The sequence below is a fragment of the Sinocyclocheilus grahami genome, unplaced genomic scaffold (genome assembly GCF_001515645.1).
Source record: "Sinocyclocheilus grahami isolate Dianchi unplaced genomic scaffold, SAMN03320097.WGS_v1.1 scaffold65.1, whole genome shotgun sequence".
Taxonomy (NCBI): domain Eukaryota; kingdom Metazoa; phylum Chordata; class Actinopteri; order Cypriniformes; family Cyprinidae; genus Sinocyclocheilus; species Sinocyclocheilus grahami.
The window spans coordinates 1,937,307-2,066,663 of NW_015505244.1; the positions used below are offsets into that span (position 1 = coordinate 1,937,307).

A 129,357-nucleotide genomic window follows, 5' to 3' on the forward strand; every position below is an offset into this window, starting at 1 on the left:
CTTAGGAAAACTGTTTACAACATCTAAACCGTCGACATACTGGGATGCCGTAATATTCCGACTAATTATTTCTATGAAAACAAACAAAAATGTCATAAAATTAGGAGTATTTGTTATAAAATGTATGTTAATATTTACCAATTATTACTATTACTACATTAACACTACTCTTCAATTCAATGGTGTCAATAAATTCCATTGTTCCAAAAAAAATAAAAAAAATCTTCATCTAATAAAAATATTAACAAAATATTAAAAATATTAATATTAAATATTAATATTAAAATATTTTTTTTAACTGTGACAATAATAATAAATGTTTTTGAGCATCAAATCAGCATGTCTGAAGACTGGAGTAATAATGATGCTGAAAAATCAGCTTTGAGTTACAGGAAAAAAATTCAATTTTTAAATATATTAAAATAGAACAAAAGTATTTTAAATTGCAATAACATTTCACAACGTTACGGTTGTATTTTTCATCAAATAAATGAAGCCTTGATGAGCATAAGAGACTCCAAAAACAATAAAAAAAATCTTGCCAACCCCATACTTTTAAACTTTAGTGCATATAATTTTTTTTTAGAAACATGTATAAACCATTTATATACATTTTTAAATAAAACTAATGAAGGCAGTAGCAGCGTAACACTCTCACAGCTTAGTACTATTTCATGGCAACTAATCAACTGTTCAGTGAATTCACCCATATGTCTTCTATTACCCTAAACAAATCAGTCTAAGTCACTGGAGCAACCAACAAACAGCATAATAGTGAGACGGTAAAGGCCCGGGTATACTTCTTTTTCCACGTTCCGCTCCATCTCGTGCACAGCTGTGTCTGCGCATCTTTCAAAGTATACTCAACCACGGATGAACACAGATGGACGAGTTCAACACATGCGCAGTTCCACATAATGGACTCTAGTGGTCTCAACATTCACCTTGCGCGTGGGTTGCTGTATGTGCAGCATCTGCGGACACTCCCGATGACGAAAATTACATCATGCGGGCAGTTTGCGGACCATCACGAGAAACAGATGGTTGAAATATACCGTAGGCTCAAGTTGTATGGGGATAGGACAGGGAAGACAGCGGAGGTTCCTGGGTCACGAGCAGGTGGACACATCAAGGAGTGAGCTCACCAGCACATCACATTAGCGTCTCAGACCCATTCCGTTTTGGCCTCTGATCCATTTGAGAAGACTAAATTACATTTGACAGGTGGTCCCCAGACAGTGCCACTTGACTTGCTGGGATAAATGTGCAATTTTTCCCATCAGAAGCCACCTGCTTACAGGCCATCTCTCTGATAGCAAAGAACACATGGAGGAAGAGTGACACAGTAGAGTGAACGTGCACGTCTGGCACATTCGGCTACTGGACACACTTAAAAATGTATTAATATCTATAATAAAAGATGAAATACAGAGCAGGAACGCTTCATTCTGAAACTCAATTCTGAGAGGGAAGTTCTCACTCCAGAGCTGTTCATAAAGGTTCAATGATCCGCGGGCATGGAAAGCATTAGACTTAATCTGGATCTCACTGAAAACGTCTGTGAATTTGTTTATAGGCATGTATGGGAGCATTGTGAAGGAATAATGTTTGAAGAGGACAAATAGCTTTCACCAAACAAAACCAACCCAGATGAAGGAAATCGAGTCTAAGATGACTATTAAGGCATATTACTTTGGTCTATTGTTCAGTTTTGGCTCCTTATACCAGGTCTTGTGCATTGGCCTTGTACAACTACTGTACAATTTCCCCCATTCCAGCCTCCTGAAACTAAACTCAGCTGAGAGAGGGTCACAGAGGTCCTAATTTAATTCCACAGCACTTTCTGAGGATGTATTGTGAAGGATTTTGTTTCAGTCTCTCCCTGTTGTTGAGTTTCTATTTGCAACTATTGTCTTGCATTTTGTCCATGTCTGGTACATTATTGGCAAATTATTTTTCTTTTGACTCACTAAATGCGTGTCAGATGCATTATTCAGCATAATGACTCACTTTTGCTGATGGATTATTGTGTTTAGTTATGTGTGTCCCCCACATCCATACATTGAGGGCCACAAGTAGCATGGTGGATCAGATGAGAAAATGTCTTGTGGTTAAATGCAATTTGATTATCTATACATTTCTAAATTTAGGGTAGGATACTTCTGTTTTTCTACTGGCCCTTAATACTAACATTAATATTAACTCTGAGCTGTTCATGTCCCATGATTTGGAATTATGAGTTTCTATGGCAACACTATTAATGCCAAAATGAATCTGTGTAATTTGAGTAATCAGTAGCCAAAACCACAATATAACAAGTATCTTTTTTTGCACATGCATCACTATTAAACTTACATAAGTAAATTATTCATCTCTGTTCTAATCATACAATTCTAATAATCTGTTCTTTCATCAGATTCATGTCAGATTATTCTTGCATTATTTTCACATCATCAGCAGTCAATTTAAGAATTATTAAACAGAAATATTACTAAAGAATTTTACTACTCAAGTCGCTGCCACTTTGAGTGTTTCTGCATGACACTTCAGCAGTCAGAAGGTACAAGTCAGAGCAGCTTTTGAGTTTACAGGTTGTAATTATGAGTTCTACGAGGATGTGAACACTTTTTACAAGTTAGAATCTAATTTTGTTAAATCCGTTATGGTGTGAATGCACAATTTTTGCTCAGCTATTCTATTGTAAACATTGTATGCAGTTACATAAATAATACAGAAACATACAGAAAAGTATTGAACAAATTTAAATCAATGAAATGTATTATAAGAGAAATTGAAATTTAATTACAACAAATAGCTAATATAATCAATTCAGTAAATTAATTCAGTTTGCATTCACTTGAAAAATGTAAAAAAACAAAAATGTAGATATTTTTATATTAATATTAAATATATAGGAAAATAATTTCTACAAGAACATTTTTGCTGTAATGTTTTGCTCCTGTGTTTTGTGTGGTTTTTTTGCATATGGAAATCTAAGGGTAATATAACTTTAAATGCTTGAAACTCCTTTGATAAGATTTATAAAAAAATAATAATAATAATAAAAACAATAAAATTGGGAGTTTTAGGAATCGACACAAGGATAAACAAACATCTATTAATCAGCCAAGCAGGCAAAATAACGGGCCTATAACATACTATTAGTCTATAACTACACCAGAAATAGATTGAATTAACGTATACTAACCAACCACCATAATAACCATGCAAAGAATCTCACTGGTGTCAACAACTAAAACAAGCTTTGGAAAAACATCTGAGCACAAAGAGACTACACAGGAAAATGGCGAGTTTCCTCTTGGCTTGCCAGCGGTGCGAGAAAATGCCAAACCTAATAACGTGGGTGGATGGATCACATTCTAACATCAGTGCATTTCTTGGGAACTGAATCCACATTTCAACGTCTTCCCTGAAATGTCCACTCACGAATGGCTGCCATGTTTCTAAAGGAAAGCCAAAGAGATATTAAAGCAGCTTTAAGCTTGTTCGGGAATGATACACCTCGTAGGATTTCCTGCAGCAGGTTGAGTGAGCTGATAAGGGCTCGCTTGCAGATACACTGTAATGGGACGGCTGATCAGTCATTCGGGTGGAGGGAACTGCTAACAAAGCCATAATGCCCACCAGAATCAGCAGTCAAACCCTGTGAACACACCTCAGTATTGCTGAAAACAGGTCAGCTATGACAACACAAAAGCAAAAGAGGAAATCGGAGGACTGTAAAACTTTTGCACTGCACATATGCACTTACGCAACTAACAACTAGTCAGCTACCTAGCAACAAGCGGAAAACTCAAAAGAAAGCTATTTAATCTAAACACACTCAACCAAAATGAAGAAAAAGGAAAAAGAGAACGTGGGGATATCCGGCTGTTGCCACATTTTCCTAACGGACACACCCAAGATTGTTACATTTAGTTTGCAACCAAAAATTTTTGTCACATGCTCACCAATCCAGAAATTTGTGTAAAGACGACAGTGTGCTGCCATATTCACCTTCACTCTTAGTCATTGAGAGACAGATGGGCACTAACATAATCATCGTCACAATAAATATTTTGGTTTAGTGTGGGCCGCTTCAACACAGAACAGAGGGAGTCTAAGCTAAGAAAAACATTTCTTGGTTTAGCAGGAACCTCTCCATGTGCCTGCAGTCACATGGGAATTGCACACCTGTGTCACTGATCAAATGTTCAACTCAGACTCGATGTTGAACCAAGACTTTACAGCCTTTTGATAGCGTTACTACAGTCAAGTAAGAATTGGGCTACTTAGAATTTAGAAGTAGGGCAGCATGATTAATCACATTAAAAATGAAACCGAGATATGGCTTAATGTAATTATCAAATTGCAAAGGATGCAATTTAATTAAATAAATGTATGTACTGTGTTTCAGCACAGTGTTTTTTTTTTTTTTTTTTTTTTTTTTTACACGCCAGCAGCTCATGATCTGCTGTTTCAGTGTTTAAAAAAAAACACATTTTAATAAATAGAAACTTTGAGAAAATTGAAAATACCTATTTAAAAGTAATTTTTACCTATATTAATATTTTAAAACAGTTTAACATGATATAGACAGGATTTTTATGCTTAAGAGGACATATGTCAAACTGACAAAGTCACTATGACAAAACAATGACTGTACATTATGCAGCTGCTAAGTAAATAAAATAACATGAAATAATGATTTCAGTTTAATTTATTTGATTATGTGAGAAGAGAGAGACTTTAAAGTGTTATGAGGCATGAAACTAGCACAGCTAAGTTTGACGGCAATCAATCACAGTTTAATGTTATCATTCAAAATATCCAGCAGCAGAATTCAGCGACTGACCAATCAGAATGAAGTATACCCGTGCAATAAATAATTGTACATTTAAATAAAATACTGTTTGTCTTGATAATAAGCTGGTTATTGCTGGAAATAGTTTACCTGAAAAGGTTTTAAAAGGTTGGTAGAGTGCAGGTTAACAAAAATGAAAGTAAAAACATGAGCACAGAGATACTAGGGAGTTATGAATGAATATTTGAGAACTGAAATGTATTTTGATCTTTACTCTCTATTGGAGAAGCATCATAATTATAAGACTTATGAGCCTAGAATCTCTTCAAGTATACTTCAAAGCAATCATGATTCTGACAAGCCTATAGCATAAAATATAGCCGACCATGTGCTTCACTAGAAGAAACAGTCTGTCAGTGCAGAGGCATATGGTTGAGATCTTAATTTTAAAGATGGTGAACTGGTATTGAAATGCATACTGCACTAATGTGAATGTCAGCATACTTACATCTCAGTCTCATATTCTTTACTGTCTTTGTCATTCTTGTCTGGAGCATCATTTGCAGACTGGTGCTTCTGAACTATCCTCATGCCTCCTGCTTTCACTGCCACAAATAAACAAAAACAGTTCAGAGTTTATTTCCAGACACTGGTTGTAAATGAAATTGCATTTATTATACAATGTCATAAAATAACAAATCACAAGCTGCCGTTTTTAATGTGCAATCTTATGCTATCTTTTCCCCCCTTGGCCTGCTTTTAGGGACTTTACACACATGTTGTTATCTTGATTTCTTGTGTACTTTACACCGGAATGACAGATATGCTGACAGAGTGAAACACAACGCAAAAATCACACAATTACATTGTGAAAGGAAAAATATTTGGATGAAAATCTGTGCCACGTCACATAATCAAATATGGTTGATATTTAACATACATTGCCTCTTAACTACTTGGGAAGTGCTTGCTAGCTACATAACACATCAGCTGAGGGAACTTCCATTTCAGGTCTCACATAAGCATTTGTGTAAACAATGAAAAGCTGACACCAACTTTTACAAGGTTATTGTAGATATTTTTCTTGACACCAACAAAAATCCAGTAACTTTATTCTATTTTTGTCAGAAGCCGTTTTTCCCCATTCTAGCCCGGTCTTATTAACTTATTTTTATTCTCTCTGTATATAAAACTTTAATTTGCGCCCTTTGCGTCAACCTTGTTATCATCATACACCCCCATAGTAAAATTACCCATATCAATTCCTAAAATAATAATAAAAAACTGTTGTTACAACATTATCACCCCTTCAAAACGTCAACCTTTTCAGGAAAAGTGTTTTTTCCCCCCCTTTATTTACGGTAAAACTTTGTTAGGGTTGCCTTTTTAAATGGTCAACCCTGCTACCATGACTTTGCACAGTAAACAAACAGTACTGAACAATTTACACAATTTTATTCAGAACTACATTTCTTTTTATATAAAAACACTGAAAAGTGTCATGGCCCTGAGCACACAACAGAACCAACAACCCTGTCATTTTTTTTAAAGGCATAGCTATACCAATAAACTACTTATATAGCAGCATTAACCCGGTATGGCACTTTGCAATTTAATAACATTTCATAAATAAGAGATCCTATGCAATGTCTAAAATCTAAAGTGATGCACTTTATAAAGCACATTTCCCAAATAAAAAGGCGCCCATTGGTGGATTGATCCACTAGACTTCTCAACAGAAAAACAAAAGCAGCAGAAGCAGTAGCAGTAGCACAGATACATTACCAGCAGGAAGATGTCCAGCTTTGGTCTCGATTTTCTCTGTGGGCGGCGATGACATGGTTGCTGTCAAGCGCTTCTTCCAAAGAGTTGCTTCGTTGTCTTCTAAATAAAATCAATCCTTCAGTTTCCTGCCTGAAAAATAACGCACTACTGTCGACTTCGTCAACGTGGCTTTTTCCTGCCCATTGTTTGGCAACGGTGCGTGATGACGCTAGTGGTCGGCTCCAACCAATAGGAGCGTTTATTGAGAAAGGACGTTCCTCCTCTTTACTATGGAAAGTCTAATGGAACATACGAGGAAAATCTGAAAATACAAACCTGCATGCATTTGTAGAAGAGCTGTGTAGCATTTATTAATAATTTACACCGGCCCACACATCTCCTATTTTAGAAACAGGTGATTGAGAGAGAGGAGAAAATGTAAATCATCATAATAACAGCACCCATAAAGAAATCAACAGTACAACATTATTTATTTAATAATTGAATTACATAATTTTGATGGTAACATTACTCACCTGAGATGAGGTCCACAGTCGATGCACATACCTGAAATAGTTAACTCTGGGTCATTCTGAAACTGAAGTAAAATGAACACTGCTCATAATTTACCCGGGATCAAAAATTATTCCTGGATATTCATAAGATGACGTTTAACTGTATATTCCTAAACCCAGAACTCTGCCACGTTAACGTTCATATTTGCGGTGTTAGTGTCAGTGATTGGACGAACGCAGCACGTGACGTCTTTACGCAAAGGTTCTAGCGTTTCGCGTTCTTAAAGGGGTCATATGATGTGATTTCAAGTTTTCCTTTCTCTTTGGAGTGTTACAAGCTGATTGTGCATAGATAAGATCCCTGAAGTTGCAAAGACTAAAGTCTCAAAACCAAAGATTGCTGATTGATTGTACTAGCAAGTTTTCCAGAATAGACATTTTGGACTATAAAGGTAAGAATAAAACGGCCAACTATTGCGTTTTTCGTCACCATTTGATTTGACACCACTGACCCTAACCCCGCTTCCAAATTACAAGTGTGAAACGTTTCTTCCCCGGAGTTATAAACGGGTTTAGAACGACGAAACCCGGGGTTAAGCGCAGAGTGAAAAGCCATGGTTAAAGTCCCCTGTAGTCAAATATTTTATCCCTTAAAACTTATCTTTGATAATCAAAATGACATATTTAAATGTTTTTACTTGTGAAAATAATTTTCTCATGCCTTAAAATAGCTTGAATGTAACTCTACACCCTTGCCTCATTTACTATACGCGGATCTATGAATATGCAAATGAGTCCCTCCTCCACTCAATCACACACCAGCCAGCGCCTCCTGATCCACTGAAATCTAGTAACCGCTAAACAATGGCATACACGGATAATGACTGATAAACTATGTTTTTACTAGCGGACAACTACAGTGAATACTGTAACATTCGTTAAAGTTACTTACTTGACGATGTTGTGTCCTAAAATGTAGCAATGGTGTTGATTAATAGATTGGCACATGGTTTGTCTAAAAGCATATTAAAAACACCACATAGACAAATAAACAACATAAAAACTTGATTTTCACTACAGGGGGACTTTAAAGTTTAAAAGAAGGCTAAAATAATGTCTGGGAAATTTAGCAGATATAATATAGAAAAATCTTATCAAACATGGGTTAATTATGTCTGGGAAAACTCTGTTTGCTTTATTCAAAAACTCCTGATAGTGATGTGTTCATATATGCTGATCACTACGAAATCATTACAGCTGGTATTGCATCAGATGAGATGAGGTTAGATGATGCAAAGCTACAGGAAAGAAAACACATTATTCTAATCAGAAATACAGTGAATGTGATTTTAATGGGAAAAGGGAATCATGTCAGTGCACATTTACACAACACGAGGGGTTCCTCCCATTAACGGTTTTGGAACGCATATTTAAGATCATTGTCCATTGTCCCATTGCACTTTAAATTAACCCCTGTGTTATTGTGTGCAGAATCATATAGATATCACATTGAAGGGGCCAGAGTTTGGCCCAAGGCTATTCAAGTCAGAAGCTACAATGAAAACACAATTTCTCAGTATCAAGTTTTGTTCTTCACAAGTGCATAAATCAGTTTTTCAATATATAAATCTGAGATGTTTGCCCTATTGCACACTCTGTGCACCCGGCAGATGTTGAGCTGCATTGATGAATTTATACAGAGGTGAATCATGACCACTAGAGGGGAGACTATGCTTTTAATAAATGACAGGAGTCTTCATTTTGAAACAACAAGCCACACAAGCCAGCCTTATGGAATGGCACTTTTTAAAGCTGCTGGCAAAATAATGCAAAAGGTCATACCTGCATGCAAATCAACATGCGATCATTCATTTTGGAGCAGAATTCTGCAATTGTAGCATCAAATGTTATGTAGATGCTGTCCATAGTTGCTAGGTGAAGTATCCCATCATTAAAAGATGTACATCAGTGACTAAAGTCTAGTGTGTTCTGGGATTAATAAAACAGTTGTCTTACAGTGCAAGGCAATCAACCCGTTATGGTTTTAGGACCTACAGGAGCTGCTGATCTGAGCCTGACAGATGCAGTATTTGATCGTTATATATCGCTCACAGGTTGAAGAGCTGAGATATTTGTGCCAATAATGTCTGACTCCATGAATAAGCACTGTGACTTTCACATTGGACGTATCATGGGAGAATGATGGGCGCTTTATGTAACCTTTAGCTTGCATGCTCTAATAAACATAATGTTCTGATTATTAGGAAGGACTTTTAGAGATTGAGCTCCTTTGTGACAACCTGTCAAGAAATGTCCACATATAATTTCACCCTCTCCTTATGTTCAGGACATATTCAGCACATTTCCCACCACAATTCTTATTACTGTAATGTCTGGTAATTTCTCTCAGTTTAAAAAAAAAAAATCTTATTACTGTAAGAGTCGATTTTTTTTACAGTACTATTATTGTGCAAAATTAAAAAAAAATGTTTTTTTAAATGAATATTTTCTCGGTTTAAATTAAAAATAGAATGAAATTACATGAAGTTATAAATAAGTTCATATAAGTTAATGATTTGTTTATTCAAATGTATGTAATTATACGTTTATACACCATTTAAAGTATAGTAGCATTTGTTGAAGTGCATTTTTATTATTGTATTTATGTATTTACATTATCATTGTATTTACATGTAAAAATTGCAGCAAATAAATGGGAAAAAATTGGTGCATACGTTCTACTGAATTAATAGGAAACAGTCTGTATCTGCAAGTGAGCAGCTCACTCACACACACACACACACACACACACACACACACACACACACACACCCCTAAACGATTTCAATATATCGCTTATCCTGTCCGAAAACACTATAAACATTGCAGATAACATCTGAAGTAACAATTAATTTATATACACATATCCTAAAAATCCTGTGTGACTGATCAAATCGGGTGATTTTAGGTCAGTGTTTTGGCTGTCAGTCAGTGACGCCCTCTGCCAGTAGAGAATAGTAAGATGGCCGTTCGAACCTTTCCGGTGGCTTCACTGCCTAATGGCAGTTTAGAACGCAATCCAGTCATTATATAGATCAGTGATTGAGACTGTATTTTACATTACAGTAATGACAATTTTGGAGTAGAATGAGTTTAAACGTGATGTTACAATGTAGGGCTGCTCGATTATGACAAAAATCATAATCACAATTATTTTGGTCAATATTGTAATCACGATTATTTCAAACGATTATTAGTGGGCCATATGACCAAAACTTTATATGAAAGATTTATTTAAAGATATTGATATATATCAAATATATATTTTCTGTAAATAAGGTTGCTATGACATCTACATTATAGAGACCAGCGAAATGTCACAATTCTCAATACCACAGCAGAATACCAGAGTAACTAATATTAGTAAAAAAACTAAAACAACAAAGAAGGCCCTCAAAATTATTGAAAATAATTAAACTGTAATAAAAAAAGCAAAGGAATACAATGCCAGTAATAAAAAAGCAAAAGAATACAATAGAATAAAAAATATACAAATGAAACAAATTGTGCTTTAAAGGGTTAGTTCACCCGAAAATGAAAATTAGCCCACAAATTACTCACCCTCAAGTCATCCTAGGTGTATATGAATTTCTACTTTCAGACAAAGCCAGTCAGAGTTATATTAAAAATGGTCTTTGATCTTTCAAGTTGTTTAATGCCACTCAGCGGGTGTTGCATGCATCAGACCAAAATAAGTTAATTAAAAAGCTCCCATCCATAAAAAAAAAGTGTCTCACATGGCTCCGGGGGGTGAACAAAGGCCACCTGTAGCGAATCGATGTGTTTTTGTAAGAAAAATATCCATATTCAAAACGTAATAATCACTTTAATGTAGCTTGGAAGTTTTTTTGTTGTCTTTTAAGTTGAGAAATTGAAATAACCTAATGTAAAATAAAACAGCATAGTCGCCACTGTAAGAATTTAACTTCCTTAGTTTCTTATTAAAGCTACAAAAGTCCCTCAGTCAAGAGCAGTGAGTGATTTTGAATGTGTTTTTTGTTGTTTGATTAATATTAAGCTCACAGTCGGCAGCAGGAATATTAGGCTTCTGTCACTTTAAGAGCCGCACGGATCCAATTTACTGTTACACACATTCTCAACTCTTTTTACGTTTACATGAATAATCCCTAAGCGCCACATTTGGACATATTTTTGTGTGTATTTCACCGTTTAGGCGCTAAAGGATGACTTTACATGTCCGTGTTGTGTTCCGTCTCTGAGCGCATCCACAGTAATCTTCCCGAGGAAGCGTAGTTCTTTTACGCTTTTAAAAACATTAATAAATCTAATCAACTTAAATAAATCAAGAACGTCCCGTTTCGCAAAAGTGTCGTTACATGATTTTACTGATTTGCGCGTGAAATTGGGCTTTTATGGAGGAACGAAAGGGCACCACTGGCGCAGAATGGGGCGCAATAATCGTTTTATCTCGATTACTATATTTTCATAATCATTGGAGGCCGAAATCAAAACTAAATTTCGATTAATTGCACAGCCCTATTACAATGCAATTAAAAAAAAAAAAAAGGAACAAAGGAACATACTTTTTGGGGGTGACTTGAACTCCTCTTCATATTCCCTTGTACGTGAAAAATAAACTTTTGGTCATTTTGTCATTTTGAAATAATGATTTAATCAGGTCTGACATTCACGGATGCATACTAACAACCCTGTTCAGTCTGTTCAGACTGCAGAATAAATCCTGACGAAAATTCATTTCCCTTCATGAATAATTTCATCTGCAGTGAGATGATGATCCTTTTGTTTAACTTTTGTCCACGCAGAAATTGATTTTATGCCAAATCTACATTTTGGGCTCCAATTCATGGATGTGTCAACAGTATAGAAGAGAGATGGGTTTCGAGTTCTTGCCGTATTTGCCCTGGTGTAAAATGAATCACATTGTTCAATTAGAGATCTATTTTCATGCCACATTAGATTATAATCCCACAGCGTGAGGTGGCACACACTGAAAATGAAACTTTGGTACAAATTGAACACTTAATCATTGCATGGGTTCAGGGGAAATAGAGCTATTCTGCACACCCTCTGAATTTAATTTTACAACTTCACAGAGACAAGGGGATGAGACAGCGAGGGTCTGACACCGAGTGTTGCATTGAAATATTTCAATATGCAAGTCAGAAACATTTACAGGTGACTGTAACTGAGACAAGTACTCTACAATTGCCAACATTCAGACTACCTTATCCCAGAATTCAATTCTCCAAATAATGTTAATCTAACTTAACATTATTGACTTGATAATGTTTGTAAGTCTAGACTCACAAATCTAATCATGGACTCAAGATGAGGAGACATTTGTTTTATGATATGCAAAACTGAAGCCAAAAAAATCAATATTTTCCACATATAAGTACTTTGCTTGGCAGCGAGGGTCCTGAAAATAGGTACACATATTGCACAATACATAATATTCTCCTAAAAATAAAGATTCCAAAAGGGGGGTTTCATAGCGATGCCAGAAGAACAATTTTTGGTTCCCTAAAGAACCTTTCATTGAACAGTTCTTAAAAGAACCATTTTTTTTCTTAGAGTGAAGAACATTTAAAAACAATCTAAAGAACATTTTCCCATTATAAAGAACCTTTTGTGCAATGGAAGGGTTCTGTGGATGTTAAAGGTTCTTCGTGGAGCCAGATGCCAATAAATAACCTTTATTTTTAAGAGTTTATTATGCATACAATATTTCTCCTGCCTTTATACACTACCGTTAAAATGGGGTCAGTAAGATTTTGAAAGAAATTAATACATTTATTCAAGGACACATGAATTTAATCAAAAGTGACAATAAGTTTTCCATTTCAATTAAATGCTTGCTGTTCTTTTGTACTTTCTATTCATCAGTGAAACCTAAAATACATTACATTTGCAATCAGCATGTTTGATTTCTGAAGGATCATGTGACACTGAAGACGCAGCTTTGCCATCACAGGAATAAATTACATTTGAAATATTAGATAGAAAACAGCTGTTTCAAATTGTAATAATATTCCACAATATTTTTACAGAATTTTTAATACAATATTTTTCAAATAAATGCAGCCTTGGTGAACATAAAGTCTTCTTTCAAAGACATAAAAAATCTTTCTGAACCCAGACTTTAGGACTTAAGTGTGTAATATTCAATGATCAATGAATTTCAATGATTTCCTCTGACCTCTCCATCAATTCTTGATTACTTGCTTGACTCATTTGTGTCAAGAAAAAAAATCTGAAAAAAAAACTGATTTCAACAAGGACACTTACTAGTGTACAAATGTCTCCAATAAGACCCTCAGCAGACAGACTGATGTTATCACGATAGCTCGAGGGCAAGTTTTACTCCAGCTATACTATATCTAGCTGATGAAATATTACAGGTCAGAGCAAAACTAGAAAAATAAGTGGCTTTTCTGTGACTTTTACTTCGGAATCTGTTTTAAAATTCCCTTACACTGCCATGACCATCAGGACCCTCATTCTTGTCCCAAAGACCAAAACAAACATCTAATTTCTGTCTCTCCTGCTCTCTTCTGTGCTGGATGGTGGAACTCTGTCCCAAAAGGAGAGAAGTAATGACAATACTCATACTGACAGGAAATTAGAAGATAGAGTCTGTCTCAAAGGGCTAAATTTAAGGTGCTTGTTACTTAATCCCCATAATGCCTCACCAGGCATGAGCCGCCACATTTTTTGTTGTCTTTTAAGTTGAGAAATTGAAATAACCTAATGTAAAATAAAACAGCATAGTCGCCACTGTAAGAATTTAACTTCCTTAGTTTCTTATTAAAGCTACAAAAGTCCCTCAGTCAAGAGCAGTGAGTGATTTTGAATGTGTTTTTTGTTGTTTGATTAATATTAAGCTCACAGTCGGCAGCAGGAATATTAGGCTTCTGTCACTTTAAGAGCCGCACGGATCCAATTTACTGTTACACACATTCTCAACTCTTTTTACGTTTACATGAATAATCCCTAAGCGCCACATTTGGACATATTTTTGTGTGTATTTCACCGTTTAGGCGCTAAAGGATGACTTTACATGTCCGTGTTGTGTTCCGTCTCTGAGCGCATCCACAGTAATCTTCCCGAGGAAGCGTAGTTCTTTTACGCTTTTAAAAACATTAATAAATCTAATCAACTTAAATAAATCAAGAACGTCCCGTTTCGCAAAAGTGTCGTTACATGATTTTACTGATTTGCGCGTGAAATTGGGCTTTTATGGAGGAACGAAAGGGCACCACTGGCGCAGAATGGGGCGCAATAATCGTTTTATCTCGATTACTATATTTTCATAATCATTGGAGGCCGAAATCAAAACTAAATTTCGATTAATTGCACAGCCCTATTACAATGCAATTAAAAAAAAAAAAAAGGAACATAATAGTAGACTTTTTGGGGGTGACTTGAACTCCTCTTCATATTCCCTTGTACGTGAAAAATAAACTTTTGGTCATTTTGATGGGAAATAATAATGATTTAATCAGGTCTGACATTCACGGATGCATACTAACAACCCTGTTCAGTCTGTTCAGACTGCAGAATAAATCCTGACGAAAATTCATTTCCCTTCATGAATAATTTCATCTGCAGTGAGATGATGATCCTTTTGTTTAACTTTTGTCCACGCAGAAATTGATTTTATGCCAAATCTACATTTTGGGCTCCAATTCATGGATGTGTCAACAGTATAGAAGAGAGATGGGTTTCGAGTTCTTGCCGTATTTGCCCTGGTGTAAAATGAATCACATTGTTCAATTAGAGATCTATTTTCATGCCACATTAGATTATAATCCCACAGCGTGAGGTGGCACACACTGAAAATGAAACTTTGGTACAAATTGAACACTTAATCATTGCATGGGTTCAGGGGAAATAGAGCTATTCTGCACACCCTCTGAATTTAATTTTACAACTTCACAGAGACAAGGGGATGAGACAGCGAGGGTCTGACACCGAGTGTTGCATTGAAATATTTCAATATGCAAGTCAGAAACATTTACAGGTGACTGTAACTGAGACAAGTACTCTACAATTGCCAACATTCAGACTACCTTATCCCAGAATTCAATTCTCCAAATAATGTTAATCTAACTTAACATTATTGACTTGATAATGTTTGTAAGTCTAGACTCACAAATCTAATCATGGACTCAAGATGAGGAGACATTTGTTTTATGATATGCAAAACTGAAGCCAAAAAAATCAATATTTTCCACATATAAGTACTTTGCTTGGCAGCGAGGGTCCTGAAAATAGGTACACATATTGCACAATACATAATATTCTCCTAAAAATAAAGATTCCAAAAGGGGGGTTTCATAGCGATGCCAGAAGAACAATTTTTGGTTCCCTAAAGAACCTTTCATTGAACAGTTCTTAAAAGAACCATTTTTTTTCTTAGAGTGAAGAACATTTAAAAACAATCTAAAGAACATTTTCCCATTATAAAGAACCTTTTGTGCAATGGAAGGGTTCTGTGGATGTTAAAGGTTCTTCGTGGAGCCAGATGCCAATAAATAACCTTTATTTTTAAGAGTTTATTATGCATACAATATTTCTCCTGCCTTTATACACTACCGTTAAAATGGGGTCAGTAAGATTTTGAAAGAAATTAATACATTTATTCAAGGACACATGAATTTAATCAAAAGTGACAATAAGTTTTCCATTTCAATTAAATGCTTGCTGTTCTTTTGTACTTTCTATTCATCAGTGAAACCTAAAATACATTACATTTGCAATCAGCATGTTTGATTTCTGAAGGATCATGTGACACTGAAGACGCAGCTTTGCCATCACAGGAATAAATTACATTTGAAATATTAGATAGAAAACAGCTGTTTCAAATTGTAATAATATTCCACAATATTTTTACAGAATTTTTAATACAATATTTTTCAAATAAATGCAGCCTTGGTGAACATAAAGTCTTCTTTCAAAGACATAAAAAATCTTTCTGAACCCAGACTTTAGGACTTAAGTGTGTAATATTCAATGATCAATGAATTTCAATGATTTCCTCTGACCTCTCCATCAATTCTTGATTACTTGCTTGACTCATTTGTGTCAAGAAAAAAAATCTGAAAAAAAAACTGATTTCAACAAGGACACTTACTAGTGTACAAATGTCTCCAATAAGACCCTCAGCAGACAGACTGATGTTATCACGATAGCTCGAGGGCAAGTTTTACTCCAGCTATACTATATCTAGCTGATGAAATATTACAGGTCAGAGCAAAACTAGAAAAATAAGTGGCTTTTCTGTGACTTTTACTTCGGAATCTGTTTTAAAATTCCCTTACACTGCCATGACCATCAGGACCCTCATTCTTGTCCCAAAGACCAAAACAAACATCTAATTTCTGTCTCTCCTGCTCTCTTCTGTGCTGGATGGTGGAACTCTGTCCCAAAAGGAGAGAAGTAATGACAATACTCATACTGACAGGAAATTAGAAGATAGAGTCTGTCTCAAAGGGCTAAATTTAAGGTGCTTGTTACTTAATCCCCATAATGCCTCACCAGGCATGAGCCGCCACATCCTCCTCCTCTAAGAGGAGAATCCATCCTGTGTGATAATTTATTTCCTCTCCCGCTACAGGTAATAACAGTTACAGGCCCTCTCTTCACGTCTGTGTGCCCATGTGCGAATTGTTGGGTAGCCTAAATCGGCACAAGAGACCCCTTTTGTACATCATGGAAAGCCTGCTGGGGATGTAATACTCTGAAACTGTGCTCTCTGCTGAGCTATGGATTATGGGAAGGATTCAAAGCCAGCATCTTTTGCTTCTGTTTTCCTGTTTCCTAGGGAACGCTCCGTAGTCTCTTTCATCACAGTGATAGAACATTCAGATGGCTGTGTATCTGACAATACCGCACCCGGCTGGAAGTGGTGGAGGAGTGGATCAATAAAAGGAATTGTGGGTATCTGGCCAAAGGTTCTTTGTAATCCTACTTGGTGAGTCTCCAAATGTTCAAAAGACATATACAATGTTATTATGAATATATAAAACCCATAATACCATTTACTTAACACAAAAGTTGTGGACAATTTAGGCTTGCCACATACAGAAATTTTATGGCATTATTAATGATGTGACTTGACAACAACAGTTCTTCAAAATCCTAATCAATAGAGAATATGCTTAAATGTACAGTTGCTAAAAAAAAAGCATCCTACAGAGCACTTGGGAAACTGTTCTTGTGATCCTTGGTTTCCTTTGATTTGTTTATACACAAGAAACTCATTACCACGTGCAAGTGGTTGCCATGGCAATGAACTATATGATACTTATGGGTGAAAATATTCTGCAACATTGCATATTATATTTTTTCTATGTTGTTTTAGATAACCCGCTGCATTTTGGTTGAATTTATCCTTAAAGTTTGTACATGAATGATGATATGCAATTCATTTTAGTTCAAATAAATAAATAACACACAACGTTTAGAATCAAAATGCCCTACATTTAGAGATGGGCGTATCGATACTGATGTGAGTATTGAAAGTATCAATACTCAAAAAATATTGATACTAAAGTTTTTTTTTTTTTTTTTTTACCTGTGATTTTGTTCATTTAACAAGAAATGTAATACATTGATACAACATGCACTGAATTTGAAGAATAACCATTTCCCTGCTCATCTGAACACACACAAATGCTGCAAGACAGAATCAATCAATCAATCACAGAGAGCATTCACTCACTGCTGACTGTCGGGTCTTGGGTCTGATCACCTGTCTCTGTGTTTGTGTGTTGTGCGTGAGTTGTTTTGACAGCTCGCCACGTGAGCATGTCAGCATGATCGTTGTCCCCGCCCTCCTTGTTTCACACCTGGTTCTGGTCATCTCATTAGCTTCCCCTTATAGCTCCTCGTGTTTCTCTGTATGTTGTCAGTTCGTTGTGATTATTTCCCTTGCTCTTACTGTCCGTGTATTATCGCTCACCAGTTCTGTCTTGTCTCGTCCAGGCTCCAGTGCTCGTAGCAGTCTGTTTTGTGTCCCGCACCTCTCTGTGCGTTCAGGAACCGTGGGCTACCTCCGGCATCCGCCTAACCTGGGACTCCGCGGTCTCGTTGTTGGGCTTCTCAGCCTCTCGCTCGGATTAACGGGCTGCCCCTCCGGCTCCGTCTCCTGTGCCGCTGCTGCGGCGTGTTCCAGCCACTGCTCTCCACCCATCGGTGTGGTTGGGGTTTCCACGACCTCACGAACTGTCCGCGTAGGCGCTTACTGCCCGCGGTGATTCTCTGCACAATAAAGCACCATTTGAACCCGCACCCGAATCCAGCCTCGTTGTACCCTAACAGAACGAACTGACCACAGATGGATTCAGCGGGATCGGATCCGCTTCGGTCTGCTCTCGTGCAACAGGGAGTTTTGCTGGGGCTGACACCTCATTCAAACAGAGCTGCGTTTCCCAAAAGTATCATAAGAAACCATTGATGCTTTTGGGAAATGCAGTCTTATTCGAGTACAGAAAAACATAATATGTTTGAGTTATTTCACAAATTATAATTTTTGTGTGTGTATGGAACAGAACTCACTCTCGAAACTGTGATGTCAACAGTAACCATAGCAGCATTTTGGTGTCTTGTGTTTGGTGTCCGGTATGAAGAGCTAATCACTCCTCCTGAAAGGGCTGGTCCTGTTGGTGTAAACCCACAGGGCATGAACAGGACATAAAGCATTTAGCCTCTTTTCTTCCGCAGAGGAGAATGGAGAAGGGTGAAAAGCGGAAAGATCAAGCACCTCACAAGTGAAAGCTGGGAAGCATTTTGGCATAAAGGCTGGGTTATTTTTCTCCACTAAGAGAGAATGTAGTGCACAAGGGATGAACAGAGAGTACGTGCAAATTCCTACATCAATAAGGTTTTGCAAAAAACCCAAAATGCCAGCGACTGAGCACTGATATGATATCAGCTGGGGCCCCTCGCACCACTCCTCAAACACATGCCACTTGCAATCATAAAGGGAGCATGTAGAAGAGGCTCTAGCATTCTGAATAGTTAGCAACGACACGTAGGGAGAGCCTCAATGTGTTTAAGTTTGCCCTCTCACGGACCAGGCCCTGAGGGACATCCTTTCTGGGTGAGAATGGTAGATTTTCCCATACGCTTGGGACAGGAGGTCCATGCGTAATGGGAGGGGCCACTGCTGGGCATACAGAAGAGGGATTATCTCTGCCAGCCATGGAGATTTGGGCCATCTAGGTGCTATCAAAATCAGAGTTAGGCTCTGTTCTTTCACCCTGACCAGATTAGGAGTTATTAGGCAGAGCGGAGGAAATAAGTAGAGCAGCACATTGGGCCATGGGTGGGCCAGTGCATCCACGCCAAGGGGGCATCCTTGTCCCATAACGATAAGACTGTGACAGAGCGGCAGAGATCGCATAAAGGGCTGAGATGAAGAGATAAAACCCACTTCATGAACCCACTTTTGCATCACGTTCTCTCTTGAATCGGCTATAATCAGCCAATCTTCAAAATATGTCAGGATCCTGAGACCCGCTATTCTCAGCGGGGCCAGGCCCGCATCCGCGCACAGGCAGAAAGTCTGTGGGCTGAGAGCCAGCCCTAATGAAAAGGGAAAGAAAATTCGTAGCATATGCCTTGATAGGCGAAATGAAGGAATTTCCTGTGCAAAGGATAAATGCTAATGTGGAAGAAAGGATCTTTGAGATTGATCGATGTGAACCAATTATTCAGATTTATTGAATGTAAGAGAGCCTGATGGGCATTACGGAGAACGGGATTGATCTCCTTCCAGAGATCGAGTGATGGCGACCCTTTCTCCAGTTGCTGTCCCATGTCAAACCAAGAGTTCGGCCTGGTAAGCGGATAGCAGGGAGGAGACTTGAGGGCTTTTACCGCCAAAGCCGAGGCTTTATAAGAGGCCTGATGAATGGACTCAGAGAAACGGTCCATCTTGCCGGGTAGAACAGGCTTGGGTGGGGCGAACAGCCTGCCTTGAGAGGGGTTAATGTGTCTGGCGATAGAGGGCTCGATAGTGTCACCCATACCGAGATTTGCCATGTCCTTAAACTCAAGACCCGCATGGCCAAGTTTGAGATTGAGCGGATCTCCCCAGTAGTCCTTCATATGTTTAGCACATGCCGGGAGGACGGGAAGGAGCTGTTTTCTAGGGCCTCAAAGGGGGACGAGTCGCATTGATTGGCCCAGCTCAGAGTGGCCGCACCACGGGAGGTCCCCGGGAGCATGCCGGTGTACCCTTTTTCCCCATCTGAGTCAGAGAATTCCAAGTCAATGCTCTGAGTAGCGGCCACCTTGAGCCTCCGATGCAGGAGCCTTGTAGGGAGCAACAAGCAATGGCTACAATTTTCCGGGAAATCAATGGCTTCTTAAGCGCCTTGAAGACCCATGCAAACCACACAGAAAGGATGGGGATCCCTAGCGGCGATGAGGATGCCGGGCAGGCTCGCAACTGGTTGTCCATGGGGGTAGCCGGGCTCAATTTCGAAAGAGCCATGAGTAGCGGACAGTAGATGGATCGAGGAAAAGGCAAGGTAAGAGGCGGGTAGCCTAGTAACAAGTGCGAGCATGGGTGGCTTGCAGATAAAACAGCTAACCTGGTAAAAAATGACAAACACGTCTGGTGGAGGCTGATCCAAAGATGTGTCCTCCTGTAGACAACAGTGAAAGTCAACCATAGCTGTGAATACATTTCCAGAGGGGGCAAGAAGCGAATGTCAACTGAGGAAAGTCATTTTAACAAGATAACAGAGTAGTCATGTGCAGGTAGCAAAATTTTGGTATGTTGTTTATTTCCAAGATAACACTTTTGAATTTATTATAAATTTATTGTTTGTTATTTTTTATAGCAAGATTTGGCAACACTGAGTCAAGACGTACCTCCTTTGCTGTGATTTCTTGCACCACAACTCTGAAACGCATTTAAATACATCATTAACAACTAATTGTTCAGTTCGGTGCTGTACACACAGCGTAGAATTTCTGAAAATGTGGCTGTCACTACCTGCATTTTTCAGGAGTCAATTCGGTTGTAGAATGTGGTTGTCACTCCCATAAATTACTGTACTGTGTGTGTACAAAAAGTACTAAAAGGTGAATTGACAACCGAATTTAGCTTCAGCATGTACGTGGCCATTGTGTAGTGAACCTTGCCCCATAGCACCACCTAGTGTCCAACCAGCTGTAATACCAGCGTATCTGCTTTGAATGCACAATCGTTCGGGTGTGAAAATGATGATTTTGTGGCATGTCTATTGGATATAGGAAAACGGCTCCAAATCGCAGAGTAATTTATTGTCCTGACATCAGAACATTATCCAAATCCAGTATGATTATTTTAGTAGCTTGGTAACAACACAACTGGGACCAGGTCAACATTTCAAGTTTCATTTTCTCTTTTGGAATCAGAACATGAAGTTAAACAGAATCGTTTTTCTTTTTTTTGAACAAGTCTTTTCTGGTTTGTTGCTTTCAGTGACACTGACATCAGCACATAAAAATTATATAGATCTATATTTATATTCATATTTATATATTTATCATTCTCTATTAACATCTCAGTGTAGCAGTTCATCATCTCTGGTCAAGTCAAACAGAAGAAGCCACCTGTCAGAAACAAAGCCTCTCATAGCAAACACTGATCAACGTACAGCAAACACTCAACTAACATTGAGAGACGTTTTTTTTTGTACATCTTTGGAGGGAATTAAGCTTGCAAAGTTAAGTTTTGCCCTCCTGGTAGTATTCCAGTGTTTTCTAGATGTCGCTTAATTCCAGTAGAACACACTTATGAAAAAAAACAAGAAAAAAACCCAGCAGATACAAATCGAAGCAGTAACTGGAAAAACTCAAAAATGTCCCCAGTGCTGATTGAAGAGATTTTAAAATTTGGCACAGTCAGTTAGCACAGAAAACTGAGATCAAGGTCTAAAACAGACAGTTCTCCTGCAAATATGGATGATAAATAGCCGCATTTATTTTTATTCCACACTGAGTCACCAAGAAAGAAAAAAGTGAAATTGAAAAAAGAATCTATGTCAAAAATCTACATCTATTTTTGTAGGCAGTGAGAAAGCACTTCATCGACGAGGAGAGTGGAATGATGCTCTGGTCTTCATCTGCTTTTGTTTTAGTTTCCACAGACATATTCACATTTTCAGAATGAACAATACTGGCATTTACATCCTTGCTCTTCTAACGTAATTTTGGGGAATGGACACTGAAGGTTAACACATCTCTCCGAGGATTTTTTATTTTTTTTGTCTTTTTCTTGTACTGTAAAACAAATACCCAAAGCCATGGGAAGAACTGAGTGGTCTGTGTAATTTACACAATGCACTTGTGTAATGCATTTCTTTAATGTACTCCAAATACTTTACATCAAATAAAAAAAAATAGAGGGGGAAAATGTGTAAAGAAAAAGCTTTTGATCAACCGTGACTTCAAATGAATGAAAAGAAAGTTTTGAAAATGGTGAAAAGCTGTTCCCGTAGCTCATTTTACAAAAGTAATTTTCTTGTGCTTACATACCTCATCTTCCTCTGCTATATTTCTTTTTTTTTGCCACTACACTTTTCAAATACCTTTCAATACATAACCCACTTTCTACTCCAAAGGTTAAGCTTTCGCGTCTCTTTAAAGTATGTGCTCTCTCTCATCTCACACGCATTCTTTCTCTCTCTGTCAAGGCCTTCTTTTCTCTCTCTCTCGCTTTCTTTTTTTTTTATTCGCCATGGAACCAGCTTAGACTAACAAAACTCTCTGAAAAAGGGTTTGTGATATGCATGCACATGCAGTTTCCTGGCCTCTATGTGCTCAAATTCCTAAACCCAAGAGTCGGGGGACGCGGGGTAGTGACTCGTTTCGTAGTTGAGTTCGCTATAGGGCCGTGCGGCAGAGTAGAAGTCCACATAATTCCCGGTGGACTTGAGTCCCAGGTGCATATTCAGATCGGTGGCGGGAGGGGGACGATGAACCTGATCCTCAAAAAATGGCTCCTCAAAGTTCCTAGTGGAGTTTTGATAGATGGGGTATGCCTCGTAGTCCTTGCGCGGGGGCTCCTGTGGTGCGGGCGGCACTGGGACCTGAGGTGAAAGAAGGATTTGTGAGTGAAGTTGATTAACAGAACCGTATAGAGTCTCTTATCTCAAATTTGGGAGGAAAAGGTAGCTGTTGTGCTTCCAAACACAGTGATTTGGAGCGGATGTGCTTTTATATGGTACAAGGCTCAACAAAGGATGGCCCAGTGCTATATCATACATTGTTTTCTAATGTACATACATTTGATAAACTTTTTAAACTCAGGTAGGTAAAATTATCTTTCGAGTATTTGTTGAAATTACAAGAATGACTTAGTTTTGGTAACATCAGTAAAAATTAGTTGAAAATGACAAATCAATCAGTAATGTTTGGCCATGTGTCTTTATGAATTTAATGCTTTTTGGAGTTTTTAAAATACTTTAAAACTCTATAATTTCCAGCTGTTATAGCAAAACATCTTTGCAAAGAAAACGTAAAGGTGTTATGAAATGGAGAATCAAAATATTTCAAGTTTCAAAATTCAAATCTAACTCGCCAGTTTAAAATATGAATAATTCTTTTCTACCCTTCTGAAATGCTCAGATTTGAGATTGGGAAAATCGTTATGCAGTTCTCCTCGATACACCCTTTAATATGCATCATCGTCGTACGTAATCTGAGGAGAAGTGTTCTGAACAACTCATGTCTGTCAATCAATCACAAAACTGTTGTGCTGCTGTACTGCTGTTGGATAGAGATGTCGAGTAAGACTCAATCTCAGACGTTGTTTTGTTAGTGGATGTAATGAAAACTGCACCCTCAAAAACCTTGCATCGCCACCTAAAGATCTGAGCATTAGAAATGCATTACTTCAGTTTATTTTTAATGACGTGCCTGAGAGACTGAGAGATAAAGTTTTTGTTTGTTCTTCACATTTCACAACGGACTGTTTTGTGAATTATTCTAAATATGCTGCTGGTGTTGTGCTGAATTCTGACTCCCGACTCCCCACCAGATTATTTTTTATTATGGATGTGGTGCAGTGAAGTTAGCTAATCGCAGCAGTGGGCATTTACTTCTGTTTCTGCAAGAGGTAACGCCCCTTAAAATTTAGTGTTTTTCACAGAGAGTGAAAATGAGGATGGAAAATGATAATTTTTACAAATATCGGATTTTTTTTGGTGCAAAACCTTTGCAAACTTCATTAACTAACCTCAAGAAACATAATACAAAATTCTGAAACTGCATTTCATGACCCATTTAATACTTTATGAAAACAAAAACAGAATCTTTTTCATATGCAGACATACAAATTAGATAATATAATAACATTCTGCCTAACATCTCCTTTTGTGCTCCATGGAAGCAAGCCATGCAAGTTTGGAACAGCAGGAGGTGAGTAAATGATCACAAACTTAATTTTTGAGTGATCTAACCCTTTAAATTCACATTATTCTGTCCATTCAGAGCTGCTTTCGATTCTGATTTGAAGCAGAAAATGAGATGTTACTAATTGAAAAAGATTCAGAGCTGAATGCTCTCCAGCTACAGAAAGGAAAGATCCATGTGGAAGCCAGGCTTATCAGTACCCAGCCTCATCGCAGCTGCTCGTCTGGGAGAGCATTTCTGTCGACTGACTCAACATACGGTGTGGTGCAGAAGTGTGCCAGGAACATCTGGCAAACTTAATCCATATGAAATCTGAAAATTTACCATGATGAACCTTGTCAAGTAGAAATAATATATCTATATGGCCAAAGTGCCAAAAAAAAAATACTTGGAGCATATAGTTGCAATTCATTAGTATAGCATGACGGCTCACAAAGTCAAATAAGCAGCATCTGAGAGGTCTATGCAAGAATGAATAGATCTTCAGCCTTTTGTTTGCCAAGACATTTCTGGATTGGCAGATAGACCGCTGCCTTGTGTTGAAAACAAGTGCTAATGACTTATCCTAACATAGCCGCATAACAGCTGTAGTAAATGTAAATGGTGTCTGATTTAGGACGTCTTTCCACAATCAGAGACACATTTCACATGCAGTCTTGGAACTGCAGTCCCTGTTTGACCCTGGTTATTTGAGTCGTCTCAGGCTGATTCTTTGCTCACCTGGTTGTGTTTGATCTCGTCATTTGAAGTCTCGTACGAGTTCCGGAACAATGTGGATGTTCCACAGGAGGTTTGAACTGCGGGGATGAAAGCGAGAGTGTGAATGTGCAGAGAATGTTTTTTTTTTTTTTTTTTATAAATCAAGCATTTAACAACTATGAAAAATTCTGGAAATTGTACTTATTGACAGTGAAACAAATCCCTCCTTTATAAGATACTCTGGCAGGGCTGAAGCTAGGAACTCTGAGCTCTATTTTAACCAAACGTGAGTCGGGGATAAGGCTTGATGGACCATTAACAGATTTTGCCCTTTAACACTAATGTGTGGCTGGCCAAGAGTTCAAACCCAGACAGTGTTATTTTTTTCCCCTCACATATATTAAAATACAACATTACAGTGTCTAACAAATCTTGATTTGTATATTTTTCTGACACATTTTTATACACAATACACTGAATTAATAATAGATCTTAGAATTTGAGCAAAATTATTGTACATATTTAACTTCACATTCTTTTGTGTGAACCTTTACATTTTGCAGCTGAAAAATAATTCACCATGGATGTTTTCGTGAATGGTGGAGTTCATACTTTGTCATGAAAATGTTTTTTTTTTGTCCATTCAAAAGTTATTTAACAAAAAAATCTCAGAAAACAGTGGATCTCACAGTTCTGTAAGTAGACATCTAGTTTTCTTGCTGTTAAGTACTTTGAATAAAACTCTGATCCTCTTCCTCCTGAAGTTAGACCTACCTGCCATTGTGTCTTTTCTGGAAGTGAGCTCTCCTTTGTTTCCATGGTAACTGGCATTGGTTCCAGTGGAGTCGTAGTCACTCTTCCTGTCCTTGAGGCTGATCATCTCTCTGGGTGAGGCGGGGGCGCTGGCTGCAATTCAAATCATCACACAAACCCTTCTTACTGAGCATCTGGGTACACACCGGCCTGATTTCACACTTTGTAGTTTTTACTATTTTCTTTCTTTTTTTATTTAGATATTGTTCTGTCTGCCTGTCTTAATGTCGGTATTACCAACTTTGACTGTTTTTTTCAGTTTCTGTTTATTTTGTCCAAATTCCTCTCTCTGCTTCTTACTGTCTTTGTTCATCATTTCCTGCCTGTACAAGGCTGGACATGCAGAGATGTGCATCATTATTCATCATTAGTGCTGTTTAGCATGACAGCATGAAGGATGTTTCCAACAGGTCCTGTACCAGCCAGCTCCAATCTACAAAGCTTCCCCCAAGTCAAATAAACAGGAAATCACACAAAAGGTACCATATTTGTCCTTGAAGTGCCATCTTTCGAAAAAAAGTCAAGTTATGACAGAAAAGAGTGAAGTTACCATATGACAAACGCCACTTCTATGGAAGTAATTAGACCAGAGAAAATATTAGGGGTTATGGGTTCTTGCTATGGTCAGTGAAGGCTAGTAATGGCTTACATGTAATCTGGATTTAACATTTAAATCTATAAACAAGTTATGTCAAAAGAAATCTAAAATGAATCCAAAAGCATTCAGAATATATTACCTAAAATTAGTAATCTCGATTACATTACTGACTACAATTTCAATTTCAACATATAATTTGTAATCAGTAACAGGCTACAATTTGTAAGTAATCTACCCAGCACGGGCTATGGTGTTGCTATGCAGTGTTCTGTGTTATTGTTAGAAAGTTGCTATAGACCTTATGTAGCCCTGTCTGTCCCTTTTCAACACTGCACTTATTGTCTTCTGTCTTCTGGTTTGTTTTTCCACAGCATGAAGGTAAGATCTGAACAGATTTATGAATGAACTCGTTTTAAAATTTTCCCGGGCTACTGACATTTGTTATGACATCCGCTTCAAACATTACAATGTTCATGATAACTTTCATTGACTTTACACTAAGTAAATCCACTTCACCAGCCAATTACTCTTCAACAGCGATGCCATAGAAATATACAGAGCTACCGCAAAAATCGAAGTTCAAACATGAAATTCTAATGATGGCTGCACACTTGTTTGTTCGGCACATAAGGTCTATACATTCTCTAGAGCAGCGGTTCCCAACCCTGGTCCTGGAGGCACCCCAACACTGCATGTTTTGCATGTCTCCTTAATCAAACACACCTGATTCAGATCATCAGCTCATTAGTAGAGACTCCAAGACCTGAAATTGGTGTGTCAGAGAACGGAGACATGCAAAATATGCAGTGTTGGGGTGCCTCCAGGACCAAGGTTGGGAACCGCTGCTCTAGAGAATGTATAGACCTTATGTGCCGAACAAACAAGTGCTGCTCTAGAGCATTCTGAGTGGTTGTGTTGCTACTCAGTTGTTAGAATGTTCTGAGTGGTTGCAAGGTGGGTAGCTCCACCCCCTGTGAAATCTCATTGGTCATTGTGTGGACTGACAAATTGCTTGTTTTTGGAAATGACACAGGCTGTGTTAGAAATGCCATACTATCATACTATTTCTGCAGTATCCAGTATGTATGCTGTGCATAGTATGCAAATTTTCTGTATGTATGTAATACCCGGATGACCTACTATATTCGCTAGAATCTGCTAAATATAACTGAAGTACAATGAAATCAGTACAGAAGCTGCCATACTATATTGCAGTATGCTGTGTGTATACTGTGAATAGTATGTGAATTTTCTGTATGCATGGAATGCCCGGATTACCTGCTACATTGGCTGAAATTTGATGTACGCATCTGAAGACGCTGCATGGGATAATGTTTCCCAGAACGCAATGCGCTCCATGTGACGTTTCTATCTTTAAACGCGTGAGTGAACTGGAGGTGGGGAATAGTAATTATAAATGTAACACTTGTATTTGTACGTATATACATATACATGTAAACTACAAACTATCACTGTGTATCTAAAAACAGTATCGTTAGTAGGACATAAATTGTACTTTAATCTCTACAGCACGTTTCCGATCATCAAATGACGTCACCTTGATTTTTATAGCGCTTTATACAGTACAGATTCTTTCAAAGATATTAAATAATAATAATATTGCAGCAATATAATATATAATAAAAAAAAATATATATATTTCATTTATGCAAACAGAATTCAATTCCACTGTCAAACAGCTCTAAAAAGAAATGGAGTGTATCACTCTAAGGACAAATAGACCAATTTGTTGGCAGAGGCTATTTACATTAACTCCGCCCACCAATGCCTGGCTGTGATTAACAGCACTGCAAAAGATACTTGCATTTCCGAAGTTTCAGTGGCGCAGCGATTAAAATGTGAGCTGTTTGCTTTTGACGCAGTCAACCCCAGTTTGATCCTGGCTTTTGTCAAACTCATGCTTCTCCTTTTCCCATCACATACCAGATCAGAAATAAATTTATTTTCAATAAAAATTAAGTAAATATTTGAAAAGTGGAAATAAAACGCCTCAATAATACAGTGTTGTGTATGCTTTAGGTAGGTTTTTGTCCCAATAAAGTGGCATTCATCTAATACAATTTATATATATATGATAATTTACACTCAATATGTTATTACATACTGTTTTATAACGTACTACAGTATTGATGTATAAATATCTGCCACCTAACTACTATTTACACTCCTGTTGCTAAAGAAAATGCGGCTATTTTAGTGTAAACAGAATTGAATGTTATTTGCACTTAGTGTAACTAGAATATATCGCTTTTTAATATATCGCCACTTAGTGTAACTACCAAAAATATCAATAAAGACAGCTCAGTGTTGATTTAGTTCTGTCCAATATGTAAAGTTAATCAATTATGAAATGAGTTTGGGCAATATAGCATTGTTTACTAGTATGAAGCCTTATTAACAAGCCTTTGTAGAAAGAACCGTTAGCTCATTTGTTTCTAAGGTAACAACCTTGACAGCTGTGCTGAATTAATGTTCAGTGTTTGTCATGTGACAGCACTTAAGCATACTACTCTGAAACATTTATTGCTTATTGTATACTGTTTCACACACTATTCTTTAAAAAATAGTAGGCAGTATGCACTGTGTACTGGGCAGTAAGCAGTAAGCAAGTATGCCATTTCGAACACAGCCACAGACTTAGGGGAAATGCTAGTAATGTGCAAAAGTTAATTCAAATACAGCACAACTCCTTCATACATACGTTCATACATTTCTTCATACAGAATTATTATCAGAGCAGATTTATTGTATTATTTAAACCAGGGGTGTCCAATCCTGGTCCTGGAGATCTACCTACCTGCAGAATTCAGTTCCAACCCTGATCTGGTACAGACCTGTCTGTAATTATCAAGTGCTCCTGAATATCTTAATTAGCTGGTTGTGATTGATCTGGGTTGGAGTTGAATTTTGCAGGAAGGTAGATCTCCAGGAACAGGATTGAGCACCCCTGATCTAAACTGTATCGCTTGATGTATAATTGGGCTGTTTGGCCTGATTTCTCTCTCTGTCCATGAGCTCTGTGTTTTGTCCTACCACTTCAAAACATCTTCCCTCTGTGCTTAAAAATCTCTTCCAGCCTCAATGCTCTAACCGGATCAGCGCCACTCCCCCTCCGGCCTCCTTCAGTCTGGTCTGATAGAGCCTGGATCCCTGGATAGTGGGCAGCAGCACAATCTCCAAAGCACACAGCTACCCGAGGGCTCACGGGCATGGAAGACCTCTCTGGCCAGCATAGAAGGATTTAGACACACCCACATACACACACATGCACACACACCTATTACTGATTAGCCCTGACCATGAAACATAAACTGGCTCATATACACACGCTCTTTTATACACACACTCCAATAAATCACATAATAGCTTTAAGCACCACTCTTCCCACAATGGCCAAGAGAAACATTAGCATGCTAATTATTTCAAACCCATAATCAGATTATAACAGCAAGTGCTTTACCCTCCTCTAATCTGCCTTGATATGACTCCTAATCTAATCATTGCTCTTCAACAAGGCATTATTTTGCAAAAATATGCACATAACTGATTATCGGTCTTAAATATTGAGGAGCTCCAGCGGTTACGGAGTCAACAAGCGATGAGACTCTCAAAGGCTCCTATCATGTTTCCATAAACCTCACGAATACAGATTTTCAGAAAGACACAAAGTAGTTTTGCAGAAAATCACTTTTGATGCATTTAACACAGTGTACAGTGCTTTCTGATTCGATTGTCTTCAGGTAAAGCTGCAACTCTACTGAACAGTTGATGACCTTAATGGTAGAAAATGAAAACAATATTTTTCGAAGTACATGAAAGAAAAATTGATATTGTGAAGATACGTGCTAGACAGCAGATCTTCGTGATTTAGCCAGATTTGGCGAAAGGGCTTTTGTGTCTGAGCTCCACAGGCATTAGGAGAGGAACAACTGATTATTGCTAAACTTGCGTATATCCTTGCCTACAGCACTGAATGGACTTGATTCTGAGAAATATGTCCTGATATACCTTAAATTAAATTCCTATGAAACCTGATGACATTAATTTGTTGTTGAAGTTAAATGCTAGTCAACTTGAACAACTATGTTATATAGGTTACAACAGGAAATTAGCAATCTGTATGTCTATAAAAACAAAACAAAAAAACTGTGAAGGCCAACTTCCCTTCTTTCTCAAAAATGATAAATTGTGACAATAAAAAGCTATTTTAGTCAGGGTAAGCAGTTCAATCTCAGCCACATCATAGATTTTATATGAAGTGATCTACAGATTGCTTCCATACACTTTTGATCCATTAACACAATGTGTATTTGATATCTCCACTAAAAAAGGAATACTTCACCCAAAAATGAAAATTTGCTGAAAATGTACTAACCCATCAGGCCATCCAAGACATAGATGAGTTTGTTTGTTAATCTGAACAGTTTTGGAGAAATTTAGCATTACATCACTTGCTCACCAATGGATCCTCTGCAGTGAATGGGTGCCGTCAGAATGAGAGTCCAAACAACTGATAAAAACATCACAATAATCCACAAGCAAGGTTATTATAGTTCTGAATTTTTTAATTCATTTTATTTTATTTTATTTCACACGTTTTCAAATTTGCCATAAAATTCAGTTTAGTTTTTATTAGTTTCATTCATATTTTTGTTAGTTTTAGTTTAGTTTTTATTTTGTGAACGCATATTTTTTCGTTTTTATATAGTTTAGTTTCAGTTTTAATTAAAGTTCAGCAGAATTAACAGATCACTTCCAGAGCGCAGGCCAAAGAAAGATGTAGGCATAATTTAAGCTTAGTGAGGCAAACATATAGTGACACAAAATTAACGCATGCTGAGATTGATTCGATAGTAAAAGTATACAAATACACGCCAAAGAAAGCAGACAAGCCTTTTTTTACTAAATTAATCTACACAAGTCGCGCTTAATGTCATATCCAATGATGTGTGTTGAGATATTTAGTATGAAAATAAATGTAGCCTGATTTGGTTATATGTCTTTTCTTATTTAACCATAATCATGATATTGTAACTGTGGTGTCTTGCTCACATTTCCGTGAAAAGCCGTGCATCAATCAAAACTGGGACTAAATTCTATAATAACGGTAAACAGTAAAGGCTTATATTTGAATGTTCTTTTCATTTATGAAGAATTATAAGCGCGTGTATTATGTGATTTAGCCAATGCACATTTGTTCAAAAGCCTGGCAGAATGATCACAAGATGCTTGGCTAAAGTTTTGTGTTGTTTACAGAAAGGATGCGCGTTCTCATCTTTTTTTCTTGTTAATTATCATGTTGCACTGCATGTCTGTTTTTCTTCAAAGCACCAACTTAGAATGACTAATGTTGGTTTGATTGCTTGTGTTACATGATAAAATAAATAATCTTGCTTACCTGATGTAATAGATTAAATGCGAGTGTGGTTCGGGTCACGACTCGCGGTCTTTATGTCAAACAGTTCTCGTCTGGTACAGAATTAAATTAGTGCTGCTGTCAGATAATGGGTCGGGTGTTCTGTTAAGTTCTGCTGGTGCACATTTACCAAACAGGACCCGTGCAGGCTTTAAAGGGGTCATATGATGCGATTTCAAGTTTTCCTTTCTCTTTGGAGTGTTACAAGCTGATTGTGCAAGTTTCGCTTTAGTTTTTCAATTATTTTGACGTTTTTATTTTATTTCAGTTTACGAAACTGTTTTTTCATCAATCGTTTTAGTCTTAGTTTTTGTTTACGAAAATAACCTTGTCCACAAGTAATCCACATGACTCCAATCCATCAAATAATGTCCTGTAATATGAAAAGCTGCATGTTTGTACAGTAAGAAACAAATCAATCATTAAATAAATCATTAGGACTTAAACCATTGCATCGGCTAAAATATGAGTCCTCTTATCCATAATATTGTCAACTTGTCTGAATCAGGAGAGAAATATGTGCAGATCAAACAAAAACAGTCCCAAACATTGCTAATCAAATATGTCTGTGGATTTTGATGCTAGAGAACAACAGGGGATGGACTTTTTCACTAGAGGAAGCATTATTATGGATTATGGACTGGTATTTTTTTTTACTAGAATTGATGGTTTAAAGTTAAAATGCCTTGATTGATTTGTTTCTTAAAAAACACAGCTTTTTGCTTCACATTACTTGTCAATTTCTGACGGTTTTATCAGCTGTTTGGACTCCCATTCTGACGGCACCCATTCACTGCAGAGGATACACTGGTAAGCAAGTGATGTAATGCTAAATTTCTCCAAATCTGTTCTGATAAACAAACAAACTCTACATCGTGCATGGTCAAAGGGTGAGTAAATTTTCATTTTTGGGTGAACTATTCCTTTAAATACCAGTAATAAACTCAATTGTACTTTATTAAAATGAACAAAGAGCTCTAAATTGCTGCCCTCAATGTGTCTCAGTAATACAGTAATAGCTGGCGACTCCACATCACGGCTGTTTGTGTTCTTAATGTCTGGCATCCCATAAAAGTATATCTGAAGGCCTTGTTTGGTGGCATTAGTAGCATCACCTCTGTGCTTCATGATTAAATTATAAAAGTGAGCAAAAAGGTTAGCAAAAACGTGTCAACTCTGGATTGAAGTTCATGCCAAAATAATTGATGTGGTTGTACGGACCAGGCAGAGCTCCAACTTAACTGAGCAGCTGCCTCAGAAACATTGATCTCGGTGTAATTTTAATGTGAGGTCTGCTGATATTAATAAAATAATGATGAAAAAATCAGCGATCTCCTCTCTATTATTTTAAAATGAAAATATTTACACTGTAAGGCATAAAGTAAAAAATATGACATCATTTTGCACTGCTTTTTTTGTTGAATTGATCCACTTTATTATTTTACATAAATATATTCATAAATGCACCAAGCACAAAACCATAATCTACTCTGCAAACTGTGTGATGAATGCTTTTATGGTGCAAATTCAAAGATGAATGCTTCCAGTGTATCTGTTGATTATAATGGGAGTGATTCACTTTTGATGTGTCACGACGCTCTGCTGGTATCTGCTCTAACTATACATTTTTGGTTGCCAAGCAACGTTGCTGCTGAGTGCATTAATACAGAATTAGACCATGCAGGTGCTTCAGGTTATATCAGATAATTTTACAATGATGTCAAATGTGGCTCATCCAGTCATATTTATAATCTATTACGGTTTTGATGTTGACAGAGATATTACTTATTGGACCAAAAGACAATTTACAATTTGCAACTAGACGGATGTACGGTTACTTCCTCTACAGTCAAAAATCTGGGTGTTATATTAGATAGCAACTTGTCTTTTGAAAATCATATTTCCCATGTTACAAAAACAGCATTCTTCCATCTTCCATTCTTCCATCTTAGAAACAAGTTACGAAATATGTTACCTGTTTCTGATGCAGAAAAGCTAGTTCATGCATTCATGACCTCTAGACTGGACTATTGTAATGCACTACTAGGTGGTTGTCCTGCATCTTCAATAAACAAGCTACAGGTGTTACATTGAGTGAAGCTGTTTTTGCACTTCAGCCAGGTTTATGCATTTGTTATGAATAATCTTATGTGTTGGTATGAGTCCATCCAATTCCAATGAAAAGAGAATAAAGCAAGAAAATAGGTACCTTTCATTTGTAAAATATTTAATTTAGTGAATCATTAAAAAAAACAAAAACAAAAAAACAAAGTTGATTTATAGCAAAATATTTCATATACAATTTCATATCATATCAAATCATGATATGATATGATTTTGTCTACTTGCCAAAAAAAAAAAAAAAAATAGAATGAAAAAAAATCCTGCTTTTTCAAATTTGAGTAGCTTTTAGCAATGGCAAATTAAACAACCTGAAACAATTGCAAAAAAATTGTTTTAATTATAATTCTTAAATTTTTGAAAATTAAAATACTAAACAAAATAAATGTCATACCTTAAATTTGATACTACAGTGTTGTACAAAATAATATCCATTAAAAATATTGCCACTTTTATTGGTGGGCGAATACACCCACAAAAAGACCATTTATATTGGTAAAGGATTTTATTGAAATAAAAAATGCATTAAACTCTCGTGCTCTGCTTGTTTGTTCATTTTTTTCCAAAAGCGGTTTCAGAACAGTTGCCAGAACTTTGTAATAATGAGTATACAAATAAAAATCTTTCCACACAGTGAATACATGTCTCTAATGCTGCAACAAAATGGCAAGGTCATGGTATTAGAAATAATTGCAGAGTTGTGAAGTGAATGACCACAACCAGCCGGCCATGAATCCACTAACCCCAATAGTAGTGTGGATCATTAACCCTGAGTCCCAGGATGCACTGAGAAATCCCCCATCAGTTTAATAGGATTCTATCAGGGTTAAAAAGAGAATCAACCTGCTGTTTGTAATTGTTTTAAATCCAGACTGTAGATCTCGGATTTCAGGACCATGGACAGCAACTCAATATTTCAGCACTGCAAATGTAAAATGTATATGTTGTCGTTGTTGAGAAAGATAAATACGTATACTCACCTGATCGGTTATTAGGGGACGTCCGGACTGGAGATACTGACGGAGTGCGTGAGGATGAGTACGGTCTCTGTCTGTCTCTCTCTATTGTTGAGGCCGAGCCAACAAAGTGATACTGTGAGCAGCCATCCTAGAAAAATAAAGAAAGAAACAGAGAAAAGTCTACAATAATGCATACATTAATTTGTTTTGTCTATTAGATGAGAGTGCACCACACAACATCCTTTTTTAGTATCAATGTACGCTACATTAGTCCACTGTTATCCTGTCAGTTTAGTTTAAGGCCTCCTAGTGTGGAGTCATTACAAAAATCAATGGGCAGATGGAGGTACAGAAATCAATGGACGAATGATCTGGAGTCAGTGGCTGTGGAGAAAGCCTGTTTGATGTGTGATTGAAGCAACCTGAAAGGCTGATGGAGGAGATAAACTAAAGCCATTGGCCACTGGCTCTATGACACGTCTCTGCGAACATCAATCAATGGGTCTGCTGAGTGTGCTGAGAGCATACAGTAATATACTGCATTATTGAAAAAGAGCAACTAAAGGCTGGAATACACTGTCTAAGTGGATTAAGTTGCCTGTATAAGATATTAAAGGCACAATATGTAAGACTGTTTTTTATTAAAATATCCAAAAACCACTAAAACTGTGTTATATATTTTGTTGACTTGTGTACTTACATTATACCCAAATGTTTCCAAGAATGTTTAAATCCAGAGAAATAAGCAATTTTAACTAGTGTAACGGACCGTGCCAATGATGTCATACACCCTAAATTTCTGGTTTTATTTTGTAGAAACCATGGAAACACCAAAGACGCTTTAATATGTTATGTGTTTTATTAGACAGGTGAGCAACTGTTTGGATACATGTATAGAAATGAAATCTCTGTTATATAGCTCACGCTGTATAGTCTTATGCTGTGTTCACACCATGTTGTAATTACGATAATTTCGAGATGACAGCACGTGACATTCTAATCGGAGATGTTCACGTACTTGCACTCAGAATTATGCATTTCTATGGCAACACTATCAACACCTAAACATAACACCTAAATGAATCTGAGGCGGTCAGGTGGTACAGTGGTCTAAGTTGTAGCTCTTAGAAAATTTCCAGTTTACAAGTTGTAATTATGAGTTCTACGAGGAAGCAAATGCTTTTTACAAGTTGGTATCTCGTAATTACGACATGGCGTGAATGCACCTTTATTGATTGAATCTCGTTTTCTTGATTTACTGCGAGTACCATGCTTTTACCATGCCTCGGAGAAAATACTATTTTGTCAAGTGGCTAACATTGCATAATTAGATACAGTTTTATTTGTAGTAACAGTAATAAAGCATCATACAATATATTTTAAAATTAATTGCATACCATTTAGCAAGCCATCCAGCATTTATTAATATGATATTCTAATATCGATGTAGCTTATTGCAGTGTGCAACAAGTGTCTCATAGCAGCTGCCGAGCGAACGCACAGAGTAGCACTATAACAGAACTTTCAACACAATCAAATGTATGTAGTATGATAAAACAGCACTGCTTTACCCAACATACACATGACCGGAATGAGAGGAAGCAGTCATCAAACTATGCATTTGTTTCTTTGTTTGTTTTGAATATTCGCCCTCTAGTGGTGAAAATTCCATATTGTGTCTTTAAGAGCATGTATCAGATTATAAATAAGTTCACTCTCTGAATAAATGATCAAATGATTCATACAGCTGATTAATGCGGACATTACTGCAGGGCATAGTACAAGCGTAAAACCACCAAAATCAGTAAAGATAAACAGTGAGAAAAAAATTTCATCCCATTACAAAACTTTAACATCTTACAAGGTCTTAGAATCGGTCAATAATGAAGATGAAGTTTTGTTAGCTAGATTTGTGCAAACAGGCTACTGATGTACAATGAGGAAACAAGGAGAACATCTGAAAACTTGCGGCCAACTGAACAAGCCCTCTAACAGGAACACAGAACACTACCCTTGACATCCCATTTGCCCCTCCGTGACATTCCTTTTGTTGGAAAGGTGAGGAATAGATCAAACAGTCGGTCCCTTCGACTCTGTGCAGTTCAAAGCTGCCCTACTTTCCCAGCATGGCAGGAGAAACCACCGCTCTCCACCTAATGTGCCTGTTGCAAATAATGACATTGGACAGGTATTTGAAGGCTCCAAGGGGCGTGAAGAGAGGCACGGAACAAGGAAAAAACGGTCCTTGTCGCCTGTCGACTAAAGACCTCTTCAGTAGGGGGAGTTTGTCATTTCCTTTTATTCACGCTGTTCTAAGTGTTACTTGAAATTTCAGGTTCAAACATGAGAAAGAAATTAAAACTTTTACTTTTATTCTCTATGATGATGGGCCTTTGGGCTGGCTGTGCAATAGAAGATACCAGTATGGATGGATACTTCTTTTGAAGACGTTTCCAATATTTGAAAACAATACTTTCAGGGAAGACTGAGTTTCAATGTGATTAAAGAATATTTTTGCGTTCATTACATGCCATAACTCCTTTCTTTCTTCTTGGTTAAATGGACTTTTGTGCTAAGTCAACTGCTCTTGAGGTGTAAAAATGGTGAATGTTAAATGCATGTGCGTCTTTTAAACCCAAAACCCTCAATTTATTCTGCTAATTCCAGTTGAATGCATGAAGCACCATTACAGGACTGATTCTGACTCAGACCAAGACTGAAAAGACCAAGCAGACCATGCAAAGATGAGTCATTTATGGCAACCTGCCTATCCGTGATTCCTCAATAACGCTGCTTAAGAGTCAGACAGAAAAAAAAACTTCTGGTGTGGAAATGTGCACAGAAGCAAGCCAATGGCAAGCGCTCATTATTATACTCCCAGAGGCAGATGGAGCCAGGAGCGTTGCTCTTGCTGAGTTGGCTCCCTTGGGTCGCTGAGGCAATTGACTTCCCTGATACTTCCTTGTGGAGAGTGTTGAGGAGGGATGACTGTGGAATTGCATCTCAGGAGGCTGCCAGGCTGAATGTAACACCTCTCAGCACAACATGTGTGAGGCTTTAGGCTCAAGATCAATGGCATAAGCAACTTCTCTCTTCTCTCAGGCAAGAACTTTACTTCATCTTAGACCGGCTCTACGTCATACTGAGTAAATCAAGCCAAGCGCTTCTGGGCTTTCTCACAAACACACACACCTTATTAGTAGATGGAGCTGGAAGCCGTCTGCACTTCAAAGATTTCTGTTTAAGCAGATCAACTGCTGTAACTTTATATGAATTAAATACATGTTATTATGCAAAATTATAAATATTTATGCATTATAGGCCAAAAACTTTTCAAAAAGCAATTTTCAAATGTTGCAAATAATCTGTTTACTGTACATCTGTACCTCCCTAGAGCATAAATGCAATGCACAAACTCAAACAATACATTTATGAAATGTATGAATCATTCAGGCTTATATATATATGGTATTTTGGCCCATTCCTCCATGCAGATCTCCTCTAGAGCAGTAATGTTTTGGGGCTGTCGCTGGGCAACACAGATTTTCAACTCCCTCCAAAGATTTTCTATGGGGTTGAGATCTGGAGACTGGCTAGGCCACTCCAGGACCTTGAAATGCTTCTTACGAAGCCACTCCTTCGTTGCCCGGGCGGTGTGTTTGGGATCATTGTCATGCTGAAAGACCCAGCCACGTTTCATCTTCAATGCCCTTGCTGATGGAAGGAGGTGTTCACTCAAAATCTCATGATACATGGCCCCATTCAATATATATATAAATTTAAATAAAAAATATCTATGAAATTATAAAAAAATACATAAAAAAAAGTAGGAAGAAAAAAAAGGAAAAGGAAACTAAAGAATACAGGACACACAGAACTACGATTATTAATAAAGACTGTTAAACTCCATAACACACAACTTCCTCCCATACTGGCTCGAAGCATCAAAACCAAAAGATCACAGATGCTTCCTGGGCACGAGGCCATTGTTCACAGCCTTGGGAGGTGTCTGACTTCCCAAACCTCTTGTTTTTGCTTTCCTTCCCTCTTGTCTTCCCTGTTCTCTCTTGGCTTCATCCATCACACCACCAAAAACACAAAGAATCGCGCCTCAGGTGGCCCGACTCATCCAATTGACACCTTTCATTTCAGCGGCGGGAGAGAAAGACACATCCACGTGGAACAACTGTCATTATGCACTCATGAGATGAGAGACGGGGCTCTGCAAATGTTAATAATAGCAATCTCTTTCTTGCTGCCCTTTGCTTAATACCATCCCCGGTGACATTTCCAGGGCTCAGCTGGGATGGAGGAAACAGGTTAGGTTGTGGGAGGTTTTAAAAATCTTTGCAAACCCAGCCTATATGGGGGCGCTCTATCCATAGAGCTCTATATCTCTAAAACCAATCTGAGAACGGTATATAATAAGTATTACTGTAGATTTAACGACTTCGGCCTCTCTGATGATGCATTTATAGCTCTGGCTGTCCTCCACATCCTTGACCTCATCACTTTATCTGCATCAGCTAAAGCAGCTGTTCAATAACCTGCCTCAAGGCGGCATACGAACACAACGCCACTGTGAACCTGTGAGCGCTGTGGTCTTTGTTCGATATTATTTATAGATATTTAGTCAGCTAGCATAATGGGAATCGGTGTTCTATCTAATTACTCTCTTTCATTATAATTGACACATGGTACCTTTTCGTCCAACCCTCTAAATATAAAAAAAAGACAGAGAGGGTAATTAATAGTATGTGCACATGAAATTAGAGCTTGTAATTCGACATTGGATTTGATGGTGACGAGCTTAGCGGGGTAAACTCACAAACATCCATAATTACATATCATTACAGACATTTTCAAACAAGCATTGTGAATTTGCCCAGCGCTGTGCTCTCTCTCTGACACAGTATGAGGAGGGGGCACCATTGTTTCCACAGACACACTTCTAAACTCATCTCAGCGGCGCAGGCAACCGGCTCTTGGCCTTTTCTCATCTCTAAAGGTCAGCATGGCATCCGTTGCCGTCTCCGTGGGCTGTAATTCTTCGACGCCTGCTCTGCAGAGCCAAGTGGACGAAACGACACATTATAGAGCTCGGTTCGTGACGTCCCTCACCACCCAGAGTCGTATCTGTCTGGACGGAGAGTGCTCAGCAAACGGGAACGGTGTGTTCTCGCAGCCTAGAGGCTTCTGGGACAGTGGTCTGTCACAACCCAAAATTTCCATTCTCATGCTCTTACTAGTAGTTCATTTGGGAACATTTTGGTTTGGTTTGACCTTGTTAATGTTTAAGTCTACTTTGGCTGCTCATTATCTGTGTTTGAATGTAATACGAGAGGTCTGTAAGGTCTGAGAGGTCATGTAAATAGGTTAATTCCTATTGCCCTTAATTAAATGGGGGAAGTCGTGGCCTAATGGTTAGAGAGTCGGACTCGTAACCCAAAGGTTGTGGGTTCGAGTGTACAGCGCTCTCTCCCACCTTCAATACCACGACTGAGCAAAAAACTCAGCAAAAAACAATGGCTGCCCACTGCTCTGGGTGTGTTCACGGTGTGTGTGTGTGTGTTCACTGCTGTGTTTGTGCACACTTTGGATGGGATAAATGCCCATAATTCTGAGTATGGGTCACCATACTTGGCCACATGTCCCTTTTTCATTTAACTTTAAATGTAATTTTATGAGCACATTGTCTATTTAATGCCCCTAAAAGCTAGCTAAAAATTTTGGCTTGGAAATTAAAATAAATCTGCTTTTCATTGCTGTTGCACAGAAATATGGCAACATTCATACAAGGTCTCCTCACATCAGTCTATTCACCATGCTGTTTAGACCATACAATACGTTCTGAATGCAGTCAGCGCTAGCCAAGGCCAAAGTTTGCCTCAATAATCTGCAAGGGAGACGTCTGAACAGATACACACAATAGTAAGTGCAACAAGCACTTATTGAATGGAAATATCTCTTCAGCCTGGCCGTTACTGCTCAATAGAGCATTCTTTGCTTGTCAGTGCGGATTAATGTTTTCAGTCGGCTACAAGGTGTTGTGCTGAATAAATAGTGGGTCGCACATCTTTGTCAGGGAGGAGGGGTACAAAACTCTCCAGTTTTCATTCTAAACTATTGTCTCTAAAAGTTCAAACAAAATGGTGTGGGAGTGGGAGATCAGTTATGTGATGTCGCACTCATGTGATGACATCACAGTCATGTGATGTCGATTAATGGCACACGTCATTATGTCCCCACGCGACGCCATCCGACATCCCCTCCGGAATTTCACGTATAAACATATAGTTCGTCTTCGTGATGATGCCATGTACAGTTTTGGGTGTTTAATTTTTAATTTTATGAAAGCTTCAAGTGCAGTTAATTATTTGTACGTGCATACAGACGATGGCGGTGTTGAAGTTCTTTTATTTGCCGTCAAACGGTTGAACACTGCCGTGTGTGTATCCTGTCGCAAAATGCAGCGAAAAGTCCTGCACGACGGTAATAATGTGATTAAGGTGTTTACATGTCTATACTGCACTTTATACTGCACTATACTGCACAGTAATGCGACTAAAATAGGAATACTCCACATGTCTTAATTCGATTTCATTCAGTTAGCATGCTAAATTAATTCCTCAGGTTGGGATGAATGAAGTGGGACACAGCTGTCATGAGTGGAAGCTGGTCTCCTACCTTCTTATAAAGGCTCCGGAGATCTCTGTACTGCCACATGCTACTGAGAACCTGAGATGCTGCCTTTACCACTTTAGGTGAGTGTCTGTGTGTGAGAGAGAGAGAAGAAAACAGACAAGTAGAGTCAACAGCAATAAATGGACATATGTTTCAACAGGCATTCATTATTATCTGTTAAAATTTGATACATTTTTAAGAGCATATCACTGGAAGATTTATTACAATAAGTAAATTATTTTATCTAATAATTATATTAAATGGTTGTATATTAAATCATATTTATATTATTGTTTATTTTCTTAATATGTAATTTATTTATTAAAAGGAATATTATTAAACAACATAAAAATAACAATAGCAATAAAATGAAAAGCAATTTATTAAAAAAAATTCTAATGCAATGAAAAAAAATTAACTACTTTATTTAACTAAAATTACACTACTATTCAAAAGTTTGGGGTCAGTAAGATTTTTTTTTCTCAGAGATTTATTTTACTTTTATTCATCAAAGAATCCTGTAAAAAAAAAAAGCATCACAATTTTTGCAAAAATATTAAGCAGCACAATTGTTTCAACATTGATAATAAGAAATGTTTCTTGAGCAGCAAGTCAGCATTTCAGAATGATTTCTGAAGGATCATGTGACAATGAAGACTGGAGTAATGATGCTGGACATTCAGCTTTACCATCACAGGAACAAATTACATTTCTGAATATAGTAAAATAGAAAACAGTTATTTTAAACTTGTTTTATTTTAAACTGCTTTTACTGTATTTTGATCAAAGTAAGCCCTGGTGAGCATTAGAGAAGAAAAAATCTTACCAACCCCAGACTTTAAAAGAAGTGTGCTTTTGATGTTTTGATGGATGATATCACAGAAAAATAATTTTTTGAATATACTTCGTGTTGTATGAACTGAACACACAAGCCTGAGTTACATCAATATAACAGTGACATCTAAAACAACACATTTTTTAGCAAACTAATGGTAAAATGTTTACAAAATATCCTAACTCTAAGATCAAAATGCCAATACCAAAATATAACAGAGGAAAATGAGAAACCAATCCTGATACACTGAGCTCAGAAAGCATTGGATGCCATGCGTTTTCTCTGCTTTCTGAGCAAACATCTCACACGGACAGCAGCTTTTGTTATGATTAACAATGCACTAACAAAAGAAACAATCTCTTGGTTCTCAAAAATGACACAAATTGTTTGACTTCAGCTGAATTGATAAAACAGCTGTGTGTTTTGTCTTCCGCTGAGCCGAGTCAATCCATTTCAGCTCAAAGGACACAATGGAACAGTTTACAATTGCCACCTGAAATGAAGTTAGAGGAAAATCTTTGCCGTCCTTGAGGGAACATGGCTTTAATAGAGGAAATGAATGCTGCTCATCCTTCATCATTTCCTCTCATAAATGGCAAAATGGATTCTTAGAGGTGGAGCTGTATGTTTGATTTGTCCCTCCCCTCATTTTTCAACATGGATTTTAACATGCTCAGATCTTGAGTTGAGTCAGGCACTATCTCAAATTAAACTCCCTTATTTGTTGATGTAAGGGCGCAAAGTCGGTCAGATTTGCTGTGAAGTTTGCATAAGTGCAGATTTCACAAATGGAAACCATAGAGTAAGCGAAAAGTTGTGTGCCAAATAGTATGTTTGGGAAAAAGTTTTAAATTACAGTAGATTTTTAATACATATATAAAAGCAGTTTCTGTATTTGTTGCTTTTTAAATAGCTTATTAAAAAAGTTATCCAGTCAAGAGCAGTGAGTTCATTATTTTGCTTTGTCATGCATGATGTGTTGAGAACATATCACAATCTGCACCAAATAAATCCACTTCAAATCAAAAAAGTCATCAAATCTGAGGCATATCACAACAAGCACGCTGGTTGCTGCCACATGCCAGGACTAAATCAACCGGTTGCATTTGGGCTATATCCAGACAAGCAAGCACCCGAGTGGCTTGTCCCTTTGATAACCTCTCAGCAGGAAACTGGAAGCAGCTGTCATCACCATATTGGCTCGAACGGGGCGGGCACAGTGTATGAATATCTGATGCGGATATAAAGCAGTCGCATGAAGTGTCAGTTTGATGAGGGTCAGACTAAAGTCTTTGACAGTGTCATCACTCACTGACTACGTTTACATGGACATCAGTAATCTAATTATTTACCTTATTCTAAATAAGCCAATATTATGATTATGATGTTTACATGAGTTGCTTTTAGAATATTCCTTTCATGTTCCCATTTTACATGTTATAGTACATAGTTCGATTAATGGCACACGTCATTATGTCCCCCACGCGACGCCCTCCAACGTCCCCTCTGGAATTTCACGTATAAACATAGTTCGTCTTCGTGACGATGCCATGTACAGTTTTGGGTGTTTCATTTTTAATTTTATGAAAGCTTCAAGTGCAGTTAATTATTTGTACGTGCATACAGACGATGGCGGTGTTGAAGCTCTTTTATTTGCCGTCAAACGGTTGAACACTGCCGTGTGTGTATCCTGTCGCAAAATGCAGCGATAAGTCCTGCACAACGGTAATAATGTGATTAAGGTGTTTACATGTCTATACTGCACTTCAGTAATGCGACTAAAATAGGAATACTCCACATGTCTTAATTCGATTTCTGTTTACTTCAAATATGACTTTAGCCGGATTAAGGTAATAAAAAATCTCTGTTTACATGGTAGATTCTTAATCATGGTATTGTGTTAATCGGATTAAAATCAGATTATTGTGGTCCATGTAAACGTACTCACTGTCAGGCTGCCTACACTTGCTGTTTCTAAGAGACTAAAGCAAGCAGCATATAGAAAGGCTTGATCAATAAATGATTATTATAAAATATGATTGGATGAAGCACATTTGAAACACCTGTTGCGTGTAATAACATGCCATGTATTGCAACTGAATATATCTATATTAATACACCAAATCTATAAATAGAGGGCACAATAAAAATAAATATAATAAATAAACAAGAAAATAAAAAAATAAATAAAATAGCAGTACATTTTAAATAAATTTTTTATTATACTATAACCCTCCTTATCAAACAACAAAATAAAATTTAAAAAAGATTGATTTTTATTTCAGAATGAGAAATGAACTTTATTTGGCAAATGTACACAAACCCAGGGAACAAAACAAAACGGTTCACTGTCAGGTTTAAATTACAGCAGTTTGCAATCTCATCAGGACCACTCTGTATATCTTCTGGTGATTCACAAAACCAAAATCAAGGCTGTTACACAGTGGTTTTTACCAAAGTTAAGGGAGTTTTCCCCCCCTGTATTGTAATGGCAGATAACACCCCTTAACTGTGTTAAAATCTTTGTTACATACAGCCTCTTGTGACATTTAGCTTTATTCTCAAGGATGCAGCAATACAAACATCAGCTCTTTTTGTCTATTATGGCAAAAGTGAATGTGTTCTACCTCCATGTTTGCTTTTCTTCATTACAGTTCAGCAAGCACTGAATAAGCGACTTGTGTCGGGTACATTGCTGATGTATATATGATTTAGCTGAACATCTGTAGACAATGTGGAAGCCTTGAAGTTCATGAAATGCTTATTGAGGTCTGACTCATAATGTTTATCTCATTGAAAAGGTGCTGGAATAAAAGTAGAACTGTGTAACTGAAAAATAAAATGTCTCCAAGAGCAATGCACAGTTTCTGGTGAACAAAATATCTGGCCAGCTCTCAGGGTCCATGAAAGCACAAGCAAAAACAAAGCCATGGCCTAGTGGTTAGCGCACACTTCAGGCCATTTTAGAGGTTAGTGATAAGATGAAAGCCTATTATAAAAAAGCAACTTACTTATCTCCTTTACTCCTAGCAATACCGATGAGCTTCTCAATGCCACCGGCGTCTCGTAAGGCCTTGGCGTTCTCCATGTTCTTGGTGATGACCTCGTGTAGGGCGCAGCATATAGCCGTAACGGTGTCATCGCACATGGTTTTACCCGCTGTGCTGTTTGCCGTACCCCCGCTGCTTCCGCTAGCATTGCTCCCACCCGGGAGCCGGTGCACCAGGTCTCGCATGGCATACTTACCTAGACAAAAAGGAAAAAATAGACAGAAAGAGCATATGAGAATACGGTGATTAGCACTGGAATAATTATGATAGTCAGGATGAAATTTTTCAGTCAGTATGACTATTGTGCTACAATTTATTCTTAATCTAGAGTATAATAATGCAGGAGCTGCAACAATTCAAGAGTGTCAGATGTGTCGGTTTAAACATCGCTGGATTTCTATGGAGGGGGTGTTATCCTGACTGCAGCGTGGATATATGACTCATGCTACTTGAACAAAGGAAAGAAAATATGAGAAAGTGTGAAAACTCTGACATTAAAAGAACAGCAGGGGATGTGTAATTTAAATTGACTTGGCAACACTCAACAGCACTGAAAAAAGAACTTGACCAGTGGGAGAAACAATATGATTCTTGAGTTTATGTGTTTGTGAAGGTGAAACATGAGACAAATTTATGTCATAACACACTAAGAGATATTAACAGGCAATCACAAGCGCAATGATCGCTACAGGATGTTGAGTGCTCTTTCCTCGCCCAGTGGTGTAAGGTACACCCCCCATGGCGTTATGAGCCAATTATATTATGGTTAAATTTGCCAAGAGAGGTTTTAGTCCACATAGAAGCCATTTCAAAGTGGCAAATATAATGTTTGCTTACACAGGCTTTTAATGTTATATAAAGGAGGACCACAGCAATTTACCCTGGAATAACAACCATCTGAAACAACGGCATTGATCCACATGCACAGAGGACAGGAAACAAGACAGGCCTATGTGAGATAACCTTATGGTTAAATGTTAAGATTAAGTAATAAATAATCATATTGTCACACTGTGAGATATAAAGTCACATTATGAGATATTAAGCCTCATTATGAGACAGAAATTCAAACGGTGAGATTTAAAGCCACATAATGAGATAGTAGGCCACACTGTGAGATATAGTCACATTATGAGATATGAAGTCATATTTTAAGATTTTAAGCCACACTGTGAGATATAGTCACATTATGAGATATTATGCCACACTGTGAGATATAAATTTAAATTGTGATGTATACATTTAAATAATGAGATACAGTCACATCGTGAGATAAAAAGCCATATGACATATAGTCCCACTGGGAAATAGTAAGTGACATTATGAGATATTAAGCCACACTTTGAGATATAAGAAGTCCCACTGTGAGACATGATTACACATTATGAGATATTAAGCCACACTCTAAGATATAAAGTCACATTCTGAGATATGAAGCCACATTGGGAGATATAAAGACACATTGTGACTTTGTGTTATATGCTAGAAATCTTAAAAGGAATAAAGAGAAATAGTATTTAAGAGAAGACTAAATCTCCTACATACAATTAACACCATTATAACAGCTTGTACATTATTTCATCACTTGTAGGCAGGGCCTGCTTATGATTTTTCAATGCTGCTTTGACAAGTTCCTTCCACAGACCTGCAAAGGGCCAGTGAAGGGACTGTAGAAGTTCTTGCATTACCGTGATCTCAACAACAGAAATACTGGTACTGCCATGTCAAAATAGGGCATTATATATTTGTTGTTTGCACGTAAGAAAATCTAAGGTCTAGAAATGCCTACCATGCACACATTTAGTTCTGCTTTGGATAAATGTAAATAGCTTCAAGGAAGCCCACTAGCAAAGATGGCAAGTGTCTACAATTTTCATTTTGTTGTTGTTTTGCAGCTCCAGAGAATTTTTACATTTAAATGCAAACAAAACATGAAATGCTAATATGTGGACATCTGTATTAATGATAAAACTGGTGTATGAACACAAGACTACAAGATATTTCTGTGAAATAGCCATGCAATTTCAAGAACAACAAGAAACTAGTTTGCAATAGAGTATTTTCCAGATTTCATGCGGCCACTTTAATCATCCAAGCGCTCCAATATTTTGACCTTTGAAACGCAGAAATTTTTCTCCTTCTAGCACCCTATTATTCTATCACAGAAGCACACAGCTAATGAAATTAATCTAAGGCTGTTCAATTCTTTCCGCTAATTCCAAATGGTCTCAGAAGGAGAAACACAGACATCATTTTCTACATGAAGCATACTGCAGAAGGGCTCCGTTTTACCACCAATAAGCTTCCAGTTAATTGGTGCCTTCTTATCTTGTACCCACAGGCAAAATCGTTTGTCTTGCGTGAGCTGACAATATGGAGGCAGTCCAATGAGATGTGAGATTTCTCTGAACAGCGAACTGTGGGGAAAACATGATATTTACAGAATAATCAAAACCTGGTAAAACTACTGATCAGTGATATCATCTCTTCTTGTTCATCTCCAATATTCAAACAATGAACCTCTTCATTACACCCAAAGTGAAATAAATGGATGTCTTGCTGCTTCAACATACAGTACTATATCAGTATCAATATCAAAATCAATATCAATTTAATTGTATATAATAAAATATTTCAATATATTTATAGCTAAAATATATAAATGTAATATATATATATACACATTCACTGCTATAATATGAAAATGAAGTCTCATATGCTCATCAAGGCTGCATTTATTTGATATAAATATAGTATAAATATAGTAAAAACAGTAATATTGTTAAATTTATTTACGGTCACTTTTGATCAATTTAGTCCATCCTTGCTAATTAAAAGTATCATTGTTATTTTTTTAAATCCTTACCCCAAACTTTTAAGTGTAATTATATCACGATTTGCACAAAGATATTAAGCAGCATTGAGAGTAATAAGTTTATTGAGCAGCAAATCAGGATATTACAACGATTTCTGAAAAATCATGTGACACTGAAGACTGGAATAATGGCTACTGAAACTTCAGCTTTGCATCACAGGAATAAATTATATTTTTAAATATTTAAAAAAAAGAAAACAGTTATTTTAAATTTTAACAATATTTTACAATATTACTATTTTACTGTAATTTTGACCAAATAAATACAGCCTTGGTGAGCAAAACAGACTTTTCCATGTTAATTAAAAACACACATAATCATAATGAAGTCTGATCACCTTGAAAAGTTACAGCATAAGATTTGAAGCATCAAAAAAAGATAAATATCAAATCTTACTAAAAACAGAAGGACACATATCGTGATCAGGATCCCACAGAGGAAGAGTGGCATGGAGAGGTGAAACAGGTGAAGTGTGGGACATTTTCAGTCCATTTTTAGGCTTTATGATCACAATGAAACACAAGATTGCATGATTATGAGTAATCACGAGAGTAGGACTCTTCAGTACAAGCTGCTGATTTTCAAAAACATGAATTACTGCAATTCGGACAGATATAATTCTGGATATCCGTGCAGACAACTCAAAGTCAGCCTGAGCATGAAAAACAACAGTGGAGAAGTAAAAGGGCTTTAAGTAACACATTCACACTCCTTGTGATAAATGAAGAGTCTCTTTATGGACTCAGTCGGACAGTTCTGCTACATGACGATGAGATCTGGACGACTGTATATGACTCAAGACTAACCTTGACTCACTAGAGTGCCTCATCTACGAGCTCTTGGGAATACGAGGGCTTAGTGGTAGTCAGAGGTAAGTGCAGACCCTCCAGCTTATAAAAGCCCATTCTCCCACAAAACAGGCAATCAGCTACACTGCCCTGGGCCATCATGAGCTCCAGAAATACACACGCACCCACAGACATTTACAAAGAGAGAGAGAGAGAGAGAGAGAGAGAGAGAGAGCGTCCTTCCATTATTGCTGCTTTTATGTACACTAAATTCTAGGTGACCAAGTTAGAAGACATATGCTATAAAGGACATTGAAGGCAAAGTTCAGTGACAGAATTTTTTTTTACCTCCATGTCATTCCAAACCTGTATGCTTTTACTGTATAACACAAAAGTCGAAATGTTTAAAGAATTTTTATGCAGTACAATGAGTGATTGCTTTTGAAAGAAGTCTCTTATGCTTACCAAGGATGCATTTTTTTTAACCAAAAATACAGAAATATGTAGCAATATTGTGAAATATTTTAACATTTTACAATAACTGCTTTCTATTTTAATATATTTTAAAATATAATTTATTCCTGTGATCCAAGCAGAATTTTCAGCATCATTACTCCAGTTTTCACACATGATCCTTCAGGAATCATTCTAATAAGCTGATTTGGTGCTCAAGATGCATTCCTTATTATTAAATAAAAATAAATAAATAACATTTAATAAAAATAAAACATTTGGCTGAACTTTATTTCCAGTTTTAACTGATTTTATTTATTTATATATTAATTTATTTCAATTTTAATTAATTAATTAATTAATTTAGTTTTAGTCAAGGTTGAGTTTTTTCAGCATTTCCATAAACTATCTCTTTAAGCTGAAAACAACATCACTCTGTTTCTCTGGGAAGAACATGTACAGGTGGTTGAGAAGGCATGTAATGACTGGAATGGCATTATATACTTCCATACTGAATAAAATGAAGAGCATTAATATTCGGAGTTCAAAGAGAGTTGGTAAAATGTTCCATGAAGACCTGAGGGTTTTCGGCTTGGTTTAAAATGTCACACAGTGGTGAAAGGCTTTGGGCAGCATCTCTGTGAGCCTTTATCCTGCAATAACATTTAAATGGATCCAAAGAGGGTTTTTTTTAACGAAGCTAACAGCAGGTTCAAACGCCAATGGCAGAAAATAGCCGACTTGGACATAAAAGAGAAGTACAAACAACAAAGCATTCGAAGACAGACCTTAAAACAAAATTTATTCTTAAAGGTTAGGGAGCAAATTAACTTGGAAATCAGCCACCGTGGAGACCATTTGAAAGGAGACCATCTGGCAGCGTGGCTTTCAAGCGCTATATCGCTCTCTATTACCGCCTTTGATGTCTGTCATATTGGATTAAAAAGAAAAAGCTTCTTCTGAAGACCAATGGATGCTATTTTAAACAGAGCCACCTTGTGGAGTGACGGCCGGGACAGAAAGAGAGATGACTGAATGGCTGGATTTGGCCACAGAAAAGATAAAGTGGCGATTTTCTAGTCTCATTATTATAAAGCAGCTATTTTGCTTCGAGACACCTCTGGCAATCTCCTAATGAAAGAGAGAGAAAACAGATAAAGGCAGGGAAGATGGAAAAATGACCAAATGGATGCATGAGGGAGCGTGTGAGAGATGGGAAGATTGGCCGTAAATTGAAGCAAGAGAGGAAGGCGATTGGCCTCAGCCGCACACACACACACACACACACACACACTTAGTTATTTTTCTAAAGGCCAGCTTGTCGAGCACATCCCCTCTTTTCTCATTCTTTGTGCAGGTGGGTGACAAATATGTGTCTTTCAGTCATCAAATCCGAGATGAAACTTTCAATGATGGATCAGAACTTTTCAAATCCCTCTCCATCAACTGAAATGTCGGACCTTCGAAACAAGCCCAGTAAAGCTGATTCTCAAAGTTACAGCACAACTTCAAACATTTCCAACAAATCCACCGAGCTTTGTCTGCTAGTCCTCTGAAGAACGTGTCTCATCATGGTCCGTATGCCCACACCAATACCCTCCTATTTCAACACATGAAATCAAGTTTGCCACCTGAAAGTTTGGAAAGTCATTCCGATTACAAATTACACTACTCTGTTGCTCATCCAATGCTATGCTTAATGTGTGTCTGCCTTCATTCACGCCTGCTGTGCCTGATTTTGTACATGTTGAAGCCTCAAACAGCATCTCGGGGGATTTTATATATACACATCACTTTAAAATTCAGCCACTGGAACTAACAAAAACCCCACTGAAAAATACCCAAATCTGGATATTTTGCCAACATCAGGAGCTTCAACGCAGGTTAACTGAGTTCGCGATTTTAGATCGATTGCACATTGATGCTTGCGTGTAGACAAAACAAGAGTGAATATGGAGAGAAAATGCAAAGAGAATAGAGAATGCAGGCTATTAATAATAGCTATGAGATCATAAAATATAATAGATGATTTTAAGTTAATGTATGAAAAAAATATTTGGAAGTGAGTTTTAAGGCAAAAACATTTTGTGAGTGTTATTCATATTTATATTTCATATTTTAAACAATACATGCAAAATGCTTCAAAAATGATTTAACAGAAAATTAAAATCAAAAAGAAAGTGTAAAAGAAAAATGTAAAGTATCATAAGTGTATAAATAAAATAATTAAGTAACTTTATAGATATCAAATTCAGATTAAATAGTGAAATATGCACATACTAAAGTAGTCTAACTAAAATCTTCCAAATAAAACGTAAAGCACAGGATACATAAAATCAAACCACTTATTTTAAATCCCCACAGATGTCAACTGTGATTGATCTGAGGAAAATTGGCCTTTTTTTGTCCTTTTGGGTGGGTTTTAAGTTGGTTTTGGGCTGTCAATTTTTCTGGGACCTGGCAAACCTGCTGCCAATACACCAAATATTTCCTAGAGTCCATTAAATTGTATACTATATATTAAAAAAAGAAACATTGATATACAGATATATAATAATAACAAAAAAACAGAAATAAATTACATACAGAAGGCAAGAAAAATAATTATAAAAGAGAAAAAGTCAAAGCAGAAACAGAGATTACATTTGTACTGTACCTCAGGGTCTATAAATGTCAATGAGGTTCAAAAGTACACATAAAACCAAAATGAATTCAAATGCATCAAAATTAATTCTCTTTTAACCTCATGTTAAAAAAAAATCAAAATAAGGCATCCAACACCAAAGAAGCTTATCTGAATTTTATGATCTTACAATGTGCTGTTTATCAGCATACGGTATCAAAGCTCCAGGATATAGGCAGATGCTTTGAACTTAGGCTGTTAAATTCATTTATACAAACAATCAATCTTTATTTTAATACGTGATCAAACGGCAGGATTGAATTGGCCATTTATATGCATTTCATGTGCCCAGTTTTCATCCCTGAGCTAAATGTAAAATGAGTTCAAATATAGATTCAGTGATCAAACACGTAAAATAAATCATGGATGCAGTGGTGGACAAAGTACACAAATCAAGTACTTGAGTAAAAGTACAGATACGCATAATAAAATATTACTCCAGTAAAAGTAAAAGTACTCCTTTTTCAATTTTACTCACGTGACAGTACAAAAGTACATGATTTTTTATGTACTTAAGTAAAACAGTACTGATAGATAGATTTATTTTGCAATTTTATATAGGCTACTTAATAAAATTTTATATTAGCACATATTTTTTATAATCCTACTGCTCAAAATACCTGGGATTTTCCCAAAATAACCACTATATGGAGTCGAGATATATTTTTGTTGTTGATATGGACTATGTTGATGAGAGTGATGTAGTAATGTTCACTGTGAAGCTTACACTGTGAAGTACCTGAGAGAAAACAGATTTGACCATCTGATTTTCACCAGTAAGAAAAAAGTGTTTTAAAGCTTGTTGTTTTGCAGAACATCAGTTATATATGACATGAGAATAAGGCCTGAAGTTAGGAAGAACATTTTAAGGAAAATGTAAATATATTTTCATAATGATTTTTTTTCTTCTCAAACCTTGTCTGTGGTGTAAAAACACCCCTGGCCAAATGCCCCCAGAGAGCATCACTTCCCACTTTGATAATTACTGTAGTTACCATGTTCTGAACATCACATCCTTTCTTTTCCCCCCAGATGTAATCTATCCAGGTGGTTGAATAAAAATATTTGGACTTTATATCTAAACATCACCTCAATTTAGCACCAGCAAGCTTGTTAGCTAGACAGCATCAGCTAACAATATTTACTTATTTTCAGTATGGTTATGAATAAATATTCATATCTGTCTACTCCGCTAGTTAATCCAAACAATATAAAAATGTATACTGTTGATAAACAATATAAAAACATACGTCACATAGGGCTAAATGTGTAGCATTTTAATAATTCAGTGGACATTATGGCAGCGGGGAATATGAACACGCATTAATTATTTTATTTAGTCTGTGTTATTTTAATGTTTGTTTTTTTTTTAAACCTAAAATAGAGACACTGATGTTGATGTGTCTGCATTCAATCATTTCAGTGGGCTTAAATAGATCACCCTTTACAGCAGATTTAGTTCCCAAACAACTGACAGTTTTGACCTAAATATGATTTTCAGTTACTATAATTAATAATTAATACTATAATACAATAATTAATCCTAAAATTCAACATTAGTAGCTTAAGATCTCCCGGTTCTTACTTGTGAATTCAGTTCACTGGAGACTCGCACTAAACGGTTCATTTGAATCAGTGAGTTGTCGATCGGTTCATACTAATTCGTCAATTAATCGTTTGGTGCGATTTGCGAACCGATTTAAAAGGTTCACTGAAAAGAATCAGTTCGTTCTTGAATCAGACACAGCTTCTGCGTCTCGGAGCACTTGATATATTATAAGGAGTAACGATATGTTTTATGAAATGTAGTGAAGTAAAAAGTACGATCTTATGCTTTGGAATGTAGTAAAGTAAAAGTAAAAGTTACTCAAAATAAAATGACTCCAGTAAAGATACTTGAAAAATGTACTTAAGTACAGTAACGAAGTAAAGCTACTCCGTTATTGTCCACCACTGCACGGATGAAAGGAAGAGACTGTGGGAGAAGTTTCAAATGATTTTATTGCTCATGGCTCTCAAAAGCTTTTGATGGATGGCCAGGTTGAACTGTCTAAAAAAGCAAATTGTGAGAATAGCCGCCAGTCACAGACTGTGTTTACTGCACACACTTCTCAATACGAATCAATTTAGAGTCTAAATGTACTCTATATATGGACTCTTAAACTCTGCAATCTGATAAAAATATACATTTATTTGTGCATCACATGTACCGTATGCAATTTATTTTTGCATAATCTACTGAGAAACATGCTAAATCTACAAAGACAGGAAGCAGATTTCCATGGCAATGTATAACGAAGACAATGCAATCTGCATAATCTAAAATGATTTTGGATGATGTGCAAATCTAGGCAGACTCCAGGTGGCAAATGCAAACCAGTTGTTGGGGGAGCTGAGAGGGGGCCTGAAACCAGCGGCAGAATGAGACTGGGGAGCCGTTGCCATGGAGATGGCGAAACTCACCAGGGAAACCACATTTATTAGCAGGTGAGATCAATAGTCGGTTGGTGATGTCACTGGGAGAATTTCAAATGGTGTGAATCAGTGTGAGATGGGATGAAGGAAGGAAGAAAACAAGCTCTAATTAAGCACCTGCTGCGGCGGGTCAACATGTGACAACGGCGACCTCGGGCGGACCACTTCCTGTGATTCAGACGGAGACGGTGATGCTGTGTCATGTACTCGTTAATATGTCTAATTCAGAAGCAGTGTAATGCTAAACACCTGCATCTCAGTATGAAGGTAAGGTCAGCTCCCAATTGCAGGAACCTCAATGCTTCTGACACATGTTTGGAGGAAACAATATCAATTATGGACAGGTGTGGATATGGTCATGAAGGAGAAGTATAATTATACTACCCTAAATAAGTACAGAGTCACTTTGACTCACTTCACCTCTGCGCTAAGAGTAAACAATGAGGGAACTACTTGTACTGTATGCTTACAGAAACAGAAAAGGCTAATTCTTAGTCAGCAATGACTATGAAAGTCACAAAGACCATGAACACATTGTCCTCACTATTCAGAGGCATAGCCTGAGCTCTTCTAATGCGGTGCAGTGCGCCAAGCCATGAAACTCCATGAAACCAACAGTGGAAACATGATGAAGTACCACTCAACAAGATATTGGGCGAATTCCACTGAAAGTGAAGGACACAGCACTTGAAGTGAGCACTCTGAAGGGTGCAGGGCTTGACTGCCTTATGTGTACACATTTGGAACCCCTCACACAAAGATAGGTCTATATTGTATCTTATTGTTACCCTTAGTAGCAAAACAGCAAAATGTATCCTCACACTTGTAGCAAATGAAACTTAAATTAAAATTAAAATTAAAAATATAATTTGGCCTTGTATCATTAATTCTAATTTATTTTAACTTGTGTACTGCTTTTAGTGGCACTTGCGGTAAACAGACAAGAAAATAGGTTCAATAATAAGACATTTTGTGAGTAACAAATAAATGCCCCCAGTTTACATAATTAATTGTGAGGATGTTTCACCAGGTATCACATGAGCAGAAATGACAAAATTGATTTCTTGAAGTGAGAATTATATGAAAGCTTTGCTAATGGTGTTGAGGAAGGGCCCTTTTTGAAAGGATTTAAACAGCTGGTTAGTTTTATTTGGATTGACCCTATGAAAAACCTCCAAAACCTATGCCACTTTCAGTAAAGTCAACTGAACAGTACAAAAACAAACAAACAAACAAACAAACAAACAACAAACACAAACTAAAGACAGAATAAGTCAGCAGAATAAAACAACAACAAGCAACAACAAAAAACCCAAACCAAACTAAATGGCCAAAACAAAACAAATAAAAAAAGAAACCAAACCAAACTAAAACAACAACTAAAACAACCAAAACAAAATAAAATGCAAAAGAAAAATTAAAACAGTTCAATAGGATCATCTATTTGAGAACCCTCCATGCAAAACATCAACATTTTTGAGTTGCAGGTCACTTTCAGTAAAGTTAGCTACACAATAAAGAAAAAACAACAACAACAACAATAAACCAAAACAAACAAACAAACAAACCAGACTAAAACAAAACAAAAACAAAAATCAAACAGTCACTTTGGAACGACCCTTTGAGCAGCCGCCATACACAAATGCAAAACTTTTGAGTTGCATGTCACTTTCAGTAAAGTCAGCAATAAAGAAATCCCAAAACCCCAAACAAAACCAAAAATATATACACTATACTGTATATACAGTTACACAAGCCTAGAATGCGAAAGTGCAGCCTGATGCCTGCTAACCCATTTAAAATGATGAGTGGGCAGGAAATGTGTAATAATAAAATGACAGTTATCTTCCTCTGAGCTGAGAGCTACGAATGGCCCTCTTTACCACACTGGCTAAAACATAAGAGACTGGACTTCATTACAGAGAAGCCAAAGAGACCACAGCTGCTAACCCTGAGCACTACAAATCCAGTGGCTTTGAACCATTTGAAACAAAGTGAATCACAGTGACTAATAAAATAAAAGAAGACAGTCAAGAGAAGGAAAAAAAGGGCCGTACCGATTAACTCTTTATTTCTGACATCCAAGGCCATGTTTCTGAGTGCGGTAGCGACGGCACACACCACACGGTCGTTGTCTATCCTCAGCAGCTCCACAAGGATTGGCAGACCCTTCTCTTTCCTCACTGCCGCACGGATGTACACTGACCACTAGGGGACACACACACACACACACAAACAAACAAACAAACAAACAGGTGAACAAATATGACAAATGATATTCGACATTCGGCCACTTTACTATATATAATTCTACATATCAGCAATTTTCAGGAGACCATGAAGTGTATCGTCATAGTTGGATATACCAATGTCTGTAAAGTGTCTCATTTTGGATCAGCACCCTGCTGACAGTGTAATCACACTCCCCAGGTTACAGTGAAAGACTAATACTAGCTCAGAGCTTTAGCTCTCTGAGGTTCTCTATGTATGACCCCAGCTGTGGGATCAGCCTTTATCAGTGACGGAGTGTCAGCTCAGATTAGACTCTCTGCTACCCTGCACTTCTGCTGTAACAGGGGAGACCGCAGCATACGGCCCAGCAGGCATCCCCTCACATTCCTCATTTCTGATGACCTCTGTATGTGTGCATAAAAAAAAGAGAGACAAAAACACAATGACAGAGAAGCTCTGTCCTAAACCTTGCAAGCTGTGTACCTAGAAAAAAATCACTCCAGAATTAAAAGTTTCAAAGGCTATATGTAAATATTTTATATCTAAATATAATATATTTTTCTTAAATATAAAAATATACACAGTACACACACATATATAATATGTAAACACAAACTTTAATTTTGGATGCGATAAATCATGATTAAACATTTGACAGCCCAATAAGACACCTAATTTGGAACAAATTCAAAACCATTTCATGTGTCTTTCCTTTTCCAAATGTATCTTTCAAAAGTTTGGAGTCAGAAGGTTTTTTTTTTTTAAAGAAGATTCTTATGCTCACCAAGGTTTATTTGATAAAAAACTGATATAAATAAAAAATGTAATAAAACTAGTCAAGTCTCTTTCTCTGCATACATTGGTTTTCTTGAACACACACAAACCAAAAATGCTTTATAACCTGCATACAGTCAAGCCAAAATTTATTCAGACACCAACATTTCACACATTACCACAATCTATTCACTATAATAAGTTAAACTGTATCAGAACAAATTCCTCTTGATAATGTCAGATAACACTTAAGCAAAACATGGTCAGGTCAAAGTGTCTGAATAATTTTTGGTCCCAAAGTTTTATAAATTTTACTGGTATGAAGAGTTTTTGGGTATAATATGTCACAGTTCACTTTATTTTGCTATCCTCACTTACATAAATGAACTATAGTGTCCTGCACCCAGTAGTAAAAAATATAAAAAATGATATCTGTTTTTTTAATAATATTTGGTTTGACTGTATATTCACCTCTGACACATCGATACTGTATTCATGGTTTCATGTTGCATAATCACCAAACAGCAAAGCACAGTCTAATCTGAATGATTGCGTGCTCTCTTTATCTGTCGCAAGTTTGAGTGACACCGACACTTATGCATTTAGTGTAGTTCAAAGGAAATTGTGTTAAATCAGGCAAAGTACATCACAGAGGCATCTTACTGGGTTTAGGAACAGAGAAATGGCACTTAAAATTAGTGTGTGGAAATGTAAATCTGTCATTTAGTGAAAATCAACATCACAGTTCATTAAAACTGTTTAAAAATACATATAAGTAATGCAATGCAATAAATATCCTTGAAACTGTAATTGAAAAGGAGTTTTTGACGAGAAAGCATACTTCACGCTTGACTGTTTTTGATCCATCTTAAGTTAAGGGCTTTGTTTCCATTTCCTAGTACACACAGTGTGGGATTTAATAATAAATTGAATAGTCCGAGATGAACTTTGAAAACATAAACAGAGAGCTTAGTTCACACATATTAGACGGGGGCTCAATGTCAGCTCTTCTAGATGAACAAACAGAGCAGCCAATTATGGGACCTGGACTGCTTTCCTGTTTGTCTCTCCAACAAACTCAACACAACAGCAAACACGAATACAACCTCATGGCCTGTAGGTGTGGAGAGGGGTCATATGGACGCCACTTTCATTTAACTTCTTGAAGGTGGTCTAAACCTGTTATGAGACTTCAAAACCAATCCAATCCCATTGCATCTGTCTCCATCTGAGAGTATTGATCTTGTCGAGCACATCGGTGGATTAGAGCTCTCGAGCAACAGAGGTAAAACAAGCTTTTGACGCTGAGAGATGGTGAAAAGGATGTGAGAACAAAGAGAGAAGCACGGGCCAAGAGGGAGATTGGTACTGGTTTAAACATCTGATGAAAGCAACCAGTTTCAGGTCAGGAAAAATGCAATTTTACACCATTTCTTCTTGCACCGTTAAATAAATTTAGATCCTGACAACAGCTAATAAAACTTTCAGTAAAAAAACCATCTCAGGTACCAGAGTGTTGCTAAGCGAAGGTGCTCTGAGCGGTTCTTATCATGCTGCTATGTGGTTGTTTGTCCAATGCTAGGTGGACCAAGTCAAAAGAGAACTGTTATTTATAATATTCTGGCTCTAGAATACTTGCTACAGTGAGTTTTTTTGGAAATCATAAGACTGATTGCCTTGGAAAGTAATAGCACAGAAAGTCAGATAAATTACGGCATCATTCAAATGTTTGTGACATGCTGAATTGTAATACTTTAAAGGTGTAAAATTAAATTAATAAACAGATAAACATTTTAATCTTTTTTTATTATTGAAATATTTAATTATTTTTATGTTTTTTTTAAAGGCCCTCAATGCTAAGAATACATTGGCTTACACTCAGACAGCTACCAATAATTAAAAATAAAACTATACAAAAATATTAAATGGATAACCATTTGAATATATATACACGTATATATATATATTTTTTTAATAAATTTAAATTATTTTAATGTTTTTAAATGCTCCTAACCCTACAGCAATTAAACATTTGCCCTATGACAGATAACAAAAGTAAAAATTAAATAAAGGAATACAAAATAAATGATATATATATACAGTATATATATACTATATATATATATATACAGTGGGTACGGAAAGTATTCAGACCCCCTTAAATTTTTCACTCTTTGTTATATTGCAGCCATTTGCTAAAATCATTTAAGTTAATTTTTTTTCCTCATTAATGTTCACACAGCACCCCATATTGACAGAAAAACACAGAATTGTTGACATTTTTGCAGATTTATTAAAAAAGAAAAACTGAAATATCACATGGTCCTAAGTATTCAGACCCTTTGCTGTCACTGTATATATATATATATATATATATATGAATTACAATATATACAATATATATATAAAAGTCATAATTAAATGAAAAACCAATGATGAATGCTGACACATAATTATCAGATAATCCACTTGTATTTTAAACAATATTTGTTGCATACCAAGCCATATCTCCAGCACAGACAGATGCGTACACAAGGCAACTGACCATAGGGCTTACCTTCCAACTCCCAGCAGCCAGATTCTGCAGTGCCCCAGCGGCTCCCTCCAGCGTGTCCGGGTTTGAGCACTCAGACAGGAGGGTGAGGTAGGGCTTTACTATCGAAGGATGCCACAGCATCTGAATCCCTTTGGGGGGCTCAGCAGTATCTGGCAGTGGTCCCACACCATCCCACTATAGAAACAAAGAGTGTGACATGAAAAACAAGTCAGTCAGATACTGCAGGAAGACACACAAAATCCATCGCCATCAGCATCTAAACCCTCACAAAGGGGCATTCACACTGACATAAATCTGCAGTGAGAAAGCAACATGACTTATTAGTGAGAAAAATTTGACTATGTAAAAGTGCAGCTAATTAAATATCAATGTGAAGTGAGTGAAGAAAACGTGATACAACAGAGACGTTAATGTGAGTTTACTCTTCTGTATGATTTCAAAAGTTTGGGGTCGGTAAGTTTTTAAAATATTTTTGAAATACGTTTCTTATTTTTTCTTACTGATCCTAAACTTTTGAACAGTAGTGTATATGATAAAAAAATTATACATGGAAAACTGCATCAGAAATTGTTTGCATTTTAAGTGAGTTTGATTCATGAATTAATAATGATTTCTCTTCATCATGCTATGATATATTATATTTATATTATATATATACTGCTGCAGTTTATGTACTATACAAACACAATCTCCTCCAGAGTGTTCACTTTTAGCATCAAGAAAATTGTTTCATTTTCATTTTTATCTCTTTTTTTTATCTGATTTTCTACAGCTATGACCAGCAATAACATTACGGCATCCGCCTCCTAGCAACCATCAGTACTGCGACCTGGCGAACTCCCGAGACAAAATCGCTGTCATTCTGTATGGGTCAAAAGGTGACTGTAACCCTCTGCACATACACAAAAACCCCACACGAGGAGATCTCTTGACAAATTGTGGCCTGAATAGACCTAAAACCGGGCAGGAATGATGAGCTGTAAGTCTGCGTTCGAGGCGTGTGGGTGAGTCAGTTTGAAAAGTGCTGGTCTCACAGGCTGACCTACTTTCAGGCAGAGCAACTTGCAAAATACCTCAGCGTCTTAAACTAGCTCTGGCACTCAGCCTCACTCTCCCTTCATTATTAATGAGTCTGTTTTCATCTCCCCCCCGTTCCTGCTCTGAGGAGCAGCTCTGTTGTTCAGTCAACTGCTGGAGGGTGGAGAAGCCCCCATGAGGCTGCTGCTCTTCTCATACGGTGAACGTAGAAGAAATGGAAAGAGTTTGAGAGGATACTTGGTTTAATCTGTGGTTTCACTATATGCAAACAATGAGGGCAACATTTCGCAAACATTCAGCCTAACACAATCGCTGTCAAAACTGTTTTCATAATTTATCAACGAAAAAGGTGCTTGCTAAGGATGCCATCAGAGTCAAAGTAATGACTGCTTAAGTCCAAATCTATTAAATAACTAAAAAAATAATGACACCTCTTCTATGATGAACATGTTTTGATAGATAGATAAATAAATAGATAGATTTTAAATATATCTATGAAAATACAAAACTGTATGAAACCAACAAAGACTTCATTTCTAAGAACATGGGTCATTTTGTGAATGACTTTTAAAAGTTTTCTCCGTTACATCATCTTGCACATTTGTATTTGTCATTCACCCATTACTATGAAGTCCCTAAACTCTGGTGAACAACATGAGTTTTCTCTTCAGAAAATGTGTCTTTTTGGACATCTAAAATGAGTCAAACCTGCCCAAATGCAACTCTTTGAGCTTTTCCAAAACCCTCAATCTAAAAATGACAATGTGATCCTAATGCTTCTTCTGAACTATCAGAGCATAAAACAGCATCTCAAATTGTCGAAAACTTTCTCTTCACCCTTTTCCTGTCGGCAAGCTTTGAGCATAATGAACGCTTCATGCCCCATTTCTCAGAGTAAACTCAAAGACAGGTATCAATGCTTGGTGGGTTGAAATTGCTCTGGTTTATATACTCTTTCCTCTCAGTCAATTAGCAAACCCTGCCCTGACAGAGCCGCAGCAGCACGCTCTGGTTTCCTGGGCTACCTCACTGCCACTTAGTGATAAATTATTTAACAGAGTACATTAGCCTTCTGTTGCCCGGAGGCCCAGGTGTCCTATTTCAAAGCGTCTCGGCTGAAGAGAAGGTCCAGCACATGATACGAGAGGGCACCTTAGGTAATGGGGAGAAATGGCCCTCTTTACAGTCCAAGAGGCGGAGATGGACGACTCCGGTATCCTTGCATCTCCTTCCTTTCTGTAATCTGATTGGAGGAGACCAGTGGTGGACAGTAACGGAGTAGCTTTACTTCGTTACTGTACTTAAGTACATTTTTCAAGTATCTGTACTTTACTGGAGTCGTTTTATTTTGAGTAACTTTTACTTTTACTTCACTACATTCCAAAGCATAAGATCGTAGTTTTTACTTCACTACATTTCATAAAACATATCGTTACTCCTTATAATATATCACGTGCTCCGAGACGCAGAAGCGGTGTCTGATTCAAGAACGAACTGATTCTTTTCAATGAACCTTTTAAATCGGTTTCGCAAATCGCACCAAACGATTAATTGACGAATTAGAATGAACCGATTGCAGTTGTTCTCGAGTTGACAACTCACTGATTCAAATTAACCGTTTAGTGCGAGTCTCCAGTGAACTGAATTCACAAGTAAGAACCGGGAGATCTTAAGCTACTAATGTCGAATTTTAGGATTAATTATTGTAACTGAAAATCATATTTAGGTCAAAACTGTCAGTTGTTTGGGAACTAAATCTGCTGTAAAGGGTGATCTATTTAAGCCCACTGAAATGATTGAATGCAGACACATCAACATCTGTGTCTCTATTTTAGGTTAAAAAACCCCCCAAACCTTAAAATAGCACAGACTAAATAAAATAATTAATGCGCGTTCATATTCCCAGCTGCCGTAACGTTATCAGTTTTATTAAAATGCTACGCATTTAGCCCTATGTGACGTATGTTTTTATATTGTTTATCAACAGTATAAATTTTTATATTGTTTGGATTAACTAGTCGAGTAGACAGATATGAATATTTTTTCATAACCATACTGAAAATAAATAAATATTGTTTGCTGATGCTAACTGTCTAGCTAACAAGCTTGCTGGTGCTAAGTTGAGGTCATTTTTAGATATAAAGTCCAAATATTTTTATTCAACCACCTAGATAGATTACATCTGGGGGAAAGAAAGGATGTGATGTTCAGAACATGGTAACTACAGTAATTATTAAAGTGGGAAGTGATGCACTCTGGGGGCATTTGGCCAGGGGTGTTTTTACACCACAGACAAGGTTTGAGAAGAAAAAAAAATAATAATATTTTCCTTAAAATGTTCTTCCTAACTTCAGGCCTTATTCTCATGTCATATATAACTATGATGTTCTGCAAAACAACAAGCTTTCAAACACTTTTTTCTTACTGGTGAAAATCAGATGGTCAAATCTGTTTTCTCTCAGGTACTTCACAGTGTAAGCTTCACAGTGAACATTACTAAATCACTCTAATCAACATAGTCCATATCAACAACAAAAATATATCTTGACTCCATATAGTGGATATTTTTGGGAAAATTCCAGGTATTTTGAGCAATAGGATTATAAAAAATATGTGCTAATATAAATTTAAATTAAGTAGCCCATATAAAATTGCAAAATAAATCTATCTATCAGTACTTTTTTACTTAAGTACATAAAAAATCGAGTACTTTTGTACTTTCACTCGAGTAAAATTGAAAAAGGAGTACTTTTACTGGAGTAATATTTTATTATACGTATCTGTACTTTTACTCAAGTACTTGATTTGTGTACTTCGTCCACTACTGGAGGAGACACATCTGACTGAATGCTAAAACAGATCCGCAAACTTATGTATGGGTTTTGAGATAATGAATGAAGGAAATACAGCTTTGAATGTTCAAATGCAAAAGACGACGCAAAACATCCCCAAACTATGTTTAATACAAAAGTCTATGCTGTCATAATCTCAACAGAGCAATAGCTTTGATGTATTATTCGACTCTGACTGCTTTTAAAGTTTTACTGCGTCTTACTAGGCACGTAGCAACCAGAGGTTGCTGTGACGAGCATCTCTTTTGCAGCAAGTGCACGTTTTATTGTAGCTAGTATCGAAGTTAAAGAGGATTATATTCAGCTATCGGTGGCTACAGTATATCACCAGCTATTAGCTGCATGGCTCCTCTGGAACGGGACATTTCCAGAGGGAGTGGTGTTACATAACTGCTCTCCCACCTCCGTGTCTGCAAGGAGGATCCAGGCTGACTTTTCCTGCGTGAGATTAATGAAGAGTTTCCTCTGCTATGGAGGAGTCGCCTGTAAAAAGGTTGGGTTTTTTCCCCACTCCTTTAGTCTGACGCCCACAAACACTGAAATTTATCAGCCATAGAGTGTGTCACTGGGGAAACTCACTGTCTGCAGTGTGTCTCTGTGTAGGTGGTGAGCGTTACGTTTGCAGAGGAAGTAATTGATTAAAGGGCGGCGTGTAAATCTGTTATTTGGGGAACTCATTGAAACATAAATTGGGATTATTTTGAGGCAACGAGGGGTGTAAAATGAAGTTGAATATGCTGATTGTGTTATTAATATTTTGATATGAAATACCCCATTTTTGCTGGGCTCTCTTTCAAAAGCAGAGAAGCATTTTATTGTGAAATACAGCCTTCTGTCTTTAGTCAGTCAACACAAATTGACTTTCACAAGCTATTTTACTTCCATTATGTGACAAGTGAAAATTAGGGCAAGACTTTACTTTTTGTTTATATATGTGTGTGTATAGTATCATATAAACTAATGTAATCTAAAAATATAATGCATAATATGCGATATTACACTGCATAATAACAGTGCAATTTTCATTATTAAATGGTCTAATAAAATATTATAATATAATATAATAATCATTATATTATATATTATATATATATATACATAGGATATAGGATAACACAAAAAATAGATCCAATACATTATATCATAAATGTACATTATATTATATTATATAACTAATAATACAATAAGACTAGAAACAACAAAGAAAATGTGTGACCCTGGACCACAAAACCAGTCATAAGGGTAAATTTTGTGAAATTTTACCTAATTTGAAATCTAAATAAATAAGCTTTCCATTGATGTATGGTTTGTTAGGATAGAACAATATATGGCTGAGATACAACTATTTGAAAATCTGGAATCTGAGGGTGCAAAAAAAACAAAATATTGAGAAAATCACCTTTAAAGTTGTCCAAATGACGTCCTTAGCAATGCAAATTACTTATCAAAAATTAAGTTTTGATATATTTACGGTAGGAAATGTACAAAATATCTTAATGGAACATGATCTTTGCTTAATATCCTAATGATTTTTGGCATAAAACTAAAATTTATAATTTTGAGCCATGCAATGTATTGTTGGCTATTGCTACAAATATACCCCAGCGACTTAAGACTGGTTTTGTGGTCCAGGGTCACATATGATAAAAACAGAAAATTTGATTTCCTGTTGACTTTAAATAGCCTCTTTCATGGTACTCTGGACTATGATTTCCAAGTAAAGTGTGTTAGAGTGACTGTCAGCAGGTGAGGGTCAAATTGCAGCCTGTAAATGCTGCTTTGGATGGCCCACCTGGTCCTGGGACTTCTTCTTCTTTTTCTTCTTTCCCCAGCAGCCCGAGGTCTCTCCTTCCTTCCCGCTGGAATCGCTACACAGGAGGCCGTCCAGCTCGTCCGTCCCCATCTGCTGTCCCTGAGACGTTTCAGCTGCAAGCCGATACGAGAGGTTCCTCAAAATGCATACACAGTTTTCTATGGTCTGACGGAGAAAGAGAGAGACAGACATTGGGCAGGTATTAGTCTAGCACCACTGAGCTCTTGATAGTGCCCATCTGACCAGAGGGGCCAAACTTCATCTATCCAACTCATGCTGGTTCTGAGACAAGAGGAAACACACATTTGTTCTCTCTCTCTCTTTCTCTCTCTCTCTCTCTCTCTCTCACACACACACACACACACACACACACACACACACACACACACACACACACACACACACACACACCTCTGTGCCCACCCCATTGGGCAGGTATTAGTCTAGCACCACTGAGCTCTTGATAGTGCCCATCTGACCAGAGGGGCCAAACTTCATCTATCCAACTCATGCTGGTTCTGAGACAAGAGGAAACACACATTTGTTCTCTCTCTCTCTCTCTCTCTCTCTCTCTCTCTCTCTCACACACACACACACACACACACACACACACACACACACACACACACACACACACACACACACACACTGGTCTGCATGCACTCCTTATGCTGTCATAACAATTAACTTAAATTAAGTTTTTAAAAAACACTTAAATTAAGTGTTCAGAAAAAAGCAGCCATTACAGAAGGCGTCTCTAACTACTGGCTTGCACGATTTCATTTCATTTCAATTCAGTCTCTTAAGATTTACTAGTTTATCCTGAAATTGTGCCTGCAAATCAGTTTTTACTTTCTGCATTATGGTTGCAGTTCTCTAGTAGGACTGTTAAAGTAAAAAATGAAGTAAAATAAAATAAAGCAAAATATAAAAATAAAGATATGTATGGTTGTAAAACTGGGAGGCATTTTATTTTATATATAAACTAAAAATAAATAATTCATTTAATAAATAAATAAAAAAGTGTTTTTGTGCAAAACAACTTGTATTTGCTTTTAACTGGCAGGTAATTTGAGAAAAAGATAAAATAACAAAATATTCAAATAATAAAATAAAATACAAATTATAACTCAAATTTGTGGATGTAAAAACACATGTATTTGCATTAAACAATTAGGTGATTTGACTTTAAGATCCCTGTATTAGAGAAAGACATGTCTAGGGCCTGTCAAAGACAGCAAGGTTACATCCTACAGTGTTTAAAACCTAGTTACATTTATCTCTCTCCGTGTCTCTTTCACTTCAGCTAACTTTCTCATTTCCTCTGTCTCCGTCTTTCTCTGAGTGTTGGCTGGAAGTGTAGGCTGCATTGACACTATAAGTATATGAAAGTACTTAATTATATGTCTGACACGGTCTCCCATTTAAATGTGATTAAAGGATATACTCGCAGATGGGGAAAAATGACCAGCCAAATCCATCGGCTCACACTCCATTTAACAGGGTATTACAAGGAGACACAGCAGAGCAGGCACAATGCTTGACAGTGGAAAATAGAAAACAAATGCTCGCAAAATGATGATGAAAAACGAGCATTTTTCTCAATCTCCATGTTTTTCTTTTTTCCCCCATTATGGAACGAGGAGGACCATGCCCTGCACAAACAAAAATAATGACTGTAATCAGAGACATGCTCAGAGAATTATGCACTGGCATTTCAGACGTACAGAAACATATTGGCTTAACAACAGCCCTTCTCTGTGCCAGACACGTCTGACCTTGCATTTTTTTATGTTTTTGAGGAAAACGAAACAAGTTCTGCTGAAATTTCCCTGAAAATGTGCAACATAATGAATATTGCACCTGGTGAAATTTAGGGCAACACCATCTCTCTTACTGCCAGCCATTTACAAGGTCCCCATTTTAAATGCCATAGTCAAAAGGACTGAGCTTGACCAACCACAGGTTAACGGCACATTAAGACCATAGGCGGTGTGCTTTCAGCAATTATAGCTCTGCTGGGCCAACACCTGGCGAAAACAGCTCTGGGCAAATCACCACACACAAAGAAATTGGAGTGATTAGGGTGATTGCCCTTTTCCGAAGCCAGTGTGATGGGTTAAATGGTTGCTGTTGCTTTTCTGAGCGTTTGTAATGTGTTAAAGCACACTGATGGATGAAAAAGAGTGCTCAGTGCTCTAAAATGAGCTAAAAATGTATAGGGATTAAGAAAAGGTGTAACCATAGGCTGGAGGTGCACTTATAGAATTAGTATTTTTACATTTAGACGAAACTCAATAGGTCGCAGTAAAATGGGGCACAGTGGCGAAGCCCACTAGACATGCTTCCCAAGCTTATCAGTGTGTTTTCAACTCTCAAGAGCTTCAGTACACCTGACGGCTGACGTTTTGCATTGATCTGTATTTTTACAGCAGCTGTACACAATGAGAAGAATCCGAATATCAGATTTTTAGCAACACATGCATTAAACCAAAGTATACATTCTTTATTTTGCAGAACTCAAAAGAAGAGTTTAAAAAATGACTCAATGTTTTTTGTTTTGTTCATACAATTAAAGGCAGTGGGGTCCAAAACAATACTTGACCCATTATACAACCAAAGACAGTTGAAACATCTTCAATATCTTCAAAATATCCACAGAAGAAAGAAAGACCTACATGTTTGGAATGACATGAGGATGAGCAAATTAATGACAGATGTTTCATTTTTGAGAGAACTACTGTATCCCTTTAATAACATCCACCAATGTTCAAATGAAACATACACCATTGTTCTTAGCTTACCAGCTGTGCACTGCAAAGTATACTTTGTTTTTTTACATGTACTTGAGGGCAAGCATACAGTGTGTGGTGTAAATTTCAACATCAGCATAATATGCCCATGCATGAACGCAAACTAATTTTTCTAAGCTTGTATGCTCTGATTGCATGTGTCTTGAATTTTCTTGCACTGAAGTGGCAACATGGATCCGGCCTGTTGTTTCACAGTTGAAAAGAAATGAATGATACGGATGAACAACAACAAAATGCTGACAACAATAGATGCCTGTGCTGACAAGCACTTGTGCGAGGGAGTTAAGAGACCACAACTTTAGTTTAAACGAGTACAGAAACACTAATAACTTCTGGAGCGGGATGGATGAAGCTTTCTTGTGCACGTGTGTCTAGAGTCTGTGTTTGCGCACGCTTAAACTGGAGTATACTTTGGAAGGTTATGTGCTCGGCTGTATGCATAAGTGTTCATTTGAAAACTGAAGTACACTTCAAATAACCTTCATTGCACATAACTGTCACAGTATGCATAAAAACGTGAACATTGCTCACATGGATTGACATCCAACAGTAACTATCTTGAAATATCTTGAAAATTAATGTTGAGAATTTGTTACAGAAAGAGATTAATTCAGATACAACAACTTGAAGAGAGCTTAGCATTAAAACACATTTACACGTTTCAACCTAATTAATTTTAGGTCTTATCTTACCCGGTATACATCGTTTTTGGGAAAGTAGTCAGGAATATTCACTATTTGTTGTAAAAACCAATTAGTCACGTAGTTGACCACTTTAACTAGTACATTACAAACTATGTGCAACAGGTAAACGAAGAAGTATGGCGTAGGTTTCAATTGAACATTGGTGGATGTTATTAAAGCAATAGTTCACTAAAAGATTAATTATCAGTCATCATCTGTCATTAGTTTTCTCATCCTCATATTGTTCCAAACCTGTATGATTTTATTCTGTGGAAACACAAAACAAGATATTTTGAAGAATGTTTCAACTGTCTTTGTCCATACAATGAAAGTGAATGAGGTCCAGTATTGTTTTGGACATTGAGATGCGTTTCATAGTAACTTCTTTGGTGTTCTGATGAAGAAAGAAAGTCATATAGGTTTGAAATGACATGATGGTGAGTAAAATAATTTCAAATGTTTTGGGTGATCTGTCCCTTTAAAGCCTTTAAGCAAGTTTTCACCGTCTACATACAGCCTATAAAGCCTGAAGAAATATAACAAGAAATTCAAGTACACTATTTTTAATTAGCCATGCTGTGAGTTTGGTGAGGAGAGGTGGTTGAGAGTGCACCGTGGGGGGATTCAGACAATGGGAATTGTGGGAAGGCTGGAATGCTCGCAAGTCTGAAAATGACCAGAGGGAAAGAACTGTGCCATGCTCCAGCATCCACACGCTCTGCTCTTCAATCCTCATTAGGACGGATGCATCCCCTCCGCTCTGCTATTAGCACGCTGGGCCTGACGGAGGGCTGACAGTTAAATCATGATTAAAGAACGCCATTTAGAAGAGCGAGCCTTCGCAACCTTCAGACAGCAGCCAACCACAGAGTTGTCTATTTGTTACAGAACATTCCATGAACCTCTACACACACTCACAAACACTTACAACAGGTTGCCTTAATAGCTCTGGAAGAGATGGACAGATCCCGGGAGGAAAGCTTACCTTGCTATCAATCTCGCTGCTTCCGAGGGAAGTCTGGATGACGAAAAGCAGCGTGTCAGTCAGACCCTCGCATTCTCTCATCCGCCGTCGAGCCTCCTCTCCTGCCGAACTCACATTCCTGGGAGAGAGATGGAGAGAGGGAAGCACAGGTCAGTGATTGAGTGCATTAAATCAAGGAGATTCAATCACAAGGGTGCAGATTCCCTCCGGGGATACAACCCCGCTTTACACCGTACCACTGTGACAAACAAAATGCAAATGCTTCACATTTCACAAGTAACTCAAACAAATCTCTCCAAACCTCCCACCTTTGACATCTATTAATACATTAATCTATTAGTCTTCAGGGGGAGAAACACTGACGCTGCTAGATATCTGACTGTTTATTTTAGACAGTATAACAGTGGGAGAGCAAGAAATGGATATTGGCATCATTTCAACTGGATAATCCAATAAGGATTCTGATTATTTTGTTTATTGAAAAAATCAATCAGGTGTGCTCTGCTGAATATGGACGAGAAGCTAATGTAATAGGCTTATTTTACAAACACAAACACAGTGTTCTAACCAAATACAACATCTGCAAATTTCCAGTTATTTTCCTGTCCACGCTGAAAGAGAAAACACTGTAGAATTTGACAAATCTCATCAGATTGCTTTATCAGAAATAATATATTTGATGTTTAAAATGTGATTGTGGGACCAATGACAATCATTGTGGGGGCAGTGACAGTATGTCATTTGACAATTGTGGGAGGTAGTAGTAGTAGAGGTGCGTTCGACTTGAAGCACGGCTACAGACGGCAGTCAACGAGAGTAGCCGCTTGCAGTCGGGGGCGGAGTTGAAAACGGAGCCATCAAGCCAGACACTTTCTGCTCCCGTTGACGCTCGCGTGGTGTTTGCTTACTCTATCACAGATAAAGTGAATTAAATGCAATATTTGTCAAATACACAGACATTTCAGAAATGTTTTCATGAGCAACAGAAACACTTTTTATATCCTGCTTAATACAGCGCCATCTGTTCAAGAATAAATTTCCATGTAAATATATACTATTTAAATACTAAAGTGGGGGTATATATATGCTTTCATGATAAACGTGACTCAATATAATATTGCGACTACAGTAAAAAAGCTTTTACTGTTCTAAAAACAGATTTATGAGCAGTATTGGATTTGAAGATTCGAAACACACGTCATTGTTGTCATGTGGTGAATTTGGCCAATCGTGAAACAGCTGTGTCGTAATCAGCACTCCTGCAGTTGCTCTAAAAAAGCTGCGCCAGCGGAGTCAGCCGGCTGCTCTTGAAACGCTATCGCGGTACTTTGATGCCACACATGACAGTGGCGTGTCGTCGGCACCGGTTCAAGTCGGACTTAATTTCTAACCGGCATGCACTGCTTCAAGTCAGCCGCCGATCAGTCTGCGCAGTGCTGCATGAAGTTGAACGCACCTAATCATTTTAGCAAATGAGTCAGTCACATGACTTGAGGTAGAGTCACATGACCTCTTGAATTTGGTAAATGTTTTTCCACCATTTTTTCTATGCATTTTTTTTCTTACTTAATAAAAATAATTAGCCACCAAATGTTTTATGTACCTTTTTTTCCTATTCAGCATTTTAGCCGGCATCCCAAAATTTGCTCAAAAATTGTGCATAGAATCTTAGCTATACACAAATATTTGGGGACAGTATAATTTTTTAAAAAGGTAATTAATACTTTTATTCATTTATATTTATACTTAAATTATACAGAAGTGACTGGAAGGACTTTTACATTACAAAAAAAAATCTCTTTCAAATAAATGCTGTTCTTTTGAACTTTCTATTCATTAAAGAATCTTGAAAATAATGTATCACAGTTTCCACAAAATATTAACATGTGTGTTCAACATTGATAATTATAAGAAATGTTTTTTTTAGCACCAAATCAGCATGTTAGAATGATTTCTGAAGGATCATGTGACACTGAAGACTGGAGTAATGATGCTGAAAATTCAGCTTTGCCATCACAGGAATACATTACGTTATAATATATTCAAATAGAAAACTTATTTTAAATTATAATAATATTTCACAATATTACTGTTTTTATTGTATTTTTCTTAAAATAAATACAGCCTCGGTGAGAATAAAAGACTACTACAAAATGTATGTTGCTTGTCGTGGCCACGGCTGTTTAGAACAAAAACATTTAAGATTTATTGCTTGTCATGCCAGGTTAGGACTTGCTGTAATGCATTCAATGTCTCTGTGCAAATGAGACAACAGCAGGCATTAAAACGCCACCCACATGTCTATTAAACACACAATAACAGCAAATCATAGTTCTATTAAAGGCTCTATTTCACATCATATCAATGTACTGAAAACGGTTTGATCTCAGCTAAAAACTCCCTTGTGGGTCAGACCGAAAGAATATGACACACGTGTGTATCTTTGCCACACCACATGGAACTGCCTTTGCGAAAACGGCCCACTCGTAGTAAGAAAAATTCACTCACATCAACTGTACTGGGAAACGAGATACATTTGACCATACAAGATTTACATTTCTATATTCACCAGAACTGAATCAATTGCTATGTATCATTTATTAGAACTGCCTTGCCTCCTCCTCTATAATACATGAATATATGTGAAAAGGCATTGGAAATACATAATTTAGCCTGCATATGGAGCATTTGAATTACAAACTTACAAATAAAGTTCCTTTATGGCCCTGCTTTATTATGTCATGAAATATTCAACAGGCCTGACAGCATCAGCTTTGGAATTTAAGACCTATAAGTGTTACATCCAATTTGTTGAGCAAGTTTTCATCAAAAGTCATGCGAGGAGGCAAGGCTCACAGAAACACTCATGTCACAACAGACATGTTTCATTTGAATGAAGAGATTACTATTTCATTACAACAGACACCCCGAGGAAAGGGTCACGTGCTAAATCGTTGGATGTTTATGAGGTTAGGCATTGGAAACCTGTATGTGGTAGTACATCAGAAAATCTTTAATATAAATTATAGCTTAGATAGATAAAGTCATAACCCTTCAAGGTACCTTGGCACCTCCTGTACCAGCCAATGTCTATCTCTCTTTGATCGGGTGGCTTGGGGGACGTGAGCTTATTGATATCCATTCTTTATATATTTTTTGCTTGTGTACTGCATTCTAGGCAATTAATGACAGTTATTAATGTGCTTGTGTGAGAACAAACACACTAATTAATCATGTCGCCCTTTTCTTATGATTCACCGCAAATGGTAGACGGAGGGAAAAAAATGTGGTTACTGGTGTGAGTCAAATCAGGATGAGTGCAGAAGAAATTACATATTCAAAATGACATCCAGCAAACCGGGGCATATCACTCCCACTGAAGAAACACATAATTTAAACCAGAGACCAAACATATAACATAAAAAAAGGAATTTTTCATAAATCACAATAGGAATTAACATCACAATTTCAGATTTCCATTCAAGCTGTCTATAAGTGTCAGACTGTTACAGACATTGAGATTACTGTCATCGGCTTCTTGTCAAATTTGCAAAATCAACCAATACCCCAATAAATGGATAATGGACAGTTTCTGTTTTCAATTTGAGATAATTATTTTGGGTAAATATGTTCTTTCAGCTTTGGCAATTATCTGATTTGTTACATTAGATTATAAAATAATTATTATTAAAAACAGATTATGAAACAATGTTCCTGATTTCACTCTACTTCCCTATAAAATTAAGGTAAAAAACGGCAAATACAGAAATATATACACAGACATACATTTTACATGCCCTATGCAGAATCAGAAAATTTGAGCATGTATTTAGTTGTATTTATTTCTATAAATTTGACAAATTTTGCAATAATTTTTTTTGCGTGTATAAACAAATACACACACACACGCACAAAAAATTTACCGTATACATACAAATTTATATAATATATTAAATGGAACAGAGGTTTTTATAAAATAAAAAAAATTATTTAATCTTCATCGCTCAATTTCAAGGAATATTAGCTGCAGGTGTACCCCTGTTATACTAACATGTTTGGCAAAATAACCAAGGTTTTTAAACAAAAACCTTTATTTTGTGGAAAACATAGTGATAAAAAAAAACAGTAATCACTGTAGCACGAAAGAAGATTACAACTAGAATTTTGGAGGGTTACAGCTGTCAGAAATTAATAGGAAGTGTAGAGGCCCTTGCTTTGAATGATATCAGCACATCTCTAGTTTCTCTCACTGCGCTGGTGTGATCTTGGTCCACTCTTCTTCCAGTCTCTTCCACAGTTTGGTAACTTTAGTGGGTTTCTTAGCCATAACATTATCACCAAGGATTTTCCAGAGATTTTCAATCTGGTTAAGATCAGGATTCTGGGCCAGCCATTTCATTATTTCAATGTTCTTGGGTAAAAGGAACTGCTTTACCTGTTTTGCAGTGTGACAGGGACATTGTCTTGCATGAAAAATTGCAGGCTGATTGGGAAATTCTTGCAGGGAAGGAACTGCATGTTGCTGAAGGAGGTTCTGATAAACATTTGCATTCACTCCGCCATGTAGCTGTATAAGAGAATCATCACAAAAGTGAACCAGTTCTCCTCTCTCTACACAATATGCTCCTCAGCAAAGGTGAGCTTAGCCTTTTGATTCTTTCTGCTGATGAGAGGCTTGGCCACTGCAGAGTGCACTTTCAGTGCGACTTCTCTTAAACTTGCTGAGACAGATACTTACTCTGTTCAGCGCTGAACTGGCAAGCAATTCCAGCTGCAGTGTTGAACCGATTCCCCATTGAGAGTCCCCGCATTATCCTGTCCTCTCATGAATGTGTCTCACGTGGATGGCCAGCCTTTTTGGGGGACTTGAATTAGTGTCATTGTAAGGCTGCAATATTTGAAAAATCACAGATTTGGAATGACCAGCTTCTCTTGCAATGGTTGAAAGGGGCATCCCTTTATCCTTCATCTGGACAACCTCCTGTTGCAGGCTTTCAGTCACCTTAGAGCGGCCCACCATCTTGCAATCTCAGTGAAAATGGGAGGAATGCTCCCAGTTAAATAGTTTTTGTCATATAATTAAGGAAATTAGCATCAGGTGCCAGATTAACACCAATAACTTGGAAGTGTTCTTTAATTTTTAACCAGTTCTTTTTCAAATATCTAATTTAATAAGTTTTTTTATACTAAGTCTTTTATACTGTGCTTCAGTATATAATTAATTAATTTATATATATATACAGTGGGTACGGAAAGTATTCAGACCCCCTTAAATTTTTCACTCTTTGTTATATTGCAGCCATTTGCTAAAATCATTTAAGTTAATTTTTTTTCCTCATTAATGTACACACAGCACACCATATTGACAGAAAAACACAGAATTGTTGACATTTTTGCAGATTTATTAAAAAAGAAAAACTGAAATATCACATGGTCCTAAGTATTCAGACCCTTTGCTGTGACACTCATATATTTAACTCAGGGGCTGTCCATTTCTTCTGATCATCCTTGAGATGGTTCTACACCCTCATTTGAGTCCAGCTGTGTTTGATTATACTGTTTCTTTAAAATAAATGCCTTTTGGTCTGATATTTAATGCAAGCATTCATACATTTTATGTGACTAAAAATAACACTACTTAAACTGCTATATTAAAACAAATGTAACAACTGATACTCCACTCAGGTCAATAAGAGGTAAACTGCTTTATACATGGACATCTGAGCTTAGTTCCTGGCATGAATCGGTGCTGTTCTCACTTAATGGAAGGCTCAATGGAATCCCTTTGTGCAGGAAATTAAACATCCAAGCACCACGAGGGCCATATGGGAAAATAGTTAATCAAAGGTTATGCTAATGCACATCAGGCTGAGAAGAGCTCTGGGCTCCCAACGCCTGCCTACCCTTTATGCAATAAAACAGTTATGCAGGAGACATAAATGATGAGACATTACTATTCATAACCAAGAGACTAAGACTACCCAAACCAGATGTCAGGAAACACAGCTGCTGTGCTTTTGGTCAGATTTCCAATTTATTTCTAGTTATTTAAAATTAATCTCTGCCACAAAGCAGTCTGTGAAACAAGCTTCCTAATATTTCAAAATAAAGTCTGTTTATACTCATTTTAAATTGAAAATTGGACATTCTGCTAATGTCACAGGGAACGTCTCGATAGATCATTTTCATGGCTTACACTCATTTATAAATGTGGGAAGTGAACCACACAATTGCATGCGCACATGCCTCTGTGACCGAAACAAATTGGAACAAACTTCATGAATTATTGATGATGACACCATGTAACAGTGGACAAAGCAAAAATTACTTTGTGTGAAGTTTTCATCCAATGCACAAGAGAGGAGGATGCAGGAGTGAGAAAAGTTTCTCTATGTTTGCTTTCGGAAAGGACAGAGTATATATTCCAGGTGTAAAAAAAAAAAAAACATACATACATTTATTATACATTATTTTTTATTTATTTAAGTTGCCAAGATGCCATGATTTTCAATTCAAAGAATTTGACTCCCGTATTGAATCCCAACAACTTTCCAAATCTAGGAGTAATTCTGGGTTATTAAACAGTCAAATGAGCCCCATTAACAGCACACAGGGAACATTAATGGGATGAGAGGAGACCTCAGGGTTTGAGTTCCTCCCTAAAGGAGGAGACCACGAACATCTTCTCCCTCTTCTGCCTGCACCAGCATCAGTTAGCATTTCACTTCCCTTGGCCTCCTTCTCCCATTCCCTCTTGGCTCACAGCAGTTTTTGTGAATGCATCAAACTCTTCCCAGCCAGTAGGAGAAGGTGTCCTGAGGAATACGGGGAGCCCTGTAATTGAGACCGAGCTCAGAGAGATGATTCACTTGTGATGGTGAGTGATGGATGTGACTGAGGGTGGGTCTGCTCGCAGTTTGGCAGGAACACAGATGATGCATCATGCGGGCCGAGAGGAGAAAAAGAAAAATGGTTTCATTACTTTTCAAGGTATGTCATGGTGGACTGATATCAGAGAGGGGGAGAGGGAGAGCGGCAATTAGAGGACGGAGGCGGCGGCTTGATTTATCAGATCATCATTTTGATGGAATAATTCCAAAATGATGAAATTATTTAATAAATCCCCCTCGGCTGATGCTGCGCAGGGTAATCTGATGCTGACAGGGCAGAAGTGCAAAGTGGCTGATACTGTCCATAAAGCATTTTGGTGTGAATATTTGGCTGGTGGAGAACAGCTAGACACCTACAGATAAGCATGTAAGGAGTGCTGCACCACTGTGTGCTGAGTGAGGATGTGTAAGAAAAACAGACAGAGATAACAGAGCATTACACTACTCTCCATACATGATATAATGACGCTACAAAGGATGCTATTATTTTATAAATATAATACAATAATATTACCTTTTTTATTTATTAATTATTAGCTTTGTGTGACTCCACAATCACTTTATTCTCACGTAATAAAACAATAAATAATTAAAATGAATAAATAATTAATAATATTAAATAAAATAAAGCTAATAATTCATAAATAAATTTACATTATGTACCAAGGTTTAAATGACAACAACAACAACAAAAACACATTTATGTAATATAAATTAATTTTATTAATTATTAGCGTCGCATCACTCCAGTCACTTTCTTCTGACATATTAGAAAAAATTCATAAAATTAATAAATAATAACAGTGCTAATAATTAATAAATACACACTTGAGTAAAAATATAATAATAATAATAAAACACAAATACATAGTCTTTTTATTTTATTACTTATTATCTTTGCATCACTAATATAATCACATGCTAGAATAGATAAATAAAATGAGTAAAATAAGGCAAATAATTAATAACTAAATTAACATTAAATATATATTTGGGTTAAATTATTATTATATTTTATTACTTATTAGCTTTGCATCACTCCAGTCACTACTTCTCTCAAATTAGAATAAACAATAAAAAATAAAATAAAATAAAGCTAACAATTATAAATAATTATAATAATAATTTAATCAATAATTTACTCAAATACATACTGTTAATTTAATTATAAAAGCTACATTATGTAAGTGCGACAGAGCCTCCCCACTACTGAGAAATACAGTTGAACTAGCATTATCTGTAGCATTATCATTGCTGAGAGAGCCACAGGTAATTCAAAACAGCCCAAACCACACAGCTAGCTCTAAAAGTTTGCTTTAAATTAATAACAGAGGCTTGTGTGATTCTTTTGAGCTACAAATGACATCTTTGAATATCAGTAAGATGCTTGAACAGTGGCCTATTAAAATAACCCTTGTTTAGTCCACCATCCATTGGTGCATATCACCTCCTCATAACATGCATTGTATGCTTGTTATATTAATCAGAGTATAAAGGGACACAAAACTGCCTGCCACTCTGATAATGCAAATGAGCCAGCTTTCAAACAAAGGGTTGTACAATTTCCCTCCGAAAGTTTAAGTTACTATTGGCTCACTGATGCCTTAGAGGTGTGAACTTGTCAGAAGTTAACAAGTCACTACATCAGTGACCTCTCTCTCTTCTCTCATCATCTTCTGCTTTGTCTCCTGGTTGCTGCTTATGTGGGACTCACTAAGTCCCGGGGCCGGCATAGTACAGTCATGTCTACAGTAGGATGTCTACATACATCCTACTGTATGCATGTATACATACGTCATGTCTTCACTTTCCACCTGGGAGAAAACTCTCCCAACCACCCCCGAGTCAAAATAACATCTTTGGAATTTGACACTCTTCAACCCGGAAGAACATGTTCACAGAACATGTTCAAGAACATCACAACTCCAACACCACCAAACTTTCAAATAGGGCTGTGCAATATATCGAAATGATCAAAATATCGCAAATGTACATTTCGCAATATGCATATTGCTACAGCTTGCAATATTTGGGGCCATGAACAAAAGACAGAGAAAATCACTCACTGCTCTTACCTAAATAACTTTTGTAGCTTAAATAAGAATCAGTGCATATTGAATTCAAAGAGGAAATACTAAGCAGTGTTTTATTTTTCCTTTTTATTATTCAGTTCCTAAACTCATGTTAAAATGATTACACTAATGTTAAAATGACATTTTTATATAATGCTCGAGTAAAACACATACCGTTCACTTTAAGAAGTTGTTGTAGGGGTGCTTTCTTATTAGAATCAGAATCAGAATGAGCTTTATTCACCACTTAAGTGTGCACAAACACAAGGAACTTGTTGTGGTTTAACAGGAACTCTTGGTACATACATACAAATAACCATATATACAGTATATGACACAAGATAGTTATAAAAGTTCACAGAACTGACTCCGCAACAGCTGAGTAAAACTGTTTCATTTAAGCATGTGGCACTTTAAGCATTATCGGATCGCATATTGCATTATTTAATGAGTTATCGCATATCGCATTTTGCTTCAATATCGCACAGCCCTACCTTCAAACCATCGAGACTTTCATCCAAGACTGCATCCGGACGCTCGATCAATAGCCAAGGCAGTGCAAGTATCGTATATATAACTAAAAGAAACAGAGGTTTAGTATAAGCTGTAGACCCTGTTGTAAAACAGCACTGATGGTTTCTGCTCAGATCTTTAACTGACTAATTTTCCAAAGCTGCATTCTTTGGTTTCTCTAACGGTTTCATTCATCCACTTTAACTCCCCTGTGTATGTATGCATGAGTGTGTGTATGTTTGTAGCAAGGTAGTCTCCAAACTGCTGAATTATTATCACTGGACGAACTGATTAGTGGATGGTAATATTAATTCAGCTATGTAACTACTGGCAGCTGATATAAATATTTGTAATTAATTAAAATTAATTGTAATTATTTATATAATTTCACTTTGGGGCTAATTTGCAGCATAAGAAAGTATTTCTACACACAAGTGAGTGCTTTAGGGATGAAAACCTGAAATTTGTGTTGAGATAAATGGAATGGTAGACCCCAAACTGGTGAATTATTGAAAATTAATTTAGTTAGTTCATTTTCAATAATTCAGTGGTCCGATTTTAATTAAGAACCTGGCATGCCAATGTTGGTCAACACAAATAAAAAACACTGCAATCAGCATCATGACTGAAGTTTAAGACTTACGCGAGGTCACATGATTCACCGAGAATCGTCAGAAGTGCTCCGGCTAATTTTCCACAATTAATGAGCCCTTTAGATTTTATTGCTTATTCATTCACTTTAATTTTAATTTCACTTTAATTCTGTCACTCACACACAACATCTAATTAATTAGCACACTTTGTTAGCAAATTACTTATTGAACACAATTAGCGCTGTTTTCAATCAAGCACACCTTAAAAAGTCCTTACAAGGAGAAACGTCTGCTCTTTAGTGTTTTAATGGCCTTGGCTAAATGAACTATTCAACAGCTACAATGTGCTCTTGTAAAAATAAACTCGAAACACTCATTTGGCTGGTGACCACTGAGAATATAGAGGAAGTGTCATTGTCAGACTGACTTAGTATTTGAACACTAAACACTTTCTAAACCTTGTCTGCAAGAAGCAGATTTTGACAGATTGTCTGTTTAGATGAATTGTGAGGTTTTATGACAGCAGCCAAAATGAAGACGTGCCAGGTCTCTAGTCGGGTGACACTAGAGGTAGGGTGGTTACCACGGTTACAGAAGCCAAATGGCAAGGTGAGCTAGAAGCACCAGAACATCTGGAGCACCAACAGCACAATTTCCCCCTCCTGCAGTCCAACACGGACCTCCACAGCTACTCAAATACTGAACACAATCACCCGCTGTGAGAAGAGAGCTGCTTCAGTGTCTTATAAAGCCTATTAAACGGTGTTTATCTCAGCAATGTCTGTACACAGTGTTTTTTTTGGTTTCGGCCATAAAAGATAATAAAAATGTGCATAATGACCATAATTAAATGACTTTTAAACAAACTGAAAATATGTCAAATATATATATATATATATATATATATATATTTATTTATATTTACATTACTGTCCATTATATACATATAAAATGTATATATATATATATATAGCCAAAAATGTAAAATATACATTTGGTTTAATTTAGACTGTTCATTTTTAACTTGCAGCTTAAATAGTAATGATTCAATTATTATAATAATATAGAAATTAAGGCACCATTTGCCTCCAAAACCTTGTGGGTGACAGTTTTATATATTTATCATTAAAAATTCAATAATTAAATAAGTACAGCCTTTTGTTGGATTTTTAAAATCTTACGTCAGTTTATTTGTAATGCTTCATATATAACAGCTGTGAAATGAGTGGGAATCATCCATAAAGGGTCATGAAAGCATTGCGTACGGCTAAAATGGGCCAAATGTCTGTCTATATTTATAAATAGAAAGTAGGAAAATGTCTGGAGGGCTTCATCGTATAAAAATAGAAACCTTATTTAATTGAGAAGCAGTTGTTTGAGATTAGAATCATGTTGGAGGCTAATTGGATCCATGACCCTAAAACTGCCTGAATGCTTTAAGACCTTAAGAGTGAATGATTCCAGACACATACTTCCCTAGTTTGTTTATGCGTGTAAGTGTGTTTGTGAAGTACGCACTAGGAGTGTGGACCTCCTCGACGCCAGTGTAGGATGAGAAGACTTGTCCCATAAATTGCTCCTGCTGCTCTCTGTAGTTATTCTGCAGGTAGTCCATAAGCATGACATATCCAGCCTGCTGCATGGTCATCACCTCACAGAACATCTCCAGCTGTGGACACATATGGTTACACAGATTAGACAACAAATCTGGAAACAAAATTGTTTCTGTCATCTGAAGGGGTCTAAAAGCAGCTAGTTTTGTCATATAAAATAAATTCCCCTCATACTACCTCCATTGGTCTGTCCACCATGTTGATATTCAGAGCAAGAGTATCTTGCAACTGATATTGCTTCTATACAACAGTTTAACAAACAAGAAGTTCCATTTATTTCTATGTAAACTTGCATTAGACAGATGTGCTTAACTATTGCACAAATGTCTTGCGCACGCTGTTCTTAAAAAGTTAAGCAACACACATTTTCATTTCTAAATAAACCAGTGTTTTTGAACTAATTGGTTGAGTGAATGATTTAATGACTCGCACGTGAAGAAAGATTTGTCCATTGCTGAATGAATCAATGTTATTGAACTAATTGGTTGAGTGAATATTTTAGTGACTCACTCATAAAGACTCCAATTTGCATACTATCCACCCTAAATAATATTCAAAATTACAAACTTGAATACCATTTAGGTTGGATAGTATGCAAATTGGGATGCATGTGTTTTTGAACGTATCGATTGAGAGAATTCAATGACTCTTTCATAAGTACAGACTTGTCTGTTCCTGAATGAATCTGTGAAAGAATCTGTGAATTGGTTGAGTGAATGATTCACTTACTCACTCATGAAAACAAACTTGTTCATTCCTGAATGGATCAGTGCTACTGAACGAATTGGTTGAGTTGATGATTCAGTTTATATATTATTCACTCTAAATAGCACTCAAGATTACTAATCTCAAATACCATTTAGGGTGGATGGTATGCAAATTGGGCCCTAGATGTTTTTGAACAAATCGGTTTAGGGAATGATTCAATGACTCACTCATGAAGACAGACTTGTCCATGTGTGAGTGAATCTGTGTTTTTGAACAAATCGCTTGAGAAAATGATTCACTTACTCACTCATTATGAAAGACTTGTTCGTTCCTGAACGAATCAATGTTTCTGAATGAATTGGTTAAGTAAATGATTCAGTGACTCATAAAGACAGTTACTTTGCGCCAGCTACTGGCATATCGATGTAACCTGCATAAAGATACACTTGAGAATACCTACTACTTATACACAGACGGACAGTAATGTAAATATAAATATTTAATTATATACATTTTATAAGTTGGCAAAGATGATGTAGCTTACAGATGATGATAAACTGCTATGATCCTGTTTACAACCTCATTATGAGGCATAAACGTACCTTCCTAAAACATAACTATTGAATCTCTATACATCACAAAAACTGCACACAGCACAAACACAGTGTAGCCCAGAGGCGAGACGTCCACTATTGTGTTCAGACATCAAAGCTGCTCTTTAATGTGTGTGAGTCAATGTCATTCTCATTGTGACGTCGACAGGTGTGGGTGTGTTACCTTGCGGTAAAACTCCTGCTTTCACCATGTGTTTCAACTGTAGCTTGTATCGACTTGCAAGTCACTCGAGGGCAATAGCCCCAGACTGAATGACACACAACACAAAGGCCGTATTTAAGCATTTAAAGTCTTTTGTGACATGTAACTCTACGCTCGCTCCCTCTAATTCCATTTAATGACAGCTTGCTTTTGAATGTGCCATCCAACATTACAATAATCAAAAATGTTGATTATTATCCCTCTTTTCGAGGGAGTTGGCTTCCTTTTTGTGTGAACTTTAGTATTTAGTGCCAAAAGTACAGCAAATGTTATAATTATTGGACATACCTTAACAGATTTCTAAGAAATCAAATGTCAGATCCAATGTAAAAACATACGCAGGAAACTAAACGGACCATATCGTCAAGATAACACTCTGAATTCTAATTGATATTTGTACCATCATGTTTGGGCTTGTGTGCCATTTCTAGCTAATTGTTTTTAGTTCCTGAGAGTGTGTGTGTCACATAGAGTTAGTGTTGCGCAACAGACGCCAAATGACAAATAGACACCACAGTCACAATATCAGTCCAAGTGAAGATGGCCTCAGGGTTTTTAGGTAGGAAAATTCCCTTTTTGGCAGTGAAATTCTTTTAGGTTTTGAATTATTCATTGAATTTGTCCCAGACAAAACAAGGTAATTTTCATTATTTATGGGTGAAATGTGTTTGTGGATATAAACAATTGTTATCAGAAATGTTTTGTCTCATTTTGACCTCATCTTTCAATCTGTCAGCACATGGAGCTCAATAACATAGTCTGTCTCCACTGTTTGTCGTCTGCTGTGTCAAAGCCTTAATTAGGAGTTCACCCAAAAATGTTGTTCCAAAATCTGTATGACTTTCTTTCTTCAGCGGAACACCCAATGGAAATTTTAAAGAATGTGCTGGCCACTCTTTTCCAAGCAGTTGTAATACAACTGAAAAATCTAAATACAAGTATCATAAAAGTAGTCAATTCAAAGAAAGTTTGGACATATGTCAAGATGCCTTCAGAAGACCTGGAATATGGTGTATGGACCACTGTAATGATGCTTTTGTGCCCTTTTTGAAGCTTGAAAGCCTTAGATGATGACAGATTGTTCATTTTGGGGTGAACGGTTCCTTTAAATCTGTATATAACTCATGCAATTCCAGAAATATATGCTAGCAGGTCACTGCTCTAAAACTGTCCATTATACTGACCTGAACATCTGAGATGGTCACCGTGTTTTTGAAGACGATCCACTCCACGGTCTCAGAGCAGGGTGGGGTTGTCAGAGAGCCGTTATAGATGAAGTACTTCTCTGTGGAGTTGGGCAGGAGACCCTGCAGGGTGAACGGAGAGACGGGGCCACTCTTTCCTGACAAGAGAAAACAGGAATAGTTCAAATGAAAATGAAAATTGTGTCGTTATTTACACAGCTCATGGGGTCTGTGGAAAAAAAGTGTAGAATATGACACTTGTAAATATACTGTATATATGAAGACTGCACATACCATAACGGCTGACACTGTTGACTGCATCAATGATGGTCATGTAGTTTTCATTATCCTCAGTACTTATCTGTAAAGAGAACCATAAAAAATGTTTTTTTTTTTTTTACAAATTTAGCAGTTACATGATACATTATAGGGTAGAGTGGGAGGAAACGACCCCCCTTAAGGACTGTGTACAAAAGTTAAATGTGTTCAGAAAAGTTATCATAGTTTTAGTGACAGTGAGAAAAGTTTCTCTATGTTTGCTTTCGGAAAGGACAGAGTATATATTCCAGGTGTAAAAAAAAAAAAAACATACATACATTTATTATACATTATTTTTTATTTATTTAAGTTGCCAAGATGCCATGATTTTCAATTCAAAGAATTTGACTCCCGTATTGAATCACAACAACTTTCCAAATCTAGGAGTAATTCTGGGTTATTAAACAGTCAAATGAGCCCCATTAACAGCACACAGGGAACATTAATGGGATGAGAGGAGACCTCAGGGTTTGAGTTCCTCCCTAAAGGAGGAGACCACGAACATCTTCTCCCTCTTCTGCCTGCACCAGCATCAGTTAGCATTTCACTTCCCTTGGCCTCCTTCTCCCATTCCCTCTTGGCTCACAGCAGTTTTTGTGAATGCATCAAACTCTTCCCAGCCAGTAGGAGAAGGTGTCCTGAGGAATACGGGGAGCCCTGTAATTGAGACCGAGCTCAGAGAGATGATTCACTTGTGATGGTGAGTGATGGATGTGACTGAGGGTGGGTCTGCTCGCAGTTTGGCAGGAACACAGATGATGCATCATGCGGGCCGAGAGGAGAAAAAGAAAAATGGTTTCATTACTTTTCAAGGTATGTCATGGTGGACTGATATCAGAGAGGGGGAGAGGGAGAGCGGCAATTAGAGGACGGAGGCGGCGGCTTGATTTATCAGATCATCATTTTGATGGAATAATTCCAAAATGATGAAATTATTTAATAAATCCCCCTCGGCTGATGCTGCGCAGGGTAATCTGATGCTGACAGGGCAGAAGTGCAAAGTGGCTGATACTGTCCATAAAGCATTTTGGTGTGAATATTTGGCTGGTGGAGAACAGCTAGACACCTACAGATAAGCATGTAAGGAGTGCTGCACCACTGTGTGCTGAGTGAGGATGTGTAAGAAAAACAGACAGAGATAACAGAGCATTACACTACTCTCCATACATGATATAATGACGCTACAAAGGATGCTATTATTTTATAAATATAATACAATAATATTACCTTTTTTATTTATTAATTATTAGCTTTGTGTGACTCCACAATCACTTTATTCTCACGTAATAAAACAATAAATAATTAAAATGAATAAATAATTAATAATATTAAATAAAATAAAGCTAATAATTCATAAATAAATTTACATTATGTACCAAGGTTTAAATGACAACAACAACAACAAAAACACATTTATGTAATATAAATTAATTTTATTAATTATTAGCGTCGCATCACTCCAGTCACTTTCTTCTGACATATTAGAAAAAATTCATAAAATTAATAAATAATAACAGTGCTAATAATTAATAAATACACACTTGAGTAAAAATATAATAATAATAATAAAACACAAATACATAGTCTTTTTATTTTATTACTTATTATCTTTGCATCACTAATATAATCACATGCTAGAATAGATAAATAAAATGAGTAAAATAAGGCAAATAATTAATAACTAAATTAACATTAAATATATATTTGGGTTAAATTATTATTATATTTTATTACTTATTAGCTTTGCATCACTCCAGTCACTACTTCTCTCAAATTAGAATAAACAATAAAAAATAAAATAAAATAAAGCTAACAATTATAAATAATTATAATAATAATTTAATCAATAATTTACTCAAATACATACTGTTAATTTAATTATAAAAGCTACATTATGTAAGTGCGACAGAGCCTCCCCACTACTGAGAAATACAGTTGAACTAGCATTATCTGTAGCATTATCATTGCTGAGAGAGCCACAGGTAATTCAAAACAGCCCAAACCACACAGCTAGCTCTAAAAGTTTGCTTTAAATTAATAACAGAGGCTTGTGTGATTCTTTTGAGCTACAAATGACATCTTTGAATATCAGTAAGATGCTTGAACAGTGGCCTATTAAAATAACCCTTGTTTAGTCCACCATCCATTGGTGCATATCACCTCCTCATAACATGCATTGTATGCTTGTTATATTAATCAGAGTATAAAGGGACACAAAACTGCCTGCCACTCTGATAATGCAAATGAGCCAGCTTTCAAACAAAGGGTTGTACAATTTCCCTCCGAAAGTTTAAGTTACTATTGGCTCACTGATGCCTTAGAGGTGTGAACTTGTCAGAAGTTAACAAGTCACTACATCAGTGACCTCTCTCTCTTCTCTCATCATCTTCTGCTTTGTCTCCTGGTTGCTGCTTATGTGGGACTCACTAAGTCCCGGGGCCGGCATAGTACAGTCATGTCTACAGTAGGATGTCTACATACATCCTACTGTATGCATGTATACATACGTCATGTCTTCACTTTCCACCTGGGAGAAAACTCTCCCAACCACCCCCGAGTCAAAATAACATCTTTGGAGTTTGACACTCTTCAACCCGGAAGAACATGTTCACAGAACATGTTCAAGAACATCACAACTCCAACACCACCAAACTTTCAAATAGGGCTGTGCAATATATCGAAATGATCAAAATATCGCAAATGTACATTTCGCAATATGCATATTGCTACAGCTTGCAATATTTGGGGCCATGAACAAAAGACAGAGAAAATCACTCACTGCTCTTACCTAAATAACTTTTGTAGCTTAAATAAGAATCAGTGCATATTGAATTCAAAGAGGAAATACTAAGCAGTGTTTTATTTTTCCTTTTTATTATTCAGTTCCTAAACTCATGTTAAAATGATTACACTAATGTTAAAATGACATTTTTATATAATGCTCGAGTAAAACACATACCGTTCACTTTAAGAAGTTGTTGTAGGGGTGCTTTCTTATTAGAATCAGAATCAGAATGAGCTTTATTCACCACTTAAGTGTGCGCAAACACAAGGAACTTGTTGTGGTTAAACAGGAACTCTTGGTACATACATACAAATAACCATATATACAGTATATGACACAAGATAGTTATAAAAGTTCACAGAACTGACTCCGCAACAGCTGAGTAAAACTGTTTCATTTAAGCATGTGGCACTTTAAGCATTATCGGATCGCATATTGCATTATTTAATGAGTTATCGCATATCGCATTTTGCTTCAATATCGCACAGCCCTACCTTCAAACCATCGAGACTTTCATCCAAGACTGCATCCGGACGCTCGATCAATAGCCAAGGCAGTGCAAGTATCGTATATATAACTAAAAGAAACAGAGGTTTAGTATAAGCTGTAGACCCTGTTGTAAAACAGCACTGATGGTTTCTGCTCAGATCTTTAACTGACTAATTTTCCAAAGCTGCATTCTTTGGTTTCTCTAACGGTTTCATTCATCCACTTTAACTCCCCTGTGTATGTATGCATGAGTGTGTGTATGTTTGTAGCAAGGTAGTCTCCAAACTGCTGAATTATTATCACTGGACGAACTGATTAGTGGATGGTAATATTAATTCAGCTATGTAACTACTGGCAGCTGATATAAATATTTGTAATTAATTAAAATTAATTGTAATTATTTATATAATTTCACTTTGGGGCTAATTTGCAGCATAAGAAAGTATTTCTACACACAAGTGAGTGCTTTAGGGATGAAAACCTGAAATTTGTGTTGAGATAAATGGAATGGTAGACCCCAAACTGGTGAATTATTGAAAATTAATTTAGTTAGTTCATTTTCAATAATTCAGTGGTCCGATTTTAATTAAGAACCTGGCATGCCAATGTTGGTCAACACAAATAAAAAACACTGCAATCAGCATCATGACTGAAGTTTAAGACTTACGCGAGGTCACATGATTCACCGAGAATCGTCAGAAGTGCTCCGGCTAATTTTCCACAATTAATGAGCCCTTTAGATTTTATTGCTTATTCATTCACTTTAATTTTAATTTCACTTTAATTCTGTCACTCACACACAACATCTAATTAATTAGCACACTTTGTTAGCAAATTACTTATTGAACACAATTAGCGCTGTTTTCAATCAAGCACACCTTAAAAAGTCCTTACAAGGAGAAACGTCTGCTCTTTAGTGTTTTAATGGCCTTGGCTAAATGAACTATTCAACAGCTACAATGTGCTCTTGTAAAAATAAACTCGAAACACTCATTTGGCTGGTGACCACTGAGAATATAGAGGAAGTGTCATTGTCAGACTGACTTAGTATTTGAACACTAAACACTTTCTAAACCTTGTCTGCAAGAAGCAGATTTTGACAGATTGTCTGTTTAGATGAATTGTGAGGTTTTATGACAGCAGCCAAAATGAAGACGTGCCAGGTCTCTAGTCGGGTGACACTAGAGGTAGGGTGGTTACCACGGTTACAGAAGCCAAATGGCAAGGTGAGCTAGAAGCACCAGAACATCTGGAGCACCAACAGCACAATTTCCCCCTCCTGCAGTCCAACACGGACCTCCACAGCTACTCAAATACTGAACACAATCACCCGCTGTGAGAAGAGAGCTGCTTCAGTGTCTTATAAAGCCTATTAAACGGTGTTTATCTCAGCAATGTCTGTACACAGTGTTTTTTTTGGTTTCGGCCATAAAAGATAATAAAAATGTGCATAATGACCATAATTAAATGACTTTTAAACAAACTGAAAATATGTCAAATATATATATATATATATATAAATAATATAACACTGCACAATATTAACAATGCTTATGTTTATGAAAAACCATTTCAAATAATCCAATTATAGTAAATAATGTCAGATAGTATCCTGCTGAAGCTAAATACCGAATTTGGTACGTTTTTTATTTTTAATTGAATGCCTCTGATACTTACCAAGGCTGCATTTATTTGATCAAAGAGACAGTAAAAACAGTAATACTGTGAAATGTTATTACACTTCAAAATAATTGTTTTATATCTGAATATATTTTAAAATGTAATTTATTTCTGTGATGGTAAAGACGAATTTTCAGCAGCCATTACTTCAGTCTTCAGTGTCACATGATCCTTCAGAATCATTCTAATATGCTGATTTGGTGCTTAAAATATTTTTTTATATAATCAATGTTGAAAACAGTTGTGGTGCTTAAAAATGATAATGGAAACCATGGTTTTCTTTGCAAGATTCTTTGATGAATTTAAAGTTCAAAAACATTTTGTCTTTACAACAGTCTTTGCTGTCAGTTTTGATCAAATTAATGTATCCTTGTTTAATAAAAATATGAATTTCTTTAAATACAAAATCTTACTGATGCCAAACTTTTGAACAGTAGTGTATACACAATATAAATGTAATATTACAAGTTACATTTGCACAAAATGAACTTGAAGTCACGTGCTAGTTAGAATGTGAAAATCATGTGAACAAACTAAAGCAGTAGCAAAAAACTAAAGAAATCACAACATTGTATATAATAATGTCACTATTTCAGAAGATCAGGTTTTCACAAGGGCAGTTTTTCACATGTTAATTTAATATTTGAAATATTCAAACATTTGGTATAGTTTTGCAGTTTTTCCATCAACTAAAATATTTTTGGTTGACTAAAAATCAGATGCCATTTTAGTCAAAGTAAAATTGACTAAAATGAATGAATATGGCGTGACAAAACAATAACAAAATGAAGAGGACATTTTCATCAAAAGCCAAAAGCTCTAACTAAAACAAAATAAACAAACAATCTGAAAGTCAGCAAATTAGCTAGAAACACCATCTGCATCTCATCCATTGAAATGTGGCTTAAGTTTCTGTGATCAGTAGATCTCTCAAAAGGCACAGATTTTGTTTATTTAACAAGTATAAATGTGCTATGAACTGTTGATCATGTATGAATAAACATTCAAGGCAAAGGGTTGCGAGTCAGCGGTGCTTTTGTAATTTTCAGCGACATTCCGCACAGAGCACAAAAAACAAACTCATAACAGGTCTTTGATGCAGTTTCTTGGGAGAAAAATTGAGCATTAGTCAGTCTAAACTCAAGTTATCATGTTTACTCTTTGATCTCACTACAGGATAAGTGCATTTCGCCTCAGAAACAATCCCTCAATCAACATTAGAGGGTTGGAGGGAAGCTCTGACACAATTATGAAAGGAAAAGATTCGTAAGAGCGGGCAGCCGTTCAGGTTCGATTAAGATCCTACTGACAGCTGGTGAGCTGCTGAACCTAAACAGAGTACGGAGCTGTTCAACTGTGTAAATGGCTGATTCATCCATTCACTGAAGTCTGACAGAGAAAGCGAGAAGGAAAATCCAATGTTGTGATGGCTTTTTGGGATGTCATGAGGGATTGTGTTTTGTGGCTGAGAAAATCTCTTTCTATTAGATAGATTTTTGTGCCCATGGAGACCCGGAGGTTTCAGAAATTTGATTTCTGCTTGTGGAAGTGATTTACAGCAGCAATGTGTATAAGTCCCATTGGGACGAGGCTCAATTCCAAAAACACTGCTTCACTGCTTTTCAATGGCTTGCTCAAGTGTTCCCGCCCTCAAGGGAGAGAAAAAAAATCCCACCCTGACGAACATCATCAATTTGAATTGAAGTATTTAATTGTCAGAAATTGGGAGAAATTGACAACTCGACTGTCTTCAAAATGATACCCAGAAGAGACAGCGAGAATATAATGTAAATGTCTCAGTCAAATTACCATTAAATATTTTCGGGGCACCTGAAACATTTGAAGCAAAGCATGCTGCATATTTCACATCTTATAAAACATCTTACTGCTTTAGTTGTAAATTGTACTGGGCAGTGCATGACTGATTCAAGCTGGTCACTCATATTTCTGAACGAGTTGTTAAAGGAACCGGCTCATAAGAGTCATTCATTTGGGGAATGACTCTTGTTTTTGTTCATATGAGTCAGTTGTTTGTGAACAGAACTACACTGATCATTCTTATGTTTTTGATTCAATAAAAATAACCTGTACATGAGTCATTTGCTTGTAGATCACATAACACATGTATGTTTTGATTCACTAAAAAGAACTAGATCTTGCAGGACATTTGTTCAAGATTTGGTCAACATACAAATGTTTTTGATTCACTGAACAGAACCACATACGAGTCATTTGCTCATAATTCACACTACATCAGGCTCGCTGCATGTTTTTGATTCAATAAGAGGAATATGTTCATCAGAGTAATTTGTTGTGAATCAAACTACACTGGTACTGCTTTGTTTTTGTTCATATGAGTCAGTTGTTTGTGAACAGAACTACACTGATCATTCTTATGTTTTTGATTCAATAAAAATAACCTGTACATGAGAGTCATTTGCTTGTAGATCACATAACACATGTATGTTTTGATTCACTAAAAATAACTAGATCTTGCAGGACATTTGTTCAAGATTTGGTCAACATACAAATGTTTTTGATTCACTGAACAGAACCACATACGAGTCATTTGCTCATAATTCACACTACATCAGGCTCGCTGCATGTTTTTGATTCAATAAGAGGAATATGTTCATCAGAGTAATTTGTTGTGAATCAAACTACACTGGTACTGCTGTTTATTTATTATTCATTGAAAAGAACTGTTCATAAGAGCCATTTGCTCATGACTCACATTACTGACTGCATGTTTTGATTCATTAAAAAGAACCAACTCTCAGGAGCCATGTGTCCATTTGTTTGGGATTGTGTTCAGACTACATAGGTTGCTCTGTATGCTTTTCATTCTCTAAAAAGAACCACATCATATGAGTCATTTGTTCTTGAATCACACTACACTGGTCTCACTGTATGTTTTTGATTCACTAAAATGAACCCGTTCATAAGAGTCATTTGCTTGTAAATCAAATACACTGGCCTTGCTGTATGTTTTTCACTCAGAAAGTGTTTATAAGAATCATTTGCTTGTGAATCACACTACACTGGTCTTGCTGTATGTTTCTTATTCACTAAACATAACCTGTTCATACAAGTCATTTGCTCATAAATCACACTTTTCTGGTCTCACCGTAAACTTCTAAGAGCCATTTGTCCATTTCCTGGACTCGCTATGCATTTTTGATTCACTAAAATAACCTGTTCATAAGAGTCATTTGCTTCTGAATCACACTATACTTGTCTCGCTGCATGTTTATGATTCACTAAAAAGAACTGGAAAGATTGTTGAAAGATTGTGGAATTATCACTGAAAGAACTGTGGAAAGATTACTCGGAAAATCCATATTCGATTTCCAAACTCATCCGTCAGATTAAATAATCACAGCACATTTTTACTAAACTATCATAAGCAACTAGCTCTGCAAATGAATGAAAATGTAGTAGAGGATATGTGTGGTCCACAATCACATGGTCTGCATAATGCGTATCTGACAGACTCATATGCGGAGGATGGTAATTGCCTCTTTACAGCGCTCCTACAGAAGATGATTTGTTGAAACACAAGACACTGCCATTCACTCTGAGGGCTAATTCACTGCTGGAATCAGAAGCAGACTTGTCATTTAGAGAAAAACTAAAATCAGAGGATAAAACGACTGTATTTGTATTTTGTATTTGCATATCAGTGTTTATTTGCATACAGTACATGTACATCTCTTCATGTAAATTCAAAAATGTCTTACAGAAGGTAAAAATATAATTGATAACAGCTAAGTTTAGTGAAACTGCAAAAGTTCTCCACGTATGGCTTATAAAAGTTTCATTCGTTTAGGAAATCTTAAAAGGAAACTGGGAGAGCAAACAAAAGCAGCGTGTTCCTCTCACAGCACTGACTTTAATGTAGTTTAATACTGCGCTGTTGCTATGGATACAAGAATAAAACCTTACGTGAGACTGAAACTCAACCCAAGAGAATCAACACTTTCTCAGTTATTTTTCAAACAACTCTTGACAACAAGAAGCTATGTATAAATCACAACAAGCTAGATTTGCACTCCACATAGACATCATTATGCATTATTGCATAAATCATGAATCGAATGCTTTGTGTTCTCTTCCTTCACGCAGAAGAGACAGGAACGATATGGTAAACCTTTACTCAAGATGACAAAGCCATACAGGTTATGGTTCAGTTTTACCTGCGGGCAATCTAGAGTTACGAATGAACGGAACAGACGTGGCTGGGGGAAATGGCTTGGCAGGCTTCTTCCTCATTCCGTATGGATTAGGAAGGAGGTGTAAAAATCCCAAACTCTTGGGGCTTTTTTTTGTCAGTTCATCAAAGGAACCATTGTTCTTAGTGGTCCAGATATGAAACTCTCTTATCTACATCACGTGGCTAGCTGCCATAGAAACAACCACACTGTTCAGACCACAATCTGTTCTTAATGAGAGATCTGCCTTTTACAGCCCATTTACAATCATTGGGGTTGTGACTGCATCTGCGTTCCAAACAGGTACCGTATGTGAATTGTTTTGTAAATGCAATCTGGGTTATAGTTTCACAGGTATATGTGAATGAAATTTGCAAAGTAGTCTATCTTTTTTATTCAGCATTAATTTCTTTGAGGTCAAGAGCCGCCACTTCGATGAACATGCCAATATATGCTGTTGTTCAAAAGTTTTAGGTTGGTAAGGTTCTTAATGCTTTTGAAAGAAGTCTTTTATGTTCACCAAGGCTGCATTTATTTGATAAAAATACATTACAAAGAGTAATACATTGAAATATTATTACAATTTAAAATGACTGTTTTATAATTGAATATATTTTAAAATTTAATTTATTCCTGTGTGCTGCTTAATATTTTTGTGGATACATTTTTTCATTTATCTTTATCAATTATTTGATGAACAGAAAGCTCAAAAGAACAGCATTTATTTGAAATATATATTTTTTTATAACATAAATGTCTTCACTGTCACTTTTGATTATTTTAATGTGTTCTTACTCAATAAAAGTATTAATTTCTGTCAAAAAAACCCTTTTTGAACAAGAGTGTACACTCTTCATTACACAGTTTCTGTGTAATTCCAACAATAAGTCGGTCTTATGTAGAACTACACATTCATTTCAATGTGGAAATTTATGCACAAATGGATCTTTGAACAATCCACACATACCAACAATCTGCAGTCATGTTGTTCCAAACCCATATGACTGTCTTTGACTCGGTGATGCCCATTTATTTTCATTATATGGAGAAAAACAGTTGAAACACTATGTAAAATATCTTATTTTATGTTGTAAAGAAGTCATACAGGTTTGGAATGAAATTAGGGTGTGCAAATGATGACAGGAATTAACATTTTATGGTGAACTATCCCAGTAAACGAACGTTTTTCCATCATATAAGAAAATAACCCACATACTGACCTCAGGCAGCCGGTGGCATTGCGAAGTACTTGAGATGTGTGCATTTGAAGCTTGCGGTCCTCCTGATGTGGGGACACGTCCCAGGTGGAATGGGGTATAATCACGGTGTTGGTCAAGACGGCTAGAGCGTCCTGGATTATAGGCATCTTCAGAGCATCACACGAGGACAGGTTCCACAACACACCTGCACAGGACAAACACATAAGCACAATGTTTGGCATAGCAAATAGGTAAAGCCATCTCTATTGCAACATTTGTGAACTATATTTGAAGACAAACTATTAAAGGAATAGTTCACCCAAAAATGAAAATTTAATGACAATGTACTCACCCTCAGGCCATCCAAGATGTAGATGAGTTTGTTAATCGGAATAGAATTGGAGAAATTTAGCATTACATCCCATGCTCACCAATAGATCCTCTGCAGTGAATGGGTGCCGTCAGAAAGACAGTTCAAAAAGCTGATAAAAACATCACAATAATCCACAACACAACTCAGTTCATCAATTAACGTCTTGTGAAGCGAAAAGCTGCATATTTGTATGAAACAAATCCATCATTAAGACATTTTTAACTACAAACTGTTGCTTCCGGCTAAAATACGAGTACGAGACATATTAATTTACAAGTGAAAACAGTCCAAAACAGTTCTGCTATTTCATTCAGAAGCAACAGATTAAAGTTAAAATGCCTTAATGATTGATTTGTTTCTTACAAACACAGCTTTTCACTTCACATGATGTTATTTGATGGACTGAAGTCGTGGATTATTGTGATGTTTTTATCAGCTTTAACATTCTGACGGCACCCATTCACTGCGGATCCATTAGTGAGCAAGTGATGTAATGCTACATTTCTCCAAATCTGTTACGATGAAGACATACGGATGTCCTGAGGGTGAGTACATTTTCAACTAATTTTCATTTTTGGGTGAACTATTGCTTTAGCAGTTGTATGGTGCATACTTCGAGACCCCTGCTTGAAAGTGACTGCAGTAATGCACAAGAAATAATGCTTTTCTATTACTACTTTTTCAGAGGGGTAAAAGATTCATAGAACATTGTCAATTCTGTGCTTGAGCTAGCCTGAGACAGGTTTTGACAACGTCTCACACAGACTCAGAGACCCACACAAATGTAGAGCTGAACACCGGAGGAAAAAAACAGAATTTGACATGCTTTAAAGCATGCGGTCTCACATTACAATGGCGGACTAACAGCATTTTACCAAACTCCTTCACAGCTTCGCCAAGACTCAGAGGGAGGACTTATGCAATATGATTTACTAGATGCAATTCATATAAAACAACTCCTCTGTACTGCACAACCCTTTAGATTACATCTGAGAGATTGCATTTAAATAGATAAAAATGCTACAACAAACAGAATTTCTTAGTCGGCTAAAATTAAACAGCCTACATACAGTAACAAGGCTAACTTTTACAGACTATTAAAAACATGCCAAGATTAATATCTTTGGTTCCACGTACTGTAGCACGTCCCTGTTATTGTTATCACTGCAGCCATTAGAGATTTGTCAAAGCCATTCTTGCAGAAACATCATATTTGCCTCAGACAGTAATTTAATAAACAAATAGAAACGATGGAGAAGAAGAGGATGGAGACATTAGCATTTTAATTTTTGTTTAGGAATGGATAATGACAGTGGAAGAGACAATCAAAATGTTTGTTCGGTCAAGACCTTTTGTTCTCCAGCATATGCATAACTCTGATATGCAGTTTGATGGCGGCTACAGTATGTTGAAAGATCTGAAGGATAAAAAGTGAAGCAGATACTGTATTTTCGTATATTTGTGTGGAAGGTCTGTTCTAAACTAGCAGATATCAACCAGCCATATTCTGTGGGCATAACAGTCATGTGACTACACAGCAATATCCTTTATGACTGGTAAGAAAAGCCCCTCATTTTCATGTTTTGGACAAGAAACAATGCACCTAATTAGACTTTCAAACATGCTAATTACTGCGTCTCTTCCTCCAGATCCCAAAGACAAAATTCATACAATCCTACAGTTGACTAACTATATCAACACAACACAAGGTTTCATCAGTTTGTAAGCAAACATCTCAAGACCTGCACAGACAGCTCTAATTTTCTAATGTCACCATGGTGATTAGCCACACAGAAAAGATCAAACACATTGCATTGTGGGATACAGTATTTTCACAGCATGTAATTTAATGTACATACACCATTTAAAAAGTTTGGGGTCAGTGAGATTAAATTTTTTTTTTTTAAACATTAAAGAGATTACATTACATAAAGTTCACCCAAAATCAACCAAACAGTTAATGGTAGCCATTGACTTCCACAGTATGGAGAGAAAAAAAAATACTATGAAAGTCAATGGCTACTGTGAACTGTTTTGTTACCCACATTCTTCTAAATATTTTCTTCACCAGAAGACAGAGACTCATTCAGGTTTGGAACAACTTGAGGGTGAGTAATACATTTTAATAATAGTTCACAATATTACTGTAGGTGAGACTTTATTAAAACGAATTATTAACTACAAATAGTAACTAATTATTAAAAAATCTTACTGATCACATACTTTTGAGCAGTGGTGTAGAATATATAATAATAACAGAACATAGTAGTACACTTACTGCATAATACTTCATTTAAATAAAAGGTAGTATGCCGCTCCGAACAGATTCAAGGATCCTTACTCTACTGTGACAAGCATTACAAAATTCCAGGCCACTTACACCATCGATCATCAACTTATTTCAAGTTGCAACAAAAAGAAACTCTTATTAAGTCTGTAGGAGGTCAATTTCAAGCAGTCAATACTAAAACATCCCGCAAATGAGAAATAACCAATTTAGCCATGCGTGCGGCTAATTAGCCTATCCTGAGCTCATCAATATCTCACCTGAGAGAGCTCACTCTCTGAGGCAGTAATTTATCCTGACAGATGCTATATCACAGAGGATATGTCTAATTTCATCCTAAATCTCCAGAACATTCTAATGTCTAGCAGCTGCAAGGAGAGAAATTTATTTTTGTAGGACATTTTCATGCTAATATAAAACCATAAATATAGCCAAACACAGCAATTATGTTCTAATCAGAAAACAGCATAGTAGCTAGAATAGATGCATGCTTTTAGCATGCTCCTGTTTTATTAGATTCACTTTACATTATTTTCCGCAGTTGCATAATTACACACAACTCTCTTTGTAGCTGGAAGCATTATCAAATTTGCTCAAATATTTCATAAACAAACATTCAAGGAAAAAGGTCGAATTCTGTGAAGCTTTACGAATTCTGAAAATGTACATTATATTTATTTATTTAGCAGATGCTTTTAGACAACGTGACTAAATAAGCAAAAATACTAGCAGTGTTTGAATGCAGAATTTCAAGAGATTTAACAAAGCACAACAGTGATCGCCCACTTTTCACTGGCCTTGAAAGAAAGAAAGAAAGTGGCGTATTGCTAGCAATTCAGCAAAAAAATAAATAAATAAATAAACAGTTATTTAAACAAAATTGTTTTAACTTTATGGTTATGAATTTACTACCAATATTTTGTGAATAATTAATATGTCCATATCAAATGAACTCAGGAGAGATTCATACACAGAAGTTAGGCTTAATCTCACCTGCTGCTGTACTGAATGAACACTGAATGCAGGGGTTCTGCTATAGCCTGTAATGTGAAGAGCCTCCTGCTAAAAGCCACTGTGTGTCACTCAGCGCTACGAAAAAATGAGCAGATGTCAGAATGGAGGACAAACTATAAAAACAGTGATGAGGACTAATTGCAGAACACATGTGCATCTTATTAGAATGAAGCCAACCTTCAACATCAATCCAGCCGCTCCTTCCCACTGTCCATCATCTTCACAAAGGACACACAAAATGAATCAGACCAAACTTCTATTTTTCCCATTTGCTTATCTTCACTTTTCCTCTCATTCCATGCCCCACTCTCTCTCTCCCTCTATTCTTTAGGAAACTATGCACTTTTATGAGTCAGTATGAAGAGGTGGCAGTTGAATAGTTGATGACGTTGACCTTGCCAGCTTCTTGCTCACACACACATACACAAGCAAGCTGTGAGCCTTTATTTCCAGAGCCCAGGAGGACCGGTTGGGGCTGATTGCATGTGCTGGCGAAAAACTTTTCATTGTGATTATTCTGATGAACACCACATCTCTTCACCACAAGCCTTAGAAGGGCAGCCTTTGTATTTCTAAACTAAGGTGGGCATGTCAAGCAGAGCAGTTTTAGATAAAAATTCACATTTATGTCACAGAGGTTATTAGTAATAATCCACCTGGAAGAGAAATTAGATTCACACCATGAGCTCAACAATTGCTGTATACTCTCAGAAAAAAAGGGTACAAAAGCCGTGACTACAGTGGGTATAGAAAATAATCACCCCCGTTAAAATAATCGTATTTTGTTGCTTTGCAGACACAGTTTTTGTTGTATCCAGCTGTATTTACTCAGTGCAACTTATAACATCCAAGTGAAACATATAACACTAACACCAACATGTCAGAAAATAAATAAAAAAACCTGAATCACTGAATTGGAAAAAGGATCACCCTATTGTGTCAGTATTTTGTTGAACCACCTTTTGCTTTATTTACAGCCTTTAGTCTGTTGGGATATGTCTCTGTCGCTACTAACTTTGCACATCTAGACTTTGCAATATTTGCCCACTCTTCTTTGCAGAACTGCTCAAGTTCAGTTAAATTTGATGTTGTCCGTTTGTGGACTGCAGTCTTCAAGTCATTCCACAGATTTTCAATGGGGTTTAAGTCTGGCCTCTGACTAGGCCATGCAAGGACATTCATTTGTTTCTCCTTCAACCACTGTGTGGCCAGTTTTGCTGTGTGCTTTGGGTCATTGTCATGTTGGAAGGAAAATCTTCTTCCCATTGACAACTTCCTGGCAGAGGGCAGCAGCTTTTCATTGAGAATTTGATGGGATTTCGCCCCATCCATTTTTCCTAATGACCACTCTTTGTCATAAATTCCTGCAACTGCTTCAGAGTTCCTGTAGGTCTCTTGGTAGCCTCTCTGACCAGTTTACTCCTGACTCTTTCATCCAGTTTGGAGTGACGTTCTGATCCAGGGAGGGTCTGTGTTGTACCAAATACCTTCCACTTCTTAATAATAGACTTCATTGTGCTTCTAGGCATTGATAAAGCCTTTTTTTGTATCCATCTCCTGACTTGTGCCCGTCCACAACTTTATCCCGGAGATCTTTTGACAGTGCCTTGCCACCCATAGTTGGTTGATTGTTTGCTTCAGTTGCCCTACCAAGGACTGAAATGCTCCAGGAAAGCTCTTTTCATGCTGAGCTAATCAAATTGAGCATATATATATATATATGTATGTATGTATGTGTGTGTGTACTTGTTACTGTTCAAAAGTTTGGATTGATTATTTTGTGAAATATTATTATAATCTGAAATAACTGTTTTCTATTTTAATATATTTAAAAAAAATTAATCATTCTAACATGCTGATTTGGTATTATCAATGTTGAAAACATTGATAAACGTTGTGCTGTTTAATATTTTCCTGGAAACTGTGATATGGTTTTGATTTTCTCAGGATTCTTTGATGAAAGTGAGAAAGTTCAAAAGAACATCATATATCAAATATATATCTTTTGTAACATTATAACTATTTTACTATCACCTTTGATCAATTTAATGCATCTTTGCATTAATTTCTTTAAAATAAATAAATAAATAAAATAAACCTTACTGGCTAAATCTTACTGACCCAAACTTTTGAACAGTTGTGTATGTTAAATATATGAGGTTTTATACTGTAATAGAAATTCAGTAGATTGCAAATACTTATTTATAATGATTGCTAATTGAGAGATAACCTTTAATTAAAATAATGATTACTTCCAATATAATATTGAAAATTATAAAATTTTTGCACTCTAAACAGTACATTTTTTCACATTCAATCAGCATCTAGCAAGAATAAGTTTTGTGTAAACACAGTAGTTTTTTATTTTATTCAAACTGTTTCAGTTAAAAGTGTTAAAATTATCATATCCGCCACAAGAAACTTCAGATAATCAGTTATCCATCTTAAAATTCCATCCACCTTTCAATGTGGAATAAGCAACTTTCTTTGAATGTGGGAGATTTTGATATATAAGCAGAGGAATAACAAAGTGCTGCAAACCGTAAAACTATTTGTGGTACAAACCATGTGTTTATAATGACAAAAGTACATTAAAATAATATAAGAACTATTAGTTTGCAATATCAAGCAGAATAACAAGTTGTTTTGTACATCTAAAAATAACTGGAAATGGATGATACCGGAAACCTTGCACATTCAAATTACAAATGGCCGCATCAACTCTTATAATTAAAAATAAAGTGCATCTTAAAAGTGCAATAGGTGACTGTCTTAAGAATTTTTTTTTGTTGTGCTGGTTGAAAGTCTCTTCACATCCCGATAGCAATCATTAAGTTAAATGGTCTAAATGTATTTATCTGTATTTATATATTCTGTGGAAGGCGTAGGACCAAGAAATGTTCGTCCAATCAAAACACTCGGTCCGAGCGTTTTAATTGGCTTTCCTACCTGCCTGTCAATGTATGTATCTGCATACCTCTGCGCACCCGGTTCGCGCAGACATGATACGTCAACAGCCCGATCTTCCTTCCTGGTATTGTAGTACTTTTAAAGTTTTCTCACCGGTGAATGACACATGATGTAGCCCAGCGGTTCCCAATTCCAGTCCTCGCGGCACCCTGCTCTGCATATTTTGCATGTCTCGCTTAGTTAACATACCTGATTCAGATAACCAGCTCGTTAGAAGTGAGCTACGTGCATGAACTGTGTTCCGATCGATATGATCTCTACACAGTGTTTATTGCTCCCTACTCCCTGAGCAGGGGAAATCCGTTGAAGCTTACTTCAGTTTCAGAACATTAATTCACGGATTTGCGCTGCGCAACGTCTTCACACGAGAAGTGTGACATAATATACCTCTGTAAATAAATACTATTTAATTTATAGTATAAAAGAGGACTGGAATTCGGAACTGCTGATGTAGCCTATTGTAGTAATGTTATCTCTGGTATTCTGGTCTGTGAGCGTAAATGCGTTTAGGGGGCGTGGCTTTGGACGGCAATTGCAGGGAGGGTGGGACGTTCGCTTTCAGTGCTATCAGGCTAAAGTTAGCATTTTCCAAGATCTCCTACTGCACCTTTAATATATATTTGTGTATATAGGTGTGTGCTTCTTATTGCTGTCACTCTACTTTTAGTAGTCTTTCGTGGCTCATTTTCTTCTTGACTTTCACTTTCTAAAGTCTTTGAAAAAAGCATGCACTCCGAAAAGGGAAGAACAACCTTGATTGCTGAACTGAGAGAGTATCTAGTCATAGACCACTTCTCATGAGGGAACGAGAGAGAGAAAGAAAGAGAAAGAGAGGAAGGCTTAACGCTAGAGCACTACAAGGACCTAATTGTCGTCAGTGGTGACTTTGACCAAGATCAAATCTCATGCCAGTAGAACACAGGCCTAGATTTAGACTGCTTAATTTCACAAGGGTTTCTCACTGTATGAGCAAAAATCCCACAGACATCTTCACCTGACTGCACGACTGAGACAGATATAAACAGTTGAATTTTTCCATTGTAATGAAAAGTCATTAATTTACAGTGTTTTAATAAATTAGTGGAAAAACTAACGTTATAGCTAAAACATCACTTAGTTATTTGCTCAAACATAAGGTTAGGGTTTTGAACAAGCCCCAAACCCTAAGTATTACGCATTGGCACTACATTGGTCATTGATGTATTCTGCCAATTTTTCAATTTATTGTATCAGCAGATATTACATATTTAACGGTTTCTTCCTATTTTAGGATTAAGATCGTCATCTATCACCAACAATAATGGACATCTATAGACTACAGCAACGATTGAACCCTTTAAGACAGATCCGAAACCAATCATTTAAGGGCATTGGTTACAACTCTCTGAGCTCTATTCTCTAACAAAGGACTACTAAGTTTTTCAATCACTGTCTAACCATCATCCCAGATGCTGCTAAGGTTTGGGTTCAGTAAGATTGTTTTTTTGATAGAAATTAATACTTTTATGTAGCAAAGATGCATTAAATTGACAATGAAGACATTTATAATCTTACCAAAGATGTATAATTCAAATAAGTGCTGTTTGTTTGAACTTTCTATTTACCAAAAAAAAAAAATTATCATGGTTTTCATATAAATATTAAGCAGCACTGCTGTTTTCAACTTTGATAAGAATAATAAGAAATGTCTCTTAGGAACCAAATCATCATATTAGAATGATTTCTAATAGATCGTGTGACACTGAAGACTGGAGTAATGACTACTGAAAATTTAGCTTTGCTATCACATAAATAATTACATTTTATAATATGTTAAAACATGTATAAAATTTTAACTGAAATATTTCAGAACATTACAGTTTTTTTGTATTTTGATCAAAATAGATGCTTTCATGAACATTAAAGTGTAAATGTATGCAACTGGGTAGAAAAAAGGGCCATGAGACTCTAATTCTACATCAACTGCACTATTTGGGGCCGGACCGTATGCTAGAGCACTGCAGCAAGAGACAAAAACCAGACGCTAAGTGGAATTAGGCTAACTAAGCAAGAAACCTCCCAAATTTCAGCATATGATCACACTACATATTGCAATTCAAAAACCTCTTGCTGCCAAAGGATTCAAACAGTTTCTCAGGGGATGCTCTGTTGTCTGGGTTTCTTGCAAGTTTCCTGTTCCTGTAGACTAATATTCCATCTGTTCTCCACAGTCATGTGATTCATAAAAGAACATGCTCACATGCTCATGCTCACAAAGCCAAACACTCATCTATTTATCTTTTGCATGGGCTCTGTGGAACCTCTAAGCACTTCCTTTAGGAAAAATATATGTCAAAATGTGGTGTAAGGCTTATTTTGTTTGAGGACAGTAAGGACAGTAAGATTGATTTGTGTATCATCAGCTTAACTATTAAAGTTAAGACCATGAAGCTGAATGATCTGAACATTAGAATGATCTGAACATTAGAAACAGAAGTGGACCAAGAACAGATCCTTGAGGTACACCATGGGAAACAGTGACAGAGCGAGATTAATGCTAATGAACTGTTGCTTGTCCGAGAGATATGAAGTTAGCCACTGAAAGGCAGTGCCAGTGATAGATAAGATAGGAGTACTGAATGCATTGGTTTTCAACCCGTCTCTGTACATATTCCAAGATGGAAAGAATTGTCCAGTCTCACTTTCTTCCACCCTCTGCGTTCCCATTCTGGGAAAAGCTTTGCATAAACCTCACTTGCCTTTGAAGCGAAGCAGACGCTGGCAGCAGGCTGACAGGACACCTGACCATCAGGTCCGACTGGGTCCATATGGCTACATCTACTTTCTGTATGTCAAAGAACAGCACATTTCTGCAGTCAAATAGGCAGGCAAAACATGACTCAGATGTGGTGCTTTGCTTGAGATTGAGAGGCTGAGAATCCTCTGGGCAGCCAAAGACCTTGAGGCTTCCAGCTTGCTGATTAATTTGTGACAGGAAGTCTCTGTGTGCCCTGTGTGCAATGCTTTTAATTTATATGTTAATCTGAATTCAGCGCATAGCAGGCATTTCTAGCGTGGCTTTGTTCCAAAGTCTATCCATTCTGTTACAGAAACAATTTAGAAACATGTTTGGGAATGCAAAGCCTTTGGGTTTTTTTTGGGGACAGGTGATTTATTTTGCTGAAAATATCTCTTTCTGTACCTCATTCCTAAAAGATGAAGGGGGAAAAAACAAATAAAGCAGATTTTTCTATAGCATTGCTAAATTAAAGGATAAAAAGTTGTAGTACACATCCTCATTTGGGTATAGCAGATTTCACAGCAAAAAATAAAATAAAATAAAATGCATCACAGACATATCTGTTGAGCGCGTGAACACAATGGCCAATCAGAGGTGTTTACCCCCTTATTTACACTGCACGCGTCTGCGGCGCGTTACGGCTCCGACGCGGCCACCGGAGCTGATCGTGGCCACTCTATTCAATGCTTGTGTTTGCACCAGCTGCGCAAAGGCACGTTTCCTGGCCTATTTATGACGGACGCCACGTCCAAGCTGCACAGTAAATACAAAATAAAAGTCAACAAATCCTGTCAGTTTCAAAATAAAGACCCTGTGCAGACTCCCAATTGTATTTCACATCACTATATCCTTGCCAGGAGGCCAGAAATGTTATGTTAAACAGAATTAAACTGGACAAAACATAAACATTTAGTCAACTTAGCCATGTTAGAACACAAATAATCAAGACAAACAACGTCGGACAGGCAAATCACGTGGTCTTGCGAATCCTGTTGCTTCACTTCTGAAATGCTCCTGGTGTGAGTTGAACAAAACCTTGTCTGGTACCGAAGCTACCGACTGGTACTGACATCGGTACTTTTGACAACACAAGTCAGGACAGTCTGGAAATAATAAAGTACTAAAGAAATGAAGTCATCTAATATTCAAACATCTCTCCACTGTCCATTGCTCTATAAATAATAAAAGAAAATAATTAATACATCCACAAGCAAGAATTTCAGAGGAGTTTTCACCTTGAAACAAATCACTAGACAAGCAAATTTGGGGTCTCTGCACTTATAATTAAAAGAAAATGTCACTCCTGCTAACATCAAAACCCATTTGAACTTAACTGTGTGACTGCACTGGTTTAGGTGCGAAGATCCCCATTACTCATCTTTTTTTTTTAAAGAGTCTGAAACTGGTAATTAATTACTACAGCATAAATATACAGAGAATTGATGACTGATCTGACACAGACATGAAACACTGTGACAGAGAAAATTCCTATAATAAAACTCAAACTGAAAAAAGAGGCGTATCAAAGCCAGCAGAAGTTCTTACCTGTGACCAATTCTCTGACTTCCACATCAGAGGTCTTACGCAGCAGGCGGACCAGCGCAGGAATCCCACCACAGTTTTTCAGAGCGATTTTATTATCATCATTGGCTTTGCCGTAAACAAGGTTCCTCAGGGCACCACAGGCGCTTCTGTGTACTTCAGCCATTCTGTGATCCAACAGGTCCACCAACAACTGAATACCACCCTGCCTCCGTATCTGAGAGAAACCGAGAGATAGAGGGTGATGGGTGATGTGTATTTTCATACTTCAAGACTTAAAGCCTGGGTTCGGAAAACGGGTAAAACAATAAAATCTACATAAAAGGCATCTAAAAAGTAGCAAAATGACCTGGTAAAAAGTTTTCAAGTCAGTTTTAATGTAACATGACAAGAACAATGTTCAAATAAATACATTTATAACAAACAAACAAATAAATAAATAGTGAAGGAAAACTCATATAATAATGAAGAATATATATATATACAGTGGGTACGGAAAGTATTCAGACCCCCTTAAATTTTTCACTCTTTGTTATATTGCAGCCATTTGCTAAAATCATTTAAGTTCATTTTTTTTCCTCATTAATGTACACACAGCACCCCATATTGACAGAAAAACACAGAATTGTTGACATTTTTGCAGATTTATTAAAAAAGAAAAACTGAAATATCACATGGTCCTAAGTATTCAGACCCTTTGCTCAGTATTTAGTAGAAGCACCCTTTTGATCAAATACAGCCATGAGTCTTTACTCAGAGTGCCTGGTGACACCAGAGAGCTGAAAGGGGCTTTGAAAATTAATTCATATTCATATTTTGAACTTGAACTCCTGATTTGAATGCAACATCAATTGATCTAATCAAGAATTATTGATCAGTAAGAACATGGTGGCCTTGGCTCAACTCATGGGAAGACATTCGAAATGTTGACCTATCCTTTCCGACATTCAGCAGTGCTGCTTCATATAAATGAAAAAAAGAAGTCTGAATTCAGTATTAAGTCACACCAAAATAGCTTAGTGTCAGCCCATGAGATTATCTGGAGGATAAATGAGCAAATAGGAGGTACTGAATCCATAACCAGTGTATTTGAAAAATCAATACTAAAGGGAGCCGGAAAATGAATCACTCTTCAGACAGACTGAGAGGTGTGAGTAAATCTCTATAAACAGAGCTTTGCTGTTCTACACTACAGTAAATTAAAGCCAGCCAAGTTCATTAGAGGTTCTGAGACCACAAAACAAAAAGCCATGAAAGTTACTGAATGCTATGGAAAAACAACACAGATTGACATCAACTCAGCCTTCTCATTTTGATATCCGGTGCCATTTTATAATATTTTCAGGAATAGTTCCCTCACAAATTAACATGTTGCCATTATTTTCCAATCTTCATGTCATTCTAAAACCATATGATCTTTTATCATATGTGGCAGAATGTCTGAGCCACTGTTTTCCATCAGTTTTGTAATTGTTAACTAAAACTAAAACTATTAGAAAGCGTTTTTATTAACTAAAATAAGGCTGAAAATAAAAAAAAATTAAATAAATAATAGCTGAAAAGTAAAAGAAAATTAGAAATGTTAATGTTGTAAAAGCAAATTTTAAATATAAATTCATACTATAATACTACATAAAAAACACTGTCTTCCATACAATGAAATTGGATGGTGATTTTTACTGCCAAGCTCCAAAAAGTAAAAAAAGCACTATAAAAGTAGCCCAAAATAACATCATACAGGTTTGGAATAACATGAGAGCGAATAAAGAAGAATACATTTTTATTTAATTGTCAATAAAAATCACAATATCTTCCTTGGTTATTATTTGGCGGCTTAGTTCATTGTAGTTTGAGCCCTTATAGACTAATACACAAAGCAAGCTAAAAACGTTTTGGACGAATTTACATAAAACCAGCAGGGCTAAGTTATTAAGAGAGAGTCACACCTGTGTCTATCTGCAGATTCATCAAGTGATTGCACTATGAATTTCCAATTTCCTGTCCTGCTGCCAACTGGCATACACAATACCCTGCTGCATTAGCTTAAGATGAGTGTAGGAGCAGCCCTGGCAGATGTGCTTCTGAATAGTACATCACTACAGATCAGCGCTCTGGCTTCACATCGCCACTCACTCCAATGGAGATTACAAACATGTTTCTTTGTGTGGTTTTGTCTGAAGGTGAGAAGTGATCTAATAGTCCATTCCATGAGGATACTTCTCATCCTGTTTCTTCCTGTTTTCGGGTTGTACTGCATGTACAGCATACATATTCAAACCACACCTGACAGGCAAACAAAGGCACGGCTCATCCCGAGAGGCACAGACAGACATGTGCATCACCACACAAAAGCCTTTGTTTCATTCACGTGGTGAGATTCGCACTTTTGAGAATGCAGCCCCAGTACACAAAACATTATATAGAGGAAGCACAATAAATGATCGTGATCGCAGCATGTTTGGAAGCAACAGATGTTTGGAAGCGACAAACAACAGAGGATAAAAGCAGGAAGACATCGAGAAGATGTGCAAAAGCAGTGCTGGTGAATCAGTGGTGGCCACTTTGTTTGAGAAGTGAACTCCTTTTTTGTGAACTCTGAGCAGCTAAGAAATTCATTGAGTTTTAACATCGTCCTGAAGCAGCGGAGATGCTGAGATATTCAATTAGAGGCATGAGCAGACAGGACGGAAGTGCTTGCTCTTGACTCTAGAGCGCACATGCAGATGGATATTGACAGATTACATTTTCCCTCCAAAAGGGCTGATAAAGCTGAACTTTAGCCAGAGGCGGCCTGCACAAGACATGGACCTGGGGAGCTTTGCTGGAACCACCTGCTATAAATAGTGGCCAGCTGAGGACGAGAAAGAGCTGCCTTTGCACTTGGCCAGTAGTTCAGCAGGAAGACTATAAACATCAGAGCTTGGCCTGTCTGGCTGAAATGCTGGGCTAATCAGTATTCTCCACACCTCTGCTGTGGGAGAAACTGCTCTGTCATCTGATAGCCATTCTCCTTTCCCTTCCGAGTCTGCTTCAGTGTGTGCGCTAGCTCCTGTCTGGCTAAAGTTCCTTTACATCTATCTTTAAAAATGTCAATATGAAACTGCCTTCACAACCTGTTTGACTTCCGTAATTGTATTTTGAGAAAATGACATTCGGATGACCAATTCAGTTGAGCACAAATGACTTGTATGAGCAGGTTCATTTTAGTGAATCAAAACCAAGGAACTGCTGGGTCTAAATGATCATCAAACCAGTGAGTTATTTTCAGTGAATTAAAACCATACAGTGCGACCAGTCCAACTTATTCCCGAATAAATGATTCTTAGGAGTCGGTTCTTTTTAGTGAATCAAAACATACAATTGGAACAGTCCAAAGGATTATCAAACAAATTATTTGTTTGAGCCGGCTCTTTTTAGTGAATCAGAATCATACAGTGCGACAAGTCCATTCCACGGATTCCTGAATGATTCTTTGATTTTTTTTAGCAAATCAAATGGTCAAACAAATGATTCTTGTGAGCAGGTACTTTTTTGGTGATTCAAAAATATATACTGTCAATTTACAAAAAAATTCTGTCAATTTACTTACCCTCATTTTGTTCTAAACCTGTACAACTGTATTTTATCTGCAGAACATAAAATATATTTTGTTTCTGAATGTTCTTTTCATGCTCAACATCAATAGCTGTGTTTCCATCCAAAGTTGCGAATTTAACTTATGTTCAAACTTGGAATATCGCATAAAACATTTGCGAATAAGTACCGTTTCCTTCCAACGAGTCAAAGAGAACAAAATTGTCACTTCCTGATAAACTGGCACTAAATATCACTAAGAAAAGTAGAAGCAACTGAACATCATAATTTCATATATAATAAACTGTTTGCACCTCAGAGCGAGCAGACGAAACACAATAAATTGCTTTCAGAGGTGGATGCCTGCTGTTTTGGAACGCAGTTGTGCAAGACAGTTTAGGAGCAAATTATACAGAAATTTTTTGACTACAGACTTGGGCATTTAAGAATGACCATAACAACATTTCACATGCTGTGCAATGAGATCGGTCCACTGGTTAGTCAGGTTATGCCTTCCCATAGCGCAAAGTCACATGACTTTTTTGATGCGCATGGATGAATTTATTCGCAAAATGCATTTCCATCTCCCATTATTCGCATTAACCCTTTTTCGGCAAGTCAAAAACCTAAAATAAATTCTAAATTCGGCATTTCCATCACTTGTTTCTGATGCGATACTTCATAATGTGCATAAAAACAGGGTGATGGAAACATAGCTAATGTCAATGGTCACAAAAACGGTTTGTTTCCAACATTCTTCATAATACCTTATTTTGTGTTCTGGAACATGAGGGTAAGTAAATGATGACAGCATTTTCATTTCTGGATGAAGTATTTCTTTACGTACAATATAACATTGTAAGCATGTGTTTGAGTTGGTAAAAAGAGCCATCTCATAAGAGTCATTTGTTCAGAATTGGTTGTACTGGTCATGTTGCATGGTTTTGTTACACTAAAAACCCTCAAATAAATCACTCGTAGTTTGACTGGTATATTATGCAAAAACAGTGGGGGGAAAAAAGAGAAAAAAGACATTACCAGGCCTGAAATCATTGTGATGTTGACTGGTGTCATTTTTCACTATCCACTCCATAATGTGAAAGCATTTATGGATATGTATGTTGAGGGAAAAGAATGGCAGGGGTGAAATAACTTGTTCAGGGCTTCGGCACCATCTGCTGCAGTACTGTCACATATAATTAACTGTACTGCTCTACCAAGCAACCCCCCCACACACACACTACTGGTCCAGTACCACCACAACGTGTATCATTTAGATACCTTCAATGATATCTCCCATAATTCATCTGTTGCACTCTTTCTGCAGTCCTTGATATGTCATTTCAGATGGATAAACTAACATCGGAGGTTCAGTCCCACTCCAGACAGAATTAAAAGAAATGATGATTGGGATTGGACATTTACTGCAGCTGGTAAACTGCACCTAACCGAGAATGAGGCTGCAGAAACATTGAAGACGTGGTAGAAAACCTCAGGATATAATGATTTACAAAATAATGTAGAAGACACTGCACCAACACAGGCTTGCTGCATAATACAATGAGTTGCAGAATGTACTGAATTCGACATTTTTAGAGACCTCAGATATGATGACAGTGGGATGAAACAGAGCAGTAGTTCTCAACTGTTGGGTCACAACCTAAAAGTGGGCTACAGGTCTGTTCTGATTGGGTCATGAACTGGAGGGAAGAATAATGCTAAATACATTGTAAAATGCAAAATAAATAGAATCACATACTTTTCAAAGCAATGAGAAACATCTTAGTTCATTGTCACCATTATAGTTTAGTTAATGGATGTGTATCCAATCAAAATTTTAATTATTTTGGTGCAAATTCATAAATGCAGAAGCTAGCTAAATAAGGCAGATGTCAATACGGACAGGTTGGGTGTTCATCAGGACTTCTTCAGGTCTTCCCCATTCAATATGAATATTCAGTAATGATAATTATTATTATTGTTGTTGTTTAAAATATTCTTTTTGATGTATCACCATTTAAATTATGAAATGCAGGATTGCAAATAATATTATTTTACTGTAAAATAAAAAAAAAATTGTATTTAACAACAACAACAACAAAATATAAAATAATAAAATTACAATGTCTTAATTTCTTTGATTTCAAACATTAAACTATAAAGCTTTTAATTGGTTGGAAAACTGCAGGAAGATCTTTAAGCTTGCCTTTTGTTGGCAACGGATTTATAAATGACTGTAATCATAAATTTGGGAAGATGGTTTGGCACATGTTGCTTTTCTAAATGCACTTTATAACCAGTTGTTAATAGAGAGAACAAAAAACAGTTGAGAACCACAGATGAAAATTATATGCCAATTTTTTGTTTATTTACAAGAAAAAAATAGCACAAAATAGAGCAGCTGAAAATATAGTCCCAAATCTAATCAATCAAGCTATGATGGAACATTACTCCAGATATTTTATGAGAACAACATGAAACAAGTTGATTTTAGTGTGTGGTGAAACTGATGAACAGGCGGATCAAAGAAAGCAGGGGGATTCATTTAGTGTATTTTCTTAATAAATAAGACATTTTTCAGATGGAGAAAAATGCTGGTTTGAAGTGGAGCTCATTGCTGGATAAACTAATTTGGCTCTCACGGTTTTTTTCTTCATTAAATATCATTTAAAAGTTTGTCGGCTAGCTCGTCTCTCCCTCTGTTGCTGTTTTGCTCCCGCAGATTTATTCTCCAAATTTAATTTCCTTGTCCTGCAAGCTTCTCTTAAGCCTCTGGGATACAATCATAGAGCTGCTGTGTTGAGAACGGCTGTCAATATGCAGCTTTCCATGTATTGTTTGGCTGTGCTATTAGTGCATAATTACTGGTGCAATCCAAGGCACTCTTCATAATTGTGAAAACTTACTGCTGGGAGATCTACCATCAGAGACCTGTGATCAAATTTCAATAAAGGTGTGAATTATTTGTCAACGGTATGTACAAGAATTAATTTCACGCAACAACACGTATCAATAAAAATCTTTCGGTAGGTATTCCACAGCAAAAGTTTTCCCAAAGTAATACAAAATTTGTGCCAGAAGATATGGAAAAATCCAGCATTCAGATCCCACTTTCAAGACTAACTACCTTCTACACGGTCACAAAAAAAACCCTTTCTAAACACATTTTGCTTTGTATCACCTACAAATGTGCCTTGGTAAGCAGGTACATGAGCGTTAATGGCTAGTGCTTTGATCAGTGGTATAAAATTTTATTTACCTCAGCTTTAATCTTGTTGTCTCCAAAGCATAGGTGTTGCAAATATGCCGCTGCGTTGGACTGAACTGAGGGAAACTGGTGCTGCAACATCTGAATGACTTCAGGTAACTCAGGATCTCGCCAACCGAACTCCCTATGGAAAAAGAGAAGAGTAGGAGAGTGAATTTCACACTTCAGTTGTACAGTAGGTGGTGAAATAGGACGTATACTGTACGTTGCAGGCTGGCAGACCAGCACCATTACCGAGAACATCTCTAACACATGGAGGTTAAAGTGAAATAAATGTCTTTCCAGAAACTGTTACAGGGAAAATGGTTTCCATTATTGTGTTATTGCTCTGAAACAGTGGGCTTGGAGAAGAGGTAGGAGTTTACAATTGTGTATACCTGTGTGTATGTGAAAGTGTTTCTCTCAGTGAGAACGACTAGATTTGAACATTTTCACTGATATTGAGGAAGTCTGACAGAAAGATTGGTTGTACTCTGAGGGTTTTGGGTTTCTGATGATCTACGTTGCTGCAAGAATTATTTTCTTGCCTCATAGAAACCAGGTAGCAAATATCATAAAAAAGATATCATATTTGTATAAACACATCTTAAACATATTTCTATTTTTTTTTAAACTTATATTGTCATAAAAATATATTAAATTAAATATAATATAAACTATATATTACATATATTTACTATATACTATATTTTACATTTTCACTTAGGTTCAGATAAAAAAAGTAAATAAATAATAGATAAAAGTATACACAAATTTCAAATTGTGTAAATATCTTATACGCATGTATGTATTATAATTGTTTTTCACAGTTTAAAGAGGTGTTTATACTTCTTCAAAAATTTAATTTAATTTATTACATAATAATTTACACTTGCTCTCTCTATATATAAACACACACACACACACACACACACACACACACACACACACACACACACACACTGTGTTTCTTAGGTTCAGATAAAAAAAGTAAATAAATAATAGATAAAAGTATACACAAATTTCAAATTGTGTAAATATCTTATACGCATGTATGTATTATAATTGTTTTTCACAGTTTAAAGAGGTGTTTATACTTCTTCAAAAATTAAATTAAATTTATTACATAATAATTTACACTTGCTCTCTCTATATATAAACACACACACACACACACACACACACACACACACACACACACACACACACACGTTGTTTGTATGTTAATATATAATATTTTACACATATTGATTGGGTTTTTATACTTCTTTCTTAACGTAGAATATTTTGTATATAAAATATTCAGTTTTTATATTTTAGGACTCCTGCAAGGGAAGCATCATATTTGGGGGTTCATGGCAAGATCACAAAGACTTGGTTGGACAATTTAGTAACCACCAAACACCATAGCAGCGGCCTAGCAACAACACAAAAGATTCAGTATGCATTTGATTTCAGTAAGTTTTGCACAGACAAGATGCACTCAGATGGTGTAAAAGTCTAGTTTACGTTCCTCGAGTTAACACATACAAACAAGTGCATGGCTGTCATGCCCATTTCTTTGTTTTTGTGAATTACAGAATATTTTCCACCTCAGAGTCCATCACAGAGCGTGGCAGGCTTTGATAAATAAAGGCCCTAAACAAATGCCTTTTATCTAAGCAAGATTGCATTTGATAGAGATAAGAAGAACCACAGGAGGGATTCGGGAAGTTGCTGGTGTCTTAAGCCCTTAACCTGAGGGCCGGCACTGCTTGAAGGCAGCTGGTCTCTCCTGTCGCTGCAAACAGACCGATAAGCATCAGCCTGCCTGCAGTTAGGGGCCCATTCCTCCTGAGGATCAGTCTTCCCACCCGCCAGCCCGTAATCAAAATGAAAACGATCAGCTGATAAGATAAGCATTTTGCTTTTTGATTAATTAAAACTTAGCAGGGATTCTCAGTTCAAATGAAACGCCAGTCATGTGCCGTATAAAGTGGGGGAGGGTGGGTGCAGGTTTCATAGGCGCTGTACTAAACGCTAAAAAATGGGGCCAGTTGACACCATCAGAAGAGTTTCTTTTCCTTTTCCTCCATCGATGCGCAGGAACTTCACAGGCAGCGTGACAGAACTGGGGCAGAAAAAATAAGCTTTTTATGTGTGTGCATTTCAGTGTGTTTATCAGAGAGGAAAGATAAGAAGTAGTGCAAGGCAATCCAATGCACGATCATACGACTACGCTTGTGCGCAGACAGCACATACACACACACACGCATGCAGAACAGCCACCACGACTACAACGTTCTAGATCTTCACACAGTCACACTTGCATGCAGTGCACAGTCAAAATGTGCTTGAGAACTGACTTTTCACCAGCAAAACCTGATCATATTTTCACTAATACTTTTTGAAAACTGCTGACTCGTTTACAACAAAACATTTAAATCTCTTAATTGAACAATAAAGATCAACATTTAAGTGTCTTAAATGCCTTGAATGCACAGCCATGCGCCCGAGTCACTGTACCACAGATACATGTGCTAAACACTAAAACATATAAGGTATATAGACATAACAGTGTGACTTTCTGTAAAGTTGCTTTGACATACTGTGAAAACAGAAGTAGTGCAAGGCAATCCAATGCACGATCATACGACTACGCTTGTGCGCAGACAGCACATACACACACACACGCATGCAGAACAGCCACCACGACTACAACGTTCTAGATCTTCACACACACTGAGTGCTTGCATGCAGTGCACAGTCAAAATGTGCTTGAGAACTGACTTTTCACCAGCAAAACCTGATCATATTTTCACTAATACTTTTTGAAAACTGCTGACTCGTTTACAACAAAACATTTAAATCTCTTAATTGAACAATAAAGATCAACATTTAAGTGTCTTAAATGCCTTGAATGCACAGCCATGCGCCCGAGTCACTGTACCACAGATACATGTGCTAAACACTAAAACATATAAGGTATATAGACATAACAGTGTGACTTTCTGTAAAGTTGCTTTGACATACTGTGAAAAGTGCTATTCAAATAAATTTGAAAACAGAAAATATAAAATAATATCCAAATCAAAATATTAACAAAAATGATTAGTTCAAAACTGTGGTTAGCCCCGCCCACTGTACCATCTAACTGGTCCAAAATCCTGCTCCTCTAAATGTATTAAGATAAATTAATATACATTAGTTATAAAAATTATGGAAAATATATTCACTTAACTTGTTCAAAGTCAGGAGAATTTCAGAATATATACAGAAGCACACACACACACACACATATATATATATACCGTCTGGAGGGTGCTTATGTGTATTATCGGTATGTTTTGTCTGTAACAATAAAAACTAAATAATACATTAAAAATTCCTGCTCTTCATAATCTTACATAATCTCTGACTGACAGTGATAGAATGGTGTAGTGCAGCAATTTCACATTCACTATGGACAGACAAACAATTTTATTGCATTGTGTCTTGATTAAGCATAATTGTGTAAATGCCTGAACATAAACGCACCCATTCAGACTGCAACAAATGCAATGGTTCAGTGATTGAGGAGACACAGTCAACCACAAATTCATCAGCCCCCTCGCAGATGCACAAACACAAATAAATGGGCGTCAAAGTGGGAGAGACAACACAAGAAGTCTTCAAAACAAAGCTGTCTAAACATCTAGCTTCTCTTTCCGTGTTCAAACAATCCGTATCGTCACAACGCAGCTCCAGGTAACAGCTGCCAAACTGCAGGATTGCACAATGAGCGTCCTCCACCCATCAAATCTGGGGAGTGATGGGTTCACCCAAGACGACTGCTTGCAAGGCAATGGGCAGTGGCTAATGTGAGCGGACAGGCATTGTCATGGCCTCCGTCCAACAGCCTGCAGCCTCCCCTGGCCAAAGGATTATTTTTAGCAGATGTTAATAATGAACTCTCATAAATAACCATCATGCCCATGTAAGCGAGAGGTGCTGTAAAGTGAAACTGTCCCTGTGATTCCTTTAATGGCCATTAAGTAAAATAACAGGCACCAGGCAACATCATCATACATTTAAAGCCATTAATACAAGTACTTAAAGCTGCCATAGTGAATAAAGCTGATTTAATCTCACGCCAGTTTGCGGTCGGACTCGGAGTTCATTGACAAAGCTGATTTATCCCACTTCAATCAATACCTCCGTCTGATTGTCTTACAACTACACCAGTCCCAAAAGGCAAAGGAGCAGTAAATAACGGGCACAGACACATCAACTGAAGCATAATGAAGTCTGCAAAAAGAGTTTTGTTGGTCACATGGACAAATTTAGAGGAAGAAGTACAGTGACAGATACACAATACATACAGTGTCAACGGGACTCTGTAGTTCGAGGCAGTGATTTCCACCTACATGAGTCATACACTGCTCTACTATAATTTCACATTTAGTGAATTTAACATTCACAATTTCACTTTTCTAATCCTCAGCAGTATTTCCCATACATAAGCTTTACCTTTTATTAGATAAAATTCGAATTCCGCTTTACGAATTTCCGTATTTTCTGAACTTGGATGGATGACCCATGTAAACTGTGTAAATCCTTAGTTTTTTTTTTTTTTGAGAGAGAGAGAGAGAGAGAGAGAGAAAGGGGGGTGGTAATCGTGAAACTGATGTGCGTGTCGTTGACTCGTCATCCAACGTGGCAAACTGGATTCAACCAGTGTTTCCCATACATTTATTTATTTGTGGCGGCCCACCACAATATCCACATTAACCACCACAAATATCCACCGCCCCCTGCCATCAGCTCCCGTGTCTCACACACACAAATGCGACTTAAGCACTATATTTAGCAACTTTCAGACCCTTTTAGCAACTTTTTTTCCATAAAAGGTACATACTGACAAACCTAGTGACTTTTCTGAATAAACCATAGCTATTGTTCAGTTGGAAGATTTCTCCAGTACTGCCCCGTGAGTTTGTGGTCTGACTTTCTCGGTGCAGTATCGCCTCTCTCAGCATCTATTCTGTAGATGCAGTGCATTCAGTTGGCCATACCGCAGCCGACTCGTCAATAAATGAGTACAAAATAGCGTTTCCAAGCACCTGTTGCTTACTGACTGGGCTTATAAATATGAACATAGTTTGTCTGTTAATATGCACATAGTTTGTTACTCAGATGTAGGCAGTGCACTGCATGAGACAAAAAAGTAATATAGCCAAAACCGGTGCATTCAGTTGGCCATACCGCAGCCGACTCGTCAATAAATGAGTACAAAATAGCATTTCCAAGCACCTGTTGCTTACTGACTGGGCTTATAAATATGAACATAGTTTGTTACTCAGATGTAGGCAGTGCACTGCATGAGACAAAAAAGTAATATAGCCAAAACCACCGCATAAAGTCGCTCTTTAGTGTAGATGCATGTTGATTTTATCAGACGATGTCACGATTATAAATCAGGATTTAAGGATTATAGTGAGAGTGACTCCAGGTTAACATGTAGTATTAATGGGTCATGTTTAGTCACTTTTAAACTTGATTTATGACAACAGAAAATATGTCAATTGGAACAGCTTTATTGGGCATTCAGTATTAAAGTATGTGACAGTTCAGAGAGTAGAACAGATCTGAAGTGCCAAAAATGTCAAAAATGTCACAACGACGTTATAAATATGCTAATTAATATGTGATGCCACAAGTCACACAAAATCCTGTAGGAAACACTGCTCAGTGTCCTCCAGTTCTCTTCAATAGATTTGAGCTTTTGTATGTGTGTGCGCATCTGAATGTAGGAGTAGTGCATATATTTGTAAACATGATCCAAAGCTACAGTAACAGGTTTCCATTCACATAATTTTAGGCAAATGACGACGTTATAAATATGCTAATTAATATGTGATGCCACAAGTCACACAAAATCCTGTAGGAAACACTGCTCAGTGTCCTACAGTTCTCTTCAATAGATTTGAGCTTTTGTATGTGTGTGCGCATCTGAATGTAGGAGTAGTGCATATATTTGTAAACATGATCCAAAGCTACAGTAACAGGTTTCCATTCACATAATTTTAGGCAAATTTGGGTGTAGTTTAGACATGCTGGATAGAAGCATCAAGAAAAAAAGAGTTGTAAGATTTTAAATGTTTTTGAAAGAAGTATCTTATGCTCATGCAGACTACATTTATTTCTGTCATGACAACTCTCAGAGAGTTGAGCGTGGTAATATACATGGCAATGTTAATGTGTTTGTTCTTGGTGGAATAGATCTGCTACGCTGCTGCTGCGGCAGAGGAAGTAGTGAGACTTGCTACTGCCAATACATCCACAGACATGCTGCTGTGAGCATGTAAGAAATACTGCTGCACATATAACATATATGAAATAACCTCCATTTGTAACATACATGAAATCACCCCGTAGCAGATCTATACAGGTGGAGCTGGGGGAGGTGGAGGTTTTCTGAAGCGTGCTGCAACTGCTACAGCAAGCACAAGCCAAGTATTTGAACATTGAGCAACAAGCTCATTGGCTGCTGATGTGATTATATCAGATTGAGATCAGCCTGCGCCATCTAGAGTTTCATGACAGAACTTTTTATTTGTATCAAAAATACAGTAAAATATTAAACAGTAAAATATTATTACAATTATTTCTATTTAACAAAATGTACTGATATATCCCAACAGCTGGAAAAATATGAAGTACACACATTTTAGTCAGCCAGTCAAATCTAGATATAATCAAGACAAAAGGTCGACCAATTGATTGGTTTTGTAGATTAATTGGCACCGATTGTCAATTGCTGGACCTATCGGCAAAAATCCATCCATGTCCGGACGGCACTGTGCTTTTTGCCTGGTGTGTGACTGCCATATTTTGATATTTTTATTAGGTAATCATCAAGTGTTCTAAAATAGAAGCAATTAAAGTTTGAGAGTATACGTACATAAAATATCCAAATGTATGTAATTACAATGCTATGGCCTTTGTGTAGATATTTAAAGATGACCATCTTTAAGCATGACTGTTGAAATTAAATTGGAACACTTTACAATAGGAGTCCATTTGTAACATTAACTAAGATTAATAAAAGCTGTAGAAGTAGGCTTATTGTCCCTTTTATAGTGAACATTAGTTAATGAACTATGAACAAACTTTAATGATTCAGTATATAATTAATATTAATATTTGTATTCATTTACAAACTATGGTTCAGTATTTTTGTTTAAGTATTCAGTATTTATTTTTTTGTTTAAATAGTAAAGCACTCATTAGTTTTCATTCAGTGTCCATTTTAAAACTATCGGTTGATTAATCAGTATCGGCCAGGGTGGTACAACCTAGCTATCGGTATCAGTAAAATCCACTATCAGTCGATCTCTAATAAAGACCACCATCAATTCATCTTAAACTCAAGTATCTCATTCCCATCCAGCAATACAGAAATTAATACATTTTTTATACATGCAAACTATTTAAATTGCTATACAAAAGTGAATTAGCTAGATAGGATGAGTTGTTTAGCAGAAGAGCCCCATACTAAATAATCAGGAATAATTTCTGAACCACACATAAGTCTTCTTCAATGAGTTTTTAATAAGATAAGAGTCCAGCTACATTCCACAGATGACCTGATTTATTGATAAGCTTAAAGCCAAAGAAATTATATGGTGATCTATCGATGCCTTCTGAAATAGGAAAAAATCTCCTGGGTAATGATCAAATTTCTTCTCAAGAGCTAGGGGTGGAATTTGATTTTAAATGAGGCAATTAACAGGATAGAGTTCCTTAGAGAGTCACCAGACTCCATCACAGTGGCACCACAGAAAGTAATGAGAGAGATGGTCATGCTGGTTAATGGTGCTGAAAAAATGCTGCCATCCTTCCTATGTTTAATACATGACGGATGTGACATATTTGCAGCTCTCAGAGAAACACAGAAGACTGAGAGGGGTATAAACATACATACGCACACTATATTTAATTCGACTTTTTAAAAAGGTAATAATTTGTAACTAGTGGAAAAGTAGTGAATTATTGGAATACTAAAATTTTTAAAACAAATGCTAAATATATATACATTCAGTCAAAAGTTTAGAACAATTAAGATTTTTTTGTGTTTTCGAAAGAAGTCTCTTATGCTCAGACTGCATTTATTTGATCAAAAATACATTATAACAGTAATATTGTGAAATATTATTACATTTTAAAGAACTATTTTATATTTGAATACATTTTAAAATGTAATTTATTTCTGTGTTGAATTTTCAGCAGCCATTACTCCAGTCTTCAGAGAAGGAACATTTCTTACCATTATCAAAGTATATATATATATAACTATATATATATACATATATATAGTTCAGCAGAGATGCATTAAATAGAGCAATACGACACAGTAGTTACAAAAGATTTCTATTTAAAACAATGCTGTACTTTAAAATTTTCTATTAATCAAAGAATCTTGACAAAAAGGTATTATAAAAAATATTAAACTTTTATACTAAATACTAAACTTTTCAACACTGATAATAATGATAACCATTATTAATAACTGAGTACCAATATTAACTGAGAACCAAATCAGCATAGAATGATTTCTGAAGGAGCATTGCTGAAGACTGGAGAAACGATGCTGAAAATTCAGCTTTGCCATCACAGGAATAAATTACATTTTGAATATTACACAATATTACTGTGACGAGTGGGGCGAGGCCGGTGGAGTAAGTGATAATGCACGACACCTGCACCACTCACCGGTCTCGAGTCCCACGGAGGAGCTCCAGAAGGATAAAAGGAGGAGTGACGACATTGCAAGACAAGAGAGGACCAGGCCTGGATTTATGTTGTTTTGTTTCTGTTTGTGCGCGTCAGTCGTCCGTGAGGGGCTGTCACACTATTTTAAGTTTTGTGTTTATTTTATTATTCAAATTATATTTGAATGTTCTTCCCGATCTACGAACTGTGTTACATTTACAATTTTTATTGTCATTTTAAACATATAAATGCAGGGCTATAATACACAGAAAAATTATAATACCTGATTAACCTTCAGGATAACCAGATTAATTACTCAATAGTTTACCTCACAATAAAAATGAAAATACTGCCACAAGCTATCTCAAAATAAATGGATACACACAAACAAACAAACAAAATAGATCTCCGGTCTATTCATCAGCATGCCAGCTTCATGATGGCAAAACTCTCTCAGGTTCATTAAGCTATGATCTTGAATTAACCTAGAGGCCCCAACAATCTTCCTATTCTACTCAGGAAGATAGTGACACAATTAAAGAGTCAAACTCCTTGTCAGTAATTTAATTAAGCCGGGTACTATGCCATGTTGCATATTAAGTGCTGCTACCCAGGTGATATGACTTTAATAAATCCCTGCCTAGATGCCTAGCGATGGAAGCTGAAGTTGTAGTCTCTAAAGGCCTGTGTGTCTTTACTCACTCAGCTGTAACCGCCAACAAATACGTTGACAGAACAGGTCCAAACTCCACTTCACACCATCAAACCTGAAATAATTAGGCCGCGCAAAGATGAGCGGAACGAAGGCCTGTCAAGAAGTTGGTACCCTTTGTCACACGATTATTACTAATGTGACATCACATCAAAAGGAGATGACGCACCGCACAATGAGTCCTTGGTTCGCTTTAAAAGGCGAGATGGTTGAAGCAACTGGGCGAGTGAGTTTCTGAACAGCCGATGCTCATTATTAGGCCTGCTACTGCAGAATTCCAAATGATTGTCATTCACAAACGTCAACTCAACCTTACTTGCATGTTTGTTCATAAACTCTTTTGGTATTTGATCAATTTTAATTCAACATCTTTTATATTTATATACAGCAGCAGTCATTTTAGACACACTTCCTCACTCTTTATTATTATGTTCCACATTTCAGAATAATAATACAGCCATTGAATCTCTGAAATAGAAGAAAAGGGAACTATAGGAATTATGTAACAACCAAAAAATGTTTGTAAATGTAAAAAAAAAAAAGGATTTAGATTACACCTCTACACTCTGGGCGTTCTGGGATACACTTCCAACATTATTGAAGGAGTTGCTATGCTGGGTTGGCTGTTTTTTCCCCTTACTCTGCTCAACTGAAAATAAATATAAAAATAAATAAATAAATACATAACTAGTTTAATTCATATTTTTCATGTATTTTATACACTACCATTCAAAAGTTTGGGATCGTAAGATTTTTATTTTATAATGTTTTTGAAAGCTGTATTTTACGCTCACCAAGGCTGCATCTATTTGATAAAAAAATACAGTAAAACAGTATTATTTTTTTTAAATATTATTACAATTTAAAATAACTGTTTTCTATTATAATTTATTTCAAAATGTAATTTATTCCTGTAATGGCAAAACTTAATTTTCTGACATTTTGGGGTTTTCTGAAACCTCACTTGATGCTCGAGAAATGTTTTTTGTTGTTGTTGCTATTATGAATATTAAAAAACAGTTTTTTCTATTTAATATTTTTGTGGAAACCATGATACATTTTTTGATTCCCTGATGAATAGAAAATTCAAAAGAACAGCATTTATTTGAAATAGAAATCATTTGTATCATTATAGATGTTATTACTGTCACTTCTGATCAATTTAATGCATCTTTGTTGAATAAAAGTATTAATTTCTTTCCAAATAAATAACCACAAAACATTTTTTTTCTTGCATAATTTTTTTTGCATAAAGAAACATATATTCAGTCAAGTGTGTCCACACTTTTGCCTGTTACTTGACGCATATTTCCATATTCGAATACATTCCACTAAATTATGCCATTTTTGAATATGTAAAAAGTGTGCAGTCTGCTCATTACCTTGAGTTGCTGCATTACTGAGCAACATCATGACAAAGCAACAGATACATATGTTCCTCTCTCCCCTCAACAGGACAACTTTAAATAGAGGCATATTTGAGGATATACGTACATCTAGAGGTCAGGCTGCATCTGGCATGAAACATTAAATGAATGTCTTTGAAAGCCTGAGATGGACGATCTCTGGGGTCTCTGGAGCGTCAGATCTACTCCATCAGTCGCAGCTCAACAATACTGATGAAAATGAACGTGTAAGGGAGTAAGTGATAGAGGAACGCCATATCCCCAATCTCTGAAGATTGCCTCTATGGTGGATGTTTTTTTTTAGGGATGTTCTGGATCGCTTAAAGTAGCGTCCTTGGGACGCTTCCCTCAGAGGCTCTAAGGTTAGATCGCGTCCAAGGACATATGTGTCAATTATGGAGGAAACAGAGAGGGGGACAGGAATGCGTGCACCAGTAGAAACATGGCGTGGGCAATCAGTAGATATGAAGCAAAGCCTATTTATACAGAGAAAACATCAAGTGACAATGTGAAAACACACACATCCAAAGGTGATAAGTGGACACCGTTAGCCCAGTGATATAGTGCTCATCAGAGTATCCAATTAAAAATGGATTTGCACTGATGAGCGTAGGAGTTGATATCTGAATAGGTGGTACAGGTCAGGTTCAACTAATTATTCTAACACAGACACATTCACAAATGATGGAATACTGCTCTACTGCTCATTTGCTCATCAAGCACACAGTCAGCTGTCTACATCAGGTCCTTAGTCACTAAATGGCCTGATGGGAAGACTAATGTGTGACACAATCTCATGAGTAAACGTTATGTTTTCAAATATACTGGAGGGAATTATGAGTATAAATGTATAAAATAGATTTTATACTGTTGCATAATTATGAGTAACTGTATGAAATTGTATTGAATAGTATGTAATATTGTTTAAATGTATAACATTTTTTGTGTACTGAGATAAATATATACACAGATACATTTTATAACAAAAAAAGTTAATATTTCTTATTTAGAAGATATAAATATGATAATAAAATAATAATAATAATAATATAACATATAATAATATATTTTTTAAAATACAATATATTATTATTATTTTAAATGTATACAAATATATAAAAAAAATCATATATATACACACATTAAATATAATATTTAAGAAGATATTTACTACTACTACTAATAATATGTGTACCAAATATCTTTTGAAAAATAACAAATAAGCAAATATATTAAATATTATTAGTTATGAATTTTAAATAAATGTTATTAATTTTACTTTATAAAGTTCCTTTTTTCCTTTTGCTTACATTTTGTACAAAATTCAGGGCAAAATTCACAAACTTTCAAACTATAAGTTAAGAAATTAATGTCTTAATTTCTTTTTAGAAATAATATCTTAAATAACACTGGTATCTTAAATACTTGTGGTCAATTAACAATATTTCTTTGTTTAAAATGACTGTAAATTATATTATATTCTACAGCATTTTGATGGTCAGTACTGTACACTTAGACCATCAGCCACTCTGCTGTATCAATATCGGCATGTGCATCAGATATTGAATAACCCATATCACATGACCACTAATCCATTCCTAAATATATACAAACACTTTCCTCTGAGTAGATCTGATGCGACAAGAAAGTTAGCATGTTCTCTGCAAGGGATCAGGTGAAGTCTATAGATGCCCATTTCCACTATAGATCTTTGCTAAAAGTGGCCTGTGGGAATGGATTTTGTAGCTTCCGCAAGTTCTGAAGGTGGCTTAAAGCTGCGATGCAATCTATTTGTCCCAGCATGCATCCAGAGAGTAAGCAGAGCTGAAAATAATCCCATCCAATAAATCTGACCGTGCAACAGGCTCCCATGGGAACTGCATCCCAATTAGATGAAAAGGACTTAATGTCCTATTGTGCTATTTCATATAAAACCCCTAAAAAAACACATTAGCACTGTGCACGGGATAAAGTCTCACCTTCCTCCAGGCATATTGTGCCAGACCGCAACCTGTTAGAAAGCACGTCAGAAACCATCTTCTCGAAACTTGCTGTGGCATCTGGCGCCATACTTACTACAGCCTCAGAAAAACAGCACAACCAATGAAGGGCAGAAGCCCTCCTAGACTCTCACATCCCATCAGAGCATGTGTACAGAAACATGCTTGCTTCCTTGTGCTTTGTTTCACCAAGTTTGATGAATCTGGCCATGCTAAAACTTCTCCCTCAACCTTTCTTTATCGCAATAAGTGCAGTCTTTCATAGTGCTGCCAAGGTACAAAGGAGAACAAATGCGCTTATTCACTGTAGCGACATGAGAAAGAAAAAATGATCTCCCTTGTGGGATAAAAACACAGATAAAGGCTCTAAATGGTGGACGTTGGTCAATTTCTAGGAAAGTCCTTTATGGCCATTTGAATCTTCAATAAAACATTTCCACAGCTGTGCGGATACAAAACCTGCATGAGATCGGCGCTACGGCATAAACAATTGTACCACAGACAGAGATGGTTCCAGAAACTCCTACACAGATAATGCTGGGGAAAGTGTGAAAGGAAAAGATGAATGCTGCCTCTCAAGATGAGTGATCCATCAATACATGTGCTAGGAGATCTTTGTGTGGGTTTCTTTCTCTGTTTATTTTGAATAAACACTAAGACAAAAGGTAGATGACAAACAGAGAGCGAGTGAGTAAGAGAGGGATGAGGAGATGTTTAATTCATGATTCCACCTCTTCTGAGTGCAAAGCAAAGATAAACCAAAACTTAAACATTCTGCACAAGTTCTCTCTGTTGCCCAACAAAATTTGCCAGAAAAAACTTCCAAATCAACATAAGGCTTTGCAATGCAATGCAATGCACACATACGCTTAACCCCTGGTTTAAAGTCTCTTTTAACCCCTCAGTAAAGGCCATGTTTCACGCTAGTCACTCTGAAATGGGGTTAGCACTACTTTTAACCCTGCACTGTTTTAGCGTAGAATGTAACAGCGAGTTGTTTAGCAAAAGACGGTTAATTACAAACTGCCTCTAAGTTTTGTCTTGCTTTTGTTGTATGTTTCTAAAGACAAAAGTTCAATTTACACTGTTTTTGTGCGATGTATTTGTGAACAGTGCAACGTGGAACAAAATAACCCAGGATTACATTACACCAGCCAATATAATTTAAAATGACACATGGTTAACAATCTAATGTATGAAAAGTGGGAATGAACCAATATTCAAATTCTAGTCAACAAGCAGGTAATCATTTTTGTGGTATGGCTGATATTAAAATTATATTCTAGTTCCTAACACACACTACAGTTCAAACTTTTGGGCTCAGCAAGTGAGGTAATTTTGTGTTAAGAAATTACTACTTTTATTCAGCAAGGATGCATTAAATTGATCAATTTCAAGTACATAACAAAACTTTCAATTTACGAATACTGCATTAATAGCTAATGTGTCCAATAGTAAATGTGTCAATTTCATTATATTGATGAACCAAGGAAAAATACTTTTATAGAAATTGTGAACTGATAAATGGATCAAAATGTCTGCTTCAGTTCTGGAGTGTTAATGACACAATCCTCAGTGGCCCAGACAGAGTTATGACTAGTTGGGTTTGGCCTAAATAATGTGACAACTCAAAGCATAGAGGAAGAAAAGAGAAAGAACAGACGTCAGTCCAAAAGCTCTGTGAATGTGATATCTGAGGCTCTAGGACTCCAAGCCCTTACTTTTAGCTCAAGCTGCTCCAGTGTAGTTTTCATCCCCTGTGACTGACTAACTGTTATTTGATGTATGATATATGACAGACATATGCTATACATGTGAGCTGTGTCTTATGTGCAGTCACTGAGGTCTGAAAGTGGTGGAGATGAGGAGGAACCGGAGAGAAAATTATGCTGTTCATCCCCGTTGCACAAATAAACAAGGAGATTCAGACCTATAATTGCATTTTAACAACAATGGCACCAGCAAAAAGCAGAAACACTACTAACTTACCTCCATTTTTTCAGTAGAATAAAAAAGTAGCAAAGCTGCTGTAGAAAAAAATCTACTTGGCAAAAACCAAAGATGTTGTTCTAATTTATCCTCTCAAATGTGTAGCATTTAGAATTCCAATTGATTTTAGTAAATTGGTTCATCTGGACAGTTCTTCTAAATGAACTGGTTTAAAAAACCATTCAAGTACAATGAATGAATGAATGAACAAAGTTTTTTTTTTAATCATTCGCTAATTTATTGCTCCATCTGCCTGTTCAAAATAATCAATTTACTTCACACTTTTCACAAGTTTTCGGAATAAGTATCTTATGCTCACCAAGGTTGCATTTATTTGATTAAAAAAAACAAAACAAAAAACAGTTAAGCACTAAAACTGTGAAATATTACAATTTAAAATAACTGTTTTGTATTTTAACATATTTTAAAATGTAATTTATTCCTATGAAAGAAAAGCTGAATTTTCAGCAGCCATTACTCCAATTTTCCAAGTCACATGATCCTTCAGAAACCATTCTCTCAAGAAATATGTCCTATTAGTATCAAACTTTAAACTCACTACTTTTAAAATCAGCTTTTCTGTAGTTTAACTAGCTTAAATTATGAGTAGCTTGATAAATTATAATTTGCATACTCGGGTTATGTCATAATTTGGCACTTCCCTCAATATAGTTTAATGCACTGGGCAATGTTGATGCAAGCCATGGGAAAAGGCCTTATGTATTTGCATTTCCCAGTCACTGCAAGATGCTTTGATGCCATGTTGTACCTGACAACTACAAATTATATTTTAATGACTCTTCAAATGTTCTAAATTTCACGAGCTGCACCTTCACATTAACACCTGAATCTCTACTATCTAAAGCAGGTCATACAGTTTGCATATTATATGCGTAGCAATAG

At 36.6% G+C, this 129,357-nt stretch overlaps 3 protein-coding genes across 5 annotated transcripts in view; all 3 read right to left on the minus strand.

The window, feature by feature from the left end:
- Window positions 1-6,806, minus strand: part of dap (death-associated protein) — a 17,446-nt gene extending 10,640 nt beyond the window's left edge. Inside the window, exons 1-2 of the mRNA XM_016271785.1 lie at window positions 6,590-6,806; window positions 5,313-5,409 (exon numbers count right to left, since the gene is read on the minus strand). Of these exons, the coding sequence (XP_016127271.1) occupies window positions 5,313-5,409; window positions 6,590-6,644 (152 nt within the window). The 5' untranslated portion in view covers window positions 6,645-6,806. The remainder of the gene's footprint in view (window positions 1-5,312; window positions 5,410-6,589) is intronic.
- Window positions 6,807-21,130: 14,324 nt separating this feature from the next.
- On the minus strand, window positions 21,131-113,755 carry LOC107584984 (catenin delta-2-like). Of its 3 annotated transcripts, XM_016271786.1 has the most exons (14): window positions 111,649-111,700; window positions 108,947-109,077; window positions 106,798-107,011; window positions 95,851-96,034; window positions 70,759-70,876; window positions 66,257-66,442; window positions 60,575-60,748; window positions 57,069-57,219; window positions 45,698-45,932; window positions 41,855-41,939; window positions 35,189-35,315; window positions 26,014-26,145; window positions 25,261-25,337; window positions 21,131-23,216 (listed from the first exon to the last, which is right to left on the minus strand). In XM_016271786.1, exons 2-14 carry the CDS (start codon window positions 109,058-109,060, stop codon window positions 22,956-22,958), a joined length of 2,058 nt encoding a protein of 685 aa, XP_016127272.1. In that variant the 5' UTR covers window positions 109,061-109,077; window positions 111,649-111,700; the 3' UTR covers window positions 21,131-22,955. The 3 variants fall into 3 exon arrangements, with proteins under 3 accessions (XP_016127272.1, XP_016127273.1, XP_016127274.1); XM_016271787.1 differs by lacking the exons at window positions 108,947-109,077; window positions 111,649-111,700 and adding an exon at window positions 113,627-113,755; XM_016271788.1 differs by lacking the exons at window positions 106,798-107,011; window positions 108,947-109,077; window positions 111,649-111,700 and adding an exon at window positions 99,483-99,593.
- LOC107584985 (receptor-type tyrosine-protein phosphatase zeta-like) lies at window positions 82,254-85,512 on the minus strand. The gene is made up of 3 exons (XM_016271789.1): window positions 85,442-85,512; window positions 85,148-85,305; window positions 82,254-82,495 (listed from the first exon to the last, which is right to left on the minus strand). Exons 1-3 carry the CDS (start codon window positions 85,479-85,481, stop codon window positions 82,271-82,273), a joined length of 423 nt encoding a protein of 140 aa, XP_016127275.1. The 5' UTR covers window positions 85,482-85,512; the 3' UTR covers window positions 82,254-82,270.
- Window positions 113,756-129,357: the final 15,602 nt, after the last annotated feature.

Coding starts and splice junctions, on each gene's coding strand:
- LOC107584985 (XM_016271789.1), bottom strand. CDS start 85,481: ATGACCATCATTGATGCAGTCAACAGTGTCAGCCGTTATG. Junction 85,306..85,441: donor CAACAGTGTCAGCCGTTATG/GTATGTGCAGTC, acceptor TTCTCTTGTCAG/GAAAGAGTGGCCCCGTCTCT. Junction 82,496..85,147: donor TGACCATCTCAGATGTTCAG/GTCAGTATAATG, acceptor ATGTGTCCACAG/CTGGAGATGTTCTGTGAGGT.
- LOC107584984 (XM_016271786.1), bottom strand. CDS start 109,060: ATGCTGTACATGCAGTACAACCCGAAAACAGGAAGAAACAGGATGAGA. Junction 26,146..35,188: donor GTCCCCTAATAACCGATCAG/GTGAGTATACGT, acceptor TTTGAATTGCAG/CCAGCGCCCCCGCCTCACCC. Junction 23,217..25,260: donor ACGAGATCAAACACAACCAG/GTGAGCAAAGAA, acceptor CTTTCACCTCAG/GTCCCAGTGCCGCCCGCACC.